Source organism: Cibotium barometz, chromosome 17, assembly GCF_041138505.1.
Source record: "Cibotium barometz isolate CiBa-2024 chromosome 17, ASM4113850v1, whole genome shotgun sequence".
NCBI classification, from domain to species: domain Eukaryota; kingdom Viridiplantae; phylum Streptophyta; class Polypodiopsida; order Cyatheales; family Cibotiaceae; genus Cibotium; species Cibotium barometz.
The window spans coordinates 7628482-7772660 of record NC_141062.1 but is presented as its reverse complement, the minus strand read 5'-3'; the positions used below and the strand labels follow the sequence as shown (position 1 = coordinate 7772660).

Genomic DNA, 144179 nt, shown 5'->3' with positions numbered 1-144179 from the left:
TAGACACAGGCTTACAATTTGTCATCCCAAACGCTTTGAGAATATCCCAAGCATACTTTTGCTGCGAAATGAAGATTTTACCTGACTCTTGCCAGACCTCAATCCCCAAACATAAATGCATAAGACCCAAACATAAATGCATAAGACCCAAGTCTGTCATCTCAAACTCACGGCTCAGCATATCCATTGTCTTCTGGATCATCTCTTCATTGTCACATGAAATTTTTAAGTCATCTACATACAAGAGAACCAAAACAATCTTGCCATGACTTTTTAGAACATACAAGTTAACATCAAAAGCACTTCTTATAAACTCAATCTTTTTGAAAAATTGGTCTATCCTATGATAACATGCCCTTGGGGCTTGTTTCAAGTCCGGTACAATGCCTTCTTCAGCCTACAAACTTTGTTTTCTGATCTAGGCATCTCAAAACCTGGTGGTTGAGCTACATATACCTCCTCCACGAGATGGCCATTCAAAAATGCTCATTTGACATGCAAGTGAAAGACTGACCACTTTTTGTGAGCAGCCAAGCAAGTACCGCCTTGATAGTTGTCATACGAGCTGTGGGAGAAAAGGTTTCATCAAAGTCAAAACCCTCTACCTGTGCACATCCCTGTGCAACCGACCTAGCTTTGTATTTTTCAAGTGAGCCATCAGCCTTATACTTAGCTTTCCAAACCCATTTGGTACCAATTATCTTTCTTTTTTGGTGGTCGATCAGCTAGCTCCAACGTGTTGTTCTTTATGATGCTGTCATACTCAGACTGCATCGTGGCTTTCCACTTTCGATTTTCTAAGGCTTCATCCAAGGTGGCTGGCTCCTTCACTATTCCCATTATCTCGTCCATCAAGGCCATATTTATAATGAGATCAAATGCTCTTCTCTACTCCTCTATTCTCCTTGATCTGTGTGGTCGATTTGCTGAAGATTCTAGCATCTCAAGTACTGGATTACGCTCATCAAAGAGATGTTGTACTGCCCACTTTGGAAGTGGCTTTCCTTGTGGTGCAGTAGCAGGCTGTTGTGATGTGTGAGAGTCTTCATCCTCTAAAAACTCCTCCTTTTGAGAGGAAATCTAACTGGTGGGGTTGGTCTCATGGTGGACTATTTCTCTAGCTGATGATAGAGTGGACGGATCTCCTTCCTCCACTGAGTGTGGTTGTTCTACAAATACCACATCTCAGTTGGCCACAATCTCCTTTGCCTCTATATCATAGAGCTGATATGACTTTGACTCTTGAATATATCTAAGAAAGATACACTTCTTGCTTTTGGCATATAGCTTGGTCCTAGATGCAACTGGAATATGCATATAACATTCACAGCCAAATGTTCTGAAATGAGAAATTGAAGGTTTCTTACCAGAGTAGGCCTCTTAAGGTCTAACATCCTTGAGTGCCTTTGTGTAGCTCCGATTGAGGACATAAACTACTGTGTTAACTACTTCAGCCCAAAATGTATTGGGCAAACCCTTTGCCTTCAAGCCATCTCCATGATAGTTTGATTGGCGGCATTCTACAACACCATTTTACTGAGGTGTGTGAGGTGTGGTGAGTTTGTGCTTGATGCCATTCTCCTTGTAGTAGCTATCAAATTCAGTTGATAGCTACTACAAATTGAGTTGAAAGGAATTCTCCTCCTCGATCTTGATAGCTATCAAATTCAGTTGAAAGGAATTCTCCTCCTCGATCAGTACGAAACTTCTTCACCTTCTTTCTTGTCTCATTTTCCACAAGCTTATGCCACTATTTTTTAAACGTTTCAAAAGCTTCAGCATTATCTCAAAGGAAATAAACCCACATCTTTGTACTGTAATCTTCGACTAACAGCATAAAGTAAGAATATCCCCGTAATGCAATAGTAGACATTTTACCACAAAGATCAACATGTACGAACTCTAGAGGAGTCTTTGCCCGATTGCTTCTTTCCTGTGAAAATGCCTTGCGTTGTTGCTTGCCCATCATACAAGCTTCACATGGTTCTTACAATTCTAAAAATGCAGGTAAATTAGCTACCATACCCTTTTTCTGCATCTCTTTTAGCACGGCAAATCCAATGTGACTAAATCGCTCGTGCTAAAGCTTTCTTGTGCTCTTATCTGCAAACACTATAAGGGCACTCAGCTTTTGCAGTGATTGTTGTGTCTTACTCCTTTGCCGACTACCTTTCCAACAACATCTAGAATTTTTGCTTCAATTTTCTTGAAGCGTGCTTTAAGCCCATGATCTATCATTTGGCAGCAACAACTGATAGTAGATTTCCCTTTATCTGGGGTACATAGAGCACATTTGACAGTTTCTTCTCTTCACTTGTAGCTGCCACAAAAGATATGGTTCCAAACCCTTCGGCTGGACATTCAGCATTATTCCCAATAACAACACTGATGGGTTCCTGTAGAGGCTTCCAGGAACTATACGAGTGCTTCTTACTAGTCATGTGTTAGGATGCTCCACTATCCAAAATCCATGAATCATCAACTAGAGCTTGAGCAGATGAACATACCTCTTCAATGGCAATCCAAAGTTCAAGCTTGGTCTTGACATCGTTGACTAACTCCTTTCCCTTCCATGAAGACTTCAAGGTGCCTTTCTTCTTGTCAACCTGCTTCTACAATCTTTGACAGCATGACCCTTCTTGTCATTGTAATCATATCTCCCTTAAAACTTCTTCTTCTTCTTCTCATCAGAAGATGTCATGCCTTTGCCTTTAGCATTGGCTGAAAATGTAGCATCACTACCATCGTAGGTCTTCAACCACATCTCCTCCTCAAGTAGCATAGCACTAAATTCTTCAAATGATAAAATGGTGAATGATAAAATGGTACTCTAACCTGAGTGTTTAGTGATGTAGCCAAGCCATCATACTTCTGTGGAAGAATTCGGATGCACCTCCGGTCCAACTCCTCACTAGTGTGTGTTATCCCTACAGCAACCATTTGATCTCTCAAATTTTTGATCCGCGAGATAAATGCTTCAGCAGCTTCTCCTTCAACAAACTTTTCAGCATAGCAAGTTGATTCTCTAGGTTCAAAATCCTAGTCTGATTGTTGGCGAGTCTCATACTGATTTCTCAGTATGATTCAAGCCTCTGTAGCCTTGGTAGTATGTTGAATCAGAGTGAGAATAGAATCACTTATACTGGTGTGACGATGGCACAAAGTACGTTAACATTGCACCTTCTCCATGCCCGGAGAAGTGTAGCATTTGAAGGAAGCATGTTTGCAGGGTTGTTGGGGTCAGGACTTCCCACCACTGGTTACATCCATTCCCAGAACAATTTCTAGGAGCTCATAAGAGTCTAGAATGGCATTGATTTTGAATTTCCAAAGAGTATTTTTTGTCCCATCAAGCTTGACTTTTGTGAAGGCAAGTGGACGATTGTGCAAGACTGGTGCAGTAGCAGCAGAGGTAGAAGCCATCACTCCAAGGGTTCTATGCAAAGAAAGACTAAACTTTATGCACTATTCTTGCTAAGAGTACCTAAGCTCTGATACCATATAAGAATATGGCACAGTGGAAAGAGATAGCAAGACAAAGCACAATAGACAATGTAATAGATACATGATGGAGAGAATTTAAAATTTTGATTATACCAAAGAGGTACAAGTGATGGTGCTGTCCACCCGTGCACTCTCAAGTAGATCTTAGACGACAATCTAGACGGACTCTGGATGGAGTATGTATGAGGTGTAGAAGGGGGTGGATACTCACAAGCATTGGATGCCTTAACATATTGGTGGCCTACATACCTTATTAATGAGGTCTATGCACCTTATTGTTAAGGTGCATGCACCTTATTTGTTAAGGTCTACAAAAACATTACATATTGGTGGCCTACATACCTTATTGTTGAGGTCTCTTGCTCTTTGTTATGCCATGGCTTTGAATAGAGAGATGCAGTTTATGGGTGAAGCTTGTTTAGGATACCCATATAGATTGTATTGTTGCTGCTCATATGGATCTTGTTGGTCATGACTCATATCTTTCTTATTCTTGGGAATCTGCTTTTTAGGGCAGGGTCTCACCAAGTAGTTTTGTGTATTGATGCGGTTCTTAGAGGAATCTATTGGGGTGGTAGTACCAAAAATGGTGGATATGGAAATTGTGGCGGTCTATACATACCTCGTGGTAAAGGATTTTGATATGTAGGTGTTGGAGCTTATCCCTGCCATGAGAAGTAACTGGTGGGGCTGGCAAGGCCAATGGTTGCCTTGGTAGCATTTGTCATGGTGGTGAGTCCACCTTGCTGGGTGGACTCTAGCATTTATTCGTGGGAGCATTTGTCGTGGTGCTAGATTCTACCCTTATTGGGTTTCCTTGGTACCAACAATAAGTTGTGTCATGTTTCCCATGGCACTAGAGCACAAAACTATTATTGTCTAGGCCTTAGTAATGGAAACTATGTACTTATATAATTTTTGTGGAAAATTGCACTCCAAACCATATCTCTTTGGGTGTCATGCTTGAGGTTCTGCTGGGGCTAGCCTTGAGGTTGCCCTTGTGGTGGCTACCTACCGCTATTGGCCTAAATAGCTGAGAAGATTCTCTACCAACTTATATATGCTTATGTCCGTGACTAAGACTCTAGCTAGTTCTAGTTGGGCACCCTTGCTGATGCATCTCCTGTCTCTTAGTTCAAGCGGATGACGTCTACATCCTTATCTTTGCAAGTTGTGTATGAGGTATATTTCCTATCAACACTCCTCAAAGATATAGTGCCTAGATGTGTAGAGATGGTCATGAAACCTCTTACTTTTAAGACTGATCATAATTTAATTAATGAACAATAGATCATCTAGTATTTCATAAGCAATACTTGATTTTAGAGATGTCGTCCCACATTGTTTCTCCTTCTCTTGCTTGAGGTTATAAATATATGCAATAGGGTCCATCTGGCTACACTGGGTGTGATAATCCCACTATGAAAGTGTGTCTCAAGACCTCATAGTAGTAGGCTAGCCTTTTCAAGTGTGGGTGGGTTTAGTGACCTACACCATTGTCCATGCTTTACCTTCAAGGAAAAGTCCAAATGAGCAGGTCTTGATGGGATCATCATTATGTTCCATGTCCTTGCAAATTTTACCAAACTTCTCTAGGTCCTGAATGGGATCTCCAATTCTACAAAATTTGATCATCATCCTTGATATGTGGATTGGCTTGGTTTTGCCCAACTCTAAGCTTCAAGGTGCTATGTTGGTTTCAACCCCCACTTCATTATGCCATTTGGCTTGACCAATAATGTCCCTACCACCTTCCAATGCTTAATGTATGTAGCCTTCAAGGATCTCCTTTGGAAGATCCTTGATATATTCATTGATGAACTTTGCACTCACTCAAAGTGAAAGTAGCATCTTGCTCAACTTAGACTTGTTTTTAAGAGGTCCAGACTCTAGCACATCTCATTGAAACCACTCATAAGCATGTTGTCATCCTTGGCACATTATCTCTAAGAATGGCATCTGAATACAAGAACAAGATCTGTATGATCTTGGAGTCACCACCACCCATCAACTACAAGGGTGATGTAGAGATCCATGAGGCACATGGGGTATTATAGATTCATCTTCTTATATGACATATATACTATAAGCTACTAACTATCTTTATGGGGCATGTAGGATATTATAGATTCATGGGGCATGTAGGGTATTATAGATTCATCTTCTTGTATGCCATATATGCCAAACCCTTTTATAAGCTACTAAATATATTTGAATGGATAGATGAATGCTCTAATGGGAACGTGAAAATCTAAAGAACACATTAATGAGCAAACCCATCTTGAGATCCCCCATATGGGATCTACTTTTCTATGTGTATATCAATGCATCATCATTCGTCATTATTGGATTCTTGTTAACACAATTAGGGGAGCACAACATTGGCTTCCCTTTGACTTTTTCAAGCTGTTAACTTAAAAATGCTAAATGCAATTACACAACTATTGAGAAAGGTTTAGACATGGTATTCACACCGTAAAAAGGTATAAACATTATCTCCAGTCTACCAAATTTTTGCGGTCAATCATCACACATACACACTAGTTTATTTGGTGAATAAGATTTGTACCATGAGGTGCATCACAAGATGGTTTCTTATTCTTTTGGAATTTGATTTCACCATCACCATATAAAAGGAATGCGTGAAATGGATTCGTGCATGTCCATGCCGATCACCTTTCTAGAATTCCAAATAGAGAACCATCTCTAGGAGTGGAAAATGATCTTTTGAATTGTTCATTGTTCCACATTAACCATGTACTAGAATGGAGTGAATACATTTCCAATTTCTTGGCCAATAGATTCCCAATTAACTCTCCCATCATACCTTTCCACTTTGGATTTGGATGGCTTGACGTAGTCTTCCTAATGGAATGCTTTAGTCCAAGCCTTCAAATTACAACAAGACATAAATTGAAAGAAAACCCTCTCATAGAAAGGTAAGTTATCTTCTTAGAGAAACTAAATGAGAAAATATTGTGATCCACATACGGATTGATGGTTAAAAACCATAGCATAAAGATTGATGGTTCAAAAACTATGGCATAAATAGGGTATGGCGACCAACTTAAGGACAAATACATGAAGGTAGGAGACATGGTACTCATATAGTGTCAAGATCACCAAATAAAAACTCTAGTATAGAGGCCAAGGTCCCCTACAATGTCACAAAAATTGATGTTGTAGGTGTAGTAAAGATAGAGACCTTGGAGGAGGCTGCGAGATGGAAGGTTATTTCAATGGTAGCAAGTTGAAATCCTACTATGGACCTCTAACCCAAGACATGCTCTATCAAATCCACAAGAAAAAGGAGGAAAACTAAGAGGCAGATAACAAAAAACAAAGGATATTCCTAGAGGTAATAGAAAGCTAAAATTAGAAGCAGATAACAAAAAACAAAGGGTATGCCTATAGGCAATAGAGGCAAGCTAAAATGCTACTATGGAGCTCTCACCTAGGACAAGATGTCTCAAATTCTCCCATTCATATTATCAAAAGTTTTATATATACAAGAGGGCTTTGCTTGGGCACCCAACTTAAGTGAATGCCCAATTCCTATCTCTACCTATATATACAAGGTTTGTGGCTGTGGGTAGGCTTTAATTGAAGAGTGGAGCATAAACATAATGTGAGGTCAAAGGTAGAGTCTTTAGGTGTATGAAAAAGAGTTAACGACCCCTCCTTCCCCCCTACATAAATCTCGTTCTGTCCTTAGAAGTTGAGGAAGATGATGCGTCAATGTGAGGATCTTCACTTTATCTTTATGCGATGACCACATCTTGTGGAAGTGTTGCACTGCTTATACTCGTTGGAGAGGTTTACCGTTGTTGGTCGGGTGAACACAAAGTTGTAGCCTAAGAGGATAAATTTAAAAGAAAACATCTATGTGAAAGCTTGTATGCGAAAGGCCTCTAAAAATTGTATCTTGGTAAAAAGCCCATAGATTTGGTGCAGTGTATGCTTGAGATTAATATCAAAGGCAAGTCCCTACACATGCAACTTGGCATATTTGTGCCATTGCACGACTCCCTTCTCTTTCTTGAAATCTTGTAAGAAATTTTTGATTGTGTGGAGGAGCTTTATTGAATCTTGGATGGCTACATCCACTGCATCTTGATAAGAAGTTTTGAATTGGACAATCAGATGGCACATCTGTTCCTCCACAAGCATTTGAACAAGCATTTGAAAAGGTAGTGACTTGAACTCTGGGAAATTGAGGAGTATAGGATTGTTATTCTTTTTGGCTTTATACTCCTTCCAATGCATGTGCCTATGCATTGGCATGTACATTGGGTTGATTCTTTGGTGGCTGACTTGCATGCATGTTGTAGTACGTAGCCAAACAAACAAGATAATGGAGGTATCTGAGCCGCCACTTTGGCTAGTTCTTCATCACATGGTCTTCTATAATCCTCACCATTATGAAAGTATCTGATCGCCCACTTTGGCTAGTTCTTCATCTCCATGTTGTTGAAAACTCTTTCATCAACTAGTCTTCTATAACACCCATGCACTTGAAAACTCTTATCATCACAGCTGGTCTTCTATAACCCCCATCATAGCTGGTCTTCTATAACCCCCATCACAGCTGGTCTTCTATAACCCCCATGCTCTTGGATTGGTGTATTTTGTATCCATTATTTAAAAGGATGTTCAAGGTATAGCCATATAAGCAAAACCTCCAATATGTGCAATCCATGGATTGGTTCTCTTTGGGGAAGCTTCTTGGCCATTCAGTAGATTACATCATCATAATCTTGAATCTAGGGTAGGTGGGAAAAGTCTCTCGAAATCTCTTTAGGTATTCTTTCCTCTGCCCTCAAAGAATAAATCAACCAAGTTTAAGTAACTAGGTAGAGGGTGACGTGCCCATGGTGGTATTGTCCCATAGTCAGATCAGGGAAAAGATTGTACTTGGATCATAGAGACCAACGCTTTTTTCCTCATTGAGAGGCACAGCCGTTGATTCATTTCCATAGAACAATTTTTATCCAGGATTTACCTCATCTATCGTACTATACAGAAATTGAGTCTCGTTTTATGGATCCATCAGTCCAGCCTAACCCCATCCAGTCCCATGGGTTAGCCAACTGCCCAACCACTGTAGTGATGGGACCTAATTAGGAATTTTGTTAGGTTTGTCTCCCGGGTACCAGGGAAAAGAGTTCCCAGGTCCCCCTAGCCGGATATTCATGCAAACATAAAACTAGTCACACCACTTACACACCCAATGTGAACTTGCCTTTTTCACAAATTCAACAATATTTAAAACAATCATTTAATGAAACCATAGTGTTACTGATCATAATCCTCTAATTATCCAGCTGAATCCTAATTTCAATTTATTCCTTCATCGGTGTACCTATGGCATCATTGGCACAACCAGAACGCTCACCACATGTTCACTCTCAGGGGCCTTTTCAATAGTTCCTAGCTCATAGTACCCGACAATATAATCACATAAGAGTATCCGGATGGAATCTCCGTTGAAGAATCAACCAAAAGATCCATATAAAAGAGCCATGGACTCATCTGTTCAGGACCAGCAAGGTCAATCAACCAGATCCATGCCCGAATTCATAAAACAACTCTTACTCCTTGTTCCAATATCTTTCCCCGACATACTTGTGGTTATCTTTGGCGACCCAGAGCCCGAGCATCGTATGGTCAGCACCCTCTAGGATCCTTCACAGGTCACCTAGCACTTCACTCATAGGCCGCTTCCTTGGTCCCTCATCCATTGTACCGGAAGCTCACCATTTAAATCAAACCGAGGCTGGTCAAGACCTCGGCCGACCTTGCTACGCGAGACGTCCTCCGATTTCTCTCCGTCACACAGCAGTTGTTGCAAATTTAACAGCAGATCCACGACCTCATTCATAAGACGGTCAAAATGCTTTTCCATCATTCTTGACATAAAACAGTCATTTAAAAATAGATTTCACATACAAATACAGTTCAAACAATATTTCCATCTTTTCTCATTACTCTGCATCCTTTCACATTAGTCCCCATGTTTTCTCATCTTACCACAATTTTATTTTCTTCATCGATCCCTATTACATCACATCAAACCACATCCAATCGTATCATCTACACATCAATCCACATCATCCATACATCCATCCACATCATCCACATCGATCCACATCATCCATACATCCATCCACATTATCCACACATCCATCCACATCTTCCATACATCCATCCACATCAATCCACATGTCAATCCACATCATCCAAACATCCATCCACATCATTCATACATCAATCCACATCATTCATACATCCATCCACATCATTCATACATCCATCCACATCAATCCATATGTCAATCCACATCATCCAAACATCCATCCACATCAATCCATATGTCAATCCACATCATCCAAACATCCATTAACATCAATCCACATTATCCACACATCATACATACACCAATCCACATCATCCACATCAATCCACATCATTCACTCATCATACATACACCAATCCACATCATTAATCCATCCATCCACATCAATCCATATTATCTGCACATTAATCCACATTAATCTATATTATCTGCACATTAATCCACATTCATTTCATAAGCATTCTCATTCTCATCTAATCACATCTTTTTCTAACTCATCACGTATTTCCTCATTTATCCTCATCAGATCTCATCCACTTGCATCTACCCATATATCTTATCACTTCACCCCTTATCGTTCATTCACATCCTGATTTACATCACATCACATCCATTCACATCCTTTATCATTCATTCACATTCCGATTCTCATACTAACACATTCATTCACATCCTATATCATTCATTTACATCCCGATTCACATGTTTACATCCTGATTCACAGGCTATCACATTCATTCACATCCCTTATCATTTATATCTATCCAATTTACATCACATCTCATCGCCTCAATTCTCGTTCATATCCATCACATTTACATCCACATGTATTCTCCCACATACATCCACATCCCTACTTATCACATACACATCCACATCTATCCTTTCACATACATCCACATCCATACTTATTACATACACATCCACATCTATCCTTTGACATACATCCACATCCATTCTTTCACATACATCCACTTCTACTCTTCACATACATCCACTTCTATTCTTCACATACATCCACATCCATCCTTTCACATACACACATCCACTTCTATTCTTCACATACATCCACATCCATCCTTTCACATACACACATCCACATCCATTCTTTCACATACATCCACTTCTATTCTTCACATACATCCACATCCATCCTTTCACATACACACATCCACATCCATTCTTTCACATATAGCCACTTCTATTCTTCACATACATCCACATCCATACTTATCATATCCATTCTCTATTCATTCCCATCTATCTGATTCGCATCCCATCTCATCACACCTATTTACCTCTCATTCTCATCACTTCTATTCTCATTCTCATCACTTCTATTCTCATCACATCCATTTATAGAATGTAAGAGAATTCTTATTTTTTGATATAAAGATTATTTACACATCTATTTATGCATAAGAACAACTTCAGTGGGAAATAACACTTTTATCAAAATCCGTTTTATGCATCTTTCTATGCATAAATTCAATTTTAATTAGAATAACTCTTTTGAAATAAAAAATAAATTTCGTTATGCCTCTTTCTATGCATAAAATCAAAATTGATGAGAATAACTCTTTTGGAAAAAAAATAAATTCTTTATGCATCTTTCTATGCATAAAATCAAAATTGATGAGAATAACTCTTTTGGAATAAAAATAAATTCTTTATGCATCTATTTATGCATAAAATCAAAATTGATGAGAATAACTCTTTTGGAATAAAAATAAATTCTTTATGCATCTATTTATGCATAAAATCAAAATCTAATGAAAATCACTCTTTTATAATTAAAAAATAACCAATATGCATCTTTCTATGCATAGAATTTAATTTTAATAGAAATAACACTTTTATAATAAAATTATTTCTACCATGCATTTTTCTATGCATAGAATGAAAATAACACTTTTAGAATACACAAACAATGGGGATTACTCTTTTTGAATAATAAAAGATGAAACTTATTTCATCAAATTTTAGAAAATTTTGCCATCCTTTGTATGGCTGACCGTTTTTCAAATTTTCCTAACTTAAAATTACTTAAAAATTATCCCCAAATGGTTTTAAGCACTCTAAACTAATCAAATTTCACTTTTAAAGAGAAACAATATGAAAAGTTTAATTCCAACAATTAGATTACTTAACAAGGATAAAGAAGGGCAGAATTTAAGAAGAAGGGAGGGGGAAAGCCTTTCCAACAAATCATAGCATCTGTTTATCATTTTAAGATAACAAAAAAGTTAGAAAACCATTAAAAGAATAAAGAAAAAGTAAGATTTCTAACTTACATGAAATTTTGGGAGCTTTCCTTTGGCTTGATGGTTTGAGGGATCTACTCTTGTTTGCAACAAGAGTGGCCACCAATTCTTTAGAAGAGAGAATGGTCAAAACTTAATGATCTATTAAGAAATTCATAGTTCTTGACTCTGGGGGGTGGAGTAGAGTAACAGTGCATAAAACACTTTTAACCATTTACAAAGGGGGAGGCTTCATTTATAGGAAAAAGTGAGCCTCTAACCAAGCAAATTGATTATAGAATTTTCTAGATCAGTTTGGTCAAATTTTGACCATTTTTAGGTCAGTTTAGCTCACTTTTTGAATCTAGTTGAAGCAGGAGAGAGGAGAGATGAAAATATCTCATTATTTGTGAGTTTAAAACTCAACCACACATGTGAAATAGGTGCCTCCTTCATGAGGGGAATTCCCCCACACTGAGGTGTCAAAAATGCATCATTTCACTAAATATCTCTTCTTTTTTAACTAATATCCTTGTCCTTAGTCAACTCTTCATCTTATGTGAGTATTTACTCATTTTTGGGGAGATTTTCTTTATTTCTTCATTTATCTCCTCCATACATTTGGATGAATCTGATTGGCCCCTCAGAACCTTAATTTAAAATTTTTCAAAAATCTGGACCCCCAGGATAAGGCCTTTTGAACAGATTATAATTGATTTCTAATGCACCTTCTGAAAATCTTTTTGAACTTTTATTTCGGGGGAATTTCTTTTAATAAGAAGAGATATTTTTCCATCCAAAAATATCCAAAATTTGAATAACCTCTCTCTAGAACATTTTCTCTCTCTAAGCCAAAATAGGCAAAAATAAGATCTTTCTTTTCTGAAGAGGGATTTGATTACAGGGGAAGATACTGGACATCCTAAGAGACTGGGGAGGAATCTTACATTCTACCCCACTTAAAAAACGCGAGATGTCCTCATCTCGCAAAATTAGAGGAGAATTCTTTTCCTTATTATCCAACTGATTTTGGGTTCCTTATAGTCTGGAAAACCCAACAGAATCCCGAGATAAAGATCCCTTATATAAAACTCATCATTAGATAACAATTCACTCAGATCATAACATTCAAATCCTTATCACAATAATGGTCCATTAGACCGAGATTTCTATCTGAACAGTTCGCCATGGAAATTTTTAATTTTACAAATTTTTAATTTGACACCCCCTTAACTTGATTCGCTGGGTTAAGTGTTAACAGCAGCAATCTGCCAGCACAATCCACTAATCTCATAGTGATTTGCTGAAGTCATTAACGTCATTCCAGCTATCTACGAACATTATCACAGGGACTCGTCCCATTCATCCTCATTGTGGTTTTGCTTAGTTATTACAATTTAGCCAAAATTTAGAAATCTTCATTTTTCAATCAGAATCCAAATTAACTCATCATTTCTCAATCAGAATTTAAAATCATATCAACCACATTCGAATTCATCGTCTGGATAGTATTAATGCTTATAATTTCAAGTCTTAGATTTACTCGTATATACTGCCAGTAAAAGAGCTGCAGTTATACTCTTGGTATATACGGGTAGTCACGGTCCTTGGAACTATAAGGTAAATACCATCATGTCTAGGCCTCAAGCAAGTGAGGGATTCCATACAATTGTGGTACTTCCATCTGAAGACCCAATTACCAATTTACAAATTTCAATTTGAATTTCAATTTGTATGAATTTTATCGCACAATTACAACCCTTTACTGCTTCTTCATAAATTTTTGACATTTTTGGCTTCTCGATTGATCCTCATTAGCCAAATTCCCTGATACCAGCTGAGAGATCCCTGTCCCCCAACGTGCAACGAATTCAGGGGTGCTAGCAGCAGCGGAAGTAGCACTTCTTGTGCTGGGCAGGGTCCCACACTCGGGGCCTCGCCCACGGATACCCGGACAAGAGACTAATGCATCAGTTCTTCCAAAATTGAACCCAGAAAAACTTTCCTTGCCCGGAAAGCACGGGCGATTCCTCCAAGATAACTTTTCACTAACGTAGTCAAAAGCCTTAACTAACTGATCTGATCTGACCGAACTCGTAAGTCCCATAGTCAGATCAGGGAAAAGATTGTACTTGGATCATAGAGACCAACACTTTTTCCTCATTAAGAGGCACAGCCGTTGATTCTTTTCCATAGAACAATTTTTATCCAGGATTTACCTCATCTATCGTACTATACAGAAATTGAGTCTCGTTTTACACATCCATTAGTCTAGCCTAACCCCATCCAGTCCCATGGGTTAGCCAACTGCCCAACCACTGTAGTGATGGGATCCAATTAGGAATTTTGTTAGGTTTTGTCTTGGGTACCAGGGAAAAGAGTTCCTAGGCCCCCTAGCCGAATATTCATGCAAACATAAAACTAGTCACACCACTTACACACCCAATATGAACTTGCCTTTTTCACAGATTCAATAGTCTTTAAAACAATCATTTAATGAAACCATAGTGTTACTGATCATAATCCTCTAATTATCTAGTTGAATCCTAATTTCAATTTATTCCTTCATCGGTGTACTTATGGCATCATTGGCAACCAAAACACTCACCACCTGTTCACTCAGGGGCCTTTTCAATAGTTCCTAGCTCATAGTACCCAACAATATAATTGCATAAGAATATCCAGATGGAATCTCCATTGAAGATCAGCAAGATCAAAAAACAGATCCTCTTACTCCTTGTTCCAATATCTTCCCTGACGTACTTGTGGATATCTTCAGCGACCGAGAGCCCGAGTACCGTATGGTCAGCACCCTCTAGGATCCTTCACAGGTCACCTAGCGCTTCACTCATAGGCCGCTTCCTTGGTCCCTCATCCACTGTACCACACCTGAAGCTCACCATTTAAATCAAACCGAGGCTGGTCAAGACCTCGGCCGACCTTGATACGCGAGACGTCCTCCAATGTCTCTCCATCAGAAGTTGCAACTTTAACAGATAGATCTCCACGACCTCATTCATAAGACAGTCAGAATGCTTTCCCAGCATTCTTAACATAAAACAGTCAGTTAAAAATAGATTTCATATACAAATACAGTTCCAACAATATTTCCATCTTTTCTCATTACTCCGCATCCTTTCACATTAGTCCCCATCTTTTCTCATCTTACCATAATTTTATTTTCTTCATCGATCCCTATCACATCACATCATTCTCACATCAAGTCACATCCAATCGTATCATCTACACATCAATCCACATCATCCATCCACATCATCCACATCGATCCATATCATCCATACATCCATCCACAAACATCAATCCACATTATCCACACATCCATCCACATCTTCCACACGTCAATCCACATCAATCCACATCCATCCACATCTTCCATACATCCATCCACATCAATCCACACGTCAATCCACATCATCCAAACATCCATCCACATCATTCATACATCAATCCACATCATTCGTACATCCATCCACATCAATCCATATGTCAATCCACATCATCCAAACATCCATCCACATCAATCCATATGTCCATCCACATCATCCAAACTCCATCCATATCAATCCACATTATCCACACATCATACATACACCAATCCAGATCATCCACATCAATCCACATCATCCACATCATCCACTCATTATACACACACCAATCCACATCATTCATACATCCATCCACATCAATCCATATTATCTGCACTTCAATCCACATTCATTTCATAAGCATTCTCATTCTCATCTAATCACATCTTTTTCTAACTCATCACTTATTTCCTCATTTATCCTCATCAAATCTCATCCTTTTGCATCTACCCATATATCTCATCACTTCACCCCTTATTGTTCATTCACATCCGGATTCACATCACATCACATCCATTCACATCCTTATCATTCATTCACATCCCGATTCTCATAATAACACATTCATTCGCATCCTATATCATTCATTCACATCCCGATTCACATGCTAACACATTCATTCACATCCTATATCATTCATTTACATCCCAATTCACATGTTTACATCTTGATTCACATGCTATCACATTCATTCACATCCCTTATCATTCATTCATATCTGTCCAATTTACATCACATCTCATCGCCTTAATTCTCGTTCATATCCATCACATTTACATCCACATGTATTCTCCCACATACATCCACATTCATTCACATCCCTTATCATTCATTCATATCTATCCAATTTACATCACATCTCATCGCCTCAATTCTTGTTCATACTCATCGCCTCAATTCTCGTTCATATCCATCACATTTACATCCACATGTATTCTCCCACATACATCCACATTCATTCACATCCCTTATCATTCATTCATATCTATCCAATTTACATCACATCTCATCGCCTCAATTCTTGTTCATATCCATCACATTTACATCCACATATATTCTCCCACATACATCCACATCCATACTTATCACATATATTCTCCCACATACATCCACATCCATACTTATCACATACACATCCACATCTATCCTTTCACATACATCCACATCCATACTTATCACATACACATCCACATCTATCCTTTCACATACATCCACATCCATTCTTTCACATACATCCACTTCTACTCTTCACATACATCCACTTCTATTCTTCACATACATCCACATCCATCCTTTCACATACATACATCCACATCCATTCTTTCACATACATCCACATCCATTCTTTCACATACATCCACTTCTATTCTTCACATACATCCACTTCTATTCGGTCACATACATCCACTTCTATTCTTCACATACATCCACATCCATACTTATCACATCCATTCTCTATTCATTTCCCTCTATTTGATTCGCATCCCATCTCATCACACCTATTTGATTCGCATCCCATCTCATCACACCTATTTACCTCTCATTCTCATCACTTCTATTCTCATCACATCCATTTATAGAATGTAAGAGAATTCTTATTTTTTGATATAAAGATTATTTACACATCTATTTATGCATAAGAACAACTTCAGTGGGAAATAACACTTTGATCAAAATCCATTTTATGCATCTTTCTATGCATAAATTCAATTTTAATGAGAATAACTCTTTTGAAATAAAAATAAATTTCTTTATGCCTCTTTCTATGCATAAAATCAAAATTGATGAGAATAACTCTTTTGGAATAAAAATAAATTTCTTCATGCATCTTTCTATGCATAAAATCAAAATTGATGAGATTAACTCTTTTGGAATAAAAATAAATTTCTTTATGCATCTTTAGAACTATGCATAAAATCAAAATTGATGAGAATAACTCTTTTGGAATAAAAATAAATTCTTTATGCATCTATTTAAAATCAAAATTGATGAGAATAAAGAGAAACAATGAAAAGTTTAATTCCAACAATTAGATTACTTAACTAGGATAAAGAAGGGCAGAATTTAAGAAGAAGAGAGGGGGGGAGCCTTTCCAACAAGGCATAGCATCTGTTTATCATTTTAAGATAACAAAAAATTTAGAAAACCATTAAAAGAATAAAGAAAAAGTAAGATTTCTAACTTTCATGAAATTCTGGGAGCTTTCCTTTGGCTTGATGGTTTGAGGGATCTACTCTTGTTTGCAACAAGAGTGGCCACCAATTCTTTAGAAGAGGGAATGGTCAAAACTTAATGAATTATTAAGAAATTCATATGGTGGAGTAGAGTAACACTACATAAAACACTATTAACCATTTACAAAGGGGGAGGCTTCATTTATAGGAAAAAGTGAGCCTCTAACCAAGCAAACTGATTCTAGAATTTTCTAGATCAGTTTGGTCAAATTTTGACCATTTTTAGTTCAGTTTAGCTCACTTTTTGGATCTAATTGAAGTAGGAGAGAGGAGAGATGAAAATATCTCATTATTTGTGAGTTTAAAACTCAACCACACATGTGAAATATGCACCTCCTTCATGAGGGGGATTCCCCCACACCGAGGTGTCAAGAATGCATCATTTCACTTAATATCTCTTCTTTTTAAACTAATATCCTTGTCCTTAGTCAACTCTTCATCTTATGTGAGTATTTACTCATTTTTGGGGAGATTTTCTTTATTTTTTCATTTATCTCCTCCATACATTTGGATGAATCCGATTGGCCCTCACAACCTTAATTTAAAATTTTTCAAAAATCTGGACCCCCCAGGATAAGGCCTTTTGAATAGATTATAATTGATTTCTAATGCACCTTCTGAAAATCTTTTTGAACTTTTGTTTTGGGGGAATTTCTTTTAATAAAAAGAGATATTTTTCCATCTAAAAATATCCAAAATCTGAATGATCTCTCTCTAGAATATTTGCTCTCTCTAAGCCAAAACAAGCAAAAAGAAGATCTTTCTTTTGTGATGAAGAGGGATTTGATTACAGGGGAGGATACTGGACATCTTGAGAGACTAAGGAGGAATCTTACATTCTACCCCACTTAAAAAACGCGAGATGTCCTCATCTCGCAAAACTAGAGGTCTAGAGGAGAATTCTTTTCCTTAAGATCCAACTGATTTTGGGTTCCTTATAGTCTAGAGAACCCAACAGAATCCTGGGATAAAGATCCCTTATATAAAACTCATCATTAGATAACAATTCACTCAGATTATAACATTCAAATCCTTATCACAATAATGGTCCACTAGACCGAGATTTCTATCTGAACAGTCTGCCATGGAAATTTTTTAATTTTACAGATTTTTAATTTGACACCCCCTTAACTTGATTCGCTGGGTTAAGTGTTAACAGTAGCAATCTACCAGAACGATCCACTAATCTCTTAGTGATTTGCTGAAGTCATTAACGTTATTCCAGCTACTACGAACATTATCAGAGAGACTCGTCTCCATTCATCCTCAATGTAGTTTTGCTTAGTTATTACAATTTAGCCAAAATTTAGAAATCTTCATTTTTCAATCAGAATCCAAATCAACTCATCATTTCTCAATCAAAATTTAAAATCATATCAACCACATTCGAATTCATCGTCTGGATAGTATTAATGTTTATAATTTCAAGTCTTAGATTTACTTGTATATACTGCTAGTAAAGAGCTGCAGTTATACCCTTGGTATATATGGGTAGTCACACTGCTTGGAACTATAAGGTAAATACCATCATGTCTAGGCCTCAAGCAAGTCAGGGATTCCATACAATTGTGGAACTTCCATTTGAAGACCCAATTACCAATTTACAAATTTCAGTTTGAATATCAATTTGTATGAATTTTATCACACAATTACAACCCTTTACTGCTTCTTCATAAATTTTCGACATTTTTGGCTTCTCGGTTGATCCTCATTAGCCAATTTGCTCTGATATACAACAGCTGAGAGATCCCTGTCCCCCACCGCGAATGCAGGGATGCGAGCAGCGGAAGTAGCACTTCTTGTGCTGGGCAGGGTCCCAAACTTGGGGCCTCGCCCCACGGATACCCGGACAAGAGACTAATCCATCGGTTCTTCCAAAACTAAACCTGCAAAAACTTCCCTTGCCCGAAAAGCATGGGCGATTCCTCCAGGATAACTTTTCACTAACGTAGTCAAACGCCTTAACTAACTAACTGATCTGATCTGACCAAACCCGTAAGTCCCATAGTCAGATCAGGGAAAAGATTGTACTTGGATCATAGAGACCAACGTGTTTTTCCTCATTGAGAGGCACATCCGTTGATTCTTTTCCATAGAACAATTTTTATCCAGGATTTACCTCGTCTATCGTACTATACACAGAAATTAAGTCTCGTTTTACGGATCCATCAGTCCAGCCTAACTCCATCCAGTCCCATGGGTTAGCTAACCACCCGACCACCGTAGTGATGGGATCCAATTAGGAATTTTGTTAGGTTTTGTCTCGGGTACCAAGGAAAAGAGTTCCTAGGTCCCCTAGCTGGATATTCATGCAAACATAAAACTAGTCACACCACTTACACACCCAATATAACTTGCCTTTTTCAATAATCTTTAAAATAATCATTTAATGAAACCATAGTGTTACTGATCATAATCCTCTAATTATCTAGTTGAATCCTAATTTCAATTTATTCCTTCATCGGTGTACCTATGGCATCATTGGCAACCAAAACGCTCACCACCTGTTCACTCAGGGGTCTTTTCAATAGTTCCTAGCTCATAGTACCCAATAATATAATTGCATAAGAATATCCAGATGGAATCTCCATTGAAGATCAGCAAGATTAGCCAACAGATCCATATAAAAGAGCCATGGACTCATCCATTTGAGGACCAGCAAGGTCAATCAACTAAATCTATGCCCAAATTCAGAAAACAACTCTTACTCCTTGTTCTAATATCTTCCGCGACGTAGTTGTGGTGGATATCTTTGGTGACCTAGAGCCCGAGCATCGTATGGTCAGCACCCTCTAGGATCCTTCACAGGTCATCTAGCGCTTCACTCATAGGCTGCTTCCTTGGTCCCTCATCCACCACTGTAGCGGAAGCTCACCATTTAAATCAAACCGAGGCCGGTCAAGACCTCGGCTGACCTTGCTACGCGAGACGTCCTCCGATGTCTCTCCGTCTTAGCAGTTGCAACTTTAACAGATAGGTCTCCACTACGACCTCATTCATAAGACGGTCAAAATGCTTTCCCAGCATTCTTGACATAAAACAGTCATTTAAAAACAGATTTCACATACAAATATAGTTCCAACAATATTTCCATCCTTTCTCATTACTCCGCATCCTTTCATATTAGTCCCCATCTTTTCTCATCTTACCACAATTTTATTTTCTTCATCGATCCCTATCACCTCACATCATTCTCACATCAAATCACATCCAATCACATCATCTACACATCAATCCACATTATCCATACATCCATCCACATCATCCACATCGATCCACATCATCCATACATCCACATCAATCCACATTATCCACACATCTATCCACATCTTCCATACATCCATCCACATCAATCCACACGTCAATCCACATCATCTAAACATCCATCCACATCAATCCACATCATTCATACCTCCATCCACATCAATCCATATGTCAATCCACATCATCCAAACATCCATCCACATCAATCCATATGTCAATCCACATTATCCAAACATCCATCCACATTATCCACACATCATACATACACCAATCCACATCAATCCACATCATCCGTATCATTCACTCATCATACACACACCAATCCACATCATTCATACATCCATCCACATCAATCCATATTATCCGCACATCAATCCACATTCATTTCATAAGCATTCTCATTCTCATCTAATCACATCTTTGTCTAACTCATCACTTATTTCCTCATTTATCCTCATCAGATCTCATCCACTTACATCTACCCATATGTCTCATCACTTCACCCCTTATTGTTCATTTACATCCTGATTCACATCACATCACATCTATTCACATCCTTTATCATTCATTCACATCCCGATTATCATACTAACACATTCATTCACATCCTATATCATTCATTTACATCCTGATTCACATGCTATCACATTCATTCACATCCCTTATCATTCATTCTCACATCCCTTATCATTCATATCTATCCAATTTACATCACATCTTATCACCTCAATTCTCGTTCATATCCATCACATTTACATCCACATGTATTCTCCCACATACATCCACATCCATACTTATCACATACACATCCACATCTATCCTTTCACATACATCCACATCCATACTTATCACATACACATCCACATCTATCCTTTCACATACATCCACATCCATTCTTTCACATACATCCACTTTTACTCTTCACATACATCCACTTCTATTCTTCACATATATTCACATCCATCCTGTCACATACACACATCCACATCCATTCTTTCACATACATCCACTTCTATTCTTCACATACATCCACATCCATACTTATCACATCCATTCACCATTCTCTATTCATTCCCTTCTATCTGATTCGCATCCCATCCCATCACACCTATTTACCTCTCATTCTCATCACATCCATTTATAGAATGTAAGAGAATTCTTATTTTTTGATATAAAGATTATTTACACATCTATTTATGCATAAGAACAACTTCAGTGGGAAATAACATTTTTATCAAAATCCGTTTTATGCATCTTTCTATGCATAAATTCAATTTTAATGAGAATAACTCTTTTGAAATAAAAAATAAATTTCTTTATGCCCCTTTCTATGCATAAAATCAAAATTGATGAGAATAACTCTTTTGGAATAAAAATAAATTTCTTTATGCATCTTTCTATGCATAAAATCAAAATTGATGAGAATAACTCTTTTGGAATAAAAATAAATTCTTTATGCATCTATTTATGCATAAAATCAAAATTGATGAGAATAACTCTTTTGGAATAAAAATAAATTCTTTATGCATCTATTTATGCATAAAATCAAAATCTAATGAAAACCAAAATAACTTGGAAGATTCCTCGGGCTAATCACATGGCATAGCAGATTTATGAGGTTCCTTGCAAAGGTGGCAGTGCTCCTGTACAGTCTAACAGCAGTGAAAGATGCAAAATATGTCTGGTAGTAGCAGTGAAAGATGTAGAATATGTTTGGTTTGGATCTTATCAAGAGGCATTCTGGAACCTCAAGAGAATATTGTTAGTAGCTCCCATTCTCGAGCAGAGCCAAACTATGACCTAGTATTCCATGTGTTTGTCGATGCCTCTGATGTTGCCATTGGTAGTGCTCTGATGCAAGCACAAGAGGGTTGGTAGACTGGTCTACTATGGAAGCAGGAGGCTATCTAGGCCGGAGAAGAACTACTACACTACAAAAAGAAGGAGTCACTGGGAATGATCTACTCCATCAAGAAGTTCAGACACTAATTGCTAGGTAAGACGTTTGAATTTTCATGTAGATCGCAAATCTCTCTTGTATACCTAATAAACAAACTAGACCTGGCAGAAAAATTGGCCAGATGGATACTCTTGTTTTACAAGAATTCGAAAGGCACACCCCGGGAAAAATCAGACTTCCTATTAAGACTGGAAACAAGAGAAGAGCCAAAGGGGTTAGAAGATAATTTCCCAGATGTGCAGCTTTTCCTCGCATAAGGAGAGAAACCCAGCTAGTATAATGAAATTCTATAATTCCTATTGTCTAACTTGTCCTTTTTGGAGTACATATCCAGATATCAGAGGAAGAAGATGACTCTCTGATCAAGTCATTCATGGTGGTGGCTAGGCGGCTCTAAAAGATGGGTGTTGACTAGATACTGAGGAGATGCGTCCTTGAACACAAGAAACAATAGGCTATGTTGCAGAAGCGCACCACAACATAAGCGATGGGAATATTTTCGGAGAGGTAACGGCTCGGCTACGGGGTGGAAGGTGTTCCAGGCAGGTCTGTGGTGGCCAACTACATCGTTAAAAGGTGCACACAGGTTTGCAAAGGAATGCAATATGTGCCAGAGGCTGGGAAAACTGAATGATGCATATAGAATGCCGCACATCCCAGTGTTGCCCCTAGAGCCGTTCCAAAAATAGGGTGTGAATTTTGTGGGCCCATTCAAGCCATCAGCTCAAAGAACAAGAAATAGATACATCTTGTAGCCATAGATTACTGCACCAAATGGGTAAAGTAGAGGCCAAGGCCTTGAAAGATTGTAAGGCATCATCAGTGTGTAGTTTCTCTATGAAACCATAATGACAAGATTTGGATGCCTAATTGAGATAGTTAGTGACCAAGGGACCCATTTCCTTAATGATGTGATCAGGAAACTAACAGAGCACCATATGATAATACATAAAAAGTCAACATTCTACTATCCACAAGAAAATGGGCAAGCTCAATCCACAAACAAAATATTAAAGGGGATACTGATCAAGACAATGAATGAGAATAGGAACAATTGGGACACAAAGTTGCACTCGGCATTCTGGGCATTTCGGACAGCGTACAAGAATGTGATAGGACTTGCACCTTTCAGCATGGTGTATGGAGACTGAAGGAAGTGGTGCCCATGGAGTTCCTAACATAGAGCCTTAGGATAGTTGCAGAAAGACTCTCTCTGGAAGAATCAAAGGCGCATAGGATCAAACTACTCCTCAAGCTGGATGAAAGGAGATTGTACAAAACATGGATGGCTGAGATCATGTAGAAAAGGAGAAAGCCCAGGTGGACAAGAACACTATCTTTGAAGAAGGAGATGTAGTCTTGATGTTCTCATTCAGAATGGGACCCCACCCAGGAAAGTTAAAAATGAGATGTACTAGCCCATTTAGAATTGTTAAGAAAATGGGAACAAGAATATTTGAGCTGGCAAGTCTGGATGGATAGATCTTAAGGAAACTGGTATGGGTACATGCTGAAGTCTTATTATGGAAAAATGCTAGAGATAGCAAGACAAGCATGTCCTAAAGAAAGAGCAGGTCCAGATCTAGATCTAGATATGGATAACAGAGGGGAAGATAGTCCAAACAAAGATCCAGATCTGGAGGCTGTCCAACAAGCTAAAATGTCCAATCAGGATTTGGAAGATGCCCAAAAGGAAGAGCTTGAGTTCTGTTAGGATCAGGAATCAAGATAGGATTTTGGAGCATACAAAAATAGAAGAAAACAAAATCCAAAATTAGGATGTACATATGTAAATATGATTTCAGTACCCACAGAAATAGAGGAGTACGCACAGAAATATGATTTCAGTACGCACAGAAATAGAGGAGTTAACTGGTAGTAGTGTGGTGGGTATGGAGTGAAAAGCGAGGTTGCCACCCCAAAAAAGGGTGCATAAATGGAAAGGGACACATGTTGTGTTGCCGTGAGCTGCTCCCAACCCAGAAATTAATGACCTTGAAAAGGGTGCCACAAGAACTCATGGCCAGATTGTGAAAGAGATTTGGGAAAATCATGGCAAAGCCAGGTAGTTATGGTTGTACCCAAGGGAAGCGTGTACCACGACAACAGCCGACCGCCTCTCTGTCGAAAGCCCTACTGTGCAATGCGTTCTTGCATTCTAAACTACGCTACTTCTAAGCTCTGCTTCCACCCTAGCCTTATCTCTCTCTCAAACCTAGTGCAACCAAAGTAGACAGAGCTGGCTTGGAAGGAGCTCCAGCACAACTTCAAATCCGTCGAGCATGTAGAGTAGTTTCAAAAATTAAATTTCATAATGCTCTCATTAGGTGAGGAGAACTTTCGACCCCTTGTATGTAGTAGAGGTGTTCAAATTGCTGAGGCTGAGGTCAAGCCTACTGAGGACGATTATTCGGTAAAGGAGTTTGGCCCATTGGAGGGGAACGCCAAGAAATTCAAGATAACAGGAAATCAGATGAGGAGCGACCGAAGCAGATGCGCTTCATGGTGGAGATGATAAATCTCAACCACAAGCTGTACTACATGTCAAGGAAAGCATACGGAACGGTGAAGGTGGCAAAATCAGGAACCAAACTAGCATGGGTTGAAGTTTAATACAATAGCCTCAAAGATCAGATTGGAAATATCAACCGCCCGAACACTAGAACTAAGATTGGCTCGTACTTGACAGCTTTGTTGTTTTGAAGGGACAATTAGGAGCCGAAAAGAAGGATGAGACCCAAAGAGAAATGGCAGAACAAAAACAAGAGGCAAAGCCCAGAGGAAGAAGTTGAGAAGCCAGAGGGTTAAGCTTCTAGATAGAGCAAGGAATAGGCTACATCAAGAAAAAAGAGGATCTTAAAATTTGGAGAGAAAAAGTCTAGAAAGAAGGGAAAGACAGGAAAGGAGGGGAGCAGCGGGCCAGCTGAAGCAAAGAGCAGAAAACAACTGAAGGAGAACTTGGCCGACATTGGCAAGTCCATCCTAGCGCACTAGTTGGAGCAGCAGCTAGCAGGAAGCAATAATGACCACAAGCGTGCAGTTGGAGAGCAAGTGCAGCCGGACATCCCTGCTCTACCAGTGCTATGAGTTTCCCAAAAAATATAGATACATGCTGGGTGCAAGGAGCCCTCAAGTATTTGCAGAGGTGCATGAATGATGGCTTAAAAGAAATGACAAAGCTGTAGGCTGCTGTGAAGGAAAAGGACACCATCATCTAGATGGTAAACAGTCAACAGGAACCCTTGTAGGAAGAAATGACAAAGCTGTAGGCTGCTGTGAAGGAAAAGGACACCATCATCTAGATGGTAAACAGTCAACAGGAACCCTTGTAGGAAGAGCTACACCTTGGAGGAGAATGGAGGCGGATCAACTAGGAGTGATGCAACAATAGATTAAGGACCTCAAGAAGACCAACAAGGATTTTAAAGACATATATGGAAAGAACAAAAGAGGCCATGGCAAGGAGGGAGTAGGAGGTTATGCAGATATAAGAAGATCTAGATAGGGCTAGAGAAATCCAGGATGCAACAACAGAAGGCCAAGTTGCTATAATAAGAGAAGAACGTATCGGAATCATCAACAAAGAAGTACACGCCAGGGTCGATAGAGACAAAGTAGAGCTAATCAAGGTAGAAGCAAGGCTAGTTGTCATGGAAGCTGATGAATTTCTAAAATTTTATGAGTTGGAAGTTGAAAAGATGGAGCAGTGGGAAGGGCAGGCCATTGAAGATCTAAAGGAGGTGTGGGGGGATTATTTGAAGAAGTTGTTAGCAATGCAAGCTCCGGCACCATCTTGCAGAGATAGATAATGCCCTACCACTCATAGGACAACAATTCGGAAGGAGGCTCTGGACAGTCAAGCCAAGCTCAACTAACAAGCTCGGAACAAACAAGAGCCCTAGAAGCAGCAACACCTAGCCCAGGAAGGCAAGGAGGCCTGGGGCAAGGGGGATAGTGCCAGGCAAAGAAAAGTAGCTGCCTGCAGAAGGAAATCGAGCAACTCAAAAACAAGTTGTCTAGAAACATCGATTCACACTCGTGAGGGATATGGAAAAAAGGTAGCTGGGCCAATAGATGGGAAGGGGAAGGAGCTAGTGATATAGAAAGGGTCATCCATGGACCTGATCCCCGAAATGAGCTAAAAAGCATGGGATAGAATGAAGAAGCTGGAAGACTAGGAAAGCCATGAAGCTGCGCTTAAAGTTCAGATTGAAGAATTGGAAGGACTCGTGGATGAGTTCAAGGAACAACATTGAGCAAAATGGGTTGACCGTATAAAGGCCCTCAAGAAGGAGTTAGAATCTACAACCCCTGCCAGGAATACAAGAGCAAAAGGAGGAAGAATGACCGTCATCAACAAGCTGAACATCGCTCTAACGAAACACATGCAGACCTCTGGAAGACACTAGATGCCATGAGGAAGGGGCATTCCCTAGAGAGATCAGGGCCAAGGAGAAAATGATAGAGGACTTTCAAGGATGGGCCAAAAGAAATACAAGAGCAAAAGGAGGAAGAATGACCGTCAACAAGCTGAACATCGCTCTAACGAAACACATGTAGACCTCTGGAAGAGACACTAGATTCCATGAGGAAGGGGCATGCCGTAGAGAGATCAGGGCCAAGGAGAAAATGATAGAGGACTTTCAAGGATGGGCCAAAACGAATACAAGAGCAAAAGGAGGAAGAATGACCGCCGTCAACAAGCTGAACATCGCTCTAACGAAACACATGCAGACCTTTGGAAGAGACACTAGTAGATGCCATGAGAAAGGGGCATGCCGTAGAGAGATTAGGGCCAAGGAGAAAATGATAGAGGACTCTCAAGGAAGGATGGGCCAAAAGGGAAAAGAGAGATAAGGAAAAGATGTAGAAGAGGGTCCAGGAAGAGCTAGGACAACAAAGCATGGGTGTCTAGAAGGGCAATGCCCTAAATTACATGATGCAGGCTTTAATCTAGACAGCCCAACAGGCAAGCACCCTAAGGCCTTCCATCTGGGAGGAGATTGTAAATTTCATGAATCAGTTGGAAGGGCCAAAGGCAAGTAGGCAGGGGAAAAACAGCTCACAAGCAAGCACAGTAGGACAAGGGAGAAGCCCCTCCCCTCCCCGGAATCTAGAGTGGTACGCGGAAGCAGTGGTCTCCTATGACTCATAGATCTAGGTGAGGCGGCAATAGCTCACTTGAGTGATCCTGCAAACGACACTCGCCAATGGAGTTAACCAGTAGAGACAGGCAAAAGGAGATGCCAAGGCTTGAATCTATAGGAACACCACCGGGTGGAAATGGGGTCGGGGTGGGAAGAGAAGGCCCAAGTAACTAGAACAGACAATATTCAAAGAGGACCTAATCACCCACGAATAAACAGAGCCTCACACATGTACTACAAGAATGGTAGTGGAAGTAATGCACCGATCAAGGGCGAGGTATCTAGATGCAAGGCCCATAGATACCAAAAACTTGATGAAAGAACCAGCATTGGGCATGCTTGGGTGAGCAGCACAAGAGGAGAGCCTACAAGTTGCAGTATGCCCCCGATTGCCTAATAAAGCTCATCTCAGGGGGCATCGCCATGGTGGAGCTACCAAAAGAAGGCGGCTGGAACATGCCATAAGTGATCAAGATGGGAGGATCCAAAACAAGTGCAGTTCATGAATTTTTTTTCCCCAAATCGCAATTGTGGGCTTCGCTACTAGCACATCGTCCACCGTGATTGCCAGGTATTGGCAGCCAACCATCCCGTTTGGCCGCCGTCGCCCAGATTTGCTATGCTGGACTTGCCATTGTGCAACAATTGGGTCTTCTTGTTTTGTAACAAACTTGTAACAGCTTCTTAGTAAACGGGTAGTACCCATGGTTGTGTAATGGAAAGAGGGGGAGTTTTTGGATAACAAGATAGAGTGTGCGTGAGTCTAGTCTACAAAGTTGAGACTGTAGAAGGGCATCACTGTCTGGATAGCGATATAGGCAGTTCATGAGTGGAATTCTTCTGAGGCATTGCACTATAATATTCAAGAATGGATTGTGTCTCGTAGTCTCATTGCTACTTTCTATCTACTCTTCTCTATCTGTGTTGTATTCAATCTTGTGTTAAGTTATTCCTGTCAGGATGTGATAGGTTGTCTGGAATCTAGATAGCCATAGGAACTAACTTGCTAGTATTCATGCTTAATCTACCCGCACTTAGGCAGATTGTAGCTCAACAATCGTGCATTGGCTTATCGTATTGGGCATAGATATATTAGTTGCTTCTTGGAGCCAACTAGGTGGTATGGAACCATGCAAGTGCCAAGTCTTGACCAGCAGACACCGATAAGCATTGCATCGTTCATGTCATTTGGCTCTGCAAACTAATCATCAAGATTAGTTGTTATGAGTTTGTCCCGTGCATAAGGGTTTCTTAGGATTGCACACCATGCATGATAATTTGATACAATGGGATGGATGTGTTGATTGTAGATGTCTACAGGGTTTCCCAGGTAGATATCTCCCTTGAATATCATCATATTTACAAATTGTGTGTAGTCTATTGGCACTTTCCTACAAAGTTATATGAATAGCAACAATTTATAAGCTAGTCAAGGGAATATCCTTGATAGATAAACATTAAGTACATAACCTATAAAGTCAAGTGGAGGCAGTGTGCAGGGTTATTATGTTACAGCACCATATTAGGAATTTGAACAACCACCTCCTAGATCAACTAATCCTTTTGGATCTCCACCCCTGTTGACTCTATGGAGTTTGGGCTTGCAGGTATTTGTACAATCTCTTTGACAAGCTCTTGTTGTTGTAAAATTTTGATGACATCATCCATTTTTGTAAGCTTAGCTACATACAAGGTATTGGTAGCTCGTCTATTGCCTCTAGATGGTTGACTCGTCCTGTTGTAACCTCATCTACATACAAGGTGTTGGTAGCTAGATGAATGACTTTGGCCTACTATTCTTGGATATTCCGCAGGGCCCTGTCCCTCTCTACTTTGATTGCCCCAAGTGCCTTATCTTTTTTGAATCAATGTTGCCTGATTGTCCGTAAGTTGTGTCATTGCTCTATCCAGCTCGGTAACAAACTAAAACCTTTCCTTTGAATGCATTCTTTCCATATCCTTGATTGTGGCTAGGAGATCATCTTTAGAGTTCACTACTTCTACTATTTGTGCATCATGTAGTTTAACTTGCTCTAGAAAAAGTGAGATTTCCTTTTATGACTCTGCCACCTTTTGTGACTTGGCATGGTGAAGCTAGGCTACAAAATGTCGGATCAACTCAATACATCCGGCTTGGATGTTTGATTGTCCACCCACAGTGGTAATTGAAGCATGGCTCACAACTGCCGCACTGCTAGCCCCAACATCTTTGATCAAAAAATATACAAGCATTTTATTATTTGGGGACAATGGTCCCATGGGTTGTGAAATTTCCTATGCTCGATGTCCTTGTGTTGTTACAATGCAAGGCTAGTAAAACAAAAGCGGTACACATACAATGAAACCTATTCCAAGACTATCAAGGAAGAATTTGACAAACTCATTTTTGCAGGCTTCGTAAATGAGATCAAGCATATAGATTGGGTCTCACCTATGGTCATAGTATCAAAGAAGAATGGCAAGACCTACATATGCATGAACAGAAGGTAAATGTGGCCACAGTGTACCCATTACCTTACATTGAGCATGTTGAGAAGAGAGCATATCCCACATCTATAGAGGAAAGAATTTAATAGATGTAGTTATTATAGGTTGTGCTTGAACTTAGAAAAATAGAAATTCATGGTTAAGCATGGAAGAATCCTTGGAAATGTAGTGTCCAAAAATGGGATCCCCACTAGATGAAGGGAATATTTGAGTGATTGTAAAATGTGAGAGATCATAAAGCCTAAAAGCTATCCAAAGATTTATGGGGCATACGGGGTATTACATAAGGTTCATATTCATGTATGCCAAATTTTTTTGATATTTTTCAAATTCTTAGAGTAATAGAAACCTACCCCTCCTCGAACCTCCAAATTGCTTCTCGAACCTCCAAATTCTTGGCACGTGGAAGCTTCGTGAAACTCTTCCTTTTATAGAATATATAAAGATATAGAGAAGTGGTGGTAACACCAGTACCCGTATGTTACAATCTCCAAACAGCATAGCCGAAGTGGTTAGTGGTGGATCTTGCACAAACTGCAGCTATTCATTGTATGCTAGAGTGAGATGGGTTGACTGCAGAATCCAGATGTCTTTGACATGGACATTTAGTAAATCGCGCTCTGCCTATCGACTGTGTGAACCGCACCTAAGGCACGTGCTTTTGGATAAGGATGGTATGAATTTCATAAATGCGCTAATGAGAACCCTGTTATGAGAGAGAAGTGTAACCACGTGAGCCCTGTGTTGCAAGGCAGACTACAAAGGTGTCAAAAGGAGAGAGGCAAGTTTAAAAGTCATGCGACCACGCGCCCAAGCAAGCCTCGTGTCTAAAAGGCACGGTGCATTTAAGAGGGGGTTCCAGTGGGATCGATGGCTGAGGGGCCCGATTTTGGGTGGGGTCGATCTGGGCCGTCGGATCCCCGAAAGTAAACTAGGGCCGCCGGATAGTAAACTAGGGCCCCAAAGTAAACTAGGGCTGCCCCAGTTAATAAAAGAATATATTAATATGGGCCGGATACCCTAGCTAGCAGAAATTATAGCCTAATGGTAAGACTATGGCCTCCCTAGCGGCACGTCACGGGTTCAAATCCTTTCTTTTGCATTTTGAGACTTAGGCAAAAAAATTATAAGTCCAAACTCGGGAACTGGAGTAAACTAGGCAATTTGGCAAGCCCGCCGACTTTACTGCAGGGTGGCCCTAGTTTACTTTGGGGGCCTAGATCTTTTATAAACTAGGGGAGGCGAAGCATGACATCTCAAAAAAAAACTTGGCCTGTGAAGTAAAACTAGGATCCCTAGTTTACTTCACAGGCCAAGTGCAGACATCACAAAAAAAACTCGGCTTGTGAAGTAAACTAGGATCCCTAGTTTACTTCATAGGCTGAGTTTTTTTTCGACCCGAGTTTACTTTTAGCAATCCGATGGCTCTGAGAGCTAGGCAGCCTGTTTGTTGTAGCACAGACAGGAGAGATTGAGCCTATTTGCTCTAGCGAGAGAAGTGAGGAAGGAGGATAAAAACATTAATAGCTCTTTTAGTTTAGGGTTTGCTGCCAGTGTGAGGTGAAAAGGGAGCCATTCTATACTTTGGTCCACCTTCCAATTAATCCTTTGGTCCACCTTCCAATTAATCCTTTGGTCTCTTTATTCACATACCCCAGCCATTAATCTTTCATTCCACACTTTTACTCATCTACCTTTTTTTTTGGGGAGCAAAGGGTAGATCACATCCACAATGATCCACATGGATTTGGGCTGTTCACATGCAATGATTGAGTTCGCTCACTTGCCTTGAGCCTCGAGGAGGTTGTTCATGCACAACGTGGTAGTTTTGAGGCTTGTTCACATGGGGTGAGCCTCGAGGAGGTTATTTACACACATTGGGCCGATTTGGCGTATTTGGGAGTGTTCACACATGCCCTACCTTGTGGTGTGGATTTGCATGATTTTGGGCACTTGTGTGGTGATTCCTATGTGGTTTTGGATCTTGTTCACACACGAGCACAATTTTTTGTGGGGTGCTCGCACATTTTAAGCTTTCATTGGGTATTGTTCACATGCTTAGTGCTTTGTGAGTGTGTTTACACATATTGTGTGCTTTGTGGGGAGTGTTCACATGTAGATATGGGTGTTTCTTATTATCTCTATCCCTCTTATGATCAACACTCTGTATACAGTTTCGATTCTATTATTAATCCCAATTGCATGAGATCAGCTATGGCACTATCTTATGATCAACACTCTGTATACAGTTTCGATTCTATTATTAATCCCAATTGCATGAGATCAGCTATGGCACTATCTTTGTGGATACGGGATCGCTACTTTGACTTGCCATTTTGTGCTTTGTATCACATATCTTTCTCCGCTTTCACGTATACCTTTGGCACTTTGAGACTCAGACCTCTAGACCTTTACTCGCCGACTTCATGATATGATGCGGTGGATTAGTCATGCCATCGGTGGTTATTTGAGCTCGAGGCATTGATACCTCATCACTCGAGGTATTTGTTTCATGAGGTGAGTGTACATGACATATGGTCCACATGTTGTGGTCATGGCAATTTTATTATTTCAATGCCACCTCAACATAGATGGTGCGACATTGTTCACATGGGATGGGTCTTCCTTGTTTGAGTGTCCCACACTCTTGAGCCTCTACGACTATGTTTTCGAGGATGTAGACTATGCCGACTCAGATTCAGATGACCATGATGATGTATTGTGTGTTACCATATTATAGTAGTGATGTGTGTGAACACACATAGGACCGCCGGGGCACTTTTTCCCTCACTAGGAGGTTTTTTCCCCCGTGCATTGTATATACGCCCATTATCTTCTAGGGCTTGTTATCTTTCATTTTTGGCACTCATAATACACTACTGTGTTGTGCTCAAGCTTCCTCATCTTCTTGAAGTTGTGTGTGCATTCCTGCAACCCTAATTCCAACAATTGGTATCAGAGCAGGCTTCCACCTCCCGGGCAGCATCACCGGCACCTGCCGCTTCATCTCCTCCGATTGCGACGAGACTTCACGAGCGTCTGCAGGTTAGTATATGCCGTGGGGGAGCCTGTAGGGCTTGGTCGTTTCAGAATTTTGATCTGAGGTCATTTCGCCCTCCGTTTTTGCATTCCAAGTACTGCGCAGGCAAAATCGTCCTACTGTGCAGATTTTCTGTTAGGATTAAAATCTGCAGGACAGGTGCCCATTCGTCTGTTTTGGGCTGTGCTGCATAGCACAGGTCGATTTTATACAGGTTTACCTCTTACAGACAGCATTTACATCTAGTAGTACAGTCATTGGCCATGGCTGACAACAATGATGTGTTCCGCATGTTGGCTGCTGAGGATAAGTTGGATGGCACCAACTATCCATTGTGGGCATATATGATGCGACATGTATTGGTAGCAAAGGGGTTATGGAACATTGTGCAGGGTATTGATGCACGTCCTATTGTGGCTGGGAATGCTGCAAACACATTAGAAACAGGTACTGTTGATGATGGTGCAGGCACAAGTGCTGTAGCAGCTGTTCGAGAACCACCACTTTCAGCAGAGCAGATTCGTTGGGATGGTAGAGATGCGCAGGCTCATGCCTTGATCGCGCTGTCTGTCAAACGTACCATTATCCCACATATTCGCTCCTGCAGGACTTCTAAGGATGCTTGGGATGTACTTGCCACATTGTATCAGGCAAGAAATGAGGCTCGTGTTGCTTATCTCCGAAAACAGTTGGAGAGTGAGCATATGAACGAAGGTGATTCTATGGATAGCTTTTTGACAAAGATCAAGGATTTCAAAGAGCAGCTCATTTCTGCAGATGAAATCCTGTCAGACAGTTCACTTATGCAGACTGTTTTAAATGGTCTACCAGATTCTTATCAGGGTTTTGCTTCCACTCTTCGCTTGATGATGAAAGGCAATCCCAATGCCTTATCATTTGAGGAGTTAGTTTCTGTTTTGTTGCAAGAAGACCAGTCAAGGCAAAACAGGAATATTATGCGTGTCGCAGATCAAGCTTTTGTTGCTAGTCAGAGAAGCGGGAAAGGTAAAGCTGGCTTTTCTTCTAGTAAGCAGAAATCTGCAAATGCTGCGCAACCAAAGAAGGAAGACAAAGATGAGAAGAAGGGTGACAAACAGAAGACATTTTGCAAGTATTGTAAGGGAAATGATCATGTCATCAAAGCGTGTCCTAAGCTGGCTGTGAAAGAGGCTAAGAAGAAAGAGGCTGGTATGGCTGTTGCAGATGCCTCTCCTTCTAACAATGAATCTGCTAATGTTGTGCTAGATATAGAATGGGCATTCAATGCGCAGTGCAGTTATGACCCATCTTTGCATGACACATGTATGTCTGCAGTAGATTCAGATGTATGGTACTTTGACAGTGGTGCCACTAAGCATATCACCTCGCAGCGCAGTTTATTCACTTTCCTTGAGTCTGCTCCCACAGGGAATACTGTCACTTGTGCCAATAACTCCTCTTATCCCGTTGAAGGAGTTGGACAGATTGTGCTGAATGTTGCAAATGGCAACACCTTTACACTTTTTGATGCATTGTATGTGCCAGGGATCAAAAAGAATCTGCTGTCAGTCTCCGCATTTGCCAAAACAGGTTTGGTTGTAAAATTTGTGGATGACAGATGTACTGTTCATGATCTCTCTTGTGGTGACATCATTGTAGCATCTGGTTCACTATGTCGAGGGCTGTATAAGTATGGCTGGCAAATGTGTAGAGGATTCAGCATGTGCTATTATGGATACGCAGGCTATTTCAAATGCAAAACTGTGGCATGCACGTTTTGGTCATCTGAATTTTGCAAGTTTGCTGCGCCTGCAGAAATCTGAAATGGTGTCTTCTTTGCCTAAGCTTGAGGCACCTGTCAAGCATGTTTGTGAGGGCTGCATATTGGGTAAAATGCAGCGTGCTTCCTTTCCCAAAGATGGATCAGTGAGAGCTGAACGCAGATTGCAGCTTGTTCACAGTGATGTTTGTGGTCCCATGCAAACTCCATCATTTGGAAACTACCTTTACTTCGTGACTTTCATTGATGATTTTACCAGGCATGCATGGGTATATCCTTTGAAGGCAAAGTCCGAAGTGTTTTTGTGCTTCAAACAGTTTTTGGTTATGGCTGAAAATGTGTCACCCTCCGTTCAGATCGAGGGGGGGAGTATATGTCTTCAGAATTTAATGCATTTCTGGCTGAGCGTGGGATAAAACACCAATGTACAGTGCCGTATACACCACAGCAAAATGGTGTGGCTGAGAGAAAAAACAGGTCTCTCATGGAAATGGCAAGATGTATGGTTAAGAGTCAAAGTCTACCACATGGTTTTTGGCTTGAGGCTGTCATGTGTGCCACTTATGTACTAAACAGGTGTCCCACCAAAGCATTACAGGTTGTCACTCCATATGAGGCTTGGCATAGCCGCAAGCCATCTGTTGGCCATTTACGTGTTTTTGGTTGCCTGGCATATGCATTAGTGCCTGTGCAACATCGCAGAAAATTGGATGACAAAGCTGTCAAATGTATTTTTGTTGGATATAGTGCTGAGAGCAAAGGCTATCGTTTGTATCATCCACAGACAAAGCGCATTTTGGTTAGCCGTGATGTTGTATTTGTGGAAGATGCAGTTCAGCCCTTGGTTTCATGTACTAAGGAGACAGATATCAGCTCACGTGATGTCTATGATACATTGTTGCCTCTTTTCAGTGGTGCACAGTCAAGTGCAATACCTCATGAGGCAGTTTTTCAGCCTATGCAGGTTTTAAATGATGGCACAGATCAGCCTATATCTGATGCAGATGTGCATGATGCACTTGAGGATGAGAGACAAGAGATTGAGGGCTCTAGGAATATGCCTAGATGGCTGGTGCAGACTTTGCGTGACAGCAAGATGGATGCCCCTTTGTCTAGTCGCACTCGTTCTGGCTCTCATGGTGCCTCTTATGCGTCAGATTGTTATGCATTGGCTGTTTCTAGTATGTGCGATGAAAGTGAGCCTGTTTCATTTGATGAGGCACAAAGTTCAGAAAATTGGATGGCTGCTATGCAAGCAGAATACGATGCTATTATGAAGAATGGTACATGGTCTTTATGTGACTTGCCCCCTGGCAAGAAGGCCATTGGCACTAAGTGGGTATACAAATTGAAGCGTAAGCCTGATGGCACAGTGGATCGCCATAAGGCTAGGCTTGTTGCAAAAGGTTATGCTCAAGAGAAGGGCATTGATTTTGATGAGACTTTTGCTCCCACATGTCGTATGACCACTGTTCGTAGCATCTGTGCATTAGCAGCTCATAATGGTTGGAATGTACATCAGCTGGACATAAAGACTGCGTTCTTAAATGGAGATTTGCATGAGGAGGTGTATGTATCGCAGCCTCGTGGTTTTGTTCAAAGAGGGCAGGAAAACAAAGTGTGCAGGTTAAAAAAGGCTTTATATGGTTTAAAGCAAGCTCCACGAGCTTGGTATGAAAAAATACATGCATATTTGACTGCACATGGGTTTCAGAATAGTCCAACAGAAAGCACTTTGTATGCTAAACGTGTGGATGGTGTACATCTAATCATTGCTCTCTATGTCGATGACATGCTGCTCACAGGACCAAATGAGAGTCATATTGCTGATTTTAAGGCTGATTTGAATGCCTCTTTTGAGATGTCAGATTTGGGGCATTTGCATCATTATTTGGGGATACAATTTAAGCAGTGTGATGGAGGTATTGCTTTGTGTCAGACAAAGTATATTGAAACATTGTTGCGGAGATTTGGCCTTGAAGACTGCAAGCCTATTGCTACTCCAATGGAGACAGGTTTGAAGTTGAGTCTTCATGATGCTGGAGATCACTTTGATGTCACACTCTATCAAACAGCTGTTGGTTGCCTCATTTATGTATGCATTACGAGGCCAGACATTCAGTTTGCAGTCTCACAGGTGAGCAGATTTATGCATAGCCCAGGCATTAAGCATTGGCAGGCAGTGAAGCGTATCTTTCGCTATTTGAGTGGTACTCGGCATCTTGGGTTGTTTTATCCCAAGGGGGGATCATTGCCGCCAGATTTACATGCCTTTTCAGATTCTGACTGGGCTGGTTGTTATGACACACGCGTGTCCACGAGTGGTTTTTGCTTCATGCTTGGAAGCTCATGCATATCATGGTTGAGCAAGAAGCAGCCTACTGTGGCCACTTCTAGTTGTGAAGCTGAGTACAGGGCAGCTTTCACAGCTACGGTTGAGTGTGTGTGGCTCAGACGCCTTATGGCTGATTTGGGTGTTGGGCAGCCATCTGCCACCACCATCTTCACTGACAGTCAGAGCGCATTGGCAGTTGCGCGGAACCCAGTGTTCCATGCTCGTACGAAGCACATTGAGGTGCACTACCATTATGTCAGGGAGAGACTCTCTGCAGGAGAGATCAGTTTGGCTTATGTGCCAACACAGGATAACCTTGCAGACCTTTTCACAAAGGCTCTGCCTCGTGAGAAGTTCGAAGCTTTTCGCAAAGCTTTGGGCTTACTCCCTTTTGTGGATTCGTCCACATAGCTAGACACTTCCCTATACATGAGTGCTAGCTCTTGTTCACCGCATCACTCCAGGGGGGATTTGTTACCATATTATAGTAGTGATGTGTGTGAACACACATAGGACCGCCGGGGCACTTTTTCCCTCACTAGGAGGTTTTTTCCCCCGTGCATTGTATATACGCCCATTATCTTCTAGGGCTTGTTATCTTTCATTTTTGGCACTCATAATACACTACTGTGTTGTGCTCAAGCTTCCTCATCTTCTTGAAGTTGTGTGTGCATTCCTGCAACCCTAATTCCCCCTCACTAGGAGGTTTTTTCCCCCGTGCATTGTATATACGCCCATTATCTTCTAGGGCTTGTTATCTTTCATTTTTGGCACTCATAATACACTACTGTGTTGTGCTCAAGCTTCCTCATCTTCTTGAAGTTGTGTGTGCATTCCTGCAACCCTAATTCCAACATTGTGCACACATACACATGATGATATTGTTGTATCACACAAACATACACTGATGATATTGATTTTACCGTACACACATACAAATGATGATTGATACGCGTGCACATGATGCCACTGATACATATGCACATGATGATGATGCATGCGATAGTGACAGTGAGAGTAATGTGTGATGTACTAAACCAAAATAGAAGCAATATGGGCAATCATGGAAGCCAGGCGGCATAATCTTCTAGAAGAGAACAAAGGCGGCCAACAGGACTGAAGAGGAAAACGGGTGATTAATCGAGTGTGGTTGATAGCAGTAAGGTTGGAGAGACCACCAGGAAAGAACTACAGTTTTGTGGGATTTTGCAGGTCTCAGTGTAGCACGCTGGAGATGCCTACATGTCTTTCTAGGTCTACAAAGAAGAGTCAGATGCAGTGAGGGAGGAGTGTTTGAGGCCTGCAATACTGAATCATGTGCTTCACTTAAATTTGAGATCTCCTCTCTCAAGTTAGGGTATTCCTATAATAGTTTGGGAAGGGGTTTCTCATGCATGGGTTTTGTGCCTCCCCTTTGTTATTAACCCTACACTTTATTTTCCCTCTTTTTTTTTGGGTTCCTGATGTGGATGAAGTTGTCAATAGGGCATCCTGGTCTTGCTTGGCTTGGGCCCTTTTTCACCACATTTAATGGTATTTCTTTTTCATTATTAGAGGATGATGTCGACACAACACACTTACAATTCCCAACCGTGTTGGAAACGATGTACTCTCATCAAAGGAGTTTGAGTTGTTCACTTGAGAGGGTAGTCATTGATCAAGTAATCAATGCCACACTTTGTACACCATCTATCTAAAGGTGGTGGGCTAGATGTGCAACCGGACCTTTAATTTTCTTGAAGAGATTAATCAAAAGACTCATAAAAATTATATCAAATATCAAAACCACTACTTGAATTGAATTGAAAAATTAAAGCACATAGAGCAAGAGAAAGAAATACATCACCATCAACACAAGGCAACACAAGACTGGGTGCAATCTCCCCCCCCAACGTGAGTGGCTTCTCCTCGCGTGGGTATTTTTATATATTCCAAAAAGCAGGCTTTACGCCAAAAATAAAGTATACATCCATATTTGGACTTTGCCATTTAATTAGCCTTTGTCCTCAATTTTAGCCTTGGTCCTCAATTAACCTTTGTCCTCAAACCTTCTAAGGTTTGCACTATTTTTCTAATACAATAATCTAACTTGTGCACATATGCACATTACAAAGTAAATCAACTAATGCTCGTACGCACACTGAACAATAAATTGACGCGTGCACACATACACATCACACTGATGTCAAAATAATATCAAATGCCATAATATAGCCACAAAATATTGTGAGATCTGTCCACACGCCATGACTCAATCCACCATCCGTGCGACACCTAAATCGGTACCCTCGCACTGTGCAACACCTAAATCGGTACCCTTGCACACCTCATCACCTAAACTCATAAACATAAACCACGTCAGTAGTAACAATCAATTGACATCACATCAATCAATCCTAACGTGTTCATGATGAGAAATAGGCATCATAAAAAAAATATAAATTTAAATGACCATGATTATTATTCAAATAACATGGGTCATAACAGTCCTCCCCGTTGGGAAATCAACTGTCCTCAGTTGCGTAATCAATGAGTGGATGGCTTCATGGTACAAGTGGAGGACAAGATCATCACATCAAACAATTTTTTAAAAATAAAACCAAACAAATGAACGCATGTAAAAGGGATCTAAGTGTCCCATACCACTTAGGTACCTTCCACATACAAACACTCGGTCGATGGTGAAAGATATAAGACATAGATACGTCTGGGGTAGGTATGTAAAACCAATCTAATGTCCCATACCATAGATTAATTCCACACGACACTACCTTAAGAATAGAAGTTTGAGACGGAGTAGCTAATTCCCTCTGAAACTTTCATTCCGACATAACTTTTCTCTATCCTCAAAATCAGTCTACAAGTCTTTTTCCAAAAATGAATTAGGTCGAAATGGAAATTCTTATCAACTTATAATTGAAAAATAATCACTTACACTACTGTCAATAACTTGTTGAATTCTGGGGAGTTGTTCTTGATCTTAATCTTGTAATTGTCTAACTAAATTCTCGAGATTTGTTTTTGATCTTAATCTTAATCTTGTAATTATGTAACTAAATTTCCAAAAATTATAATCTTTGAATAGGTATATAACTCTTGAATTTGTAAATCTTACTTGAAATCTAAAGGGGATCTTGATCTTAAGCTTAAGCTTAAACTTGAAATCAAAACTTGAATAAAGATGGACATCTTGCGCCCTAGTTGATAGCAAGAACTTGATATACTAGTAATGAATCTTGGCTTAGATTACTTGAATTGATGAAAATTGAGAGATTAGTCTTCAATTAATCATAATTATAATTCTTGAATAAATCTTGTTCTTAAGGGGTTTAAATCTTGTGGTTGAATACATCTTTGACTTAGAGCAATTCTTGGTCTAGAAAGAATCTTGTACTTGGATAGATCTTAAACTAGAACACTTGAAAATTAGACAAAACTTTACTTGAAAGAATCTTGTACTCAGATAGATCTTAAACTAGAACACTTGAAAATTTAGATAAAGCGTTACTTGAATTGTTATAAACTTCGTAATTGTGATTGACATAGAACTTAAGCTTGGTTTCTAATCACTTGAGAGCTATTTCTTTACTTTTCTAATCTTCACTAAATTTGATGGTGAAGCAATTGATAACTTGAATCAAAGACTGGAGAAACTTGGTTGGATCTTGAATCTTCAAATTGGTCTTAATCTTCTATGAAATGTCTAGCAATCATTTTTACTTGAATTTGGGCAACTAGATCTTGAAGATAGCTTTTACTAGTCTTGTCTCGATCTTTCTAGTTAGGTCAATGTATCTAAAATTCTTTTCAGGAGCTAAAGTTTTCTAACTAGGTCTAGAAACAAAGAATATTCAAAAAACAGATACAAAAGCAAACAAGAAATTGTGTACAATAAATAATTTTTAACACATACCTCCACCTTTGGTTAGTTTGTCGAGTGCGTTAACCTCTTCGGTGTCAAGCTCGTCCTTTTGTGCAATTTGGTTCTTCTTTCTAGTTGGGCAAGATTTAGCATAATGTCCCAACATCTTACACCTGAAACACTTGACAATAGGCAGCTTGGACACGATGTCATTGGTTAGGCTATGCATGTCAGATGCTTCCACAGTTTTAACTTTCTTCTTAATATATTTGTTTATTCTAGATAGACGTCGTTGAAATTTTACTCCCCCCAGAATTGGCAGCTAATAAGCCTTTAATTAAGCTTATTAAAGCTTTTATATTTTCAAACTCTCCCACAACGCCATCAACTACTAGCGCACAGGATTTCATTATTATTATTATTTTTTTAAAAAGACTAATAATAATAAAAATAAGTGCCTCTATTTTGGGCAAAGCTGAATTCCTCCCCTCCCTCAAAATTCGCAACTCACCGCCGGCAGCCGGATGGAGAAAGAACAAAAAAAAATCAGCGCCTCCCTGAATCAGAAAATTCCTGCGCCTCCTGAAATTCCCAGCGTTGGCTGCTGCCGCTACCGGATACGAAGGAGGGAGAGAGAGAGATAGGGAATTATATATATATATATATATATGGCTTTAAGCTTGCTTGCGCCCAGCGTAGCGAAGAGGAGGAAAAAGAAATTAAAAATTAAAAGTAATTTGTTTTTGAAAACAACTTGAACAATAGAGGTCAAGAATTTAGCAAAACCGCTTTTCAATTTTGAGAGAGGTTTCATGGTTTGTGAGAATGGTTTACCACCTTTTCTTTATCCTTTGGGCAATAGGTTGATGGAGATTTATTAGCCAATGGTTAAAAACAACCTTTATTTCATCCATAAAGAAAAATCCCTTTATTTCATCCATAGAGAAAAATCCCTAAACGTGTTCTTCTTCAATTAAAATTCAAGAAAATTTACCAAAATCTACCAAAATTCACCTTTGTTTTTTTTCTCTTTCACCTCTTTTCACTGCCTTCAAGAAAATTAAATTTCACCAAAGCTCTGATACCACTGATACCACTTCAACCGGACCTTTAATTTTCTTGAAGAGATTAATCAAAAGACTCATAAAAATTATATCAAATATCAAAACCATTACTTGAATTGAATTGAAAAATTAAAGCACATATCAAACATAGAGCAAGAGAAAGAAATACATCACCATCAACACAAGACTATCAAATATCAAAACCACTACTTGAATTGAATTGAAAAATTAAAGCACATATCAAACATAGAGCAAGAGAAAGAAATACATCACCATCAACACAAGACTGGGTGCAATCTTCCCCCCCCAACGTGAGTGGCTTCTCCTAGCGTGGGTATTTTTATATATTCCAAAAAGCTGGGTATTTTTATATATTCCAAAAAGCAGGCTTTAAGCCAAAAATAAAGTATACATCCATATTTGGACTTTGCCATTTAATTAGCCTTTGTCCTCAATTTTAGCCTTGGTCCTCAATTAACCTTTGTCCTCAAACCTTCTAAGGTTTGCACTATTTTTCTAATACAATAATCTAACTTGTGCACATATGCACATTACAAAGTAAATCAACTAATGCTCGTACGCACACTGAACAATAAATTGACGCGTGCACACATACACATCACACTGATGTCAAAATAATATCAAATGCCATAATACAGCCACAAAATATTGTGAGATCTGTCCACACGCCATGACTCAATCCACCATCTGTGCGACACCTAAATCGGTACCCTCGCACTGTGCAACACCTAAATCGGTACCCTTGCACACCTCATCACCTAAACTCATAAACATAAACCACGTCAGTAGAAAAGTAACAATCAATTGACATCACATCAATCAATCCTAACGTGTTCATGATGAGAAATAGGCATCATAAAAAAATATAAATTTAAATGACCATGATTATTATTCAAATAACATGGGTCATAACATGATGCTCTTTTGGGTTTGCTCTCATTGGGTAGTTCACCACACTATGTGGGCCTTGACATCTAAATTAGGCAAGCGGAGCTTGCCTTGGTGCATTGATATCCTTTGGTTTGTAAGCTCTAAATTTCTGCATTAGGGTGGTTAGCGGATGCATGTCAAGAATCAAGTGAACAGGGTTGGTCCCTATGATGGTCACCCCTTAGTGGTCTTCCCACTATTGAGTCCCTGTATTCGACATAAAAGGCTAGCATGCTAAGAGGTTCATTAAAAATCAACTTGATCTCTATCAATCTTGTAAGAGTAGTTCCTAGCAGGGTTGGTTGAGGAGATAACACTAGAGGTGAGATATTCATGTCCCTATAAGGACTCCTAACTACAATATGGTTTTTGGTTGTGTAAGCTACATCTGGACTACTACAAGGTAGCATAATAAAAACTATTGGTTGTGGGGGTGTGCCAGCAATGCTGGCACTCCATACATCATCATCATCATCATCCTCTAGGTGTGGTAGCAGTTGGTTGCCTTTTGATTTCCATATCTTCTACAGTATCCACACCATTAGTTTGCTCTCACTGGGCATTCACATGAGCTGTGTGGTTGCTTCTACAAAGTACACACCATGTCAACTCTCAAGCTAGATGAGAATAGTCTATCTCTCTCAATCCAGCCTTGAGTACTCCTTCAAGTCCTTTGATCATAGCATTCACTATGTTTGGCACGCTTGGTCACACTGATTCTTATTGTAGGCTATATGTAGTTGGGATACCTATAAAGTTATCATCAAAGTATATGGCATCTAAGAAACATTCCGCTACCATTCAATGCCTTTTTCCATATAATGCATCATGTAGTTGCTTACTTTTTTATCTTGGTTTTGAGAGAGGGTATTATCTTGGGACATGACTATATTCCATTTCCTCTCATTCCCCAAGTAGGTCTCATCAATATAGGGATGACATCAATGTTTTGTCTTATCCTGGGGGATGACTATATTATGTTTCCTCTCTTAGTCCCATGGTAGGTCTCATCAATTTCAAAAATGACATCAATGTTTCGTCTTATTTATGGAGGTGCATAAGTTCTAAATGCGGTATCCCTTGGTTCCATAGCTAGCTCAAGAGCCATCATGGTGGTTTATCTGGATTCCATTCTCTTGTGCGCATAGGATGGTCCCATGAATCCATAGGCTAACACCCCCAAAGATTCTTGTCTTTGGTTGTTCAAAGGTATAACACATGACTGTGTGAGAGGGTATCCATGTACCTATTCTTCTGCCCATTTGTATGGTTGAGGCCTATTCTTCCTATCCATGTACTTATTCTTCCTGACCCATTTGTATGCTTGAGGCCCTATTTTCTTAGCTTTGAACACTCATAATCCCCCGTCCCACGTGTATTTGTGCTATTGGTTTAATTGGGGTTATCAACCTTTAAGTCGGTTTGTATCCTTGTGGAATAAAACAAAAAATCTCCTCTCCCCACAATGCTTCCTAGTCTTGAAGTGATCTCTTTAGTAGAGGTCCTTATTGCACTCGGCCTCAATGTTCTATTTTCTAGGTCTATGTTGGATGGGAATACTCACCCCTCCCTAGACCTTTCAATCCTTCTTACTTCCTTGGTTGCCCTCAGGATGTATGTGTTACCATCCTCGGTTGCATATGTCACAAGATGAAACATGTACTAAATTGTGAGCATTAGGAAACTTATGGTTTCCCTTAGCACTGCTTTGTGTGTTCATGATGCTAAAGAGGTTGCCTTGGGTATCCTCAGATACACTTATGTCTCCTTGATTAAATCTAGCCCTCCTTAGAGAGAATCTATCAATCACATTCAGAGATTAAGTGGTTATTAGCTTTGTGTGAGCTCTTGAATTCTCGAGGACTCTATGAGGTCCTTGTGCCCATGTTGGTACATCAAAAATTTAGGCATTGGAGGAGTCTCACATGGTGATATACATATTTCCCTCAAAATCTACATAAAATTCGTGCAAATCATGTGAAGCGATGATAACTTTTGGGTTATCTAAGATTTATGCTTCATGTCTTGGCATAGTCAGAAGTGACAGAGCACGCCACTATGGGTCAATGTATATGGGAACCTTCAAAATTTTGTGATCCCCATAGCAGTATAGCACATAGGTTTCATTTGCAGTTTGCGTGTGAACTTGTCGCCGATATTCTCATTGACGGCTCTTCTTCCTCTAATTGGATGAGATTATTGAGCTCCCTAAGCCCTTCTTGATGATTCACACATGAATAGATAATGGTGACCGGGTTCCATGCCCACTTTTGCAGAAGCTTTACATGGTTGTCTTGATCTAGTCTCTTTTGTGGTGAAGGAATCTTGGTTTGCTTTCAAACTTTTGAACTAGTGTCGGGTGGCTATAAGGGAGGTCAATTCTACTCGAGGTCCAATACCCCTCCCTAACGTCGATGTGTGAGATGAAGTCTCATATATTCAAAGGTTAAAATTGAATAGGACTAGGTAATGATTTGGCCTGATCGCAAATGCATAAGCACTTGATCCAACGCCATAATCGCTTGTTTGCAAGGATTCTTTTTATACTAATTTTTTAACAATTTTATGGATTTTTACCAATCTTTTTTGGTAATGCTTTTGTAGTCTCAACTTTGAGTTGAGGACGAATGTATTTGATTCCGGGCTTTGTAGCATTATTAGATGATGATTAGTAGGATTTTTTATGTTTTTCGTTTATAGGCCTAGATAGTGGCATCATAGCATGATTAGTAGCACTTTTGATGTTTTTCTTTTACTGGCTTGGATATTTGACCTTCATAGTCTTCATACTATGCATTTGGTTTCATAAGCTATTTTGGCCTTCTTAATACATGTATGAATACCTTCATGTTATGTATTTGGTCTCATAAGACATTTTGGCCTCTTGTAGACATTAATGTAACTCTCTCTCTCTCTCTCTCTCTCTCTCTCTCTCTCTCTCTCTCTCTCTCTCTCTCTCTCTCTTTGTGTTGTGCATTTATGTAGCCTCTCCACCTATATTGGCTCCATCATCAAGATTGAGGGCTTCTAGATTCTAACCTACATATTACCTTTTGAAAATTAAACTTGCTAACATAAAGTGTTGTTAATAATTCACTCGCTTATATATATAATGCTGCATCGAAATTTATTTTACCTTTGATGTTACATTGAAAATTCTTTTATCTTTGTTCAAACCCCTAAAAGAAATAGACTTGCACTAGCTAAATAAGACAAGAGGAGAGTAATGTGTAAACATTTGTGAAAGTAAACCCTAGTTGAAAAAGTTTTACACTATTTCCTTGAAAATTCCATCATGTGCATAGGAGTAGCTTAGGGGTTTACTCAACCTATGCTTAATGTTGTAAACAAATCATTTAGTTTCCAATTGTGTAAATTAGATATTTATATGTATGTATTAGACAATTTTAAAAATAAAAAACAAAATATTTAGTTGTAGTCAAAAGAAGAAAACCCAAAAGTGCAAGTCTTTCATGAGATGTCATGAGGTGGTTCCAATGTGAACTTTATTAAAAAGTGCATATCAGAATCATCGATTGCAAAATGCGATTGCAAAATGATTGACCAATAGAAATCATGAGGATGTACTACTTGACTTGCAAAACCAGGGAGTGCAACTCAATAGAAAGAATGAAAGAAAGGTAACACAAGCACTCTATTCGATTACCCCAAATAAATAGCACAAAGATTAATGTTTCATAATAGTCTAAAGAAGCATCCATTATTCACATAAATATTAATACATCATTCAAAGTAGCATGCATGGGTGTTCATCTTGACCACCTTACCTTAGATAATGCATATCCCACGTGATCATTTATGGGTTCTACCAACCAAAGTGGCCCTCAACATCACCATAACTGAAAGCACTAGAAGATGGGATTGCATCACTTGCAAGAACTTTCTTACTGTGACATGCATCTTGTATCCATTGGCTTATGATATTGTGTGAGGATTAGAATATGAAAAAAAAATCCTGAAAAGGCCAATTATGTCAAATTTCAACTCTACCTTTAAATTATATAGGCCTCCTAATGTGATCTTTTGCATCTCCTCCTTTTCTAATCATGTTTCATAGGGTGCTTTTTCACAAGAACACATATTTCTTAGCACGAGACTCAATACGTCCAATGTGACACTTCATGAATGCATTCATAATTACTGATCGCATGTGAAGTTTGGTGTATGACATGTGACCTAAAACCTATATTTAATTCACTTTTTGATTCTTGATGTATTTTGGATCTTCCTATATTTTCCTTGCTAACATTTTTGATGTATTTTGGATCATCTTACCTTTTCCTTGCTAACATTTTTCTTTTTATTTTAAATAACTCAATTTTTCTCTCACTATCTTTAATCATCCACTTTATTCCAAGCCTACTGCTAATTAATATATAATGAATCTATGATGTCGACTTTTTAAGGAACTATTTGATTTAAAATTTATACTTGCACAAAGTATTATTCCACATCAATGATCGCACTCAGCTTGTTGTAACCCATCATTCATTGCATTTCTATTCAAAACTTTTGTTTGGACTCAGCCAAGCCTTTCTATTAAGAAAGCATCCACAAATTCATGAAACCATTAAATTTAATCTCGTTGATTTACTGACATACATATAGGCCTATAAAACACACATGGTAAAGATGAACTTAAACTTTAAGCATCTCTCCTTCTTTTTTGGTATAAGAATTCATACGTAGACCATCAAATCCTTTCACATAATTTAACTTGCAAACTTTATTTGGTGTTGATGTTTTTTAATGATTCAATTTTTAATGCAATTTAATTCATTTAGTCGTTTAAGATTTAATTCCTTATCTAGTTTTTAAAAATCCACTTACATACTTCCCCATGCATGAAAACTATAAGCAACATAGAATAAAAGAAAATTTGATATAACGTGTGAAATTCGAAAAGGCTAGTTAAATTGGAAAGTCCATCTTAAACTAGTCTATTATATGCTATCTCATTAAACCAGTCCATTATATGCTATCTCATTACATTGACGATGATAATGATATATACATGTGGGGCACCTTAATAGAAGCATGAAAATTAACTTAGACTATGATGTTTATAAAAACTGTCAAGCAAGCAAGATGAAGGAAGGAATCAAAATGTAAGAGAGAATGCAATTTCTCATTTAAAAGCTTGTATTCTTTAACAATGTAAAATGAGGAGATAGGATATTAAAAAATTAATGATTCATATTAAATCACCTTGCATCCAAGGTAAGGATGTTAGAAACTAATGCTTCATCTTAATCACCTTGCATCCAAGGTAAGGATGTGAGAAACTAATGCTTCATCTTAATCACCTTACATCCAAGTTTTAAGCTAACTTATAGGTCCTCTTTAGGAGAAGTCATACTTAAGTAAAGCAAGGCTCTTTCTCTAGCTTGGACAGTAAGTGGAGTCTATGGGCTCATGACAGTTCTAAGATGTTTTGTCTTAGGTGTGCCATATACAAACAATTAGTGTTCTCCTCTTGAGTGTAAGTTTAAGGTGTGCCATATACAAACAATTAGCGTTCTCCTCTTGAGTGTGTAAGTTTAAGGTGTTTTTATATTGCACACCATAATATTACATTAGACCCATGCTACGACATGGAGGAAGAGACTTTGATACATATGCCAAGCCTTGTTAATAACATTGTTTAAGAAAAAATGCATTATTAATGTTAAATTTTATTTTCTTCCTCTAGGTTAATGACATGGATGAAGAGATTTTGAGGAGATTTGATACATTATGCCAAGTCTTGTTAATAACATTGTTTAAGAAAAATGCATTATTAATGTTAAAAAATATTTTCTTTTGATTCTATATGTTAATGTTCTCTCTCTCTCTCTCTCTCTCTCTCTCTCTCTCTCTCTCTCTCTCTCTCTCTCTCTCTCCCCAAACTAATTCTATTCATAGTAAGAATGTGCATTGGCCTCTTACACACTTTAAAATGGAGTAAAAATAGTAAACTTTGAAGTTCTTTGTTGCATGGTTCTATTTTTTTTATCAAATTGCTACATCTCTATTATTCTTCTCAAGTGTATGTTTTACGATATTCATCCATTTTATTTTTTTAATTTTTCTTTGATTGTGTACAAATTGGTTATTTAAAGAAATCTATCTAGTGTTGGAAATTAACATCTTCTGTTTTGTGGGTTTTCTTAAGCATGTCAACTTAAAACGTGGAAAAAGGTGGTTGGCACATTTGCATGTAGGAAGAGAGAGAGAGAGAGAGAGAGAGAGAGAGAGAGAGAGAGAGAGAGAGAGAGAGAGAGAGAGAGAGATGTATTAACGTCTACTAGAGGCCGCACTCGACCTATGAGACAAATCAATGTCCAACTGTCAATGTCTTCTGGATGTCCAGAAAAAAAAGGACAAAATGAACATGAAATAAAGTATGAAAGTACTGAGCTAGTGGGGGGGTGTGATGGATGGAGCACTACTACTAGAGGCTTAGTATGCAACTTATATGCGTAGGGTATACAAGAATGCAATGCAGATCTGTCTAGCTTCAACCAATACCATGATGGGGGTGTAATATGTGATACATAGGCGATGGCAGAGAGAGAGAGAGAGAGAGAGAGAGAGAGAGAGAGAGAGAGAGAGAGAGAGAGAGAGAGAGAGAGAGAGAGAGAGAGAGCTAGTACATCACATGGCGGCCATGTGGCCATTTGTAAAGTAATTTTTGGTAATATATCTTCTATTACGAGAGAGAGAGAGAGAGAGAGAGAGAGAGAGAGAGAGGAGGAGGGGGGACTTGTAGCACTAAAAGATGAATTGAACTAGCCAAACTTAAAACCTAGCCAGCTAGGCACATGGTGATATCATTTTCAAAAGGTGACAAAAACTGTGAGCTTCTAAGGAGCTTACAAAAAGCTTAATTTCCTTTTTATTTATTAGCACATAAATAAGGCCATGCCCTCACTTATTTATATTAAATTGGATCTTTTTGGGTGTTCAAACCTTTTTAAATCTTTCCTTTTACTACACAAGAGGAGGGCATCTATAGGAGGCAATTTTTGTGTAAGATTTTGGGCCAAAAAAATCTCTGAAATGCATGATCATCTCGACTTACAACATATCTTGAAGACAATTTCCCTACACTGTCTTTGTGAGACTTTTGAAGGTTGATTGACTTTGTTACCACTAGGGCTATTGGATTTAGAGCTACTTGGCAGCCATCTTGTCTATCAAACATAGAGTGGATCTTTTGGCAGGTAAATCAACTTAAGGCAGGGGTGGCAAATTTTTGTTCCATCGTTTGAGTGGAAGATAAGTTTATTTATCATTTGTAACTTATTTTCATCATTCCTCTATTTTCTTTAAAATTTCTCTATCACAGCTCACAATCCACAACCACCTACTATAAGACCAACTCAATGCATGTTTGTGGACCATCTCCTCCATCCATCCCCCTGTGCACAAATAGCTAATACACCTCACTGGCAAGTTTCGTTTTCCCCCATGTGCAGATGCGTACAGCCCCTCAAAAGATATGGACTCATGACCAAGATCTAGTGTTTATGACATCGGATACTAGGGTACCATGGTGTGGGATGTTGGGCTTTGGGTGATGTGCATAGTCGAGGGTGCTCTAGATGGAGTTATAATTAAGTGGCGAGCTTCGAAAAACCCTTATAGTTGGTCTTTGTGTGACTTATGTATTTAGGATGCTATCTGAGGGCTTTCATGAACTTTGGATTTGCTTTGGGTGAAAAGACCATGGGAGCTTCCACCCCTGTATTTAACTACCTTTACTACATGAAAATAATATTTCACCCATTATATTATCATGGAAGCTTCCACCCCTGTATTTAACTACCTTCACTACATGATTGAATAATCTCCTTGAGACCCCTATCAAGCCTTTACCTCCTCTACCTCATCATGTGAGAATCTCTCTCTCTCTCTCTCTCTCTCTCTCTTTGGGAGTTAGCTCATGGAGTTGTTATTCAACACGTCTTATGTTCGAATCTCATGTGGTAGATTGGTTAGCTCATAGAGTTGTTATTCAACACGTCTTGTGTTCGAATCTCACTCCCGTCGGATAGATCATATTTGGTCTCTTGGGATTGTTCCTACGACGTTAAAAGAGCTTCTTCTTCTTCTTCTTCTCTTTCTCTCTCTCTCTCTCTCTCTCTCTCTCTCTCTCTCTCTTTGGGTTCAAGTCTCTCCGTCGATTGGGTGTATAACCCTCTAAGTCGACGTAAAGCGACTCCGTCTCCAGCATGCTAGAGCTTAGTGGTGATGGTGGTGGATGGGAGATTGTGGGCAATGTTGGCAGGCAGTGGGTTGTCAATGTGCCTCTATTCGTGCTTGTGCATAGCATGGGTGCAACACCACTAGTAATCTACGATCAACTACTACAAATAGTTGGCGGGAAAGGGTTTGATGGATGTATAGGGTTGTTTCTTATTCACAGCATGGCCATTGTGAATGCCCAAGGGCCTAGGAGCATTGCACGAACAGGGAAACAACCCTCCACGAATCGAGCTTTAGTTGAGTAAGATTTGATATAGGATTCCCCTCCCTCAAACTTGTTAAGTGAGTTAAAAAAAAAAACCCTTGAGTGAGGATGATCCTTAAGTTGAGTATAGGCCCCTTGTCTTAAAGTAGTTAAGTACAAACAAGCTTGACCCAACCGACCACCGCAAACCCAAGTTAACTCCCGAGTCCTCCCCGTGACAGGACGTGTTGTTGCGTAGGTCCCTTTTTATGCTGTGCGTGTGTGCGCGCGCGCTGAGAGTGTGGGTCAAACCAAACAGTGTAGGGCCTTTTTTATGCTGTGTGTGTGTGGGGTGTGAGCGAGTGAGTCAAACCAAACACGGATTCCCCGGGGCTTACGTGTGGCAAAATTGACTGATTCGGTGTCAGCTCATGAAACAGGTGATTTTGCAAGTGGGCGCGCTAAATAGGACTTTTCGCCACCTAATCCAGCCAGTTTATGTCCAATCCATCCCGATTAGCGTCTAAGCCAAATTGGTGCCTCATCCAGCCAATCCAGTGGTTTTAGCGTCTTATCATTAGTGTCTAGCAGTTCTGCGTCTGATCCAGCCAATTTTTTGGGTCCTTGCATTGGTTAGTTCACCCAACGTGCTGCGAAAGACTCGGCGCACAATGATTTGAAGTGGGTGTCATAGTTATCGATTTTGCTGCATAATTGATCAGCCCCTGTGCGCCGGCGATGGAGATGGGCGACAATCGCCGAAAAGTAGCGGGGGAGACTAAAACTGGCGGCGAAAGGAGCTTCCAAAAACTGGTTCCTGCTTCAGGCTGCTAGAATCCAGGAGCGTCACGCCCACAGAGTCCTTCAATCATTCAAATCGTGGCCCAAACTAGCAGCAGCAGCGTTTCCTGCAGCTCCCATGGGAATGGAATTCAATGGCGTCCGCCAATCAATTTCAGTATCAAAAGACAAGCGATTCCACATCGAAACCGGCAATTTAGCAGCAAAATCACATCATTGAGGACAAATTAGGAGAAACTCAGGAGAGCGTTCAACAAATTAGCAAAGCAAACCCCACATGAATGGTGGCAGATTGGGAGCAATAATGTATGTGAATCCTGATCAATCCCGGCAGCAGCCAATTTAGCTTCAATCTAGCTAAATCTAGAGCAGGCTGCTTCTCTGATGGTCAGGACTGATCAGGACCCACTGTCTATGGCGATGTTGGTGGCGTGGTGGAGCAACCTCCTTGCGCTTTCTCACTATTTCGCACTCTTCTCTTATGACTCACCCCAATTATTGATCCATTCGCTTATCTTCTTTCCCACCTCTACAGTGCAGTAACGCGCTCATCTGCTTATGGCCAAAACAAGCTCTAATCTTGGTGGGTTCCACCTCAATCATGGCGCCCAAATGGCCAGAACAAGCTCTTTACCTTTCCATGTGATAAAGCCCCCCGTTTGTCCCCTCCCAAAATCTAGTTGTTTTGTCTGCTTTGCTCAATCTGCTCCCTAATTTCCAATTATCGCCACAACATTAAGGTGCATGCTTTACTGTTTAATCCCAGAGAAAGCCCATATTTAACTCTGTCTAGTTGCAGAGAAAACTCACGTTTTGATTCACAAGTATCATGCATTTGTTCAGTTCCAACAGGCACACTCATTGATTGCAGAGTTTAATACACGTTCGATCCTATCCTCCTAAGCGTGCACGATGCATTTTTCCAGTCATAAAAGGCCAGAGTTAAGCTGAGGCTAATTTTCTGGGTTGCTTAGCTCCAATTGCAGAAAAGCCCATCTTTGTTTATCTTTTCTCATTGAAAACCCATTCTATTACCTCGCATTTTCTCAGTTACATTGACCATGCTTTAGGATAATTTGCTGGGCTTCTCAGCTCAAATTGCAGAGAAACCCCTCTATAGTCAGGCATTTGTTCAATCACAGGCTCAGCTTTGCTGTTAAATTGCAGAGAAAACCCATGCTTGATCCTTTCTCACCATTTCTTTGCTCACTGAGCACGGGTCACCAGACCTAAGCTGCAGACTTCACTATCTTGGATTGCAGAGAAATTCATCCTCAAACCTCAATTCGTTCACTTACGATCCAGAAGTAAGCTGCAGGCTTTTCTCTCAAATTGCACAGAAAGGTCGTCTTTGACACTTAATCATCAGACATCTGTTCCAAAATGAAGCTGTATGCTTAACTACTGGGTTCTCAATCTATAGAGAAAAATCACATTTCTGATCATTGCCAATCACCAGGCTTTTGTTGATAAGCTACAGGTCAGAGTTGAACTGCATGTTTCACAGGGTTCTCAACTTAAATTGCGAAGATAACTCGGTATTCTTTCACCTACAAGTCTGAATAGGGGCACAGGATTTCCTGGGTCATGAAGACAATGGGCAGTATTTTTGCTCGGGAGAGTGATGCTCAATGTTGCTTTATCGAGATGTTATTTATAGAGGCGAAATCACCATGCCTTTGTGCTGGGTTCTTCAAATGCTGATGGGTACAAGCTTCCGTATAATGGTACTCTGCAGAAGGCGGTTGGTGCTGTCATCATTGCTGTTGCCACTCTGTGCAGGGCAACCCACTCTATAATTGTATAGAGTTTGCCCAGAAAGCTTCACCGTGACTCTTTCTTGTGTGGGTCGAATGACCACATGTGTGACTTCTCTTCCCCACTCAAAGACCTTAGTGGGGAGTGACACTGATCAAACATCATCAAACTCATACTTCCTCTCAAAGTTCAAGCTCTACGAGACCAAAGCGGTATGCAACTGTCTACTTCTTCTTTTTTTTGCACAGAAACCCTGTCTACTTTTCACAGTTTTAATGACCGAACCCACTGTTTTCTACTGTTTAAATTGTACTAACCCCTTACATTGTAGTAAAGCTAATGCATCATGATGATATCGGTTACTTATGATGGGATGGTTCTCATCATCGATGCACTTCTGGCTTGATTTGCAGAGATTTTATTTAATTGGGACTAATAAGACTAGGGAACTCTGGAAAGTCCTCAAAATCAATCGATGTGAAGCGACAGAACTTGACATCTTTGAAGATTCAACTATATATTCTCAGCACGACTGCAATGACCTTCTGAACAGGCTGGATGCTGGCAATCAATCCACGGGTGGTCTCAAGTTTGTTACAAAAGCCTATGGCATAGTTGGTATGTTAAAATTCATGACATAGTTGACACGATTGTGCTGATCAATCAGAATAACTAGGCCTTAGTTTTGAGGTTTGAAGTCAGTGTGGTATATCTTCATAGCATTATCTTGATACCTTTATGAGTTCAAGCCCAAATAACGGAGTATGGGATTTCGTCCTGATGAGTCGTGCAAATCTGGCCATTCATTCCAGGGTTTATCAAATTTTTGGAGCCTTACTACATGATCCTTGTGACAAAGCGTCGCCTACTTGGTGATGTTAGTGGGCATTCGATTTATGGAATTGGCGAAAGCAGGCTGATGAGCGTAACACACCCATCGTTCCAAACTAACGTAGCATCTTCTCAGTCCGAGCACAGGTTGCATACCCACTTAAAACGCCTCATTTCACTCACCTATTGATGATCTATGTAGCCTTCTATTCTTTAAATAGATGAACTTTACAATAGAAATGTTTGTTGCTTGCAATATGAAGTTTTGCTACAAAAGATCTCACTCTTGGTTCCATGCACACCAAGGATGCAGGAAGCTCTAATTTACAGTAAAACCTTTCCTGCAAATAGGGGTCTATCATGCCTACTCAGAGTGGAATGCCAATCTCACATTTGACAATGGCTCATTGAAGCTCAACACATGATACCATCTTATGTGTCCGTGTGCATGACTAATAATCTGCATGGGTTCAGGAAAACAAGGTGTGGGCTCTGTTCATGGTCGTGTCCTTTTATAATCTTGCCCTTGGTCTCAAGAAGGCTAAGTGGCAATCCTTGCCAATGCAGAAATGTGTTAATGGTTCATAAATCTTGTCATGGCATGCCATTTTCTAAGAGTCCATAATCGGTACTATAATTTGATAGTAGCTATCCTATTGCCATTGGATCAGGGTCTTTTGATAGTGGGGAAGAAGATGACATATGCCCCTTTGTGTTGGCTTGAGCTCCTTCCAAGCTAGCTTGTACCATCCTATAAAGCTCAAAGTGAGCCATCTATGCATGCCCATCTGCCTCAGTGTTTGCCCAACTTTTTGAGGAGCACCCAAGCCAATTGAAGGCCTACTCAAGGGAAACCCTCATGTCAGTTTCTCTTAACCATGCCACCTGCTGCGCCAATGTGGTCCCCGGGAGCCCATGTAAGCTCTATGGCACTGTGTCATCACCAGAACTTCGACTATTTGCAAGTAACTTTGAAAGAAAGAAGAGATGGAATCTTTTTTTCTTTCAAAAGGGAGACTTCTAATAAGTAGGAAAACTAATACAACCGAGTCCTTCATTTTTAAGGATATTTTTTAAAGCCAGTAGTGGCAAAAGCAGGGAGGGATGCTATGGTTCCAGACTTTCTTAAAATCAGCAATATTCAAACAGGATCTCTCTCCCTAAAAATGCACAAACGTTTTGTGTTTGTACTCTGCATATGGTAGGCTTGGAGATCTCAATGTGTTGAGGCATTGGATACACAAACTCTCCACTCCCAGTATTAGTTATGTGGGGGACTGATTTACCTCACACACTTGCTGCCATCTCGGGCAAGAGCCTTAGAAGAGAGAGACACCAGGAGACTCGCAAAAATCGCTTTAAGGCAGATCGACTTAAGTCACTATCTACATTGCTGAAACAAAGTGAGCATAACCATGGGAGAAATCTATGGGATATCTCTTTTCGTTTCTGCCAGGACTCTTCCTTGACTTGCTGCACATGAAAATCTTGAAATGAGAAGCATTTGGACAGTTTTACGAATTGCATGTTCCAAGGTTTGAGCAGTTGGTGGTGGCCCGCCCCCTGGCCATATGCAATGCAGAGATGCCATGGGTTCCTCGCAACCTGACTGAGGACTGCAGGTAAATTGAGCTTTTTACCCTGTCACATGTATATTTCATCTTAAGAGGCTGTTTTTCCTGGGGAATGCTCATCCTCAGTCGCCACACAGGATGGCACAAGATCCAGAGAACTTCGGTCTTCCTCACTAGCAAAGGTGCCATGTGCCGAGATAGAAAGTGTCTTCTCATCGACCCTTGCTGATGTCACTAATCTGGTTCCAATGATCCTTCACGTGCAGTAAGAAGCCGGTGCTAAAACCTTGCAAAGACCTTGTTAAATTTGGGTTTGGCATAAAATGCCTTATGACCTGCATCAATACTACTGCCCTCTTGAACAAACTAGCGAGCCATCTGCATATGACCTATTTGCACTGAATTTTTGAGAGAGATGAGATAAGACTTCACAACCCACCTCTCTCTCTCTCTCTCACTCTCCCCCCCCCCCCCCCCCCTGCGGCCGCTGCCCTGAATACTTTCTACAGCATTCCCAAGGCTTTCAATTCAGCCAGCATATGTGCATCCCTCAGTTTTGGGATTGCATAGTGGTCATTGAAGAGCAATTCAAAGGAGCTTGGACAGGATCTGGATCAGCCTGCTTTCGGTATACTTCGTCCTTGCGTTTGGCAGTCCTTAGTCATCATTGCCCGTGGATGGTATAAGCAGCCAGTCGGCAGCCTATAAGTGCCTCCATACTGCAGTCGGCCAGCATCAGGATCCCCTTAGCATCAGTCAGCCAGCATTAATCCCATGAGCAGCAAGTCATGGAGCAGTACCTAGTCGGCCAGCATTTAATGCTTATTTAGCATTTTATGTACAAGAAGCACCTGGCCGATAGCATGCTACTGGCCAACCAGCATCATTAGATCATATATAAGCAGCGCTTATAATTCAGCCAAAATCATCCAGTATTCAAATCAGTCCTACAGCAATTCTCAGCAGTTCAAGTGTGCCTACAGCCACCGGCTCCCTTGTGCATATTTTCTGCAGCATTCCCAAGGCTTCCACAAAGAGCATCTTCAGCATTCAGCCAGCATATGTGCATCCTGTTGGAGGTGGCAATTCTCGTAGCTACTCTCGGATTATTGCATGACTAGAAGTTGTGGTGGATTATCCCATATGCAAGAACATGGGAAGTTGAAGAGCCAACCAGCAGTGCGGTAGAGCAATTGGTGAAGCGTGTGTGTGTTTGGGGTAAGTTCTTGTGATCGAGTCTTACTTCCAGCTCTCATCCGTAAGGACACTGCTTGGTACAAATAAAAATCTCACATTACAAAAAAAAAAAGAAGAGAGCCATATATAGGGTGTGGTGGCACCTTGTCATAGATATCTCCTCCGGCCGGATTTTTGGGGGGGAGCAACGGCTAGGAGTGGTGTGCGTGCTGCTGCTACGTGACTTTGGCAGTCCTTAGTTGTCATTCATATTCATTGTAAATGTTATCCAAAGAAATATAAGCAAATACTCCTGCTTGCAAGGGGGGCCCTTCAATGGGTAAACTGGGACCCAATCCTATGTCGACTACTATCTGGTTTCTCTCTTTTCTCTTCTCTCTCAAAGTGGAATTGCAGAGACTCATGGGTATGAAGAAGGCTTTGTTGCACGTTATGACGATCAACCTACTGCATGGTGCATTGGTATCAGAGCTACAGGTTGTAACCCAAGTTGGCTACCCTAAAGTGAGAACATTCCGTGGATGGTAAAACTGCAGTCAGGAAAACCACCTAGGCCTCCAAAATGTCAAGAGAGACATCGTCGGCAAGCTACAAAGAAGATATTGAAGAAGAGATCTATAGGGAAGACAACTCCTACAGAAATGCTTCCGCAAAGCAATGAAGACTCCATCAGATTGCTCTTGGAGAAAAACAGGTTGCTAAGGCAATAAATCGAGGCCAAAGAAGAAGAAGCGGCCAAAGAAACAAAAACTAAGAAAGATGCTGAAAAAGCAAAAGCAGCAGTAGTTGAGAAAGCCAAAGAAGAAGTAGACAAACCCAAGGATCTCTTTGAATTGGGAAAATTATTCCTTCTCATGGAGTTGCAACGCCAAAAAGGCGGAAGAACGACAGGCCAAAGAAGCTCGACATGAGGATGAATGAAGGGTCGAGGACGTTAAACGCAAGGCTAAAGAAGACCAAAGACGGGCAAACCAAGCTACCCTAGAAAGGCTTGAACGTGAGGCTATGCAACTCCAAAACCAGGAATGGATAGCCGCTACACACGCAAATGTGTTGTGTCTTCTCCCTACACTAGTGAACCAAGGAGCGAGTTCCTCCACCACCCCAACCACCACCGTCATATGACCTCACCCGAACTTCAGCAAGTATGATGGTAAGTGTGATCATGCTGCAGTACTACAATTCATTCATCAGTTTGGTAGAATGTTTTCCATTGGCTAAGCTTTCAGATCCATAAGATCGAATCCACCTAGCGGCACGTCACTTTTCCAGCGAAGCGGTCACTTGGTGGTAGCATTGGTCAAGTCTATATGTAGACCCGTTCATAGGGGCTCCACAGTATGTATGGGACACCTTTGTGTCTGTAAAGAAACAGTTTCTCCCTCCACAGTATATGACCAACCTTGAGGATGATTTTGACAAGCTCTCCCAAAATGGGCCACCCATGTTGACATACTCTAATAAAATAATCACGTCAGTACAACATTTAGGTATATCCGAGGAGTATAAATTGAAACAATTCATTAGAGTTTTGGATACTAACATCACGTTTATTGTATGTAATTTTGAGCCACAGCCTTATGATAGGGTTCTCACTCTTGCTCAGAATTAGGAAATGATGCTGAACGGAGGTAAGCCCAAGCAACCCCATAGTAGCTCCAAACCCCAACAACAGTCATCCACAACCCAACAATCATCATCTCAGGGGGGGAAGGGGGCTCAGAATAGCAAAGACACAAAGAAAGAATCCCAGAGCACTTCAGGAGGCAAGAAGAATAAAAACTTTGCACCTAAGAAAACACCTGAGGAAAAGACCGAGGGCATCACTGGTGGATATCTCCAACCAGAAGAGAAAATGCGGTATAAGGGGAAGAACATATGTTTCTTCTGTCACACCGTGGGGCATGGTAAGAAAGACTATACCAAGTGGCAGGCTGCACAAGCCGCCAAAGCCTCTGCCTCCATAGTAGCCACCGCTACAGCTACACCTGCTCCATTAGCCACCAATGCCATCCAACTCTTACCCGCCTTAAACACTGTACCCACACTGGTATTTGATGATAAGTAGGAGGGTGAGATTAAGGAGAAAAAGAAAGCCCTCATTCGTGCTTATGGCACAGCAAAGGGACAATAGTTTATTGTTCTCTTTGATATGGGCAGCTCTGAGGATGCTATTTCTCCTCAATTGGCTAAGAAGATGAGTTGTACACTTGTACCCCATCATCTGGATGTAGGCAGGTTCACACTCGGTCTTTGCACTCACATATCTCTTAAGGCTCAACAATTCTCATTTATGGTTCAGAAGGCCACATTTTAGCGAGACTTCAACGTCTCACCACTTTTGGGGTGTGATATGATTCTTGGCATTCAGTGGTTTAGGGATTATGCACCCATTCTTGATTGGAGGCATGACACTCTCACTATTGTTGATGGTGTTCCGAAGCCTGTCCTAATTTGCGAGGATAGGAGCATTCTAGGTATTCCCCTAATCTCACACATCCAGGCCCAACGAGCTATTAGAAAAGGAGCCGAGTGTGCATTGATATATGTCCGTACCTAACAATTTCCTAATCAGTTAGCAACCCCATTAAAGCTAAAGTTGGATGGTCTCCTAGCACAGTTTCAAGACATCATGCTAAAGGATGATCTTTCACCACAACTCCCACCCAGTCATCCTCCGGATCATCGCATTGAGTTGGTCCCTGGGACAGAACCGCCTAGTAAGTTCCCCTATCGTCTTTCTAAGGCATTGGAGGGCGAATTGGAGCAACAACTTTTCTAGTTACTCTGAGCTCGATTTATCCAGCCTTAATCCTCGCCGTTTGCTGCACCTATCTTGTTTGTCCAGAAGGGAGACAAGTCCCGCACGATTATGCGTGGACTACAGAGTCCTTAACAAGCTCACAATAAAGAATAGGTTCCCATGCCCATGATTGAATATATCCTTGAGAGACTCAATGGTGCACAGTTCTTTTCAAAGATAGATCTCAAGAGTGGCTATCATCAAGTTCGGATCTTTATGACTGACATTCCAAAAACAATCTTTAGGATTGAATGTGGCCATTACGAGTTTGTGGTGATGCCATTCGGTCTCACCAGTACACCTGCGACGTTTAACAAGATGATGTCTCGGGTATTTGTGGAGCTCATAGGATAGTGTGTGTTCATCTTTTTAGATGATATACTCATTTTTTTGCTCTACATCAATGCAAAGAAGAGCGAATTTGGAGTAGAAGAAATCCATTAGCTGGGATATGTTATCAGTGCAAACTGGATTAGCCTCGACCCTAAAAAGGTAAGGGCAATTCTCAAATGGGATGTTCCCAAGAATGCGCAGGAGATCCGCTCTTTTGTAGGTCTCTGCCAAGCATATAGTGCCCATATGGATAAATTTTCCGACCTTGCAGCCCCTCTTACCGATCTGCTCAAGGGCGTGAAGATGCGTTGACAGAAGGTGTTATGGGCAAAGAACTAGAGGCATTTCATGTAATGAAAAAAGTTACCTTTGAGTCTCTGGTTCTCAAATTGGCTTCATGGGATGATATCCTTTTGAGGTAATCACTGATGCCAGCAATCTAGCCATCAGACAACTCCTCCAGCAGGAAGGGCGCCCAGTGGCTTATTATAGCTAGAAATTAAATGATGCAAAAAAGAATTATTCTATGTATGACAAAGAGCTTTTGGGGGTGATGACAATGCTTAAACATTAGAAACATTTTCTTTATGGGAAAAAGTTTGCAGTTAAGACAGATCATCAGGCATTGAAATAGTTGCAAACCATGCCTAGTGCCCAATGGAGTGACAGACAAGCCAAATGGAGTCAGATCTTCCAACAGTTTGGAGGTATGATTGAATACATTCCTGACACAAATAACCCTATTGCCGATGCTCTTAGTCGAAAAGGCACAATTCAAAATTTACAAGAGTCCACTGTGCTTGAAATACAGGGAAAAGATCTTGACAGTATGAAGGCACAATATGAGGATTTGTTGGAATTTGGGACTCAATATAGATTGGCCCTACAAGAAGAACCGGGTCACTATACCATCCATGAGGGCTGGTTATTTTACAAGAACCGGCTGTGCAGTCTCAGGGAAAAGCAACAAGCACTTCTCCATGATGCCCATGACTCTCTCGTTGGAGGTCGCTGTGATATCAACAATATGCTAGAGAACCTTGTGCACTAATGTAGAGCCAGTGTGTCACATAGCACTCCAATGCAGGGTGCATGTGACATTCCCTCCTGCTTAGCTTGGCGGCAGGTTTATTGCTTCCAAGTAGTCCGCTAGGAGCTGGGGGTACTCGGGGAAGAACTCTTCGTCGAGCCATTGTGCTTCATGGGTACCTCGGTCTCGAAACTTCATGTAGAATTGTGTGTCTTCGACTGGATCCATGCTTCCATCCGTGGAGGAGAATCTGTTCAAGCTCAATGACTTCGGCTTCGTCTACCATGTCCGGTTGTTGCTCATTTGCAGTATCTTGCAAAGCTAGACCAATGTAGGGCTTCAACCAAGAAACATGGAAAACATTATTCATAGTCTAACTATCTAGAAGCTTAAGCTTCATAGAGACATCATTTATCTTTTTAATGATAGGAAAGGGTCCGAAGCTGCGAAAGGAGAGTTTTGGACAATATTTGCTCACTTTCTTCAATCTCTACATCATTATCCGGATACCCAGTCTCCTTCTTTAAAGTTGACATCTCATCTTGATTTGTTGGCTTGCTTGGTGTATGCTTCCTGTGCTTTGGCAGGGTGCTCTTTGACAGACTCAATAATCTTTGAAAATGTTTTAGTGGTCCTGTTGGCCTCTAAAGAAGGTGATACCATTCTTGTCAGAAGTGATGAGAAACGGCGACCGAAAGCTGCCTCGTACAGAGTCCAACCAATGCTAGATGAATGAGTGTCATTGAGGATGGCCTGAACCAAAGGAAGATAATGCTCCCATTTTGACTGCTTGTCATGGTAATATGATTTGAAAACATCAAAAGCCAGCTGATTGTAGATTTCTGTCTACGGATGGAATACGGAATACACTGGACACATGGAACTTGGTCCCAAAGTTATTGAATACTGCTCTCCAAAAATTTGAAGTAAACTTGGGATTCTTGGCTGGTACATTCATCAGTAGGATTTTACCTTTTTAGGAATATTTGTCATATGTTGTGGCCCCATTGTGAGCCCCAGTCCAGGACATGTTAGGCACGAGCTATGTAGGTCAGTCTCCACAACCATAGAGAGTCTGCATGTGTCAGTCATCTTACCCACTTGGAGAATTCATTAGATAAGTTATGTAGAAGTCAGATCCATATCATAGGTCATGCATTAGCAAGCATATAGGATACCCATAAGTGGAGCTGTAATCAGGTCCCTCTCCCACCCAGAAGCCTCCTCTGGTTGGTCCATAAGGCACCCGAACATGGGGGTTTCTAGGCAGAAGGGTCTAAAAAGCCCCTAAGCCAATGCTCCTAGGAATTTGGCCATATCTTGCCCATGGATGGCATAGGCAGCCAGTCGACAGCCTACGAGTGCCTCCATACTACAATTGGCCAGCATCAGGATCCCCTTAGCATCAGTCACCGAGCATTAATCCCATCAGCAGCAAGTCGTGGAGCAGTACCCAATCGGCCAACATTTAATGCTTATTTAGCATTTTATGTCCAAACAAGAGCATGCTACTGGCCGACTAACATCTTTAGATCATATATAAGCAGCACTTATAATTCAGCCAAAATCATCCAGTATTCAAATCAGTCCTACAGCAATTCTCAGCAGTTCAAGTGTGCCTACAGACACCGGCTCCCTTGTGCATACTTTTTGCAGCATTCCCAAGGCTTCCACGAAGAGCATCTTCAGCATTCAGCCAGTATATGTGCATCCCTTAGGTTTGGGATTGCATAGTGGTCATTGAAGAGCAATTCAAAGGAGCTTGGACAGCATCTCGATGAGCTTGCGTTCGGTCTACTTCGTCCTTGCATTGGCAGTCCTCAGTCGTCATTCATATTCATTGTAAAAGTTCTCCAAAGAAGTATAAGCAAATACCACGCGGGGGGCGGGGGGGGGGGGGGGGTGTGCAGGGGGCTTCAATGGGTAAATTGGGACCCAAATACTGTGTCGACTACTATCTGCTTTCTCTCTCTTCTCTTCTCTCTCAAAGTGGAATTGCATAGACTCACCGGTATAAAGAAGGCTTTGTTGCGCGTTACTAGTCACGACTTGCATGCTACACCCTTTATGAGAAAAAGCCACGGATGCTTGCCCAACATCTTAGTTTGGATGGCTTTTAATGGCTTCACCCCCAAATATGTGGCATACACAGATTGAACCATGTACCCACACTCAAACATGTTCTTGAGTCTAGGAGTGCTTCTCGGGACATCGTCCTTGGATCAAAACTTTCCGGATAACAGGAAGTTAGAAAAACCTTGAATTGCAAAACTATACCTTCAAAAACCTTTTAACATGCAAATTTAAACATTTAGGAGGGAGAGGAAAGAAAATCATAAAAATGATTGCACACCACAATAAATCCTCACTTATTGTTGCCAAGCCGCAAAGCCAATTTTTTGAAAGTGGCCATGTGGGTGATAGAAACCAGAGTGTTGTGCACAAAATAAGATTGCATTGAACAAAGCTTGAATACAAGAAAGGTTCTCTCACCTCACTCACCCTCTAGTGCAAGATCTTAGCCCCTTTAGTTGATGGCTCCAAACACATACAAAGGTGCAGAATCCAGACTGCTGATATCATTCTAGGGGGGGGAGATGGGATGGGACACAAGGGCTGGCCGACTCTTCATGACGAGCAACCCAAAAAAGCTTCACAATGAAATGTCCAGCTGCTCATGAAGAAGGCTGCTGACCGGCCATTCACATTGCCATCTCCTTAATCAACCCATTACACATAGAATCCAACACCCCCTCATCACACAGACCCAATGCAATCTTTGCCTTTTCCCGGTAGGGGCTCACAAACTGGAGATGCCTAGCAACACCTACAATCCAACACCCCTCCATGTTTGTGAAATTGATGTGGATATTGCTTCCTCAGGAACTCTCCAGCAACTTTATCACTGGAGGAACTCTTCATGCATGCATGGGACAAAACCATGTGAGCAACAATAACACGCCCCAGGAGTATCACCCTACATCAACTCCAACTTCGAGCTACCCACATCCGACCTACCACCTAAGTCGTGATGGGCAACTCTCATCCTCTGAATACCAATGCCGAGCAGACTCTGAGGACAAACCTGTAATGATCGGTCTGGGGTGCTACCCTATGACCAATCCAGAGGCATCATCACTTCACATCTTCCCATCTCCGGGTGTGTAAAGCAACATTGCTGCACTCATCTGTAATGCAGCCCACAACTTGTGCTGACGACCAGGCACTTCCACAGCCATCTTGCACTCAAGGATTGACTAACCAGCCAGATCAGCCCTCAGAAAGACACTTCAACAAAAGAAATGTCATTTCCAACCTCGCTTGGCTGCCCCCAGTATGTTACATGCGGAAGCTCTGAGAGTCTTCTTTCAGCCCTAAACACCATCTAGAACATGCTGATGCAAAAACGTAGACAGAAGGGAGCGTAGAGAGAGAAAGAAAGAAAGAAAACTATATTAACGTCCTTTAGAGGCCACATCTGACCTATAGGACTAATCAGATACATCCATGTGATTACATTCCACTTCGGGCGCAACAAAATGAAAATAGAGATAAAACTAAAAATAGTTCAAATTCCCTACATGACCGTAGGAGAATCCTAGATAACATGAAGGATTTCTCTAGCAGCTACTCTTCATTACTACCATGTTTGGTTGTCCTGAAATCTGCAATAACAGCTCTACCTCTACGGTAGACTGCCCATTTTCCTTGTTTCCTTGCTTCGTATACTTTATTGAGTTCTTGTTTCCTGTTTTTTAGTTGAGTGGCTGTGAGTTCATCCGCCATCCACACCTTCGTTCCCTTAAGTGACCTTGTTTGCTTCTGTGAGAGAGAGAGAGCTGGAAATTCAGTATTTCATATGGTACAAAAAGGTACATAATCCCTTGCAGCCATGGGCTGCCTTCTGGAAAAGGTAAACAAACCCTAACCCTAGTCTATGTCTGGACCCAACTCAACAAGGAGTTGAATGACTAAAACAATGAGCAAACCTGCCTTTTATAGGCCTTGGACAGCTAGAGATCTGGCCGACTGCTGGTCGGCGGCCAGCCACCTGGACACAAACATAATTAATCTCAATCTGACCTATCTGATGCAGCCGACACAGCCATATCTTGTTCTCCATGCAGCCGACAGGTCCCTGAGTCCACTCCAGCCCATCCCTTGCCTAAACTTGCACTCCAATGCTCCAAAATATCTGGTTCTAGTGAATCTTTATCATGTTGCCTCCAGGATTAGCCCTGAGATTAGCATGTACATGTGTGTGCACATGACATCCCTCTCTGCTAAACTTGATGATGGGATTCCAATTTGCTTCTTGGATGACTGTCATCATCCCATTCCATTCCCGAAGTCCCTCTGTCATCCTTCCAACTCTGGCAACCTTTTCACTGAATGCCCGGCCCAGTCCCCAAATCCACTCTAACTCTGAATAAGATCTATGCATCTGTTCCATCCAGTCCCCAATCTGTTCCTGCCCTGTCTCTAAACACCGCCTTGGTCTTCATTCCTGAGAAATGAGTCTAGCACTCTCAATCCACCCCTTGGAGGATCATCCTCCCTTGGAACCGTTGCCCGAAAGCCTTTCCTGGCTCACAGGACTGCCATCCCCCTTGGGCTTTGTGGAACACCACCAACCAATCTCCTGGGAGCTCTTCTCGGTTTTGTGTTCCTTGCCTTGGGCTTCGTACCTATGCACTTTCCTGTACCTTGGACCTATACACCTTCATATGGGACTGAATCAGTGTTTAGCCTTGCTGAGCCTGATACTCTGATACCAATGTTACATGCGGAAGCTCTGAGAGTCTTCTTTCAGCCCTAAACACCATCTAGAACATGTTGATGCAAAAACGCAGACAGAAAGGAGAGTAGAGAGAGAGAGAGAGCTGGAAATTCAGTATTTCAAAAGGTACATAATCCCTTGCAGCCATGGGCTGCCTTCTGGAAAAGGTAAACAAACCCTAACCCTAGTCTATGTCTAGACCCAACTCAACAAGGAGTTGAATGACAAACAATGAGCAAACCTGCCTTTTATAGGCCTTGGACAGCTAGAGATCTGGCCGACTGCTGGTCGGCCAGCTGCCTGGCACAAACATAATTAATGTCAATCCGACCTGTCTGAATATCTTGTTCTCCATGCAGCCGACAAGGTCCCTGAGTCCACTCTAGCCCATCCCTTGCCTAAACTTGCACCCCAATGCTCCAAAATATCTGGTTCTAGTGAATCTTTATCATGTTGCCTCCAGGATTAGCCCTGAGATTGGCATGTACATGTTTGTGCACATGACACAGTAAGTCCTCACAAGCTTGCTTCCACGTACACCTTCACCACCTGTTAGCAGCTCCACAAACACCCACATAAAGAAAAAGCTCAAACACAAAGCTGTCCGTGTCACCTATGGCTGTAATGAGCAGCGGGCAGAAACTGTCGGAATCCACAGCAGAAAAATAAGACAAGTGCTGTAGAGAACTAAGCGCAGAAGTGTAGAGAGAGAGAATGTCACGTGCACACCAGTCAGGTGTACAGTGACATGGCATCATTTTATGGCATCATTAGCATCATCAAGTTCATCAGGCATTATTCAGGCATTTATGCAATTGTATAGGTATTTTACTGGCATTTATTATTGGAATATGTTGGAATTTATGATCAATGTCATGGTCTAAGGTTAAAACACTCAATAAAATGTAAAAGGACCATGTAATGTGAAGAGAATCCAGGTGAATGTAAGGGTCAAACCCCACTTGAAGTAGGCGAGTTTCAGAAGATTCCATGGAGGCTATATTCTAGGGAGCCATGTGGGGGGAGATGGCCTTGGATGCTCTTGGTGAGATGTAAGCAATGATGTCATTCAAACATGTACTCTTTGGCTATAAAATGGTGGCCCTCCTAATGAGAAAAACACGAATTCTATTGCCCCATTCATGTTGTTATTATGCTGTGATTAAGTCTCCCTAATCATGCTTAACTAGTGCTTAATTACTAGCTTTATGATATGGCTCATTTTCATCCACCATAGCTCATCCATTGAGTATGAGATCAAGCTCATTCATACATTTAGTATTCTAACATGGTATCAGAGCAACATTTCATCCCTAGGCCTAGTTATCATCATCATCTACAAGGCATTAAACCATGGTCTTCATTTTCATCAAAATGAAGCTTTCCATTGAAGCTTCAACTACATAACCCTGGTCTTTTGCTGATTTCGGGTTGAATACTCAACCATTTCACAAACTTTTTGGTGCAAAAGAAAGCTAAGAGGTGGCGCTTTCAGCGTGTAGCTGCCCGAGAGTTCAATCGCCAGCATCGCGTCGCCATTACGCCTGCAAATCGGCGTCTTTTTTTGCAAAAAACGGCTACAGCAGGAGACATGGTCCATGGTTTACTAATTCCTTTGGTGAGCACTTTAGCAATGATATGAAGCTTATACATATTGAATTTCATGAGCATTGATGCACTGTAGCTGCTGCTTCAAGTCATTCATCAGTTTTCAAAGTGTCTGGAGTGTTGAGGCTCATATCAGTGATTTACTCACTTGTTTTGGATGGTGTTGAGCTCAATAGCTTAGCAAATCACTGCTATTCATTGTGTTCAAAGCATTTTAAGTGAATCATTTGGGAAGACCTTCAATGAAACACTCAAAGTCAACTCTGTTTTAGGGACAGCCTTCATATGAATGGATAAGGTTTGAGCTAATCCAATATGATTTTGTACTTCACTATCATATGGTATTGTGATGATGTAATAATAAACATCACAATTTAAAATCCTCTTCAACATTATCATGACGGAAAGTGATGCAGAATCCTCAAATGAATCATATGTGAAAAAATCATTGAAACCCAAAAGCAAAACTAGAAAACCTAGGATCAAGTCTAGGCCCCGTTATTATCACTATGCAAAGGCTTATGGGTTTGGGGAATTCTTGAGTAATTTCATGCATATATATGGTGAAGGGGGATTCTAGCTTTTAATCTATTGCATTGTTCAGTTCCAATCATGGAGTCAACTTACATATCATCCTCTTTCATCAAGAAATTCAACGGTCATGACTTCCACACTTGGCAAGTCAAAATGAGATTTTTACTAATGAAAGAAGGAGTTTGGGGCATAGTCAATGGCACTATACCTAAACCTGCCACACGAGAAGGAGAAATCTCTTGGCAAACCAAGGATGAGAAAGCATTAGCTCTCATTGCCCTTGGAGTTGAAGATAGTTATATACATTACATTGGTAATGGAACATCTTCACAAATTGCGTGGAATTCACTGGATAAATCTTTTGGTGCTCAAGGCCTCCACAGCAAAATCAGTCTCAAAGTAGACTTTTACAGTCTAGAGTACAAGATTGATGAGACACTTGCATCTCACATCAACACCATGAAGAGCTTGATGGCCCAGCTCGAAGCCATCAATGAACCAGTCAAGGAGAGTGATGCCATAGCCATCCTCCTAAAATCAATGCCATCCGAGTATGATACACTCATGCCGACCTTAAAGTATATGCAGGATCCCACTTTGGAGGGAATAGAGAGTGTTCTCTTGGAAGAAGAGAAGAAGCTGAAAGGTAGAGTCATTGATCTTGTCTCAAACCAGGCATACCTTGTTCAAAAGCAAACCGGCAAATCACTCCAATGTACACATTGTGGAAGGACAGGACACCTTGCCAAGAATTGCTACCACAAAGACAAGCCAAAGCGAATATGCACCAAATGTGGAAAGCCAGGTCACCTCGCCGACAAATGTTACACCAACCAGGCAAATATGGTAAGCACTTCGAATGATTCCGCAGAAGCAATCCAAGCATGCAACAATGTTACTACCTCCTTTGATGCAGAGGTAGATGCAGAATGGGCTTTCTAAAGCCAACAATGTTTATGCCCTCTCTTACCCAAATGTTTATGTATGGACACCTCTAACCACCGATGATGTAGGTTATGTGTTTCTATGATGCTCACAATATCTCTCAGTAGGCCATGTAGCCCTCAAGGGGGGATTGATGGGGAGTTGGGTCTCCATGACCAACAAATGATGATGATGATGCCCATGGATATGATGATGATGATGCTATGATGATGATGGGGTATGGGAGAGGAATGTTTTCATGTAGGAATGTTTTTCATGTCATTTTCTTTTTGCAATGTAGAAGCTATGCTCCCTATGAGCGATGCTAATTTCTTTTATGTACTGTAGAGCTATACTCCTTATGAGTTAAGCTTTTTCTTTCATGTAATGTTTGGATCAAGGGAGGGCAATATACCATGCCATGATCAAGGGAGGGTATTGGAATATGTTGGAATTTATGATCAATGTCATGGTCTAAGGTTAAAACACTCAATAAAATGTAAAAGGACCATGTAATGTGAAGAGAATCCAGGTGAATGTAAGGGTCAAACCCCACTTGAAGTAGGCGAGTTTCAGAAGATTCCATGGAGGCTATATTCTAGGGAGCCATGTGGGGGGAGATGGCCTTGGATGCTCTTGGTGAGATGTAAGCAATGATGTCATTCAAACATGTACTCTTTGGCTATAAAATGGTGGCCCTCCTAATGAGAAAAACACGAATTCTATTGCCCCATTCATGTTGTTATTATGCTGTGATTAAGTCTCCCTAATCATGCTTAACTAGTGCTTAATTACTAGCTTTATGATATGGCTCATTTTCATCCACCATAGCTCATCCATTGAGTATGAGATCAAGCTCATTCATACATTTAGTATTCTAACATTTATGGGGCAGCCGACAGCATTTTGTGGACATGGCATCTAGCCGACAGCCCTTATGCTGGCCGACCAGCAGCATGTTTGCATATATATTCAGTCCACTCTCCATTCAGTCATTCAAGTTCATCATTGAAGCATTCAACCCATTGTGCTCCAACGCATCTCCTCCAGGAAGCCTTGGGAGCAGCAGAACCAGCCAACGCATCAAGCATCCAGTAACGCATCAGCATCAGCCTTCATCTTCAGCAAACGCAGCAACATACAGCTCAGTTCAGCCATCAGGTCTGCGTTTCATCATCCCATCAGCATTCAGCATCTGTTCCAAAGCCTCCCTTCACCGTTTCCTTCCCAGGAGACAAGGGAAAGAGTGGACAGCAGTTCATTCCGCATATTCAGCATATAGGCAGCATATTCAGCAGTACAGATCCTTTTGGATCTCATTGTAACTGCATTCTTCATATAATATAGCTGCATTGCATTGACACATATCTGTTTATCTCTTGAACATCATTAAGTGCAGTTTAGTTAGACTAAGGTTGTGATTACTAGGTGAGAGCTTATTTGTGCAACAGATCATACAGGGAACACTTCTCGCCCATGAATAGCATCGCTCGCTGAAGCTGCGCCGCGCCTCCTGCCTGCGCGACCTGCACACCAGCTCCCCCCCCCCCCCCCCCGCGCCATTGTGCTCTTGCCCCCCCCCGCCTGCTGTTGTTCTTGCGCCATCTTCCCTCGGTGCTCTGCCCGCCACCCTTCGCCTGCTTTCTGCTGCGCCCCCCCTCCCTCACTGCTGCGCTCCCTCCTTGCCCCCTCGCCCCCTCCCTCCTCGCCTCTTCACCTTCTCGCCCCATCCCCTTCTTCGCCCATCTCGCCTCTGCATCGCCCCCTTCCGCCAGCATTCTCCTCCCCGCCCCTCAGTCGTGCCGCCCCCCCCCCATGCTTTTCCTTCGCCGTTTTTACCCCCCCCTCTCCTTTTCGTGCTGACCTCCGCCCCCCTGGGGGTTTTGTTTCTTTTTTCCTCCGGTCTTCCGCCTTCCTGTGTGCAGCCCGTTTCTTGCAGGTTTTCCGCTTTCGCCTCGCCTACGCCTGAGCTTCAGACTCTGATGGAGACTCCTCCCGCCTCGCCTCAGAGGGACTCATCAGCAGCCCCCTCGCCCGCCCCAATCAGGCTCTCTCTTTCGCCGGAAGAGGAAGCGAGCCTCACCGCAGAGGTGGAACGCCTTCAGGCCCATTCCACCATCTGCCGTATAGTCGGCACTCGCCCCAGCAGAGGGGAGATCCGGGATCTTCTCCAGGCCCGCCTGCTTGCAGATGTGGGCAAGATCCTGGACGTACAGCTTCTGGGCCGAGGACATTATCAGATCGAGTTTGAGACCGCCCAGAGGAGTAGGGAGAGCGCCTTTTTCATGTTACAGTTTGCTTCCATGGACTCCGCCGGGAGTATCTTCCGCTTCTCTCTCGACTAGGAGCATTGGTGGGCTCGGTGCTCGAGACTGGCCCCACAGCAGCTTCAGTGGTGGCCAGAGCAGCTGGGCTACCCTCCGTCAGAGTTTTGGTGTCTGACATCTCCTCCCTTCCTAAGGTCATTCAGCTACCTAGGATAGGGGGGGGGATGGATTGATCAGAGAGTGGAGTTCTCGGGGCTCCCAAACCAGTGCTTCATATGCAGGCAGGTCGGCCATCTGGCCAAGGCCTGCCCTCGCAGGAGACCTTGACCCTCACCACAGCAGCAGGCCCCTGATGGCCCGCCCACAGATGCAGCACGGCAGGCTGCCTCCGGAACACCTGCTCAGGCCACAGAGACCTCGGAGTGGCAGCCTGGACAGGGGTGCCGCCGAGGGAGACAGTCACAGCAGCACGCACAGAGACCGCTGCAGCAGCAGCCACAGGCTCAGCCTCACTGGGTTCCCGTGAGGAACAACTTTGCTCCTCTCCAGGAGGAGTCCCCTGCAGCGACTGAGGACCAGGAGATGCCAGCACCCCCTCCTTCACCCCCCCCACCCCCACCCTCATCCCCTCCCATTGCCTCGCTTCCACCTTCGCCTCCGCCCGCCCCCGCTCCGGTCTCGGCAGCGGCTCCCTCTCCGCCCCCCTCGCCCCCCCCCCTCCTCCCCCCCCACCCGCCTCGCCTTCCCGGGAGACCCTGGCAGTCCCCTGGCATTCGCCCGCAGTTCGGAGGGCGCTGAGCACCGATCTCGCTCGAGCACCACAGAGGAGACCTGCCATGCCGATCCAAGCTTCACGGATATCATCTATCCGCAGTCGGCTGAGTCGCCTCGGTGTTAGACAGCGATCGGAGGCTTTCGGTTACGCTTTCACTCGGCTTTTTGGAGCAGAGGGCCCCCATGAGCCAGCACCCATCCGCGTTCATGTAGTGATACCTCCGGCCCGCGGGGAGGAGGCACTTGATTCAGCAGTGGCCTTCTCGTTCCCTCTCTGTGGCCCTTGCGACCGGGAGTGGACTCTAGAGCTCGCTATTAGCACTTTGAAGACTCAGGCAGTTGAGTTTTCACATCATGTGAGCGACCTGGAGGTGACAGATGTGATAGGCCGGCTCTGGGAGTTGGCTCATTTCTTCTTGGATCCCGGGAGTGTGGAAGCTCCGAACGATCCCTATATGTGGGCCTAGGGGGACAAAAGAGTGTGAACGATGTCACTCGATATATTGCAAATACATGGGGTGTCATGAACCTGAATACTGTCGAAGACCTCTGAGCATCTAGCCTTACAGATATGCCATGCTGTGATACTAACAATAATCTCCCAGGTGGTGTCAATACTTAGCGAAGGTGGTGTGTATCATGACTGGGGGATATCTTGAAGCAAACATCTCGGAGCTATGTGAGCTATGCCCCTATCAGAGGATCTGCTCCCCTGCCCTCAAAAAGAAGCTGTGGGTCAAACTGAGTCAACCATGCAACTCTGCAATTTGGCTCTAAATGCCTTAGTATAGCCTGGCCCATCCTTAAATAGGTGCATATCTGCTGGGTCGGCTACTCTAGGGTTGGTGGGTAGCACACATCCAACTAGCCAATTGCCCAACTGGCTCCACACTTGGGAGACTGGCTACTTGGGCATCTGGCAAGTTCCAATCCTGCCCCTAAACTTGCCCTTGAACCCTGTCTACGCCCATGTGGCACTCACTTATGTGTAGCACATGAGAAAATGCCCTATTCACGCAAGCTTTTTACTTCCATTACTAACAGCATGAATCGTAGCGGTACCGAGTTAATGGCTCCGTAAAATCTTTTGAAAAAGTATTTCAAACGAATTTACTATCCTTCCAGACACATTCAGTCTACCCAATTCTCCTTGTGATGAACGACGATTGAGGGCCATTGTTTTCACATCTTAATCAAAGACCGAAACGGGGTTGCCCTGGGCACACTTGAGAGTCTCGAATGAGCTCTGAACAACAAGCAGAGTAACTGTACAATACACAAGCACCTGTGGATTCAGATCAGTGGAGCCGCCTCGAGCCAACGGGCTGCTGGGACACCTTCATTGGAAATACGAAACTTATTCGACCACAATGCTAATGTGAGACGATTCTACATTTTTTTTAAAAAAGATTTTTAATGTTAAAACAATTTGTGCTAGAGAATGGTCATGATTATTACTTTTTGTGAAGGCAACGATTTCGTTTTTGGTGTTTTGATTTCCATAGAGATTCTCAGTTTTTCGAAGGTTTAATTTCCATTTTTTTCCGTTCTCGACACCATCTTTTAACAGGTACAAGAAGCTCTTCAACTCAATCGACCTCACTAAGGACTTTTTCTTCAGCTACACCTATCGGACTATGTGGAGTCTACAAAAGAATGTGTTGACAATTGAAACAGAGAAAATGCCTTATGATGATATGTTTGTTTGGAATTCCTTTATCACACACCGGTTCCGCGAACAAGTGAGCAATCTGCAATGGATAATGGCACTAGGCTATGGCTTTTTCAAGCAGGTATCATAGTATTTCTGTATGATGAAGGCTTATTCTACTTCGTGAACATATCACCTATGGCAGGATGTTTTATTTGCAGACAAAGCTTTTAGAACAAGAAACGACAGTCTGTAAGGCAACACTGATTGCAAGGCGCTCGAGGCATTTTGCCGGTACAAGGTAACTTTATTATACCTTGCTGTTTATGTGTGGTGTATGTACCTTGTGAGGCTTTACAAAAAAAAAGTATGTACCTTGTGAGGGTAAGAAGGGGCGGCTTGAGAAATCCTTTCAGAGCATCCTCATTTGTTCACTCTGTATGCTTTGGTCTAAGTTGAAACCGAAAAAAGGGTTAAAATCAAAGGAAAGAATAAATAGTACAGAAGATGGTGGATGGACCTGTAACCTAGGACAAGCTTATTCTCTTAGTTACAACGGTCTCTCCACTGCCACTCTACGGGGTCCCACAATATGTGGAGCCAAATTTGACCATTTTTTACTAGCATTGACCAGTCTGCTGAAGGACCGTGGCTTGGCCAGCATTTGACTTGCCTTGACCAGGGTTTGACTTGCTAACTCTAGAAAAGGTTCTATCATATCAGTGTTTGACCAATCATTGAATTCGAGATTTGATTGATTGCTTGGATTTGTAATGTATGTAGCGTGGTCGTACAGCTGCGCAACAAAAGATACCCGTGGTGGGGGGGGGTGTATAGTCTGTGTGTTTTCAATTTTTTCTTTTATTTGCTTGTGGATTATTCATGTGTGTTAGTGATTCCGAGTGAGCAATCTTGTGAGGCACTACCTTTGCAAAGCTACCACTTTTGGTATGATCAAGATCATAAAGTGTCTACCTGTGTTCTGCTGTTTTTCCAATTGGAGACTACAGTATCTTGATGAAGGAAAATTGTCTACCTGTGCTCTGCTGAGAGTATCTTGATGAAGGAAATCCAAGGTTGTATGTTCTGAGGCTAACTCAATTTACTTTTGCGTTTTCAGATATCTGAAGAGAGGAGTAAATGAGAAGGGTCGGGTAGCAAATGATGTAGAAACAGAGCAACTAGTTCATGAAGAATCATTTGGAGAACTTGGACAAATCAGCTCCATTGTTCAGCTTCGAGGATCAATACCTCTTTTTTGGTCCCAAGATACTTCTATTCTGAGCCCTAGGCCAGACATTAAATGTGAGTTTTTCATATTGCTGTATGATCAGAATGCTGATAGGTCATGTGACAGATGATGTCTAAAGTATGAAGGGAAATTCTTTAACTTCTTTTTGCTCTCTTTTGTGTGATTTTGCAGTGCAGAAGGATGATTTCAGTTATGTAGCAACTCGACTTCATTTTGAGAATTTGGCTGCAAGATACGGCAACCCAATTATTGTGCTAAATCTGGTAAAGGTAAGCAGAAACTGAGTTCGTTGCATTGGTCATGCCTGAGCACTATGGTGGCTACATGTGCATTGCTTAACTTCTCTTCTAAAACATAATTGCTCATAAATGCAAATTTTGTATGTTCCTTTTGAATCTGGTTAAATTGCTAAGCATGACACATGTTCTATATTGTCACTTTTTCCTGAAATGGTTGTGGTGTTTAATTGAAATCCACTGGTTCGTCTCACTAATAGACATCCCAGATTTGAGAGAGGTCCAATCTTGCAGCCATAGCCAACTGATTTCTTGTTAAGGAAGAACCTGATTTCACTTGCATGAGGGAAACTTTGGGAGCCACCATGGGAGAGCTCCCCTACACAGGGAGAGTACCACCAACTAGTGTTAAACATACTTTTAAACACATGTATTCTAGTGTAAATGTACTTGTAAACACATGTATTCTAGAAGTGTGATCAGCTCTGAACTATCTAAACCTTGCACAAGAGAGAAAGAGAAGAAATGCAGGGGTTGTAAGGGGACTTACCAATAATTGGCGAACAGCTAGAGACTGAATTGCTCCCTCAGCCATTATCACAGCACTGAACATACCCAATAGATATGTGCAAGGGAAGCTCCACTCAACCTTGCTACCATGCCTACCTCTCTGTTGAGGTAGAACACAGACAGAAAGAAAGACATTGATCTTGATGTCTTCTATAGATACCCAATAGATATGTGCAACAAGGGAAGCTCCACTCAACCTTTCTACCATACCTACCTTTCTCTTGAGGAAGAACAGATAGAAAGAAAGAAAGTAATCTTAATGTCTTCAAAAAACGCAATGAAGGAGAGAAAAAAAGAAGCAAACCATCCTCAAGAGGCGAGCCACAATCCCTACTCACACGCACATCAGAAAGAAAGAGAGAAAGAAATATATATTAACTCTGCAAAAGACCACAAGGGTCTATGGGACCAAAAGTTACAATGAATTCATGAGTAACTGAATCATGGAATAACAAACTGAAAACTAAACTAGAACTGAGCTATAACTGTCTAAATTGTCAAAGAAAGCCCTATGTGCTACACCTAGGCTCAACTGTAAACGTGCATTACATCCTCATAAATAGAGATACAATCCCCGGGGGCAATAAGTGTGTGTCAGAGACAAAGCAGGCATGCAAGCATGCCCACAAGCTCACGAGTACAGGAGCACAAGAAAACTCAATGGGATCGCGTTATCCAAAAATTAGGCCTTGGTGCATACGTTTGGTCACCCACAGGATGTCTGGGGTGCCTTATTTGAAAACTATTGCTACTTCGAATAACATGATATTTGCAGGCTTTCACTTCATAAGCTTTCTAAGCTCGGCATCCCATTGTTGCGTGGGCTCAAAATAAGAGCTTGTGCGTGTAGCATGCATTACAAAAGTAATTCCAACCAATGTGGTTATTATACCTCCTCCCTAATCCAGATTCTTCGGAATCATTGAGGCATTGTAGAGAGGCAGTTAGGGAGGTGTCAAGAGTGGCGAGTAGATATCACCTACGTTGCACATGTCATCAATGCAATACCTGGAGGGGAAGTGCTTGGTGAAGCAGTCACATTTGGTTGGGAAGATTGCAACAATAGAAGGCATTGCTCAGTGGGTCTGTTTTGAATTGATTGCTCAGATTGATCTAGTTTTAACCCCGTATTCATGACACACTAGATTGATATATTTTTCTTTTAATGTTTTTCTAGCTGCGTGACCTGAGATATATAACTTTTTACCTTTCTTCTAGCTCAATGAATAGTGGTTGACAACCTGATGTTGAATTTCCCGGTATGTGCACAGACAATGGAAAAGAAACCTCGTGAAACAGTCCTTTGTCATGAGTATGCCAATGCAGTTGCATATTTGAATGGAATTCTTCCCAAGGAAAGCCGCATCAAGTTTGTACAATGGGACTTCCATAAGTTTGCTAAGAGGTAATTACCTACGGTTATTATTCGTGCAAAAGTATTTTCAGAACTGGCATGGGCTTTGGTCACACTCGTTATATTGGCATGGACAGTGCTTCTACAAATGTCTTGGAAGTGCTTGGTACCATAGCAACTGATGCGTTGAATCGAGTGGGCTTCTACTACAGCAGCAAGCAGAGTCATCCCAAGCAGAATGTGAAGGACTGTTCATTAGAAACGCCAAAGTAGGTATGCGTGCCACTTTGCAGAGAATAACATTCTTTAGTATTTATACACTTAAGATTGCAGTTCTACAAGGACTTGTTGTGCTTAATGTTTTTGATGTTTTAGTCACTAACATTTTGTGATTGGGATTTTTGGACAGGAAGCCTGAAAATCAAAATGAAGCTGAGAAGCTTGACAAAGATTCAAGAAGAAGGAAAAGCATGCTTCAGCAAGGAGTTCTACGTTCAAATTGTATTGATTGCCTTGATCGTACAAATGTCGCGCAGTTTTCCTTTGGATTAGCAGCATTAGGCCAGCAAATGCATGCTCTGGGTCTCTGTGATGATGCGCAAGTTGCTGCAGACAGCAGTTTTGGTTCTGTATTGATGGAGATGTATGAGAACATGGGTGATGTGCTTGCACTACAATATGGAGGCTCAACTGCACATAACACTGTAAGTTTAGAGGTGTAAGCATTGACTTTGTGTTCTACTATATTGGTATGACCACTGTAGGGTTATTAAATATCAAGCTTTCTCAGGTCCTCTCAAACAGGCAAGGCAAATGGAAAGCTGCAACCCAATCTCTTGACTTTCTGAGAGCCATTAAACGCCATTATAGTAATGCATATACCGATGGCTTAAAGCAAGATGCCATCAATATGTGAGTTACTTTAACTCAGAAAGACCTTTTAAAAAAAAGATACATGCTAATTAGTGATTTTCTTAGTATAAGAGACACTAATGATGATGCTAGTTGGCCTGCAGATTTTTGGGACATTATCGGCCAGAGCTGGGAAAACCATCACTCTGGCAACTAGACTCCGACAACCATCTCCAAATCAGACGAGCCGAATGTAATCCATTTGGTGATATCAAGTGAGTGGGGAGTTGATTAGCACAGGCATATGTCATTAATGATTGATACTACGTGAAACCACTAATGTTGGCAAGCTTTATAGCAGTGTCTGTCTTTGCAGGCCCTCAATCAAGAGGTCTCTTTCTGCTGGTGGCATGCTAGAAGGCAGTGCAGTTATCTTGTCACCGACTCTCGACTTTCGGCTGAAGCACAATGCATTTTCTAAGGAGAACACCAAAGACAATACAAAAGATGGAGCTGAAGGCGTTACTATGTCCGGTGCTCTAGAGACTGTAACTCCCAATGGGCAAGTGGAGAATGTCCTTGATGCAAGGTAATAATCTTCACATTTTCTTGCTCTGGTCTATTTCCTTTTCAACGTAGTATGTTTGCAGTCTTAAGTGACTCAATGATATTGGCCAGAGAAGAAGTTTCTGTTAATTAATTTGTACAAAAATGCCACATTATCTGAAAGAGTAGTTGTCCAAGGAACAGTCGAGGCTATATCCACACACTAGACAGAAGTGATGTTACGACCCTTACACGTGGCAACACGTGGGACTTACATGTGGCAACACGTGGGACGCATACACACCGATACGTGGGATTTACACGCTAGTAATGCGTGGGACACGCGGGCGTTGTGTGGGAAAACCAATGGCGGCATACTATTGCACATCACCACTTATATTAGTAAGTGTGAACGGGTAACGTTCGTGGGTGACGGTTGTAGGCCAAAGACCCAGTGATGTGTAGCACAGGGGTACCAGCGGGGACAAGGGGGCACGTGAGTATTCATACCACGTTTAACCACCCAACCATTATATGTACCAGTGACCCCGGGCGTCCATTGTGTACCTTACCGGCCACACGGTTTTGAGGGTGGTGGTTAAGCCACAAGCACCAAGGTGTGGTGCTTCTTTACACAGCCAAGCCGGGTCTCTCTCTCTCTCTCGATTTTGTTACGCAACCAAGCCATCGCCGTCGTTGCTTCTCACATTTACTAGCTCAGCTGGACGCTTCTCCATGGCTCAGGCAGTCCGAGACAGTGTGACCCGGGGGTATGTAGCTCTTGCTGGCCTTGAGCGTCAGTGTCATCAGGCACGTTTTCAGGAACCCGGCACGAAGGGGTGGCTCTTTGATACATTAGTGACACCAGCCTTGATGTATGCAGCAACGGTTTGGGCACGAGGCTTGCAGCCTCCACATGGGTACAGCTGGAGAGACCACAGATCTTGATGCTCTCGAGGATGATACGCAGCAAACCATCCGTCCCACACGACATTGTTCGAGCTGAGTTTGCTGCACCACCGATGGCAGTGGAGGCATTGTTCCAGACGATCTCCTTTATATACAGGATGAGGGAGATGCCCACGGAGAGATTACCCCGCCGAGCTTTTGAGGCTTCCAGACAGTTGGCCAAGGCTGGACACACTGGATCTTGGTATGCACAGATGCTACAGTGGTTCTTGTTAGAAGTCATCTCCTGTCTAGTTTTATACACCAGGGCCTTTGTTGTGGGTGTGCCTGCCCTTATGAGGTGTTTTCCCATTTTTCCCCACTCTCCGTATTTTTCCCCTATTTTTTTCCCATTTTTCTGAGGCTTGGGAGGGCTGCCAGGTGATGCCAGGAGCACTCTGAAGCTGGCCGACTGGATTTACATCAGTCGTGGGCTGTCAGAGTGCTGGCCGACTTGTTCTGACTAGGCGTAGGCATCTGTAGCTGGCCGACTGCTATTTTCAGCAGTCGTGGACATTTTTCTCAGTCGTGGGCTTTCTTTATGCTGGCCGACTGCCCTTCCAGGAGGGAGGTATATATAGGTCCTCAGCCCCCATACCTCATTTGTATCATATCTCGGGATCTTCTTGTGTATATAGAGCAGAGTTACACGCCTACATCTGTCTCTCTCTTGTGCTGTTTTTCTGCCTGCGTTTTTGCTTTTGCTCTTGTGTTCCCAGATTTGGTCATCATCTCCGCTGCATATTCTGACATGGTATCAGAGCCCTAGGCTCTAGATAGGTCTTGGGATTTGTGTGAGCAAGAGGGGGCTGTTTTGTGGCTGATTGGTGGACTGTTTTGGACCGTTCGGGAAGAGGAGAAGCAAGAGGAAGGCGGGCTGATTTGCTGGACAGCCACTTGCAGGTATCAGTTCTTCTTTGTTCCCCCCCACCCACCCTTTTCAGAGTACATCCCCGCGATGGCAGATCTGTTTGAGATGGCCGAGAGACATGTGAAGATCCCGACACTCCCCACGTTCCCGGTGGACCGTCAGTTGGACGGGAGCAACTACGGCATATGGAAGGTGATGATGGAATCCGTTCTGGAGTCTTACGACCTCACCGATTTCGTCGTTGTTGGTGTTCCACGGCCGGAAGTAGAGGAAGGGGAGTTACCGTCAACCCGAAAGGACCGGGAGGCCCAGACACAGATGTGGGATCGTGTCAACGCCAGGGTCCGTTCGTTTATTTTCCTCAACTGCACACCACAGGTAATTAATCATGTAAAGCACATGACGCTGGCCAGAGGTATATGGCAGCATTTGGCCTCACTTTATAACAGGGTATCGCCCATGAAGAGGATTTCCTTGGAAGTACAGATGCGGGTTATGAGCCCTGCAAAGTCGTCGACGATGCGGGAGCATATTAACAAGCTGCAGGCTCTTCAGCAGGAAGTTCTTCAGGCTGGGAAGGAGATATCGTCAGAGGACATGGCCATAACGTTGCTGTCACACTTGCCCTCTTCGTACTCAGCATTTTACTCGTCGTTGATTACCAGTGGCAGGCTCAGCACCATCACGTGGGAGGAGCTTGTGCCCATGGTCCTAGACCAGGAGGAACGATTCACGAACCCTCCTCAGGGTGGAGGTTCGGAGGCCTTTACTGGCCAACGGTCGAAAGGCCGTAATTCGGGCAAAGGGAAGGCTTCATCGGAGAAGTCTTCTGAAAAGAAGTCCGACGCTGACCGCGAGAAACTGAAGGCAGAGAGGACCTGTAATGATTGTGGCGAGAAAGGCCACTATTGGAGGCAGTGTCCCAAGCGGAAGACCGAGAAGGGTGAAGACTCCTGAGCAATCTTGAAGACTCCGGCTTTTGTGCACCTGGAGGTGATGGACACCGATGCTTCATTTTCTTCAGGCAGGGAGGAAATTGGAGGACTCTCCGCAACGGATACTCGGGAGTGGATTCTCGATAGTGGTGCTTCCAGGCACATGACTCCTTCCCGTTCCGGTTTACAGGATCTCTGCAGGCTTTCTGGTCATATTCTTACTGGGGATACGTCCACTATCCTAGTTCACAGTGAGGGCAGGATGGAGATAGTTCCCGATGGCAGAGGGGGGAAGCATTCCTCCCAGGTGTTGTATGTTCCGGCACTTGGTTTTCATCTGTTGTCAGTGCATCAGGTTTGCAAGACTGGCGTACGGGTGGAGTTTGATGAGCATTTTGTTGCTCTCCGGGACAAAGCAACAGGCCAAGTGGTTTGGGAAGGTGGAGTGGAGAATGGAGTCTACAGGCTTTCAGCACTCTCTCTCCCAAGATTGTGATGAGTGGCAGTGTGGTAATAGCTACTCAGGTGTGGATACGCTGCAGGTGCGGGCTTTCCGGGACCAGATGGTGGATAGCTTACCAGTAGATGGCAGCAGTTGGCAGGAACTTTCCAGTACTGAGGTTGGTAGTTCTTGTGTTCGTGAGTCAGAGGAAGCTGAACAGGTCACTTATGCTCTGATGTCTCGTCGTGTTCGGGACATAGAACTTCCAGTAGTTGAGGACGTTCTTTCCATGGGGACCTTTCGGAAAGCCAGGCAGGTGGCAGGTGCTTACTTGCAGAAGGAAGTGGTTTCTCCAGGCTTTGTGGTTCCGGATTCAGAAGGGGTGGTTGACAGGTTTCATCAGGCTTCCAGGACTTGTTTGTGCACCGTAACAGGTGTTGATCCTTGTGAGCAGTGTGATGTCTCGGTGACTCAGAAGCTGTATGGTTCATTGATCTGGTTGATGGACACCGGATTGGACGGGAGCTTCCTGATGAGGCGGTTGAGCTCTTGGTTGCAGATGTCTCTTTGTGAGGCAGGATTGCGTTTCCTGTGGTTTCTGCGACATGCGAAGGATCATGGACTCTTGTACACAGGAGGGGGATTGTTGGATGGAGTCCGACTCCACGGTTGGAGTGACTTGGTTTTGGGAGGAGATCCGGACACGAGGAGATCTACTTATGCCCCAGGAGCAGTTTTACGGAGCAGGAGGAGGTTATATTGCAGGTTTGGACTTCCACTGGAGGAACCCTTGGTCATGCAGAGGCACTTTGTTCGTGAACAGATTGTTGCTGATGACATCTTGCTGGAGTTCTGTTCGACGGAGGACAGTACGATGGACCTCTTCACGAAGTCGCTCTTAGGATTTGCTCAGGCGGCACCCTAGCTCCCAGTGGTTGGTCACACAGCCAGGAGCTGAGAGGGGGTGTTAGAAGTCATCTCCTGTCTAGTTTTATACACCAGGGCCTTTGTTGTGGGTGTGCCCGCCCTTATGAGGTGTTTTCCCATTTTTCCCCACTCTCCGTATTTTTCCCCTATTTTTTTCCCATTTTTCTGAGGCTTGGGAGGGCTGCCAGGTGATGCCAGGAGCACTCTGAAGCTGGCCGACTGGATTTACATCAGTCGTGGGCTGTCAGAGTGCTGGCCGACTTGTTCTGACTAGGCGTAGGCATCTGTAGCTGGCCGACTGCTATTTTCAGCAGTCGTGGACATTTTTCTCAGTCGTGGGCTTTCTTTATGCTGGCCGATTGCCCTTCCAGGGAGGTATATATAGGTCCTCAGCCCCCATACCTCATTTGTATCATATCTCGGGATCTTCTTGTGTATATAGAGCAGAGTTACACGCCTACATCTGTCTCTCTCTTGTGCTGTTTTTCTGCCTGCGTTTTTGCTTTTGCTCTTGTGTTCCCAGATTTGGTCATCATCTCCGCTGCATATTCTGACAGTTCTCACATCATGGGATAGAAATTGAGCGGTTGCCACCTTTTTAGTATGATCAGTCTGCTCCACGGGGTTACCTCTCTCTCAATGAGAGGAACAGAGTGATGAGACAGGACATATGGCAGCGCTACATACAGGAGACATGGACAGCACCAGAGAGCCCACTACCACCGAAGATGTTGCATTACAGAGACCACTTTATGAGCATCTCAGGGGATGGGTTTATACAACAACCGCGGTATATGGATGTATACATGCCACATAGCTCTCGCGTTGCTATTGGACAGCTACGAGTCTCATCACATCAGCTAGAGATAGAGGCTGGGAGAGCGGCACAGGTTCCCAGAGCCGAGCGGATATGCAGATTGTGCCGCGAGGAGGTGGAGACTGAGGATCACTTTGTATGTAGATGTAGAGGCTAGAGCCCACCAGGGGATCAGAGATAGATATGCAGGATTGTTTGAGGAGCACTCTTCACTACATCAGTTGATGGAGGCCTCGGACCAGCGACAGCTTGGCAGACTTCTACTAGAGCTTCATAGTTCTTGAGAGAGACTCCTCTAGACACCCGCTCCCACTAGGGGTGGGAGACAGTCCCAGCTCACAGATTTCTTCTAGAGAGCTATGCAAGTGCCAGCTGATGTACCACGTGGGGTGACCACACAGAGAGCAGAGGAATTGAGAGCCAGGAGGAGACCTAGACAGACTGGACACAGAGCACCCTGACTCTGTCACCGAGAGATAGAAGCTATCCGGATGAGACACCAGATGGAGACACAGGAGAGGCTAGCTCGCTTTCATTCAGACTCAGGGTACATGTTCACGCCACTCACAGCCTCAGCATCGGCGATGTATGATATCTTATATCCCTCTTATGGCACTGGATGGAGTTAGACATAGATCTGCATAGCATGCTTGTACTACCCCATCCACATCCCCACCCCCCTTTATATTGTTTGTATATGGGCTCCACCGATCCATGATGATTCACAGTTGTATCTAGACACATGCACACTTTTTCTTTTCTTCCGATGACCGGAAGAACACAGTTGTATTATTTTTTGTCTACATCAGCTTTGGACGTCTTTGAAACCAGGGGGCTCGCTTATCCCTTCTCTTTCTATTTTTCGTCATTTGGTGCTTCTTGCATGTTATTGGTTAAAAATGGAATTCGATCACTCCACCCCACAATCACCAGAGTCTATTCTTCTTCGCCAACAAATGCATGATTTGCGAGAGAAAATGAACTCGTTTATAAGTGATATTCGCACTATGTTAACTCTTCCAGTACCTCAGCCGACTTCGGATATCCATCACTTGGGTAGTTGTGAGGGTACACTGGAAAAAGGAGTTAAACCAAAACTTGCACTAAAGGCTTTGAAACTACCATCATGTTAGCAGTCATCTCCTGTGTGTATATGTACACCAGGGCTTTTGTTGTGGGTGTGCCCGCCCGATTTAGGTGTTTTCTCATTATTCCCCACTCTCCATATTTTTCCCTATTTTTACCAGGTGTGGGAGGCTGTTCTTTGGCTCCTGGCTGATCCAGATGGTGGCCGACTGACTCTGCTGCCCCCAGGTAATCTTCTGTAGTAGGCCAACTTGGTCCAGATGTTGGCCGACTCATGTGAGGGCCGACTCACTGGGGCTGGCCGACTGGAGCTAGTGCAGGTTGTGGGCCATCAGTAGGCTGTCGGCTGTCCTATTGCTGGCCGACTACTCATGTGGGGCCATATAAAATGGCCCCTTGGCCCCCCACTCATTGTATTCGGTATTCAGGATTTTCTTGTGTATATAGAGCAGAGTTACAAGCCTCTCTCTCTCCTTCTCTATTGCTGTATTTTTCTGCAGTGCACTTGCTCTTGTGTTCTCAGATTTTGTCTTCATCTCCGCTGCATATTCTGACATGGTATCAGAGCTCTAGGCTCTTGATAGATCTTGGGAACTGTGTGAGCAAGAGGGGGGCTGTTTTGTTGCTGATTGGTGGACTATTTCGGACTGTTCGGGAAGAGGAGAAGCAAGAGGAAGGCGGGCTGATTTGCTGGACAGCCACTTGCAGGTTTAAGTTTCCCACCCACACACCCTTTTCAGTTACATCCCCGCAATGGCAAATTTACTTGAGATGGCTGAGAAGCATGTGAAGATCCCGACACTCCCCACGTTCCCAGTGGACCGTCAGTTGAAAAGGAACAACTAAGGCATATGGAAGGTAATGATGGAATCTGTTCTGGAGTCTTACGACCTTGCTGATTTTATTGTTGTTGGGGTTCCACGGCCGGAGTTAGAGGAAGGGGAGTTACTCTCAATTCGGAAGGGACACGAGGCACAAGCACAGTTATGGGATCGTGTCAATGCCAGGGTCCGTTCTTTCATTTTCCTCAACTGCACACCGCAGGTATCAATCATATCAAGCATATGACGCTGGCCAGAGGTATATGGCAGCATTTGGCTTCTCTCTATAACAGGGTATTGCCCATGAAGAGGATTTCCTTGGAAGTATAGATGCGGGTTATGAATCCTGCAAAGTCATCGACGATTCGGGAGCACAGTAACAAGCTGTAGGCTCTTCAGTAGGAAGTTCTTCAGGCTGGGAAGGAGATATCATCAGAGGATATGGCCATCACGTTGCTGTCGCATTTGCCCTCTCAGTACTCAGCTTTCTACTCTTCTTTGATTACTAGTGGTAGTCTCAGCACCATCACATGGAAGGAGCTTGTGCCCATGGTCTTGGACCAGGAGGAAAGATTCTCGAACCCTCCACAGGGCGGAGGTTCGGAGGCCTTAACAAGGGCAAAGGGAAGGCTTCATCGGAGAAGTCTTTTGAGAAGATGTCCGACTCAGACCGCGAGAAACTAAAGGCAGAGAGTACCTGTAATGATTGTGGCGAGAAAGGCCACTATTGGTGGCGGTGTCCCAAGCGGAACACTGAGAAGGGTGCAGAATCCTCAGCAACAACCGTGAAGACTCCAGCTTTTGTGCACCTGGAGGTGATGGACACCAATGTTTCATTTTCTTCGGGCAAGGAGGAGGTTGGAGGACTCTCCGCTACGGATACTCGGGAGTGGATTCTAGACAGTGGTGCTTCCAAGCACATGACTCCTTCCCATTTAGCTTTACAGGATCTTTGCAAGTATTCTGGTCACATTCTTACTGGGGATACGTCCACTATCCCAGTTCACAGTGAGGACAGGTTGGAGATAGTTCCGATGGCAGAGGGGTGAAGCATTCCTCCCAGGTGTTGTATGTTCCATCACTTGGTTTTCATCTGTTGTCAGTGCATCAGGTTTGCAAGACTGGCATACGGGTGGAATTTGATGAGCATTTTGTTGCTCTCCGGGACAAGGCAACAGGCCACGTAGTTTGGGAAGGCGGAGTGAAGAATGGAGTTTACAAACTTTCAGCACTCTGTCTCCCAGGTCCTCAGTTTTGTGATGAGTGGCAGTTTGTTAAGTGAAGGCTTATGCTATGCTTGTATGGCAAGTATCAAAGGCGTGATTGTCCATTGAAGAAGCAGCGCATAGCTACAAATATGACCACTGAGCCTATAGATTCAAATCACGGGAATAATCTAGAGAAGGATTTATTGGATGATACTCCAGAGTAGACACCTGAGCATTCTATTAGGATACTCTTAATGTCAATTGAGAAATGGGTGCCCACGGTTGGAGATACAGTCTTATCTTTAGAGACAAGTCACGGTTACCAGTTTCTGGTTATAGAACTTATTGTCATAAAGGGTTCCAATGAAGGTACTCTTCGATATACGGGCTCTAGCCATAATGTGGTTAGTTCTCAACTTGTCAAGAAGTTAAAGTTGAAGACTCAACCATCCCCATATCAGTACACAGTTGAGCTAGTAGATAGTAGAGGAACAAAGGTTTGGGGCCAACAGGTTGTAGGCCTCGGTCTCACCATTGAATCCTACTTTGAGGAGCTCAATGTTGTGCTAGGGAAAGAATGGCATGTATAGAAGAAGTCTCTCATCGACTTCGCAAGGCATGTCTATCAATTCATGCATGAGGGGAGGACGCATCACATTAAAGGTGAGCCAGATCTACCCAAGAATGCATTAATTACTGCTACACAAATGCTTAAAATATCTTGTAAATCTCTCTTTTTAGGTTGGGTTCAAAAATTTCCGAGTATTGTAGACACATATGAAAGTGGAACTCCAACTTGTAATGCCACAATCTTTGCAAGAGAAAATTCCGATGGAATTTTTGGATGTTTTCAAATCTGACCTCCCCTCTTCTTTGCCTTCATGCAAAAATGTGAAGCATCGAATAGAGCTTGTGCCCAGTGCAACCGCGGTCAATAGACCTTTGTACCAGATGAGTTTAGTCGAGAAGAACAAGGCGTCGAAGGTGATTGAGTACCTAGTGAAAGGACTCATTCCTCCTAGTTTCTCACCATTCGCTTCTCCAGTTTTGCTAGTTAAGAAGAAAGATGGTTTTTATCGAATGTCTATAGACTATAGAGACTTAAATAAACTTACTATGTAAAACATCAATAACCAATGCCAAGGATCAATGATTTGATAGATGCTCTAGGTGGAGCTAAAGTCTTCAGTACGATAGATTTAAAAAGAAGATATCATCAGATTCGTATTAAAGACGGAGATGTATCTAAGACTACTTTTCGTACTCATTTTGGTCATTATGAGTACCTTGTAATGCCATTTGGACTTACTAATGCACCAGCCACATTTATGATGTTAATGAATGATGTCTTTAGGCCATTCATTGGTAAATTTGTGGTTGATTTTATCGAGGATATTTTGGTTTACTTACTGGAGTATGAACCCCACTTGTAGGGAAAATGTGTTGTATGCCAAAAAACAAAAGACTTTCCTATGTCAAGAGAAAGTTGAATATTTGGGGCACGTTGTCGTGCCACGGCACGTCTATGGTGTGAAACCATGCATGTGAGGCCATCAAATGCAAATCCAGATGCATGGGATTAAGTGTCTGTGTACATATGGGATGTATGGCGTGTGGAGGATTTTGCTTTTGAGGGCGTCGCCAGGTGTATAGGGTGGACGGTATTGGCTTCGAGCTTGTTGCAGGCCTGTCGGGTGAGAGGTTAGATGATGGAGAAGATATCAGCTACTTGGCATCGAATGTGTGGGCGCGTCAAAAATACAATGGGTATTTGGGAGGTTGTGTTGAAGTGTGTGGAGCATGAGGGCAATAATGGAAAAGGGAGCCATGAGCCTTAGTATTGGTATGGAAGCAATATAGTGGCCATTAGGAGAGGAGCAAAATGAAAATAAAAAAAATGAATATTAAAATGACTTTTTGGAAAGTGGCATGAAAGTGGGAGTTGCCGCCAGCGAGGTTTTTCCAGAAGGCTGGCGAAGGGGACTGAGATCAACAGGCTTGAGACGGCTTTAGGGTGTGCCTTGGGTAGCTGCAGCAGCTGGCGACAGTGGAGAGCAGAGGCTGGCCTTGTGGTGACTCGCAGCTGGATGCGTAGGGGGTGGCCTCGTTGAGCTAAGGCAAGCGTGGAGCGCACGCGTGAAGGGCACTGAAATCGACGGGCTGGTGTAGCGTGAAGGGCTCTGGTGCGCAAGAAGATATGGGCTGGAGCCTTGTGACAGGCGGCAACTGCAGCTGACTGAGGAAGGGAGGCTCTCGGGGTGTATGTGCTGGTGAAAAACAGGGTTGACAACCAGGGACAGTGGGAAATCACCTTGCTGAGAGCTGGGAGTGAACAGAAAAAAGAAAGCCAGCGGCTCTTGGGTGGGCCGCCTCGTGTATCAAGAGCTGACGAAGACTGGCTGAAGCTAGAGAGGCTGGCGCAGACAAAAGGTGAGTTGTTTTTAATAGCCCTCCTTCTAGCGCCGTTGAGGTGATTCATGCTGCAGGTGCAAGAGGAGAAGGCCCTTAAGTGTTGAGGTGATGTGTAGCTGACTGGCGCAAGTGCAGAGAACGGAGGTGCCTGTGGGGTCTGGCCGGTGGTCAGCAAAGACAGAGTGTGGCCACCTTGTTAACAGAGAGGGAGACTTCTTCAAGGAAGCCGCTGCAGTGGCTAGAATGCAAAGGGTGGTGATGATGCGGTTTCCCTATTAAGAGTCTATAAAGGAAGCTTTAAGGAGGCGTTGATTCATCAAGAATTTGCTAAAGTTTTACCCTCAAAATGTCCTTTCCTTCACTCTTGGTCTTGGGGACTCTAAGGATACCACTAGTTAATCTCTACTATGCACATGAAACAAGCAATATTGGCTTGGTTGTTTGGTAATGGAGATGATGATAAATCTCAGCCTATAAAGAGGTCATCTTTGTGTTGGGATTAGAATGTTATCAACCTTCGATTTGGGTATGAACCATGATGCCTATGATGGTTTTTGGTGTAACTCATATTGCTGAGATTAGTATGTAAATATGATGGTTCCAATTTCTGCTGGTGATTTCCCTTGAAGAGTTATATGCTTTCTTTGCTGGGATTTTGGATGTAACTCTCACAGCCAGACACCCAGTGTGTTCCCAGCGACACCGCCCACGTCACGACATCTTTGGTATATGTAGATCTTGATGATGATTTGGCACATACCAGAGGATGTGCAGGTTTAGAGGGGGTGGATGTCGTGCCATGGCACGTCTATGATGTGAAACCGTGCATGTGAGTTCATCAATTACACATCCAGATGCATGGGGTTAAGTGCCATGACGAGTTATTATATGATGCCATGTACATATGTTCATATTGTATATGAGGTTTAATAAGACAAGCTGAGGCTGAGTCAGAATTAGGAGTTTTTTGTATATGAGTGTGGAGGGTGATGCTTCTGCTAAATGGTATCGACTGGATCAAATCAGTGAATCTTATGGAATGCAAGCATGAGGGTATCTCAATGCACAAAGGAATGTATTTATGAAGATATGGGAAAAAACTTGAATGAACAATTGGGGAGTCTATAAATCACATGGCCAATATGATGATTTATACACTACGGAGACATCAAGAGTAATAGACATTGCAGTGCCGAACAAAATGTTGAATGCCGGGGAATAGAATTAAATGAAATGCTTTGCATTGGGAACTTTAACCTTAATGCTAAGGTTATGCTTTGTAACCTTAGTGCTAAGGTTTTTTTTTTTTTTTTTTTTAAACAAAGTATACTTTGGATTTTCTAGAAAATCTACCAGCGAATTGCGCAGCCTTTTCTTTAAATGGTATGTACAGCTGGAAAAAAGGTGGTGTGGGGAGCGCCGAGTTCATCGCGGGAAAGAGAAAAAACGGCCGGAGAGAGACGGCGAGTGCAGAGTGAAAGAGGGAGATAGGCAGCGTTGAGGAACAACGTCATTTTGAACCAGAGCTTTTAATCTTTTGAATATATAAACTATGTGTGCTTTGTAGGTGCTAGAATTAGAGAGTAATTCTAGTACTACATAATGATGTAATTATTGGGAAATCCATTTTCCAAAACCGTCGGCAGCGATGCTGCTTCAGATGATTTTCCCTCACATAATCGGCGAGCAGCATGTGTTTGGAAAAACAAATTAAAAGATCCACGTATGTAAATCGTAAGTTGAGTTTTTTTTTTTTGTTATTTTATTCTCTTAAAAAACACTCGCTCTATGTGAATGGAGAGAATCGAATATTCTATACATCAAAAAGAATTTGGAAATGAGTAGAAGGATCTTGGGAAAAAGCTAAGGAATTTGGAGCTCGGAGATTTGTGAAAAATGCATTGAAGTTGAGGGTAATTTGCCTTACTTTCCTCTCAAATGGATTTTGGAAATTATGAGTATGTCAAAGCTATGCCAAATGCAATATTTTGCTTGTGAGATGTTAGGATATTAAGGCAGGTTTTCAGGTGATAAAGGACATCTCGAAATAATGGTTTTGAGGGCACTGGATGTAACACATGTATACTGGAAAAATTAGAAAGCTTGTTATGCTCACATGTGAATGGTTTAAAGGATTTCATGCAATTCTGTGCAATCATCTGGATGAATTCAAGGATGTATTGAGGCAAGTGGACACATGTATTTGTCATTGGAAATAATGATGTTCAATACTCCTTGGGAAATCTTGTGCATGAAATTCCTTGTTGGATTTGACATTCACTCTCACAGCTAGAAGTTTCGTACTTTCCTGGCTGTACAGCACACTTCACGACAACGTTATATCAACGCTAAGCGTAAAGATGGATCTGAAGAAAGTAACAATAATCTTGGCTTGGCCTATTCCACAAGACATTACTGCGCTCAAATCTTTCTTAGGACTATCTGGTTTTTATAGAAAGTTTATTATTTTCTATTCTGAAATAGCAATGCCATTGACTGACTTGTTGGAAGTTACGGTTGTTTATGTTTGGACAAACATTCATCAACAAAGTTTTGATAAATTAAAGCAGACGGTTGTAATTACACTTGTGTTGAAGATCATGGATTCGTCATTACCTTTTGTCGTTGAGATAGATGCTAGTAGCATTGCCATAGGAGATGTGTTGAGCCAAGAAGGCCGACCAGTGGCTTTTGAGAGTAAGAAACTTGGTAGTTCGCAACGCAAGTGGCCCACACATGAGCTTGAATTGTATGCAATTATACATGCAATCAAGGTGTGGAGGCATTACTTGTATGGAGCCGAGTTTAAGGTATACACGGATCATGATACACTGAAGTATTTTTGTAACCAGTTGGATTTAAGAGGCCGTCAAGCAAGATGGATCGAATTGATGCAAGAGTTTCATATGGAAATCTTGTATCGACGAGAAAAAGAGAATGTTGTTGCTGATGCATTGTCTCGTATAATGTATCAGATGAGTTTCAATATAGTCGGGAATGAGATCATTCATAGAATACGTGAAGCTCAAACAACGGATCCGTATGTTCAATCGTTATGGAATAAGGCTAGCCAAGTAGATGAGGAATCAACCCTGTTTGATTTATTGTCTAGTAAACGTAGATTTACCATTGAGAATGGAATTCTTAAGAGGAACAGCGTTCCGGACTCAGATGATTTGAGGGTATTAGTGATACGAGAATGTCACAATAGTCCATGTGCTGGATACCCGAGAATTAAGAAAACAATCAAGCTTATTAAACGTTTCTATTGGTGGCCACATTTAAAGAAACATATTAATCATTATGTGACACATTGTTTACAGTGTCCGGTTATTAAATTCGGACGTGTGAAGTTGCCAGGATCGTTACAGCCATTGCCTATTCTAGAGAGAAAATGGCAGTGTATTTCCATCGATTTCATTATGGGTTTACCCAGAACTAGGAAAGGTTATAATGCTATCTTTGTCATTATGGGTAGATTATCTAAGATGACACATTTTGTTCCTGCTACGAACAAAGTTGAAGCTCCGCAAGTAGCGGAATTATTTATTAACAATGTGTTTAGATTACATGGCTTGCCAAAATCCATTGTGTCAGATAGAGATCCATGGTTTATAGGTTACTTTTGGCAGCATGTTTTTAGTAAACTTGGCACAGAACTCTGCATAAGTAGTGGTGATCATCCACAGACTGATGGTCAGATTGAGAGAGTCAACCAAGTCATGGAGGATATGTTAAGAGCTTATGTCGTGGAACGACATAGTGATTGGGAAAAGTATTCACCTTTATTGGAGTTTGCGTATAATTTGTGTAAGTATTCCGCTACAAACTTTTCTCCATTTGAATTGAATCATGGGTATAATCCATTGATGCCAAGTACAATTGGATTACCTCATAAGACACCTAGTGCAGCTAAATTTTTGTCTCAGATGGAGTTAAATTTAGCTAGAGCTCAAGATTATATCCATTGAGCTACGGATCTAGCGGTTAAGTATATGCTAATCCCAAGCGGATAGCTCGTTCTTTTAAAGATGGGGAAAAAGTGTTTCTACTTGTGGTAAATCTACTAAGTTGTCGCCTAAATATTGTGGGCCATGGACAATTTTGAAACGAATCAGAGATGTGGCTTATAAATTGGACTTACCACAAGACTGTTATAATATGCGGAAGCTTCGGAGAAGGATCGGTACTTCAAAACTCAGAAAACAGCACTCTTTTCGCGACGGAATTAACGCACAAACTGAAAGACGATGTGCAGAAAAATAGAGAGAGAAGGGGGAGATGGAGAAGGACACAGTATTGGGTCCCAATTACCCTCTGTAGGGCCCCCACCACGGATGGTGTATTTGCTTTATTAGAATGATGTAAATCTGAAAACAAATACAAAGTACTTGACCTTTTCTTGGCTGGAAAACCTGCCCTTGACCTTCAGTCCTGCTTTAGCAATGTTCTTGGCTGTCCTGGCCCTTGGTTGCTTGGAGCTCTTGGTGAATTATGAGATGAGTGCAATGATTTATGTCTTGGGTATTTATACCCTCTATTATATGCAGTCGGCTGGCTTCAGGGAGCTCCACGACTGTGTCTTGAATATAAAGTGCTTGCACACTTATAATTAATGCTTTCACACTATGCCAATACTGTCCAGCCTGCGCATGAGTTCTGGGACAGCCTCCTGACTGCTGGGCACCATGCGCATGGGTGTGGGACTGCCCCCCACACCTGGCTGACTGGCTGGGCAGGGTTTCTAACCCTGTCGGCTGCCTGTCCAGTAGCCCGAGGGCTGGCCGACCGCCCTTCCAGCCCAAGCCATGGCTGGTGGGCACAATGTGGGCCCTCCTGGCCCCTTGGGGGTGGTTCTACACCTCCCCCATGCCCATTCTACAAGTGCAAGTGCAAATCCTCACACTGGGGTAGCCCTATGGCTGGCCCCATCTCTACATGCAAACCTACATGCCTACAGAGGCCTGGCATCCAGTTGCAAACCAGATACACAGCACATCTGACATCATTCCAGAGGGAGACTCACAGCGCGGACTGGCACTGCTTCATGTGCAGGACAATGCACACCTGACCTTGGACTCATGTGCAGGACAATGCACACCTGACCTCGGACGACTGAGATGGATCCCTGGCTGACTTGTCCCGGACTGGGCTCACATGGGATCAGTTCACCATCCCAGGTCCTGCACCTTCTGTACAGAAATGTCTACGTGGCATCCAAGTGCGGGATGCACGTGACATCCCCTTCTGCTTAGCTTGACGGAAGCTGCATAGCCTCCAAATAATCCGTCAATAATGCCGGACAGTCTTCGAAAAATTCTTTGTCGAGCCATACCGCTTCATGAGTTCCTCGGTCCTGAAACTTCGTGAGGAACTGTCGTAGTCTTCGGCGTGAGCCATGCTTGAAACGGTGCAGAAGGATCTGTTCTGGAACCATTACTTCTGCTTCATCAATGATGTCTGGTTCCGCTTTGTCTTTGACCTCTGAAGGGGGTGGACCTGCATATGGCTTTAACCAACTGACATGAAATACATCGTGCATAGTCCAACTCGGAGGTAGCTTTAACTGCATAGACACCTCATTAATCTTTTTCCGGATGGGAAATGGTCCGAAGTTCCTGAAAGACAACTTTGGGCATCGCTTGCCCACCTGCTTTAATCTTTGCTTCATAATCCGAAGATATACCCAATCTCCTTCCGAAAACTTCATGTCCCTTCGGTCTTTATTGGCCTGTCGAGTGTAGGTCTCTTGCGCTTTAGCCAATCTGTCTTTAACGGACTCTAGGATCTCCTGGTAAGACTCCGTCACTCTGTTTGCCTCCGGTACTGAAGACGAAGTCCTGGTTAACAACGACTGGAAAGGCCTTCCAAACGCTGCCTCATATGGAGTCCTGCCAATAGCTTGTTGATCGTGGACATAGCACTTCAGCACATCAAAGGCAAACTGGTTGTATATCTCCGTCTGGCCATCTGTCTGTGGGTGGAATGCACTGGAAAAATTCAACTTAGTACCAAAATTATCAAACAATGCCCTCCAAAAATGACTGGTAAACTTGGCATCTCGGTCTGACACTATGGTCCTAGGAATCCCACCAATCGGGTACCAATGCCGAATAAATAGCTGGGCAACATCCTCGGCGGTCACATTGGCCCTGCAGCAAGGAATAAGCATCACAAATTTGCTGAACCTGTCAACAATAGTCAAACACTGTGTATTACGCTTACTCGGACTGGGAGGCAGATTTGTGACAAAGTCCATCGAAATGTCTTGGAAAGGACCCTCAGGAATTGGCAAAGGCTGTAACAACCCTATCTTCTTTCCACGAGGAGCTTTCACCTTTTGACAAATGTCACAGCGTTGTACATAGGTAAACACATCACGCCTCATCTTTGGCCAATAGTATTGCCGTTCTAATTTCTCCAGAGTCGAATTCATGCCCCTATGACCACCGGTAATGGCGTCATGGGCATCATGGAGAAGAGCTGCCCGGAATGTTTTCATGACACACAGTCGGCCTTTGTAATAAAGCCAACCATCGCGTATCAGAAAATGGCATGGTCCTGTGGCATCCAATGCCTGTTCCCACTGAGTACCGAATTCCTCGGAATCCGCGTACGTGTGCTTCATGTTTTCTAGTCCAGTACCAACAAGGTCAAGTCTAGTGGTCTGAATCGCAGATACTTGTCCCTTCCTGCTCAAAGCATCGGCCACTGGGTTGGCCTTTCCTGGAAGGTACTCAATCATGCCACCGAACTGCTGGAATATCTGACTCCAGCGGTGTTGTCGATCACTCCACTGTGCACTTGGCATCGTCTGAATCCAGCGCAATGCCTGATGGTCAGTGCGAACTTCGAAGTCACGGCCATACAGGAAATGTTTCCAATGTTTCAAGGCCTGTATAACTGCTAGGAGTTCACGATCGTAGACTGAGTAGTTCTTTTCGGCGGGCAGTAACTTACGAGACATGTAAGCTACCGGATGACCATTCTGTTGCAATACACCTCCAATTGCGATGTTACTCGCATCGGTGATCACCTGAAACGGTTCGTCCCACGAGGCTAAGGGCTAGACAAGGCGCTTCTGACAAAGCCACCTTGAGGTTCTGGAATGCCTCCAACACTCGTGGAGTCATTCGAATCTTTTGCCTCCTTGTTTTCACTCCCTTTAGCAGATCGGTGAGGTCTGCCGAGAGATCAGAAAACTTGTCAATGTGGGTGGAATATGCCTGGCATATACCCACAAATGATCTAATGTCATAAGCAGTCTGAGGTACTTCCCAGTTAACAATCTCGGCCACTTTAGCCGGATCAAGTCGTATGCCTTCGGCACTGATTATATATCCCAAGTAATGTACCTGGAACAGATAAAATTCGGACTTCTTTTCATTGATATAGAGCTCGTTGCTTTCCAGCAACTTAAGGACTTTCTCCACATCAATGTCATGCTGCTCAATTGTAGCTGAAAATATGAGTATGTCGTCCAGAAATATGAACACACACACCACAATCAACTCCCGGAAAATATGCATCATCATGCGGTTAAATGTAGCTGGGGCGTTCGTCAAACCAAATGGCATGACCACAAATTCATAGTGGGCCCGTTCTGTACGGAAAGCTGTCTTGGGGATGTCCCCCTCAACAATCCGAACCTGGTGGTATCCACTCTTTAAATCCAATTTAGAGAACACCTTAGCTCCATTCAGTCTCTCGAGAATATAGTCAATTCGAGGCATCGGGAATCTGCTCTTGATAGTCAGCTTGTTGAGTGCACGATAATCGACACACAACCGAGAAGACCCATCTTTCTTCTTGACAAATAAGATCGGTGCTGCAAACGGCGACACGCTGGGGCGGATGAAGCCAGCTTGCAACAATTCTTGGAGTTGGCGGTCCAACTCCGATTCCATTGCCTTAGAAAGGCGATACGGAAACTTGCTCGGGAGTTCCGAGCCTGGGAGGAGGTCAATCTTGTGATCCTCCGGTCTGGACGGGGGAAGCTGGGGAGGGAGACTGTCCCGAAGAAAAATCTTCTGGAACTTTTCATGGAGAACCGAGTACTTCTCGGAAGCACTGGCCACCGTCTGGGCTGTCTGGATGTAAATCATCGCACACTGTGCGCCTTTCCTGACTGCTCGCTTAGCCTGCAAGTGGCTTATGAGCGGAAAGTTTGGAATACCTGGCTCACACTTAATGGTCACCGGGGTGTTTGACACATTCCGATCAATCTGGAACGTGTGCTTGTCCCACTTGACATCAAGAAGAAACTTGTGAAACCACTGGATACCCAAAATTATGTCTGCTCCTACAAGAGGGGCAACCATAAAGTCACGCACAAACTCTATGCCCTGAATGACTAACTTAGCACCTAGAGCTTCATACTTGACGCTCGTTGTCATACCTGTGCTAAAACCCTCAACTTGTTTGTCCACCGGAGTCAGCTCGAAACGGGCACGCCTAGCGGCCTCTTCCGTGATCACATCCTCCGTGCTGCCGCTATCAAACAAGACAACGACTCTCTGGCCACCTATGTAGCCAAAGGACTTGAGCAATTCGTTGCGCTCATACTCCTGGTCATGGGCGCCCTTGTGCTTATCTTCGAGCTCCCGGCTAATAATTGCTCCAACTGAAGCACCAGGGGTTGAAGAAGTAGGGGTAGCCGCCGCTGGGATCTGTGGGGGAGCTGTGCTCACCACGGAAGCTGTGGAGGCGGCGGCGGCCTTTGGAGGCTTCTTCGGACAATCCCGAGAAGTATGTCCTTTTGTGTGACAAAAGTAACATCTACCCTCCTTCCTGTACTGAGAAAGCTCCTCAGCACTCAACTTGCCACCTGTCTTGCCTGCCTCCGCCTTTTTGGTCTGGAGTAAGCTTAGACGCATTGTTCGAGTTCTTGGAGCCAGAGGCTCCCGGGCTCTGTCCTGGGGAAGACCCCGTCTGGTTCTGGCTTTTGCCCCCCGAGGCGTTAGCCTTGGGAGAAGCCGGCTGGGAAGTCTTGGGCTTGCCACCATTGTGTTTCATTTCTGCACTCTGCGCAAGCGAGAGTGCGTCCTCAAAGGTGACTGGCCTAAACATACGCACCTCCCATTGGATTTGCGTGTCCAGGCCATACAAAAACTGCCCTTTCTTGTCCGCATCAGATAAGCCTAATTGTAGACACAAGGTTGAAATTCTATTGGCAAACTGAAGGACTGGTTGCGCGTTCTGACGCGCACCCCTGAACTCGTCTTCGAGTCGCTCAAGGTAGTGGGGCGGTAAAAACCGCTGCTTAAGGTCACGGACGAACTCGTCCCACCCATAAACTGCCATACCTGATCTGGTGTGGGCATGAGCCCACTGAGTCCACCAAGGAATGGCCTCACCTTCCAAGTACCAACTAGCTAAGATCACTTTGTCAATATCTGTTTTCCTAACTGCGGCAAAGTAAGCTTCAAATTGATGTAACCATGAATACAGAGTAGTGGGATCGAGTTTACCATTATACTTACTGAAATTCATTTTCTCGGGAAAATGATTCGATGGCGCCGCCGGTGTCAATCTAGCGTCCAAAGCTCTGAGGTAACGCTCGTGTTCCACTCGTCGCATGGCGTCGTCTTCGCGTTGTCGAATCTCCAATGCGCGCATCTGCATCTCAAGCAAGGAGCTTGGCTGCGGCTGTGACCCTGCGAGAGGGTCCCTGTGACGAGGATCTGGTATCTGGGATACGGAAGGAGAGGGAGGAGGAGATGGAAAACGCGACGCTGGAGAGCGAGAACGCTCCTCCAGAGCCAAAATCCGCGCCTTCTGCTCATCCAACTTGGTTGTCTGGTCAGCGATTGCTCGCATCATCTGCTGGAACATGTCTTGTACACTCAAGCCGGGTGCCCTGGCTGGGCTGCCTGGTGCACTCTGGTCCCATGGTTCTGGTTCTCTCTCGTCGCCAAAGCTCGCCATAGCGGGAAAATGCAGTTCCTTTCCGGAACGCAATCTGACCATCCACTATCTGTGTGGGAGACTTCCGGAGGCTAAAAACCAACCGTCCTTCGAGGGACAGGAGTCACTCCGAAAGGGGTAGGCCACCGGTGTCTAAAAACCAACCACACGAGCGAAAAAATTTTCTGGTTTTCTTTGCTGAATCTTTGTCCTTGAAGTGAGCTCTGATACCACTATAATATGCGGAAGCTTCGGAGAAGGATCGGTACTTCAAAACTCAGAAAACAGCACTCTTTTCGCGACGGAATTAATGCACAAACTGAAAGACGATGTGCAGAAAAATAGAGAGAGAAGGGGGAGATGGAGAAGGACACAGTATTGGGTCCCAATTACCCTCTGTAGGGCCCCCACCACGGATGGTGTATTTGCTTTATTAGAATGATGTAAATCTAAAAACAAATACAAAGTACTTGACCTTTTCTTGGCTGGAAAACCTGCCCTTGACCTTCAATCCTTCACCCCTTTGCTTTAGCAATGTTCTTGGCTGTCCTGGCCCTTGGTTGCTTGGAGCTCTTGGTGAATTATGAGATGAGTGCAATGATTTATGTCTTGGGTATTTATACCCTCTATTATATGCAGTCGGCTGGCTTCAGGGAGCTCCACGACTGTGTCTTGAATATAAAGTGCTTGCACACTTATAATTAATGCTTTCACACTATGCCAATACTGTCCAGCCTGCGCATGAGTTCTGGGACAGCCTCCTGACTGCTGGGCACCATGCGCATGGGTGTGGGACTGCCCCCCACACCTGGCCGACTGGCTGGGCAGGGTTTCTAACCCTGTCGGCTGCCTGTCCAGCAGCCCTAGGGCTGGCCGACTGCCCTTCCAGCCCAAGCCATGGCTGGTGGGCACAATGTGGGCCCTCCTGGCCCCTTGGGGGTGGTTCTACACCTCCCCCATGCCCATTCTACAAGTGCAAGTGCAAATCCTCACACTGGGGTAGCCCTATGGCTGGCCCCATCTCTACATGCAAACCTACATGCCTACAGAGGCCTGGCATCCAGTTGCAAACCAGATACACAGCACATCTGACATCATTCCAGAGGGAGACTCACAGCGCAGACTGGCACTGCTTCATGTGCAGGACAATGCACACCTGACCTTGGACTCGTGTGCAGGACAATGCACACCTGACCTCGTACGACTGAGATGGATCCCTGGCTGACTCGTCCTGGACTGGGCTCACTTGGGACCAGTTCACCATCCCAGGTCCTGCACCTTCTGTAGAGAAATGTCTACGTGGCATCCAAGTGCGGGATGCACGTGACAACTGTCGTGTCCACCTAGTATTTCATGTGAGTCGATTGAAGCGTTATCTTCATGACGGTGATAATTTAGTTAATGGTATGATTGCTTTGTAGGAACTTGATCAAGAAGATCATGGACCAAAACAGATCCTGGAACGAAGAGAAAGATGATTGCGAAATCATACTCTTCGAGAGTTCTTTGTAAAATGGAAAGGACATCCCTTGACAGATGCCACTTGGAAAATGGAGTTTCAGTTTTGTAAGCGTTATCCTGAGTTTGTCATTGAGGACAATGATTCCTAAAAGGGGGGAAAGAATGTAACGACCCTTACACGTGGCAACATGTGGGATGTGTACACACCGATATGTGAGATTTACACGCTAGTAATGCTGGGATACGCGGGTGCTGCATGGGAAAACCAATGCGGCATACTATTGCACATCACTGCTTATATTAATAAGTGTGAATGGGTAACGTTGACGGTTGTAGGCCAAAGATCCAGTGATGTGTAGCATGGGGGTACCAACGGGGGACACAAGGGACGTGTGAGTATGGTGTGGTCGGTAAGATACACATTGGACACCCAGGGTCATATTGGTTGGGTGGTTAAACGGGGTATGCCAAGCTAGGTTTATTTTTGCTATTTTAGAGCTCTTCTTCTCTCTCACTTTTTTTGCATGAGGCAAGATTCTCATAGCCAGGGTTGCTTGCATGGGGGATTGACAAGCCATAACAATCAATCTATTAAACTCTCCATCAAAGAAGCACTCAAGAGCCAATGAGGTGATAGCCCAAGTGGTGAAGCTATTTGCCTAAGTCCAGGAGGTCCTAGGTTCAAAACCCCACAAGGTGCTTCCTTGGCAGCATTGCCTATTGGTGGATAAAAAGCGCCTCTGGGCAGTGAAAAACAGTAACTTCCGGAATGAATATTGAGTCAAGAGCTCCCTGTACCTGAGCGCTGTGCGCACTTGCGCCCTTCTCTGCCCACCCCTCTCCTCTCCCGCTGCCCCCGCCTCTACCGATTATTGCTCACGCTTCCCTGCTGCCCACACTTCCCTGCTGCCCGCGCTTCTCTGCTGCTTGCATTGCCCTTTCCTCTGCTGCCTGGCGTCCTCTTCTGCCACCCGTCCTCTTCGCTGCCCTTTCCTCCCCTTCTTGCTTTCCCCTCCGCCTCTCTCCTCTTCACTGCCCATTCCTCCGCCCTCCTACTCAAGCCATCTTCTCCCCCCTTTGCTTCCATCTTCTTCGCTGCCTCCTCTCCTCCGCCCCTTTCCACCCTTTGTGCTGCCCCTCCTCCCCTACCTCTGCCCCTTATCCCTCCTCTTCTTCGCTTCAAGTGCCTCGTTTTTTGTTTAGCCTCAAGAGCATAAACAAGGTTCAAGTCGGCCTTTTTTTTTGATTAGCATCATGGCTAATCAATCCCCTCCGGCCACGCGAACCGTCCACTTTTCACAAGATGAACCGTCCACTTCCTTAGTCCACTTCCTTAGGACATAGCTTAGTGGGTTAAGCCTGAATGCTCTGACACCAATGTTGCATGCACGGAAGCCTTGCTGTATTGATCCACAGCCCTAAGCATGATTAAGAACATTGATGCTAATTATCATATGATTCAGACACAGGAGAGAGAAGAAGAGAGAGATTAGGTGTCAGGTTTTCTTTATTCATATGGTACAAAAAGATGGCTTATGCTTGTACATGGCTGAGGCTTGTGGTCAGCCGCATAGGGGTTGACCCTTAGCCCTTCTACGTATTCTCTACTTGATACTAGATGATATGATGAACTTCTGAATTATGACCTGTTGTATGCTGAAAATACTGAGATGCTTATATATGTGAGAGAGATGCCAGTCGGCCGGCACTACTGCAGTCACCTGTTTGCATGGACAAAATCCAGGGAAATGCTGAATGAAGTGATGCGCTTGGATCTGCCCACACCTGCTGCCTGCTGCCCATGCCTGTAGCCCATGGCTGCCTGCTGCACAAGGTCTGAAACCAGCCGACAGGCTGTTTGCTGCCAGCCGACAGCCCCTTGTGAACTCTCATGAGATGGGTGATGATGATGGTGCTGTGCTGCTTATGATGATGATGCTGTATACCATGCTGATGGTTATGCTGATGATGATCATGTTGTTGATGCTACTGAAGATGAAGATGCTTATCCTACTGCTGCACTAATCAGGGATTTAGAATGTTCATGCTGAAGATTAAGCCATGGCATGGCGTACACGTGACAATGGCTAATCAATCCCCTCCGGCCAGGCGAATCGTCCACTTTTCACAAGATGAGCTTGTGACCCTCTTCACCAAAATTGAGAAAGACTCCAAGACGACACTCATTGGAAAAATCTTTGGCTCTCACCCCTCCCCCGTGTTGCCTTCTGACTTAGCGCTCCATTTTAAAGATGTAAGGCTACTTGGGAGAGGATTCTTCCAAGTAGGCTTTGATGTAGATTAGGCATCCTCAGAAGTGCTCAAGGGCAGTCCTTTTCCTTTGGGCCCAAGGAAGACTTTCTTCCTACCCTACACCAGCTCCTTTGACCTTGTTAAAGAAGACCAGAACCGTTAACCCTATTACACTCATGTTCCCAGGTAGCCATTTTTCGAGGCCATTGGAGCAGCCTTTGGGCTGGTCTTGCAGCAGGTTCCCACCAGCCTTGCTTTTCTCACTTCTACTGGATAGAGTGAACACGCTGACATTGGACTTTGCTCCAAGGATTCCCTCCTCCTCTAGCATTATGGGAGGCGGGTTCAAACTCCAGCCAAGCGGTTGCTTAGGTCCGGAATCAAAACCACTTCTCTACCATAAGGATTATCTCATGGAATGTGCAGGGTCTAGGGAGGCTTCCCACCCACAGTAGGAAACGCTTTGTTAAGGATCAGCTCCACCCTGCCATTACAAGTGGACCTACGAATGTGTTGCTCCTGCAAGAGCAAAAATTGGATATGTGTCAGTGTGGTAAAACTAGTAAGATCATTTCTAGACACTTTTTGGTCATGGGTATGCATTTCATTGTCAGCATCACTCTTGCCTCATGTTATTGGACATGGTGCTATCATACCTACTAGAGTACAATGGATTATGGTTATGCAAGAGGGACATAAGTTGGGTATCTTCAATATCTATGCACCTAATGTGCGGGGAGAGAGGGTGGCCCACTAGGGCACCATCACAAAATTGCTAACCCAAGTTTATCATTGGATTGTTGGAGGAGACTTCAACATGGTTGAGCAGTCCTCTGACAAAAAGGGTGGCTGTGAGGGTAGAACACACCCTTTGGAGAGAGCCTTATGAGAGAGATTCATACTCTCCTTCTATGTGGCACAGATTGTTGGACAAAGGATAATTTCTAGAGAAGGCCTAACTCTTTATCTTACTCATGGCATAACCATAGAAGCGGGGATGGATGCGTCTTTGCACAGTTGGATAGGTTTTATGTGGATGACTGAGGCCTGGATAGAGGAGGTTCTATTGCCATCTTGCCTGGTCCTAGCAAATCAGATCACTGCCTGGTTGTATACTCACTCTATCAAGATGCAGAGACCTCAGTTGAGGTTCGAGAGATTTGGAGGCTTTGTGATGATCCTGACCCCCGGGAGAGACTTGCCTTGGCCTTGGAGAGGACTAGCCAGCATTATCACGCTATTGCTTTGGCCAAGAAAGAAGAGGCTCTAGACAAGGAACGACCTATCAGACGCAGGTTGTCTACGCTTCAAAGGGAACACGAGAAGCATCCTGGTCCCCTTGGATCCTAGATCTCTTGTCCACCACTGTTTAAAGCTGAGTTACAAGTGGCCATGGATAGACAGTTTACAAAATCCAAAAGGATCCAAAAATATATAACTCAAATTTTGGGGGACTACCTGGGCAGAGAAACCAACACATACGACTGAAAAGATATATTTTCGGAAGTTAACAAACTTCCTACATGGTAGAACGTCGACGATGATCTGATGTCGTCTTCTTGCATCGACATTTCCAAAGATTCCGACACTTGATGGTCAAGTGTGGGACGTGTACTTGCAAGGAACAGATGCTTCGTGATGGTGCCTGCAGTACTAATGATTGAAATCCTTTTTGGCATGATAGTGGCCAAGGCAGAGGACCCGAGGGAATGGATGAGGTCATCCATAATACCTTATCTCAAAAGGTTAGTGATATGAGCAATTAATACCTTTCTAACATGCCAATGAGGTGATAGCTCAAGTGGTGAAGGTGTTTGCCTAGGACCAAGAGTTCCTGGGTTCCAACGTGAGAGGCCAGGTGGAGCCAGAGGGTCAGCTCAGAGGAGGTTGAATGCCAGCCCATGGCGGGCGTCCAGACCCGCAGGCGGAGCTGAAGGTGGCCAGTGCAGCAGGCGGGGCTTCCCAAGATGGTGTCGATTGCTGCAGGCTGTTCAGCAACACACACTGGTCGTCATCAGTGTTTGGCGGCGTAGAGGGCTGCAAGCTGGCAGCGGTGGTGGCTCCGGGCAGTCGTGCTGAAGTGAGCCACAGTTGAAAGATAGATGGTGCTGGCGACGTGCTGACGGTGCTGAAGCAAATTATGATAGTGATGACGGATTGAGGCGGCATCAACGGTGCGACCAGAGGTAGAGGAGATGAGCTGAAGCAGAAGGTGTTGATGGTGGCTGTGTTGTTGGCAGGGTTGTGCTAGGAGAAGCAGGGCAGACAGCGAAAACACAAGGGAGAAGATGGCGATGGCGATGGCGACCTTCACATGCAGAAAATGTAAAAGCAGGACAAAAAGGTAGAAGCATGTTGATGATGGCTAAGCATAGCTATAAACACATGAAGCAAAAGAAACGCAAGGCTTAGCAAAATAACCCATGCTTTGATACCAAGTTGGAATCAAGGCATCCCAAGAGGAGCCATGGAGGATGAAAGATTGCCATGATAGTCATGTAGGAGTAGAGTGCAAGTAGAGAGATATATGGAAGCTCAAATGACCATGGTGTACACACACACACACACACACACACACACAAAGAAAGATATATTAAGCGTCTACTAAAGACCCAATGAGCCTATGAGACCAAAGTGATACACTAATGTCCATGGCATATCTCATCATGGAATGGAAAATCAAACAGAAAGAAAACATAAACATAGCTATCTCACTGGGATGATACAAAACTGTCCATGGAAACTCATCATGGAATACTAAGAACATAGAAACATGAGAGCAACATCAGCTCCGAGTAGATGGTATACCACTCTCCAAAATATCAAGCATGAGGCTAATGAGTATGGCCGAGAGGTCTCCCTCAGCTATGTCACGTGGAAAGGTAGCTCGATGGCGGTGGAGCATTTCTTGGATCTGGAGCTGATGAGGTGATCGTGGCTGATAGGGGTGCGAGGGCGTCGGGCGCATTGGGGTGCAGAGGCTCGGTCCGAGGTAACTCCTCTCAGGCGAGGTAGGTCCAAAGCAGCTCGTGGAGGGGCCACAAGATCCAATATGTCAGTGTCCTCCACCTCCTGGGTTCGGAAGAAAATGGTGATGGTTGGCTGGCGAGGGAGGGGGCAGGGTGGTTGGGGCCGAAGCTCTCTCAAGGTGTCCCTGTGTCTGCGGAGCTCAAGCAGAAGGTGTCTCTAGAGAGAGAGAGAGAGAGAGAGAGAGAGAGAGAGAGAGAGAGAAGAAAAAAAGAAAGGACCCGAAGGGTCTATCAGACCAAAATGATGTGTACATAGTGTCCATGAAATCTCATCATGGATGAAATAAAGAGAGGAGTTGCACCACACAAGAATGATTGTATTATGATAATACTTCCACCATGTACAATGCTTTTATGGGCACCAAGGCCCTATCTTTTGACCCTAAATAAGAGGGTGTTCACACCACGAAGGACACTTGACTAGACTCTAAACTAACTCCGAAATACCCAACAAGTTTGAGATGCTTGCACGATTCTCAGGGAGAATTCCACACTGATCCAGATAAGGTGAGGAGTATTGCCTCAAATTTTTATCAAATCTTGCTCTTTGCAGAGGTCCACTCTTTGGATAGCGATGTTGCACAACAGAAAGTTTGGAAGCGCATGCCCAATCTTATTACAAATGATATGTGTGCCTCTTTGGATGGCTCCTTTTTGAATGATGAGCTAAGACATGCTTTGTAGACCCTCTCGAAAGGCAAATGCCGAGGGGATGCTAGTATCTCTCCATCCTTCTTTTTGCAGTTTGGAGATAACATTGGTGATGATGTTACTACTGCTCTACAAGAGATGTGGTGTACCAGTATGATGCCCCCTTTTCTCACAGAGGGTCTTATCCACCCTGTCCCAAAAGGTGGGGACAAGACTAATATTAGGTAGTGGAGGCCCATAACTCTGCTTGGATCTGCTCACAAAATCTTAGCGAAGGTAGTGAGTAGGAGGCTTCAACCTGTTCTTTAGAGGGTTATTCATGATACATGGAATGGTTTCCTCCAAGGAAGGAGCTATGGAGTGGGCTAAATCTAGCCAACAACCCTTGCCATTCTCTTGCTAGACTTTGAAAAAGCTTATGATAGAGTGGATTGGGACTTCCTAGAAGGCAAGATGGCATGGATGGGTTTCTCCCAAGAGTGGATTAGAGGGATCTCTTGCATGTATAGGGAGGCCCATACCAAGCTTGCGAGGGGCGTGGTGAGCACTTTCAAATCTCCCATTCCGTGAGGCAGAGATGCCCCTTAGCTCCACTATTGTACCTCATAGTAATGGAGGCTATGAATATGTTTCTTAGGGTTACTCCAAGGGGTTTCGGTCCTCGGGCTTCCTCTTCGCAGAGAGGAAGAGTTACTGGACTCAGAGTCAGTAGATGACGCTGCTATGTTTTTGGAGGCCTCACAAGCATGCCTCTTTGCTTTCTGCACTGCCTTGGAGATGTTTTGTTTGGCAACATGCGCCACCATCAATTGGCACAAATCAGCAAGATTTTGGATTAGTGACTCTCTGCAGGTAGATTGGGGTCTAGATGTGGGGTTTACTTGGATTGAGAGAGGATGCACTACCAGATACCTTGGCTATCAGGTTGGCACTGACATCTCGTCTGCACAACATTTTGCCGCTCATGAGCATTAAAATCAAACTTCAACATTAGAGTAGCACAAAGTTTGACTTGGCCACTAGAGGCTTGGTCGCTAATCAAGTGCTGCTGGCGACTGCTTGGTTTGTCACGTCATGCTGGTTTTTTTCATAGGGGTGCAGTGGTCAGCTTCGTCAGCTTATTCGGAACTTCCTTCGGGCTGGATTAGATGGCAAACTTCAACATTGGAGTAGCACAAAGCTTGATTTGACCTCTAGAGTCTTGGTAGCTAATCAAGTGCTGTTGACAACTGCTTGGTTTGTCACGTCGTGCTAATTTTTTCATAAGGGATGTATTGGTCAGCTTCGTCGGCTTATTCGGAACTTCCTTTGGTCTGGATTAGATGGCACTTTACACACACCAGGGCAAGAGTAGCTTGGGATATCATTATTATGTCCAAGCAAAAGGGACGATTGAACATCGTTGACCCTGTGTGTAGTGTAAGGCTTTACTATATAAGCTAGGTCCAAGGAGTTCTTCCTGGCACTGAGCCTTGGAAGGACTTTCTTTTAACAGATTACGAGGTGCACTCCGATTAGGGAAGGTGATTGGATTTACAACCCACGTTTTATCTTTTTGGATGCAGAGTACCAACCACCTTCTTCGCCTTTGGTGAGATCTCTTCTACGAGCCTAGGATTGGGTAAGGAGATTCTTTGTTCATATTCCTCCGTAGTCAGTTGAGGAGGCTACCAGGCAGCCCGTTGTGTGGAATGATTATTGTAGCATAGTAGCAGTTAGAAGCATATACAACAGAAAAGCAAAGGCCTATCTTATTGCCAAACCTTGAGGCTTGCACATGGGCAGCCCATGGGCCATCAAAGGGATCCAACCATGGTCTTATTGCCTAGTCGGCCAGCCCTAGGTAGGCAAATGCCCAGGCGGCCTGCATAGGACACACAGTCGGCCTGAATGGGCAGCAATAGGCCAGTAGTTATAGCAGGACAACATATACTACAAATGTGAAAGCGATGATAAGAGATGATAGCATTTAATGTTATTATCAACAGTCGTGAGCTTTTTCATCTAGCCAACATCAGCTTATGTGGACCAACCAACAGCAAAATCTCATATATAAGAAAACCCTCAGCCATTACCTAAAATCATCTCATTCTTTCTAGAATTCAGCAATAGAACAGTGCAAAAGTGTGTGTGCCTGAGGCCTTGGTCTTGTGCATACATCTATTCAGCCAAGCACTCTTTGTGCTACAGTCCCAAGGCAATCCGAAGCTATCTTCAGCATTCAGCCAAGCACTCTTTGTGCTACAGTCCCAAGGCAGTCCGAAGTTATCTTCAGCATTCAACCTTCGCCCTTAAGTGGGTAGATTAGGACCCAATGTGGTGTCATCTCTGCGTTCTTTTTTTTTTTCGTAATAGAAGATATATTACCAAAATTACTTTACAAATGGCCATATGGCCACCATGTGACGTAGCTTTCCCTCACTAATTACTCCGAACCACAGGTGTAACTCAGTGTACCCTCATCCAATATATAGCCGTGTCATTCTCCACCAAATGAGCTAACCGCAAGGAAGAGACTTGCCACAATAGTAGCCCTTTTATATGACCTGTGTGAGCTGTAATACCCACTTTTGCATCAAATATGAAGGCATTCTTAGTTAACCAGATATGCCACAAACCTGCCCACCTAAAAAAGTGAAAGAAAACTGAATTTTCTAGTACGCGAGAAAGGAAATTCTACACCTTTGCCACCGAACATGAAATGAAAAGATGCGGGCATGTTTCCAAGCATGTTTGTCATCTCTGCATTCTCTCTCTCTCCCTTCAATTCTATCTCCTGTGAACAAATGTTAAAGTGGATTGCTTCGTGCTCACTAACATAGAGGTATAAAGGTGGTCTCATTGTGCATTACACGATCATACCAGTTGCATGTTACAGGCTGCCTCTTCCTGATCTATATCCATAGCCTTGCTTTCTTAGAAGTATAATTAGTATTTGAGGTCTTATTATGCTGTATGGAATCAGCTTTGGGGTGGATTTTCTCTAGGCAAGTCAGATCCTGTATTTGGAGGGACTTGGGTTTTGTGCGTGTGCACGTGTGCACAGCACGCTTGCTTTTGGTTCTTAAAACTTTTAGGGAATTCTGAAGCAAAACTCCTTTTCAATCCACAACCATAGTGAGTGTATGAGAGATTCTTGTAATGGGGGTCTTAACACCAGGTACAAACCTGAATACATTGTAGCCAGACCACATTTTCTTGACAGTAGAGGAGCTGCGCAAAGTCACTGCAGGCTCAGCTCTTGAAGTTTGCTCAGTTTGGTGGCAATGAGACACATCTGCAGGAGTCATCTACACCTTGAGCCTCACTGTCTACTTTACTTGCACTTTTATTTCCAAGCACATGACTTCTAAAAAGTTATGATCCTGAATGGTGAGGAACCCATTCTCTGAATCCACCATCCTGCTTAGTACTGGCATCTCTGCTAAACCTTATGGAATCAGATGATCAGTTCCACCTACCTCCTCCACCTTGGCTCCCCGCATTCCCTTCCACTACATATCATGAACCCAGTATATTTGCAGCCTTTTCTCTAAATGACTTGATGTTTGCAATTTTCTCTAAACGACTTGATAAGTTTCTTATATAATCAGTTTTATATCCTGCAGAAATCTTGTCAGAGCACCAAACGGGGATCTCCGCAGAAGTATTTTGTCTCTCCCCAGCACAATTGAAGAAGCAGAAGGCGGCCAACCTTCTGATGAGGTGATTGACATTGTCAATGGTTGGGGCATTGATATGTTAAATATGTAAAAAGGAGAACAATCCTATGCTAGAGGCCTCTAAAATAGCCTTTTTTGTTGATTATGATTTTACTTAGGATTCCTCAGAGGAGAAGTCAGATGAAAATACAAGGGGAGCATTTAAAGGTTCTTGGAATTCCAAAAGGAACGGAGAGCATGCACCCAATGATGCAAAGGAGGCCTTGTTGATGGATGAAACACTGCATATAGAGAGTAAAAAACCCATGACGGAGCATATCCTTGGTTACTCAGACAGCTTTGTGAAATGGATCCACAGTGGCCATGCATTTCTCCTCTAGGTGTATACTATATCCGGAAATGTGATCATCACACTTTAGAAGTTGCCGGAAATTTTACAGCCCAGAAGGTGGGCAGGCTATGAATTTGCACAGTGTGCATGGATGTTGGCCACCAATTGAAAGGCATAACACCCAAGCTTACATGGAAGGCTACTATGCATGTGTATGGCATGTCCATAGACTTCAGCCACTGATTGAGGGTATAACCACCAGGCCCAAAGCCCATAAATTGACGGTCTCAAGCCCACCGGATAGTGCACACAATGAAAAGGGGTAGCTCGAGATGGTTATCTTGGCAGCATCTATATGGTATTGCAGAAGCCCATCATTGCAGGATGGCAGGATTCATGTACAGTTTAGAGTATCAACCAGCTAGCCATCTTCAAAAGTGGTGCATGCATCTACTGGCTTTATTTTGGCAGCATGGTTAGAGACCATAGAATTAATGAGCCATCAGCACGAATGACAAGAATCAAGCTTTTACTGATGAGGCATACACCAAAACAGTCGAGCGGGCAGCGGCATCATTCACCGAGGTATGTGGGAGACAGATCATGATATTGTAAATTTTCATCTAGACACGAAGGGCATCAATGGAAGGCCCCAACCATCCTAAGTTGATCCATGGATAGAAAAAATGGCTTGCTTCCACAGCATATAGCAGTCTCATTTCCAAAAGTCGGATTACTGAGCTACCCTGGTTTTCTCTCGATTAACTAGTATCAAGATCAAGCTAATATCCACTTGACAACCGCTTCCTCCTTCCTCGCAACCCCTAGTCCCTCCTTCTCTCCCTCCCTCTACTAGTCAGAGGCCCTCTCTCAGGCGTTCCATAGAGAATTGTGAGACTTTAAATAGAACTAGTGGGCAACCCCTGCTTCCCAGACTCGAAATTCAAATTCAACCCAAACCTCTTCTCTTTTTTCCAAACTTCTAAATTATTGTCATGTGGAAGTTTGGTGAAACTCTTCCTTAAGATAATATAGAGATATAGAGAAGAGAAGATAAGGGTATGGGTGAATACACACAAATAGAAAGCGTATGGGGGGTCATCGTTCCATTGCCTTAAATAGAGATGACATGGAGGGGTAAATGCATGGAAATAGAAAACATATGGCAGGTCATCAGTTCATTGATTTGGAGGGTCATCATTTCATTGACTTTTTCAAGCATTAATCATTACATACTTTAACTTTGATTGTCACATAAAGATTGTGCTTGTTGCTCCTCATGTCCGCCAAAACTCTCATGAAGTATAATGCCTCACATGAAGTAAAGCAAGCTACCTTGAACTCAAAAACTTATGTAGAAGAAAGGGCCAACATTGGCTATTTCTTATTGCTCTAGGCGGTAACTCCAGACCCAAGTGGAAAGAAATAACCAAAAATTGATTACCTACTACTATCACAATCTCGTGTCCAATCTGAGTCATAAGATCTGGTGATGCCATATTGTGGTGTACCTTGGATGTATTTTTACAGTCATATCCCAATGGTTCTCTCTGGCGGATTTGAGAACCTACTTAACACACCAACTACAAAGATGATGTACGGTTGTATATTGCGTAAGAAAAACAAACTTTCACAAGCTTCCTATACTCCTTCACATCCACTAGTGGAGAAGTGTCTTCTCTGGGTAACTTTGCATTAACCTCCATATGGGTGTACTCTACCATACTAAATGCCTTCATTTCTCCAACATACTTTTGCTAAGAAATAAAGATACAACCTGGCTCTTACTATACCATAATCCCCAATAAAACAACATAATCCCAAGTTCTTTTATCTTGAATTCTAAACTAGCGAGTCCTTTGTCTACAAGATCTTCTCGTCATGCAAAACTCTTATGGTTGCATTATTTGCAAGTTGATCCATTCCTTTAAGTCTACTACCACAGAGCCCCTTGCAAACCAATCTTGTCTAGAGCGTATGCTTTGATACAATGTAAGAAACACACAACTTATACTTGGAAAATAATATTGGATTACTATTATTACAAGGCAATGCTTTGATAGTGATCTAGGTTGACTTTGAGATGGAGAATGTCACACATTAGAACGGTCACACAATGTAGTGAAAAGGAGGTGACTATAGATCTTAAGTGATGATGAAAAGGAGGTTGCCAAATCCATCTATATGTTGTATAGGTCACCAAGGTCAGCCACCCTACGATTGGTCTACTTGGACCAGATCAACCACAACACGTAACTTGTATAATAAATTGAACGTAAGACAATGCAACCTCCAGGCCCATACAAGGTCATCTGAGTATTCGTTCGGGCCTTGCAACGTGAGGACTAGTACGTGTTCGAGGAAGATCTCCCTCTACCCATATGTGTAGTCTAACAACCCATACTTGTATGCATCCTATTTGACATGGCGTCAAATCTATATAAACCCATACGGCCACCTATAAGTTCTAGGTACTATCTCAATCATGTATAATCAAAGAGAATTATGTGGAAGTATTTTAAATGTTCTTTTAGTCTTAGATATAAAGTGAAACTTTTTTAGAGCTTTTTGCCCATTCTTGAATCAGTATTCTCCATGGTGAACTAATTTTTATGAGCTATCTCTTTCTCTCTCTCATACTCTCTTGCTTTGTGTGGTTCAATGCTTGAATATCAAGGATGGTATGTTACCTTGTGAGTAAGTGGGGATAGATGGCTGCCTTATCTTTGTTTATCTTTAATTAGAGATGTTAGGTCAAGGAATGGCTTTATTGGTGTGATGACATGCATTTACTAATTGGAAAGCATCACATGAAAGATCTTCACCTTCTATAAGGTACAAGAAACCTAAAAAATCAATAATTTCCTTTTTAGTTCATGTCTAAAGTTAGTTGTGGGCTAGTTTAATGTGGGCTAGTTTAAAGGATAGCTTTGATGCACCTCTATTGTGGGAAAATAATTGGCAAAAACTTTAAAAAATCAATAATTTCCTTTTTAATTCACCTCTAAAATTAGTTGTAGCCTAGTTTAAAGGATAAGTTTGATGCAACTTTGATGCACCTCTGATGTGGGGAAATAATTGGCAACAATCTCCATCGAGTAGTACATCCAATGACCTTAACTCTTCCTCTCAACCAAGATTTACATCCCATCAATCCAATAGCACTTAACAAAGTACATTCAAAATCTTCTTATCAACCAAGCTTTACATCCCATTAATCTAATAATGCTCAGCAAAGTACATTTAGACTCATAAGGGATGCTCTCTCAACCAATGAGCTTGGGGGATCCATTAACAGAGATTTTAAATTTACTTTTTGTAGGGAAAGGCATATCTTGAGCATATCAACTCTTAATTTATAATAGATTATATATTTAGAACCTACTCATCAAGAGCTTTCCAACAGTATGTCACATGAGGGGGTTTTAATCTTGCTAGTTCATACAAATGTGGCCAACTAACCCTTATTATTTCCTTCTAACCCCATTCAAGCTTGATTGAATGTGGCCAACTAACCCTTATTATTTCCTTCTAACCCCATTCAAGCTTGATTGAATTCTTAATTCACAAAATGTAAGTCATAACCAACTGCATTAAATTTCCTCCTTAATAGCTTTTGAAACTTAGAGGGCTATATGAAAAAGACATACATGTCATCTAACTTTTCAAATCAAAATGTAAAGAAAGTAATAAGAAAGCATAATTTGCATTAAAAAAATAATTTGTTATGGGTGTCCTTATGAAATTCTCAATGTCATATTTTTAGTAAAGTGCTTTGAAACCAAAAATGCAAGGAGAATACTAGGTTTTGGCAAGACCAAAAAAATTAGATGGAGAAGATTCATCCACGACCCCCATTTTTATAGGCCATGATGACATGACATTCCTTAGGAGGCCTATTTGGGAGTCCAAAATAAGCCTAATGCGTATATAGCACGAGAGGAATGATTTATATACAAGGCCATAAGTATTTACACACACATAAAGAGTGGCCAATGGGACACCCAATGCTCAAAAGTGGTCTATTACTAATAAATAGTTTAAGCTCATAATAAATCCATGAATTGCATCATTAAGGAGTTCATTCTAGCTTGCTACCACATGCTCAGGGAGCACAAATCACCATAAGCATTTCATCGTACCATTAGAGGCACCACCAAGTTCTAGATCTAGACACTGTTGCTTTTGATCATACATTATTTTGGTGTGTCTCTCTTTGCTCTTTGGTGTAGAATATTAGTGCTAGCATCTATTAATCCCAAAATGGTTTAATATCCCCCCCCCCTTCGTGATCAATGTGTTGTGGGGAGAATAAGAATAGAGAATCTTTGTTATTGGTATTCAGTATATTGAGTTAATGTTCAATGGCCATTGTTACTCCAAAAGGAATGGGGAAGGTTGGTTAGTAAATGAGATAAGTAGCAAGCGAGAGTGTGGAGAACTCTACAAGTGATTGCATTTGTTTTTATATTTTGTGAGTTTCTCTTTGCTTTTATTTAATATTTTGTCCACATTATTTTTTTTGGCAATCATCACACAAGCAGGGTTACAATGTTTTATTTGAGGTTAGCAGGAATCTAGCATGTTAGCAATAGAAGAGAACAGATGGGGGGGTCTAGAGGATTGTAGACATAATCATCAAAACGATGTTAGGAATCTTAATTCCCTCATTTGAAACATTGAATCAACACTACGAGGTCTCTTGATTGCTAGCTTTCCCTATTATTTTTGTTAACTAAACTTGAGGAGGACTTGTCCTTGTATTCTTCAAATAAACTTGAGGAGTTGTCCTTGTATTCTTCATCCCATGTGTTTTTGAAATACTTTAACTGGATTAAAGTGCTCTTACTTTAACTGCATTCTTGAGGAGTTGTCCTTGTATTCTTCATCCCATGTGTTTTTGAAATACTTTAACTGCATTAAAGTGCTCTTACTAGAAGATGTACAAATGCAGCCAATCAGACTCTTAATGTAGCTACTAACTAGTGGTGGAGAGACATGGAAGAATGAAATTGACTTATGAGGCTCACTTATGAGGCTTAAGAATTCATACATATTATGTGAAGAGACTTTTGTTAAGGGTGTGTTGTTTGTGAGATTTGGGCTGTCGAACAAGTATGGCTTAATGGTTTTCGAGGATAACTTATTGGGTTTGTACCTTTCAAGAGAATAAGTATGGCTTAAAGGTGTTAGAGAATGACAAAGGTGTGGTGATAGAAGCCCTTTATCAAACTACAGTGACGACTTTGGTTATTGATGTCAATGACAGGGTGATTATTGAACAATTTAGGAATTTTGGCACTTATTCAAGTGCCATTTTTTAAAATCCTTATTAAATGCTCTATTTTTCGAGAATGAGGATGGATAATGAGCATGATTATAAAGATATTGTTAAAAGAGATGCAGTGCGTACATTGTTGTTGCATGATACTTTTACTTGTATGATGTTCTTAGCCCTCACCTAATCTATTCTGTTTAAGGAAAACTATCCTTGAGGCTCAGAGTCAAATTTGAGCCTCTTGTAGTCTATTTTGTGTGAAGATGATGTCTTTAGAAGCTAAAACTATCACTTGAGACTCTCTCATACAATATCTATTTGAAGGCAATTCCCCACAAGGCTCAAAGTCTAGTTTGAGACTATTATAGTGAATCAGATGGGAAATGGGCTTTACACATGATCAAATATGAGAGGCGCAAACTTGAGTTTGAGCCTCTAAGGGAATTTACTTCACATAACATAGACTATGAATGGCTCAAGTGTAAGTTTGGGCCTCAAGGAACATTGCCTTCACAAATGAGAGGCTTAAACTTTAGTTTGGACCTCAAGGGACTTGAGATTTAGAATTGTGCTAAAATTGTGAATATTTCCCAAATTTCCTAAATTGATGTGGGGCGATCGATGATAAAGTTGTGGTGATAGAAGCCTTTGTCTCCTTCGGTGAGGTTGGTAAAAGAGGGCTCTTGGAATAGAGGCTTTATCATGGGATACTGCAATCACCATCAGTTTTTGCAGAGGCTATATTCTTGGACAAAGGGTAGGTCTTGATTACCAAAATGGAAGTTTTATATTCTTGGAAAAAGGGTAGGCCTTGATTACCAATTGAAGTTTTTGGAGAGGCTATATTCTTGGACAAAGGGTAGGTCTTGATTACTAGTGGAAGTTTTTGGAGAGGCTATATTCTTGACATAGGGTCTATGAATGTGGAGGTGATTTTTGTGGTAATATTTTTTGATAGTTTCAATAGGATTTGAGGAAAAACTTCACATGAATGGTTGTTGACTGTGAGGTTGTGGAGTTGGAGATAAAAGCATGTTCTTTTGAAGTAGAGGATGGATTAAAAGATACAGAGGCTTGTTAGAGGGTTTGTGATCGAGAAGGTGAATCTTTTGCAAGGGGATTTTAGTGTGGAAGCTAATAGTGTTTTACAATGAGCATCATAGCAATCATTTGAACAAGGTAGGATTCTCTTTGTTCTAAAATGGTACTACCATCTATGTGTTATGCACTTTCAGCTTTACCAAAACAATTATGTTATCAATAAAGCATGGTTTAGCTTTGGTAGAAACGATCCATTCACACCCCAAAATGAGATCTTCTTCCAACACATATTCAAGCACAAAAAAAAAATTACGACTTCGGGGGTTTGTTTGCACATAAATTGTTTGTTGTAAATCCCCAACATGGCATGTTCATGTCCTTTGGGAAGGGATTCCACTCAGGATGAGCTTGTAGTCCGAGTTGGCCTAATAAATAAATCCACTCGAGATGAGATTTTAGTCTAAGTTAGCTTAATAAATCCCAAAGTTCAAATCTCATGAGATTGTGCTCACTAGATCGTTTTTGTAGTCCGAGTTGGCCTAATAAATAAATCCACTCGAGATGAGATTTTAGTCTAAGTTAGCTTAATAAATCCCAAAGTTCAAATCTCATGAGATTGTGCTCACTAGATCGTTTTGGTTTCCATGTCAGTTCCAACCTCTATTTAGGTTAGGGTCAAGCAATGGGGTTTTCAAATTTTTTAACGGTATTTTTTCATGACAAAAGAGCGTAAAACTTCTCTTAGGTGTTGCATGGATTGATTAACTGTGCACCACATGTCACCCATCCACCAAGGGGATGATTCCTTCCTTAAGTGTTTTCAGATGATTCTTTACCCAGAGGAGTCACATAGGTTTTGTGTTCTATTGTTCCACACACTCTTGAGTATTATTTGTTTGAAATGACTCAAGATTTCAATTGGTTCTCCATTAGCATTTAGTGTTGAAAATAGCAAGTGATGTTGGGTTAATGTTAGGAGCAAGAGGAGTTGAAAAAATGCATGATTTGAGATGGCTATGGGGACTGAGTGAGGGTTGCAAGAGAGAGTTAAGGTGGATAAAATATGAAGACACCATTAGAGCATGATATCAACACTAATGGAATTGATTAAGATGTGAGTTAAGGTGGATAAAAGATGAAGACACCATTAGAGCATGATATATCAACACCAATAGAATTGATTAAGATATGAGTTAAGGCTAATAAACACCACGTTTTTGCATTATGAGAATGAGCTGTTACATCCATTTGTAGCTCTCATAGAGATCTTGTTCACATGCTCTACGCACACTTGTGCCATCCGTGTGTTCATAAATGCTCACATGCCTTGTGCACCCTTGCACCTTCCATGTGCCTACTTTTTGACCATTGACCACCTTTTACATTAATCCATTCACATCCCCTAATAACCTTAGCTTGCATCCATTCCAATTTCATAGCATCCTAATGTTTGTGTACCTTATTCCCATACACATATACCCCAAGATGAAGAGCATTGTGATGCAACTTGCAGCTATCAAGGCACCAGTGGATGAGAAAGAGCAATTGCGGTCTTAATCAAGAGCATGCCTCAAGATTTTTCTTCAGTGTGGTAAAAACTCTTATTAATATTCCAAATCTTATTGTTGAAGGTGTTGAATTGAAGAAGATAAGAAACTAAAAGGTACACAACAAAGCTCTTAATCAAGAGCATGCCTCAAGATTTTTCTTCAGTGTGGTAAAAACTCTTATTAATATTCCAAATCTTATTGTTGAAGGTGTTGAATTGAAGAAGATAAGAAACTAAAAGGTACACAACAAAGCTCAACAAACAGTAGTAGGGAGACTTCATTCTTTAACAAATCCAATGTCAAATCTAACGATTGTGGAAGGATGGGGCATGTAATGGCCCAATGTCACCATCAAAACAAGCCCAATCTTGTATGTGATGCATGTGGCAAGGTAGGTCACCTTGAGAAGCATTGCTGGTCAAAGGAGAAGAAACAAAGAAACTTGATGGTGGAAGCAACTCATGAGGATGCTCTATATGAACACCTTTTCTAGGTGTAATGATGTATGAGATGATGTTTTATGTCATGTCTTATGTCTATGATGATTTCTATGTCAACCTTGGGATTGGGCAACACTTGGTCAAGATGTGCCTATATGTGTGCGGATGTGATGTTGTCTATGTTCATGTCCATAATGTTATGTCATGCTAATATAATCACCTCTAGCCCCACTAACTACTGATGATGTAGGCTAAGTTCTGTATGTGTGTGTGTATCTCCGTTAAGGGGAGGCAAATGTCATGTTTGTGTATGTCACATTACCTTCTTGGGATGAGATCCATTTGGGCGGTGTTGAAATATTGTGAGGTACAAAGGAGTGGAGTAACAAGAGCTCTTGTCCTATAACTTGTTAAGATATCAAATTTATTGGAGGGAATCTGGAAGAAGCAAGGAATTTATATTGTGAATCTCAATCCTGTAGGAAAAGGCTTAGATACAAAGGAACCAGAATGATAATTGAGTATGCTAACATATTTCATGAAGAAGTAATTGAATTACTCCCCCATAGTAGTGCATAGGCTAACTCTCTCTCTTCGTTTCATCTACTGAGCGTCCTCTTCTACAGGACACAATGTAGGTTGTCTTGTTCTCAGATTCAAGCTATGGTATCTCAGCAGAGCAGCAGCAGAGCAACACAAATAACACAGATAACAACAGTGCATAGGCTAACTCTCTCTCTCTCTCTCTCTCTCTCTCTCTCTCTCTCTCTCTCTCTCTACAAAGATGGTAGGGTCATTATCACTGCGCACCGTCCCAAATAGGGACACGGGGTCTATGAGACCAAACACCTGAGGTTGGCAGTATGGAACTACAATGGCATGTTGTGGTCAAATCTAGGAGGCTTGAGCGAGATTCTCACATGCAGGGATGTCGTTTTTGATACCGAGACTCATCAGAGCCTTGAGAGGGGCTTACCATACATATTGGGTATGTGTGGGAGTCAACTTTTCGAGGCGAGACCCACACATCAGGAATGAGTACGTGGCTCTGGAGGGTAGCTTTCCTTTTTAGATCCCATCTTCGACAAATTCTCAGCATCATCTAGAAGGACGAGGACATACAGTATCTTTGGGTGCGGCTACAACTTAGCAAGGATAGAGTCATCCACATTGTTGTGTGTTATTTTGCACCACACCACTCCCCTTACGCCGCACATCATGGCCAATCACCGTACTTACCATTATACATGGATATTATGGAGTTCTCATAGCTAGGGGAAGTCCTCCTGCTCGGGGATTTCAAAGCCAAGATGGGAAGTCAGCAGGTCCCACTACTCGATCTGGATGACCTTATCAGACTACAAGAGCTAGACACTGACATAGGGCTACAGAGATCATCACAGGACCGTGAGATGAGATCACGGTGTATGGGAGATATTTCTTAGAGCTAGAATTGCACATGGTCTCGTTATCTATAATGGGATGTCTTGAGATGGCCCTCCTCCGATGCTCTCACCTCCTTCTCTCACTCAGGAGGTACTAGCACAATGGACTACCTTATGGGATCTCCAGCTTTGGCACACCTTCTCCCTGAATTGTTGATCCCGCCACCCCCCTTTGAGGCTGACCATGCCTACCTCTCTTTCACTCTTACTCGCACACCACCCGCCCCTCCGCCCACCACCCCCCATCTCACATTACACTCAGGTCCTTTTTTATCATGAGCTTGACCTTGTTTACTCCAACCATATCTACCGCCAACTCTAGGATGTGGAACCTATTGTCCCCTATCCACCCTTACATCACAGCTCACCACCATACTCCACACATCCGGCCACCACTTCTTTCATCTACACATGGCGGTCTACTGCCAAGCCACCACTTCTTTCATCTACACATGGCGGTCTACACATGGCGGTCTACTGCCAAGCCACCGTGTGGTTCCATGCCCCAAAACTATTGGTATAATGACGAATGTTGGGCCACACACTCCCATCTTAAGCATGACGTATGGATTGGGCAAATCACAAAGCACCAAGCGCAATGGATTTATGCAAGAAATGAGAAATCTACACTCGAAAAGAGGATGAGTTATATCAACTTTTCTTAGGGCTGAACTACAGAGGCCTAGAGGAAACTCCGAGAACATCACCCTCCCACACCTATCACCTACCCGGACACATGGCACTCCTATGAACGCTTCGTCTATCATATCCCCCATTAGCCACCCTTACCGCCACCATCAGATCCCCGTCCCACCACCTCCACCTTCTTCACAAAGGGCATGGTCCTCAAGGCCATTCGTAGACTATGCAATGGGCAAGCCCAGGATCATGAGGGACTCACTGCCGAGTACATCTCGCATGCCGATGATACCTTGGTGCCCCTAGTAGCCTACATGTTCAATAGAGCCCTTTGTGAAGTATTTCCACCCTCTTGGTCCACCAACACCATCAACCCCATCCTCAAAGCTGGAGATCCACTTGGTCCTAATAATTACAGGATGATCATGATTGGCCACACATTGGCCAAACTCTATGGATCAATGTGATAGAGGCGGAGCTCAGTTCATTTGCAGAGAGCCAGGGATGTAGAGCCTTAGGACAGGTTGGCTTTTGGAGGAGTTACTCTACCCTTGACCACATCTTCACCCTCCGTGCCATCATCGAGGAGGGTAGAGCACGACATCAGAGGATTTACTGTGCTGCTTTGTGGATTTTTGAAAAGCTTTTGATATTGTACCCCGAGCCCGCCTTCAAAACCGTAGGAGTCCTATCTGACATGGTTTGGAGCATCATCGCCCTCTATGAGTCTGTCACACCAGACGAGTGAGAGCCCCAAGAGGTACATCATAGGAGATTTCCAGCACTATCAGGGTGAAACAGGGCTGCCCTCTGTAACCCACTCTTTTTGCCTCTACATTGATGAGATCTCGAGCTTCATTGACAAATTAGGCAGGGCTGGTCCCACACTGGCAAGCATATTGATCCCAATACTACTTTATGCATATGACATCGTCCTCCTCTCTTAGACTCAATCGAGGGGCTTCAGAGACAGTTGGATGCCTTACAGGACTTTTGCACTCAGCGACGGGACCTCTCTATTAACCTTGTTAAAACCAAGGTAATGGTCTTCACAATACCTGTCGCCCCTTCACATCCAGATTGAGATTCACATATAGAGGGGATCTTGTGGAGATTATCTCATCCTATGTCTACCTTGGTGTCACTTTCAGTGGCCCACGCTTCACAATGCTTCCCACAACACATGCCAGAGTGACATAGGGTTATGAAGCCTTGAGCTTACTTGAGCGGCAGTGCTTCCAAGCACATTTCCAGGAGCCTAGGATGAAGGGCTAGCTTTTTGACACCCTCGTCACACCAGCTTGATGTATGGAGTAGCCTTCTGGGGGCTAGATTTATCTGCTGAGGATTGGAATGAGGTCAGAGGCCCCAAGTCATGATGTTCTCCCGTATGATCCACAACAAACCATCAGTCCCACACCAGATTATCCAGGCAGAGTTTGTTGCAGCCTCGATGGTAGTGGATGCACTCTTCCAAATAGTCACATACCTCCATCGCATCAATCACATGGATCCCCATAGGTACCCGAGGTTTACCCTGGAGTCCTCAAGACAGCTAGCACTTGAGGGCCACTCTAGAGTATAGTATGCACTAGTTTCCTTGGTTCTCAGTATAGTATGCACTAATTTCCTTGGTTCTCAGTATATGGGCTCCGCACAGGTACCCGAGGTTTACCCTGGAGTCCTCAAGACAGCTAGCACTTGAGGGCCGCTCTAGAGTATAGTATGCACTAGTTTCCTTGGTTCTCAGTATATGGGCTCCGCATGGACCGCCTACCCCCCCTTCAATACAGTTTGGACTCCCCTTTTCTCCGGATCTCTCACGATCCGATTAGATCTTCTCAGCCTCTACACCAATTGCACATGGATCAAACCTTTGAAGCTCCCCCCCACCACGAAGATACACTTCTACATAGATCACTTCCTCACACTCACTAAGGATGGATTCATCCAGTAGCCGGGCTACTTGAGTGTTCACATGTCCTATGCCATGCGGATTGCGATTGGCCAGATACGGGTTTCATCCCATTGCCTCAGAGTGGAGACAGGTAGAGTTAAGTGCATCTTCAAAACTGGGAAGCTCATGCGGAGACCTACTAGGGAGGAGAGGATCTGCTGATTATGCCACATAGAGGTTGAGACAGAGGGGAATTACATATGCCGTTGCCTAGTATACTATGAGATCCACGAGAGGTTTCACTGTCTATTTCATGAGGGATTTGGTCCACTCTCGAGGATCATTAACTTCTAGGAGGACTAGTGTTGCCTAGGCCTCTTCCTACTTGAGCTCCATAGACACAAGGACACCTTCTCGAGAGAGCTTCGGCCCCAGCCACTCGGCCCCCTCCCTCGCCACCCAACCATCACGAGTTTCTTCCGGACCCAAGAGGTGGAGGACACCGATATAGTGGATCTTGTGGACCCTCCATGACCTACCTCGCCTTGAGAGGAGTTACCTTGGACCAAGCCTCCACACTCCAGCGTGCTTGACGCCCCGGCCCCCCCGTCGATCATCATCACGATCACCTCATCAGCTCCTCCAAGACATTCTCCACCGACATCGAGCTACCTTTCCACGTGACGTAGCTAAGGGAGACCGCTCGGCCATACTCATTAGCCCCATGCTATATTTTGGAGTGGTATACATTTACTCGGAGCTGATGCAGCTCTTATGTTTCTATGTTCTTAGTATTTCCATGATGAGTTTCCATGGACATTTTTATATCACCTAAGTGAGATCACCTAAGTGAGATAGCTATGTTTATGCTTTCTTTCTATTTTATTTTCCATTCCATGATGAGATATGCCATGAACATTATTGTATCACTTTGGTCTAGATTTAGATGCTAATCAAGATTGAGATCACTAAGCACTCAATAATCTCAAGGAAACAATAAAGGGTACCTTGGAGTGGTCACTCGACATAGGACACAACGCAGGTCGTCTTGTTCTGAGAGAGAGAGTTAGCCTATGGTATCTCAGTACCATCGACACAAATGACACAGACAACAATAATGCATAGGCTCTCTCTCTCTCTCTCTCTCTCTCTCTCTCTCTCTCTCTCTCTCTCTCTCTCTCTCTCTCTCTCTCTCTCTCTCTAGAGTTAGCCTATGGTATCTCAGTACCATCGACACAAATGACACAGACAACAATAATGCATAGGCTCTCTCTCTCTCTCTCTCTCTCTCTCTCTCTCTCTCTCTCTCTCTCTCTCTCTCTCTCTCTTTGTTTCATTTCAGTAACCCGTGTAGGCTAACTCTCTCTTGTTTTTTTGTGTTGGCTACTGAGATTTATGGTTGTATCTCAGGAGTAGTGTCTACTCCCTTACAATAATTTGGACAAGTTTAACTCAAATTTAGATGCAAATCATGATTGAGATCACTAAACTCAATTGAGATAGTTGTACTCACATTTGAGCTACATGCTTTGAAAGAGTAGAATAGCGATGAATGAAGATGAAGTTGAGCTACTGATACTTGGGATTAATAACCTTTAATCAAGGATTATTGGACTTAACAAAACCTTAATAAAAAGGGAAGTGTAGGCCTGGATCTCTACACTCAACTCCATTTGCAAATCTGACTCCACAGGCACGTCCAGGACCTTTGAAAATCCTCGGGTATGGCTGGACTTAGCCTGATTTCACGTGAGCTCATCAATTTTTAACTTTTGCCCAAAAATTTAAGCACCGACTGTAGCATCGAATTCACACATTTATTGGCATTTTTGTTTGATTCCTCTGGTGTATAGATTTTCCCTAAGGTGCTCTACATTCTCCTAGAAGGGCTTGCCCCCAATGATGGAGAGAAAATGGAGAACCAAGGTTTTTGAATGGTACCCACTACTTTGAGCTTGTGGATAAGGTTGACTAGGGTGCGTCTATTTAGCGAGCCAAGAGCAGTGAGCATAGAGCAGTGAGTAGAAATAAAGTCCTTGTGAAAGTGAGCAAGTAGGGGCATGGTATGATGTTAAGCGAGCATGTAATGTTAAAGAGAAGAGTGAAACCATAGTGCAACTCTATAATGAACAGAACAAAGAAGACTAAAAAAGTTTAAAAATGACTATTGCAAATAAAGCATTTTCAAATGAATGGTGTGGATATAAAAAATCACTACAAAACTCATACTACTTGGCTCGCTAAAAAGACGTTGAATTGGTCATTGAGCTACTAATAGAAACAAACTATTGTTTGCAACCACATGGAAACCACAACGACCAGAGAGCATAGAAATCAAGCCATTAAGATGCACACCAATTTTAATAGCCATACCACTGACACAACAATATAATACTCTTTAGAAACCATAACCATAGGATTTAAAAATTTTATAATCCAAATAAAAATTGTCCAACAATCAGCTACATGCTATTGTAAAAAACATTCAGAAGCATAACATCCATCAAAACATTACTTCCAATAGTCCCAAAAAAATGATTGTCTCAATTAAAAAAAAAGACTATCTCTAATGGCATTCTGATGTAGACATGTGATCCTCATAACTGCAAGAGACACAAAGAAAAGAAAATAAGCTTTATCAATACAAAATTATTCTCTACTAACATATTTATCTTTTCAACATGCATACCTTTGCTGAGTATGGTTCTAACAAGTGATCATAGATCCGCTCATCCTTGTCTAACATTATGACATTGCGATCCATAAATGCTGCCACTAGCCCAAGAGTTCCAGTGCCAGCAAACAAATCCAAAATCGTGTCCCCAGGACGACTGAAGACGGAGACGATGTATTTGCTAAGCCGCTGACCTCTCTGACAACCGCCCCGCCATGGTCTACCCTTTCTCTTCACCTGATGGCACTCTTGAAAACGCACACAAACCATTAACCATATGCCATAAAGATCACCGAAAATCATTTTAAATTCTATCTTGATTTGAATGCATACATACATGTCAAAGATAAGATCTTGCCCTACATCAAGATCATCACCTAGTGCCAAATCCCTTAGTTGATCCCCATGCATCACAAAGCTTGTAGCAGGAGATGTTGAGCGAACAAAAACAGCCAATATTAGACAAGTGACCTACAAGCAAAGACACATTGGTTGTTCATGCATTTTCACCTTAAATGGGACAAAGAAGATTCGCACAAATGACAGCCCCAAAGAGAACAACACCAATACCTGGGTAGTAATCATTTGCCCCATTTTCTTCCCAATAGGTGGAGTACACCTCACAACCTGTCTATGATAAATGCCAAACCCAACGCTCTGTGCAACCTGCTCAATGGTCACTCCTTCTTCCATAGTGTAAAGGCATGTAAAGAAGCCTCGATCCGAGAGACAAGAATCAACAACTTTAAAAGTAGAGTCATACATGCCATCCCCAATCTTATTCCAATATGGAACCTTGTTTGCAACACAACCTCCAATGATGATATTTGAGGGGAAGTCTGCAAATATCAACTCCACACAGTAAATCGGACCCTCTACTCTTGACATTCCCTACTGTGCAAATAACATTCATGGCATCAAGCACTTGCTTTCCCAACGAGGATGCATCCTCCATGTTCACAAAAGTAGCTGCAAGGTCCTCAATACTGACATTGAAGGCATAAATGGTTCCTATAGACAGGTTTTTGACATTTAACACACATAGTCTCAAGTCAAAACAATCGGATCACGATAGAGATGAGGTAGGAAGCTCACATACCTGGAGCTTGCAATGTCTTGGTTATGATGTCAGTTGGTTGTATCCCGCCTGCACTACTATTGGATGTCTGTTGTTGACTCTGCTCCCTATTTGCTTCCATTGCTCGATTCACCTCCAATGCACGATTCACTATTTCCCTCCCTAAATTCACTGGCAATGACTTACGAAAAGAAGCCGATGCAATCGATGTTGCATGTGATGTGGATGTGGCCTCATTATGATCAATTTGCTGGCTACGAAGCTCCAATATAGACTTATGTTGGCGATACAGATCAAGCTCCTCCTCAGGCACATGGTTTCTTTCAAGGTCCAACCACCACGGGCAGAAACGAGACTCTATGCTTGACATGGCCTGTTCAATGACAAACATGGGTAAACACAACTCACCCTCAATATGAACATGTTTCTCAATCATGGATTCAAAATGACAAATTCAATCACTTACTCTTCCAAGCTTCAAATCGGCATACATATAAGATTGATTGTCAACACAAAGCCACACACTAGCGAGAGGGGGTAAAATATCCAATTGGTGCTCCTCAATTTCAGAAAGCAACCATCTGCAAGCCAAAGCACAAATGATAAAACAACACACAGAAAGAAGCATGCATGTTTTTTAACAAGGAATATCTGGGTTATGTTGGAGGAAAACCTATAAACGACTCGCCATGCAGCACTTTGTAGGCCTGGTTGATGGTCAATATCATGGCTAAATTTTATGCCTCCTTCGTGCACTTTGAAAGCCCTTTTGAAGTACTTTCTTCTGCATAGAACAACAAAAGAGGTGAATCGGCTCTCACTTGGCAACCTGACTCGATCGGCATTTTTAATATCATTTTGGATTCTCAAACCCAGCTCCGTGATCTGAAGCCAGTAGGAGTACATGTGCAGCCATTCCCTAACCTTTGTCTTATCATTTGGCATACCCTCAAGTGATCGCACTGCAGCCTGAGAGTTGTCCAATAGCTTGACAATGTGAGCCTTATCTGTGTCTCTGATGCAAGCAGAACCTATCATATTGAGCTTTTCCTCTCTGTGGCCACATGATTGCTTGACGCGTGCCATGGGAGGGAGAGCACTGCACACCAAAAGGCCTCACCGTTGGAGGGATCAGCAATCCTTGCATATTTTGATGTTTTTCCTCTGTAGAGAACTTCTACCTTTCGAGTCACATTCTCCCTAGCAGACTCGGCAAGTGGTCCATTTGATGCCTCATCAATTTTTTGCTCCATCTCATCCTTGAACAAGAGCCAAGTCATAATCTGGATTGGCAAATGAAGCCAACTAGGCCTTCCTCTGGCAGATGCACTCTGCATCTCTCTCTCAACCCATAGCTTGTCCTCATTGTCCAAATGTGCCATGAGAGTTGTTAGGTCGGACTCTCCCAATCTTCTTAGTTGAAATAGACGATCACCAAATGTGGTTGGCACAAATGCATAATCATGCGTCCTACAAAACAAAGAAGAAATATGTTAATATTCTTGAGTACAAACAACTTACTTGACATAGAAGGAGACTCTGATAACAAATTAACTTACTTGTTCAACCTGGACAATGAAAACAAAAGCTCACCCACATCCCTCCGCTCGAACACATAAAATTTACAGAGAACACAACAATGCATGGACAAATCCCCTTGAAACCCTGTAATAAAACACAAAATTAGGAAGGACAAAGAAGCATAAGAAACTATAACATCCCAATGAGAACTCACCTGTAGAAATGCAGTCCATCCAAGCATTGTGTCGATTATTACCATCAAGAATATGCACCATTTTTCGGCTCAAGTACGGACCCCACTCGGGGTCAAGTGCAAGAGTTTCCTCAAATTGTTGATTCACAGTCCTCCAATGCTCATCCCAAGATTCCTCCCTCTCTTGTGTCAATGGTGTCTCCTCCCCTTCCAAGTCCATAATTGATACTGTGAAAGCTCCCATGCTCTCAATGTACCCACCTAGTTTTTTGAAGCTTCGAGTAAGAGATTTATCTGTTGAGGGAGAAACCTTTCGGATTGCCTCCGTCTGGATCATCCTACAGAGAGGAACACGTGGAGGTGGAGACCTAAATTTGACTCCTATCCTATCTAAAAAGGCTTGTGGAGTAGATGTCTCTAGAATCTTCCCAAAAATATCAACCTTATTTTTTTTTTGCTTGCTTCCTTCAGTTTGGGTTGTGACAACTGTTTCTTCTTGATCCTCTAGTGGATGTGTGTTCTCTTCCCCCTCTATCTCTCTCCCAGTATCCTCAGTATTCTCACCTTCATCCTCATTATCACCACCTTGAGTATTCTCACCCTCATTTTGATCACCTTTATTTTCCTCAATTGCCCCCACTACATTTTGTCCATCCTCCTCATTTCTTTCATCACTATGTAGATGCTGCCTATCCATATCCACCTCCAGGTTAGTGTCATCTATGATATGTACCGCATGCTCTGTAGTAGTAGGGTTTGAGGAGGCGGCTTGCTCCAAAGTGCTAGAAAAATCAGCTTGCCTCCTTGTGTGTCTCGATGAGCTCTCACCTGGGCCAACCTGCACACTCTTTTTTCGCTTAGCAAGAGGTAACTCATCCATTTTTGCACAACAAGAACCTTTCAAGCAAGATGCTCTAGTGAAATGACTCGAACTCATTTGAAAACCAGATAGCCATGCAAAAATACAAGAACAAATCTTCAAATAGTATTGTACTCGTATTGTATAATTAATTGATTATTTTAACAGCAAATTCAGTAATACGACACAAACTTAAAGAAAAGGTGGCACATTCACTAAAGAGATTAAATTCAGAACTGCAACACAATCATCAAACAAAGGTGGCACATTCACTATCCAACAAAACGGCCAACTCATTATAACGAACAGAATATCTTTGAGATTATCATATGGAGTGCTTTGGCCCAAATTCCAAGGCATTCAAAGCCGTATTGAATATTTTAAAAAAATCTTCATTGGAAAATATTTACGGAGCCCTTTTCAGGTGTTCAATTTAAGGCATTCAAATTTATTGGAAAATATATAAAGATTCGGTAGCCCAAATCTGAAGGCATTCAATATTGAGTACTAATAAACTTTAGAAGTGATATTTTGCAATCCAACACTTTTTTAAGGACAAACTTTTTTCTTTTTGTGCTATTGTTCTTTAGATGCACATGTTTGCTGGTCTCCTCTCTCGACTGTGTGAGCCGTTTCTCAACCAAGAAGACATCAAATGTGAGTTTTTTGAGCTTCTTGTATACACAAAGTCTGCATAATATAGATAGTAGTAAGAGAGACAGTCTATGCAATGTGTTTGAGACAGCACCATATAGATAGCATGTTCTTACACTACTCTCTCCAAATTTCTGCCGCCGGGGGGATCCAAGGGGGGCCGAAGCTTGAAACGAACTCAAAATCGTGATGATTTTGTCAATGCTCGGCAGTAAAACATCCTATTATTTTGTGCACTGAGCGCACAAATTAATTCAAGAAAAATAGCAAGAGATAACGCCGCACATCTCTCACTGTGTGTGGAGTGTGGCAGCAGCAAAACATCCTATTATTTTGTGCGCTGAGCGCACAAATTAATTCAAGAAAAATAGCAAGAAGTAACGCCGCACATCTCATACTACTGTGTGTGGAGTGTGGCGGCAGCAAAACATCCTATTATTTTGTGCGCTGAGCGCACAAATTCATTCACGCAAAATAGCACAAATTCATGGATGATGATACCTTTCTGTGTCTCTTTGTTGGGGAGAAAGATTGGAGTGGGGAGAGGGCCCTGCGCATGAGATCAGCGTTTCTTTGCTGGGGAGACGTATGATGCTTCATGATCGCTTCTCTGCGTGTGTGTTCGAGGGAAGATGCTTCTGTGTGGAGGACGACTAAAAGCGTTAAGTAATTTCTTCATAAGAAGTAGCCGACTACTAAAAACCCTAAGTTAGGCACTGGACAAATTTTTTTATCCTAACACTAATGAATTTCAACACTAAAATTTAAGGGTTTGGTCAATATTTTTTCGATTTATTTAAATCTATAGCACAGTTATGCTATGGCATCCAACTGGTAGAGTTTTTGAAATCTAACAGGAGATTATGAAAAAGCGCAAGAACTAACACAAAGCAAATATGTGTGTGTGTGTGTGCGTGTGTGTGTGTATACATACACACACGTGTACACACAAACATATATACATATACACATGTACTCTTTTTGATACCCTTCATTATGACTATTTTTGCAATAAATATTTTTATTTGCTTCTACCCATAGTCTTAAAATGAGCCTGGTAAAATTGTATTATGGCTAGTATATGCTATTGATTAGAGCAAGAACATCTAGTATTAAAATATTTTTGGCTAATATTCAATGTAAATTCCTTAATTGTTGTTGTGATTGCATTATGCAGGGAGGCTCGTGTTTTCCTCCATTCTACAATGGGTGCATGCATCCGAGTCCCCTTCTTGAATGGCAAATGTCTTGTGTCAATCAACATGATCCGGGGGAAGCTTGGAACTATTGGTGGGATAAATGTGGAGGCCTTACTTGAAATTGGAGGAGAGTATGAGCCCATTTGTCCTTTACACTTGTATGCAGGGATTGGAGACGAGGCATATTTTATCTTGGAGCATTCATTGTCCTCTGTATATATTGCCAAATCAGAGATTTATTTTGAGACCCCAGAACAAGGCCCCTCAACTATATTTCCTCCCGGTTCTCGAAAGAGTACTCCAATGTAAGTGGCATTAACTTTGACTTTGACATTTTCTGTTTTGCATTGCGCATTGAATTAGAGAGCATTGTGCTTTACAGTGACTTGGACACTGAAGAGATAGAAGAAATCAATGTCCAAGCACATGGGTCATTGCAAGAGGAGATAGAGGTCTCTCCTGTGGAAAAGTGCTTTCAACATTTGGAAGAGGAAGATGTTCAGTTTGATACTGCGGTCTCTTGCTTTCAAATAATCCGCATGTTACCTCCTACTGATGTCTTGCACACTTTAATCCATGATTGTGATTACAAAGGCAAGGTAAAAGAGCTTCCCAAGGTGTACCCAGAGTTCAGTACATATGAGCTTGAAGGTGGGAAAGGTATGGAAGGGATGGAGCAAAAATACGAGGGCAACATTTGGACAAAGCCACAAATGCAAACTAGGGCCAATAAAACTTTTGTTCTTAGGAAGAGCTTCTACGGGGGAACCTTCCAGTGCATGAATGAGCACTGCTCCTTTAGGACACGTATGAATCAACCAAACAAACTCCATTGGAATGGGCAGCTGATAAAATCTCCAAAATATGGGAATTTAGCAATTGGGAGCTTCGGGAACCTTGAGTGTTTTTTCTGCAAGCATGTGCCAATGTGTCTTAAAGAATGTCCTGCCTGTGTCTATTATTTTATGCCAAAAGAATCAATGCATAGCAGACTATTTATTCATTATGGCAAACATACACACATGGTTTCCAAGGGAAACCGCCGAGCATCGATACGAAATATCAAGGCCTTTGTAGCACGTGCAGTGGGCATCGACCACAACGCTGGGCCCAGAAAGGTACAAATGATTGTGGCAAGGGAGGTGGTTCTAAGAGCATTCACTGATGATGACAAGGCACAGGGAGAATTCATGACAGAGAGGGAGCTACAGGAGATGTCGCAAGAGTTGCAAAGTTTGATAAATGTCAAAAAGTACGTAGGAAGTGAAATTTAGCAAAGAATAGTATGCAATTATCATCTTTAATACACTAAGTATGCTTTATGAATGCAGGGTGAAGCAGATGGTAATGCAAACACGAAAAACAACACGGCCTCTGGGTGAAGGATATGAAGCCATTCTTAATCTAAAAAGAACATGCCATTTTGAGTTCTTCCATGGTTCTCGATTTCCATTGCAAGCCACCACTACTACTGAGCGTTGCTTTATCTTTAAGATGTCTACTACTGGACCTGGTTCTGGGATTGACATTGTTCGGCGAATGGACAAGGATGGTAATGGGGATCTTAATCAAGCATGGGTCTGCTTTGATCATGTGCATACTGGATGGCATACAATGGGAGCACATGTTTATGACCACATGTAAGTTACAAGCGGTAGAGAGCATTGTTTAATTTGTGTCTTTAATATAACTCTGTTTCCATTTGTGGCATGCAGGATTGGTGAGCTATTGACAATAGCAACTTGTGAATTTAGAGAAGAGGATGAGGATGCTCAAGTCATGTTTTGGGAAAATATGAATTTGGTAATGGTGGAGCACACAGGGAAGGTAGCAATTTTTTTTGGGTTTATGGTGGCGGATGAGGCTGGCGCTAACTGGAATGCAGTGAGACGTGTCTTCAACGACGGAAAGGAGATGATTGAAAGGGAAAGGTCATGTTTATGGCATTGGGAAGACAACCTTCGTGTCCACACGCAGAGGTACATCTATAGCCCACATCAAGAAAAGCACAGGGAGATGTGTGAGAAGTGGAGGACTGCCCCAAACAAAGAAAGTGCCCTTCAGCAATTTCGCAGGATACGAGCATGGTGGGCAACTGGCAAGGCAGCTGATAGAAACATCCCTAAGCTTCTTAGCTGGTTGAGTTGGTGGCACTATAGGGTTAGTCGATGGGGTCATTTCATTTTAAAGGTAATGTTTGTAAGAGATTATTCATTGTATTATTGTGTGCCTCCTACTTATGTGCACTGCATTGTTTTTAATCAATTTCTACCACTCTCTTGTAGGATGGAGAGCCTATTGTCAATGCTCTTGTCATAAGGACAAATATGTCAGAGACCAAGCATGCAAGCTGGTTGGCAGGGGAGGGGTATAGGCAAAAGATTAGTCTTTATGATGCTTGTGTGACAGATCTAATCAATGCTTACTTCCAATGTGCCAGACAACTGGCTTTCTTGGAAGGAAAATACACAGGTTGTGGGCCTACATTGGAGCTTTTGGTTGAGAGAGCTCTTTCTCGACAGAAAGCAAGTCCATCCCCAATAGCTACCTCACGAGCAGTGGATGATGCAGTGGTTGGCGGGGACCCCTATGTTTTCAAATAGGGTAAAATTCAAGGGTGAGAATAAAACTATTCGAGCCAAAAGGCCACTACACGACTCGACAGAAGAAAACTTTGGCAACTCTAGCCATAGGCCTGAGTTTAACTATGTGACAAGAGAGAGGTTAGAGCCTGCAATAGAGGTCGATGAGCAATGCAAAGTTTTAGAGAGCCTTGAAAGTGATGTGCATGATACAAAGTGGGCCTTGCGGAGGATACCAACAGTGAATCGAGTTGAGTGCAACCACTGGGCATCAGGGAAAAAGTGTAGCTCAAGGTTGCGAGGGGGTGATGTCAGTCCTTGTTTTTGGAGTGATTGTCAACTATCCTCCTGGAAAAAGGAGAAGTATTGCTATTTTTGTAATACAGATGTTAGGCACACTTGGAAAATTACAAAGACAATATTACATCCACCAGAGGATGTCCCTTGTGTTTGGCCCATTGCTAAAGGTACCAAGTTACAAGTGAAAGAAGCCTGCAAGCTTATTAGAGCAGGATATGACATTGGTATTCCTCTTGAGTTTTTTCTAGAAAAGGAGCTTGCAAAAGGCACTAGCGAGACAAACAAGGAGGTGAAACAATTTCCATATCGACGAGGAATTTCAAAGGCTGCATTTGGTCAAATCACTACAGCCTTAGATATGCATGCAGAAGTTGTAGGCAGCCATATACATATAGAAGGGGTAAAGGAAACATTTAGTATTAATCCATTGACCAATGGGAGCCAAGACACATCTCTGATAGAGGTCACTATTCAGAAGAATCCAATGTGTTCATGTGTGGAGTTCAGAGATAGAGTGGCCAAGAAAAGACCATATCTTGCATGCAAGCACATATACTTTGTGTTCTTAATGATTCTTGGACAGGATGTGAACAACAATATGCATATTCATCAAGTTTGTATTTCTGAGAGAATTGTAAAAGACATGCTAACTAAGTCTATTAGAAGTCATCCTCAACAGCTTTAGGAACCTGCAACCCACTTTAGTTGAAATATGTATGGGGGTCATGTCATACCAGCTGAACCGTAGTACTTGTTTTGGAAATATTTTGGTTATTTTATAAAATTTCCTGTCTATTGTCTTTTGTTTGCTAATGGCTCTCCAACATTGTGAATACTATAGATTCAATATCTTTTTAGCGAGCCAAGCAATATGGGTTTAATAGTGATTTTTTGTATCTGCACCATTGGTTCGAAAAAAAAATTATTGCAATGGTCATTTTAGAACATTTCATGTCTTCTTTGTTTGATTGCTACAGAATTGCACTGTGGTTCCACTCTTCTCTTTAACATTTCATGCTCGCTTAACATCATACCATGCCCCTACCTGCTCACTTTCACAAGAACATGAGCTCTACTCATTACTTTGTGCTCGCTGCTCTTGGCTCGCTTTTTGACCACCCCCAGATAGAGATTCTAAAAAGCTTAATTATGCCTAATGAAGCCACTGATTTTTGCCAATCCTGAATGTTGAGAATGAATTACTAACCTAGCTCTGACAAGTTGAAAAAATGCATGATTTGAGATGGCTATAGAGTGAGTGATGGTTGCAAGAGAGAGCTAAGGTGGATAAAAGATGAAGGAAGACATCATTAGAGCATTATATCAACACTAATTGAATTGATTAAGGCTAATCAACACATCACATTTAAGCATTATCAAAATGAGCTTGTTACATCCATTTATAGCTCTCATTCACATTTTCTATGCACACTTGTGCCATCCATGTGTTCACATAAATGCTTCCTCACATGCCTTGTGCACCCTTGCACCTTCCATATGCCTACATTCATCCATGTGTTCATAAATGCTGCTCACATGCCTTGTGCACCCTTGCACCTTCCATATGCCTACTTTTTTGCCATTGACCACCTTTTACATTAATCCATTAACATCCCCTAATAACCTTAGCTTACATCCATTCCATTTTCATAGCATCCTAATCTTCTTCTACCTTATTCCCACATACATGTGCCCCCCATACATGACATGACGGGTCGAATTATGAGTTTCATAAGTCATAGACTATGGTTCAAAGGGTCAAAGGAAACCCAAATATGAAGATATATATGGAATGTCCACCCCAAGCGGAGGCCAAAAGAAGATTCCAAGAAGAAGGTGGGAAATAGCCCAAATGGGTGCTCACTTCAAGGGAGATTGTGCTCAAATCTAGGTAGGATTAGGGGATGTCTTAATTAAAATTAAGAGCCACAATTAGTGTCTAATGAAGATGTACTCAAGCCTATATAAAGGCCCTCTATCTAATGGATTATTATATGAGCTTTTTGCTAAACCTACTGTCTTGTCACTACGCTCTAGTTTTTTTACCATTAGTCTTCATCTCTTTCATAAATTCATGCTAATCCATTTCTACACACCCCAATCCTCTCTAGGCATAAAGTTGTGCATGTGTTTGTGTGTGTGAAGGAGAGAGAGAGAGAGAGAGGAGGGGGAGAGAGAGAGAGAGAGAGAGAGAGAGAGAGAGAGAGAGAGAGAGAAAGAGAGAGAGAGATCAAAAAATCTGAAACATGAAGCATGTGTGTGTGTGTGTGTGAGAGAGAGAGAGAGAGAGAGAGTGTGTGTGTGTGTGTGTGGGTGAGAGAGAGAGAGAGAGAGAGAGAGAGAGAGAGAGAGAGAGAGAGAGAGAGAGAGAGTGTGTGTGTGTGTGTGTGTGTGTGTGTGTGTGTGTGTGTGTGTGAGAGAGAGAGAGAGAGAGAGAGAGAGAGAGAGAGAGTGCGTGCGTGCGTGCGTGCGTGTGTGTGTGTGTGTGTGTGTGTGTGTGTGTGTGAGAGAGAGAGAGAGAGAGAGAGAGAGAGAGAGAGAGAGAGAGAGAGAGAGACCATCCTTGAGATGATCACGCTTTTAGAGAATTCATGTAGTCATCTTCATGGTTAGAGAGATCCCCATCCCTCTACCATGCATCTTGTTGCATCATTGGAGCATGCTCGAGAATCTACGTACCCTCGATGATATAGAGTCTTTAACAGCATGGTTAGAGACCCAACAGTGTGGACATGTGTGTTGTGGCTTGTCACTTTGAGAGGTTTTGACACTTCCACATATCAGAGATAGGATGCTGAGTTGTTAGTTTGAGAGGATGGGCGAGTGGCAACTATAGGTCCACTTAAGCAACTTGGTGCACCAAGCCGCTTGGTGCACTCATATAGCTATGGTGTCCCATATTCTCCTATGATATGTGGCGTACTATGGTGCCATTCCCCATCATCATAAGATTCCAATATGCTTTTTGCACAACTCTATGATGAGTTCATTTTGGACTATCATGATCAGGCCATGGTGTAGGCCATCTACAAGACCAAGACAAGAAGCTCAGGGAGCAAACTAGGCATCTCTCCCCTGCACTTTGGACACCATGTGGGTAGGAGATTCTTCCTTTTGACATAGTGCATGAGCTTGGTATATAAATGGGTCATCAAATATGTGATGCTACTAAGACCATTCGATATGTGGTGGGTCTTTTCTCGGAGACAATCACTACCATGATATTCCCCAAACCCTTTTAGAGTAATCGTATTATGATTTGTACTTCTAGGTAGGGGAGTTATCCATGTGGTGGGTCTTTTCTTGGAGCAGATCACTACCACGGTATTCACCCAAACCCTTCTAGAGTAATCTTTTTATGATTTGTATTCTAGATAAGGGAGTTATCCACCAAGATTTTATTTTGTTTGTGTAGGACACCACGTCAGTGTTAGCGATTGGACAAAGTGTAGTTTTAGCACATTTGCAGGCTTCTACTTCAGGTGCATCATGTTCCCCTACACCCCCCTAGCCATGTGAGTCCATTGTTTTGGTTAATTCCCCTTGCTCATGTATGCTTTTTTTTTATTTATCTTAAAACTCATCACTTTAATTTTTTAGGATGCTGAGATAGATGAGCTTCATCTCGAAATGTTTCTCGGATTTCTTTGGAGTTATAAGAGCATGACCAAGAGCTAGAGCACCATAGATAGTTGGTCCGCGAGGTGGATATGGAGAGATGGATCGTGAAAAGAGCACTATATCAGGGAGTGCAGGCAAGACTTGGCAGAGATGAAATGCACCACCATGTTATGCCCAACATTGTGATATATCCCCTATAGCCGGCCCTCAGTGCTTTGGGAGATCACATGTGGATGGCCAGACAGATTATTGCAGGTGGTGGGTTTGACACATGGGGGTGTACACATTAGGGTGCCACCATAGCTTTAATTTATACAACCTTGTCCCTCTATTGGCGATGTGAATTCTACTAGGTGATTGACATGTTGCGCCATGGTGTAGGCTTTGGTTTATATCATCGCCTTTGGGGCGTGAATAGATCTTCACACACACGGAGATCGATTGGTAGCACTCACCATCGATAGACTATATTGGATATCATTACTTTGACGACGATGGATATGTTGCACATGATTTGCCAAATGATTTTGAGGCACCAGTACAGATGGACATGTCAGCCGAGGAGGAGGCTTTGGTTTATATCGCCTTTGGGGTGTGAATAGATCTTCACACACACAGAGATCAATTGGTAGCACTGACCATCGGCAGACTATATTGGATATCATTGCTGACGATGATGGATATGTTGCACATGATTTGCCAAATGATTTTGAGGCACCAGTACAGATGGACATGTCAGCCGAGGAGGAGGTGGCAACAAAGAGCATGATGGGCTTGTGCATAGACAAATTTATTGAGGAGGCTAGAGAGGTGGCATTAGGCATGCCACTTGGAGCAGGGAGTTTGGTGGACCCATTGCTTGATAATTTTTTGTGGTACCACACCCATCCCACGGCGGGGGGTAAAACATGGCAAGTGGGGGGAGAGAAACCCCATGGAACCACGTGCCAAATTTCACCCCCATCATTGGGCAGATGCTGGATGAGTCTGATATCCTTCCCAAACTCACTCTTTTTTGCATAATACGGGACCCCTTGGCTTGTATGCAAAAAAGAGCAGGTTGGAACAAACCACCACACCCATGGCCCAATGGGAGTGAAACTTGGGGGAGATCAATCCCATCATGGACCCACTTGCCAAGTTTCATCCCCATCGAACAGTGTTGGATGGGTGTGGTGTCCTGCCTAAACTTGCTTTTTTTTTTGCATACGCAACCCCTTGGCCGTATGCAAAAAAGACTGGGTTGCACCACAACACAACACCTATCCGACGTCTGATGTGGGTGAAACTTGGCAAGTGCCCCACTTACCAAGTTTCACCCACATCGGCGGATGCCGAATGGGTGTGATGTCCAACCCAAATCCACTCTCTTTTACATACAAGACCCCTTGGGCCGTGTGCAAAAAAGAGCGAGTTACACCACGCTTCCACACCCATCGAGCGGATGGGGGTGACATTTAACAAGTGGATAGAAGAGAAACCAACCCCATGGACACAATTTCAAAGTTTCACCCCCATCAAACTGGATGGGTGTGATTTCCTCCCCCAACTTACTCTTTTTGGCATAAGGGACTCCTTGGGACATATGCAAAAAAGAGCAAGTTGCACCACACCACCAAACCGATGGAGGTGAAATTTGGCATGGGGGAAGAGAAACCCTAGGGATCTACTTGTTGCCAAGTTTTGTCGACATACTTAAACCTGCTCGTTTTTACATATGGGACCCCTTGGCCCGTATGTTTAAAAAAAGACTGGGTTGGACCACATGCCACACCTATCAAGCACCCAATGGGAATGAAACTTAGCAAGTTGGGGGAGAACAATCCCATGGACCCACTTGCCAAGTTTTATCCCCCCCATTGGATGTAGATGGGTGTGATGTCTTGCTTAAACTTGCTCTTTTTTGCATATTTGACTCCTTGGGCCATATGTAAAAAAGAGCGGGTTACACCACGCTACCACATGGACATCTGATGGGGGTGGAACTTGGCAAGTGGGGGGAGAGAAACCCCATGGACCCACTTGCCATGTTTCACCTCCATTAGTTTCCAGATGGGTGTGATGTCCTACCCAAACCAGAGGATCCCTTGGGCCGTATGCAAAAAATGGAAAATTGCACCACATTCCACATCCATCTGGTGTTTGATGGGGGTGTAACTTGGAAAGTGGAAGAAGAGCAACCTTATGGACCCAATTGCCAAGTTTCACCCCCATCACAATTGCCAAGTTTAATCCCCATCAATGGATGGGTGTGATGTCCTACCCAAACCTGCTCATTTTTGCATACAAGACCCCTTGGGCAGTATGAAAAAAGAGTAGGTTACACCAAACCATTACACCGATCCGAGTATCAGATGGGGGTCAAACTTGACAAGTGGTAGGAGATCAAACCCATGGATCCACTTGTGCTAAGTTTCACCCCATCACGTTGAATGTGTGTGATGCCTTTTTTGCATTCAGAACCCCTTGGTCCATATACAAAAAAGAGCAAGCTGCACCACATTGCCACACCCATCTGGCCGAAGGGTATGAAAATTTACATATAGTGGGAGAGACACCTATGCCAAGTTTCATCCCCATTGAACAGGTGTGATGTAGTGTCCAAACTTTCTCTTTTTGCATATGAGACCCCTTGGGTTGTATGCAAAAAAGAGCGGGTTACACCGCACTACCACCCATCTAACAAGTGGGGGAGAGAAACCCCTAAACTCACTTGCCAAGTTTCACCCCCATCAGATGCTAGAAACTTGGCAAGTGAGGTCCATGGGGCTTGGCAAGTGGGGGGAGAGCAATCCCATGGAGTCACTTGCCAAGTTTCACCCCCATCAGACGTCGGATGTGCGTGTTGTCCTACCCAAACCTTGTTTTTTTCATACGGGACCCCTTGGCCTGTATGTAAAAAAGAGTAGGTTGGATCACACCACCACACCCATCCAATGGGGGTGACACTTGGCAACAAGTGGGGAGAGATAAACCCATTAACGTGAACATACAGCAGTTGGACCACACCACCACACCCATCTAGCATCCAAGTGGGGGTGACACTTGGGCATGTGAGTATATAGAAGTTGAAGAATATGCAATCAAGAGGCATAGTTGGTGGGTTGCATTGATTCAAATATAATGGGAGTATGCATGTATGTGATAGCAAGGTTTCCATTCCCTAGAGAAGGCAACATGAGCAGCATGCCACTTCAGATTGTTCACAGTGATGCACGGGGGCCTACACAAAGCCCATCCACCATTAATGGTAGTAGGGTACTATGTAACCTTCATTGATGATTATAGCAGGATGACTTGGATCTATTTTCTTAAAGAGAAGAGCAAAGTGTTAGCAAAGTTTATGGATTTCAAAGCATTTGCAGGAAAGAAATATGGTTGTTGAATCAAATGTTTAAGGACAAATGGAGGTGGTGAATACACCTCATATGCATTTGAGGACTTCTTGAGGAAGAATGACATTAGAAGGTAGCTTTCATGTAGGTACACACCTCAGCAAAATGGTGTTGATGAGAGGAAAAATAGGGTCATTGGTGATGTGGCTAGGGCAATGCTAAATGAGAAGAGCATGCCAAACTTTTATTGGGCAAAAGCATGCACCACAGTGGTGTATTTTCTTAACAAGACACCTATAGCTGCCATACATGAGAGTACGTCAGAGATGCATCTAACTGGATATAGGCCAAACATTGGGCATCTAAAAGTGTTTAGTAGCATTGCTTATGTGCATGTGCCAGATGAGAAGAGGAAGAAACTTGTTCCAAAGGCAAAAAAGTGTATCTTTGTTGGGTATGCAACACAGGATCCCAAACCATACAAATGTTATAATCCAAATACTAGTGGTGTTTGATGAACTTGCTAGTTGTTGGTACAAAGAAAAAGATGATGATGCTAGTGATTCTAGTGATGATGATGTTCATGTGTGGACTTGCCACCACAAGCAAGTTCTAGTTTTATGTCTGGGCCACAAGAGTCAAGTGGTAGCACTGTACATCCATGGTCAGGGCATTTGAGGCATGATAGTGGAAGCACTAGTAGTAGTGCTATGGACAAAGGGAAGAAGAAAGTTGAAGGTATTGGCATTATAGAATATAAGTCATCTAGTTCAAGGAGTTTGGATGAGAAACTTGGCATACCAGTCTTACGCACACCAGGTGCGAAGCAAGAGAGATATGTACCTCCACATGCTAGAGTGATAGGTGTACAGAGTGATCCACAGGTGTTACAGAGATCACAGAGAGTCAGGTATCCAGTTGATAGGTTGACATACCGTGGTTTTGCTATGAACTATGCATATATGACTTCTTTGGTAAATCATGCGAAACCTACATGCTATGCAGAAGCTATTAGAAAGCATGCATGGGAAAAGGCAATGGATGAGGAGATGGATACATTGGTTCATAAAATGATACTTTGGATTTGGTTACCTTACCACCACAAGGCAAGAATGTCATTGGCTATAAATGGGTATATAAGGTGAAATGCAAGTCAGATGGTTTGATTGAAGGTTATAAGTCATGGTTGGTTGCTAAAGATTATGCACATACCCAAGGCTTGGATTATGATGAGACGTTTAGTCTAATGGCAAAGATGGGAACTATGAGGTTGGTTATTGCCATGGCTACCGGCAAATGGTTAGGAAATGCATCAAATGGATGTCAAGAATGCATTTCTAAATGGTGATAACGGGGTTTTTATGGAGAAGCCAGAGGGTTATGTACACCCAAGGTACCCCACTCACGTATGCAGGTTGAAAAAGGCACTTTATGGGCTGAAACAAGCACCTCGTGCTTGGAGTGATAAGATAAGCCGATATCTTATCTCTATTGGTTTTCAGGTTTCTATGGCAGATTCTTCACTATATGTGAAGAAGACAAATCATGGGATTGTTGTGGTTATCATCTATGTGGATGACTTGATTCTGACAAGTGTTCATGCTACAGATATTATGCATGTCAAGAAGGCATTGAGTGGGCAGTTTGATATGAAAGACTTGGGCGATTTTAGGTATTTTCTAGGCATTGAAGTGGTCAAAGATCATGGAGGAATATGGCTAGTCTAGCATTAATATGCATTGGATATGTTGGCTAGATATGGAATGATTGGGTGTAAACCCATGAGTACACCCTTGGAGAAAAATGTGAAGTTGAGGGTTGATTTTGGTGAAGAGTTAGAGGATCCATCTATGTACAAAAAGATGGTTGACAGCCTTATATACATGACTATTGGTTGTCATACATTGTGACAACATGAGCAACATACCATTGGCCAATAATCCAGTTTTTCATGCGCGGACCAAACATATAGAGGTCCACTATCACTTTGTCAAGGAGAAAGTGTTGGATGGTACAATGGATTTGAAGTATGTGAAGACTGAAGAGCAGGTTGCCAACATATTTACGACGCCACTTGGGAGAGAGAAGTTTGAGTACTTTCGTACCATGTTGGGATTACATGCGCTGAGCTTGATGAAAAGATGCAGGGGGGAAGAGAGCTTGAGCTCTTGCAAGCACACACACACACTCACAAAACCCTAATAGAGAACACACAAGGTGAGAGGCTGAAAATCTTCTTCTTCTTCACTCAACACTTATCACCCCATATACAAAGATAAGAGTACACATAATATGAAAGGTACTCAACCAATACACTCCCCCTCAAGCTCAACTCCATCTCATGTACACCAACAAGTGAAGCTCTGAATCTGTGGAGCTTCTCTATACCCAATGCTTTGGTGAAGATGTCAGCTACCTGATCCTCTGTGCTGACATAAACAAGGTCAAGGTCTCTTGCCAAGACCTTCTCTCTAACGAAATGGTAGTGGACCTCTATATGCTTCGTGCGAGCATGAAATACTGGGTTCTTGGCCAACTGTATACTACTAATGTTGTCACAGAAAATGACAACTTGTCTATCCACTGATAGACCCAAATCTGCAAGTAGCTT

At 42.7% G+C, this 144179-nt stretch overlaps 3 protein-coding genes across 6 annotated transcripts; 1 reads left to right on the top strand and 2 right to left on the bottom strand.

The window, feature by feature from the left end:
• Nucleotides 1-52639: 52639 nt before the first annotated feature.
• LOC147629635 (phosphatidylinositol-3-phosphatase SAC1-like) lies at nucleotides 52640-112047 on the top strand. 4 transcript variants are annotated; one of them, XM_086811141.1, is made up of 15 exons: nucleotides 52694-54598; nucleotides 54800-55004; nucleotides 55199-55364; nucleotides 74612-74834; nucleotides 74914-74993; nucleotides 75813-75997; nucleotides 76116-76213; nucleotides 78022-78155; nucleotides 78242-78373; nucleotides 78514-78808; nucleotides 78895-79016; nucleotides 79121-79231; nucleotides 79333-79545; nucleotides 110878-110974; nucleotides 111090-112047. In XM_086811141.1, the coding sequence occupies exons 1-15, from the start codon at nucleotides 54482-54484 to the stop codon at nucleotides 111309-111311; spliced, it is 2400 nt and encodes a 799-aa protein (XP_086667267.1). In that variant the 5' UTR covers nucleotides 52694-54481; the 3' UTR covers nucleotides 111312-112047. The 4 variants fall into 4 exon arrangements, with proteins under 4 accessions (XP_086667269.1, XP_086667267.1, XP_086667266.1 ...); XM_086811140.1 differs by having other exon boundaries at nucleotides 79318-79545; nucleotides 111090-112046; XM_086811143.1 differs by lacking the exon at nucleotides 55199-55364 and having other exon boundaries at nucleotides 52640-54598.
• Nucleotides 112048-125964: 13917 nt separating this feature from the next.
• LOC147629634 (uncharacterized) lies at nucleotides 125965-126496 on the bottom strand. The gene is made up of 2 exons (XM_086811927.1): nucleotides 126242-126496; nucleotides 125965-126155 (listed from the first exon to the last, which is right to left on the bottom strand). The coding sequence occupies exons 1-2, from the start codon at nucleotides 126494-126496 to the stop codon at nucleotides 126150-126152; spliced, it is 261 nt and encodes an 86-aa protein (XP_086668053.1). The 3' UTR covers nucleotides 125965-126149.
• Nucleotides 126497-128032: 1536 nt separating this feature from the next.
• On the bottom strand, nucleotides 128033-131164 carry LOC147629633 (uncharacterized). Its single transcript, XM_086811941.1, has 4 exons — nucleotides 131033-131164; nucleotides 129040-129856; nucleotides 128864-128969; nucleotides 128033-128774 (listed from the first exon to the last, which is right to left on the bottom strand). The coding sequence occupies exons 1-4, from the start codon at nucleotides 131129-131131 to the stop codon at nucleotides 128339-128341; spliced, it is 1458 nt and encodes a 485-aa protein (XP_086668067.1). The 5' UTR covers nucleotides 131132-131164; the 3' UTR covers nucleotides 128033-128338.
• Between the last annotated feature and the right edge of the window lie 13015 nt (nucleotides 131165-144179).

Coding starts and splice junctions, on each gene's coding strand:
- LOC147629635 (XM_086811140.1), top strand. CDS start 54,482: ATGACCACATGTGTGACTTCTCTTCCCCACTCAAAGACCTTAGTGGGG. Junction 54,599..54,799: donor AGCTCTACGAGACCAAAGCG/GTATGCAACTGT, acceptor CTTGATTTGCAG/AGATTTTATTTAATTGGGAC. Junction 110,975..111,089: donor GCGGCCAACCTTCTGATGAG/GTGATTGACATT, acceptor GATTTTACTTAG/GATTCCTCAGAGGAGAAGTC.
- LOC147629634 (XM_086811927.1), bottom strand. CDS start 126,496: ATGGTTTGTGTGCGTTTTCAAGAGTGCCATCAGGTGAAGAGAAAGGGT.
- LOC147629633 (XM_086811941.1), bottom strand. CDS start 131,131: ATGAAGCATCATACGTCTCCCCAGCAAAGAAACGCTGATCTCATGCGC. Junction 129,857..131,032: donor CAACAAAGAGACACAGAAAG/GTATCATCATCC, acceptor AAGAGTGTGCAG/GTTGGCCCAGGTGAGAGCTC. Junction 128,970..129,039: donor GATGGACTGCATTTCTACAG/GTGAGTTCTCAT, acceptor GTTTTATTACAG/GGTTTCAAGGGGATTTGTCC.